Source organism: Condylostylus longicornis, unplaced genomic scaffold, assembly GCF_029603195.1.
Source record: "Condylostylus longicornis isolate FDR11 unplaced genomic scaffold, ASM2960319v2 ptg000028l, whole genome shotgun sequence".
Taxonomy (NCBI): domain Eukaryota; kingdom Metazoa; phylum Arthropoda; class Insecta; order Diptera; family Dolichopodidae; genus Condylostylus; species Condylostylus longicornis.
In genome coordinates, this window is record NW_026577997.1 from 4850485 (window position 1) to 4973465 (window position 122981).

Here is a 122981-nt window from a genome sequence, read left to right on the forward strand (position 1 = left end):
GATGATATGTGTGGTCACTTAACTGTAAAGTTCAAGATAAAAACTCAATTTTATTATTTTTATTAAAAATTTTTATAAATTCTAGATTGTAAGAAGTTATTCATAGAAATACAAAAAAAAAAAAAAATTCTAATACACAAGCCTGACAAAGAAACACAAATGCTTCTTGAGGCATGAATGGCGCAAGGAATTTCAACCATTGACGACTAAAAAGATCTATCCCAAATTATTTTATCCTTGAAATAATCAGGACAATCCCCATCGATAATTCTATTGAAGAACCACATACAGCGGTTGTTAAGGAACACATCAAAAGAACAGCCTAGCAGAAGTTTTCTCTTGTCAGCAATGTCGAACTTAGTACAAGTCTTGAAGACTCCTCTCGATTTTAGTCGCTCGATAACACCAATAGAAGAAATCATAATGCCACAATATAAAAAAAAGGAACATCAACGAGTTAACCAATCTGACTGTGAAAACTAACACTCGAGCACATAAGAAGAGAACTCGAAAGAACTACCCAGCTATGAAGAAAAGTTTCCATGGTCAACAGTGTGAAATGACAAATTGTAACGCTTTCCTTCTTCAGAAAATTTGTTTATGACCGTCTTCTGGTACTGCTGCTAAGGTAAAGACAAGCGGTCATCTATATTCTTATTCAGTATCAGCGTCTCATATAATTATTGTGCAGCTTCCTTCACCCTTTTTTTTGTATTGATTCAATATTGCATATGAAGGTGTAATCAATTCTATATAAGTTTCTAAATTTTCCCAATTTCATTCTTTATTCTTAACAAGTTTTCTTTTTTTTTAATTTTAACTTCACCACTTACATTTGTAATCAAATATAAGCATGTGCAAAATCTCGTTATACAAATCTTTGATTTTATAAAACCGGTTAACCTCATTATTCTTCTTTTTAATTTAATTAAAAATTTCAAATAAATTTAATTAAATTTTATTTTTTTTTTCTATGCATCTACATAATCGTTATAGATTAGGCTTTAATATATAGGTAACCGCACCGCATTCCTTTTCTACTCCTTTAAATTTAATTTTAACTAATTCCATTCCTTTTTATTCCCACAATTTTTTCTTTTTTGTGTTAATTATATTTAGATTTACCTATATTATACATTTTTAATATATATTTTAAATACAACTATAACAACAAATATATTTTAATCTCAGCATGAAGTTTCTATTATAAAATAAAATGTTAAAAATCCTGTACCTATATATTGGTAAAGATTTTATATAAAAAAAATAAGAAAATGGTCTATGGGTCCATAATAAGTTAATAAGCTATGGCATAAATCCTTTTTCGTCTTTTTGTATTTTTTATTTTGTTTATTTTATACTTTTAGCCCAATAAAATCCAATTTTAATTAAAAGAACAAAAAAAAGAGCTATGAAACATTTTAACTTTTTTTTTACCACATTTACCGCGAATAACATTAAAATTTTAATAAAAATCAACCTCTCTAATATAGGTATAAAAAAATATATATACATATATAGATATATATACACATATATATATATTTGTGTGTGTGTATTGTAGTATGTATATGTGTTTTTATGAAAAGTACGACCTATTTGATTTGACTTGATTTTATTCTACAAATATTTTATACAAAAAATCCCATCTTATATTGGCGTGGAAATCTTTTAGAACATAAAAGAATATTTTATATAATATATATATATATATATATATATATTTTGGTATATAAGCAAATTTGTATAGTATATATATAAAAGTATATATAATAATAAATATACCTATAATTTTAAATTCAATTTCTTACCCACGTAACAATGTAAATTACCTTAAATAATGATTTAAATATTCAATTATTTACACTTATTAGTAAAATAAATGAAATAAACCCATATATATTTCGAGAAATCATACATATATATGAATAAAAATGTGTATAATCGAATCAGTTTCTATTTAAGTTCTTATTTCATCCCTTCCAGAATAATTTCCAATGAAAAAATGAATTCATACACCCTTCATATTCCATGAAGTTATTTTATGTAATATAAAAAAAAAGGTCTAGAAACGCATATACTTATATATACGTTATAGGATAAACAATTTGCAATTCATTTCATTATCCAATATTTTATTTATTTTATTTAAATTTTTAAGTCATATAAATATATATATATAAAAATCACATCAATCACTTCTTTAAAAGACTTAATTAACAAGAAGAAATATTAAGTATAAATAAATATAAAATTTAATGCAAGTGTATATACATATTTATATAACACATTATCTCACCGCCAGAAGTGTGTAGTCTATGGGGCTCGTGAGTGAATTGCCCACTTTATGATATTTTACAGCAGCTCTCTAAAAAAATTACATATTTTTGTTTTTATGTCAAATGATTTTAGTAGTTCTTCAACCGAAAATGAATCAATTAACCTTAGCCCCGAAAAGTGATAGCATAAAGTTCGGGTTCTTCGATAATAATCTTAAAGTTGAGTTCCTATTACAAACCATAAAGCTAAAGTTATAAGCGCGACATCTAGGAAAACGTGATTTTATAAATAAAACAAGATATTTTGATGCCCGATGCCTCAAATCACAATTTGTGGAGAGAATTCATGCCGTGTAAATTCTTGTTTTAAAATTATATAGTTTAATAGTATACTTTAATACAGTTATCGGGAGATTACCAAAAACGAGATACTTCTTCTTTAAAACGACAGTGTGGCTCTGATTGGTAATCCAAATGTAGTGCAAAAGTACAATCGCCTTTCACAAGATAGTGCGTGTTTACAACAATTAATCGGCTCATCATTGCTCATTGAGTCTTTCTCAGTCATTGAGCCACTCTAATCAGCCAATCAAGGTTCCTGCCTCCTGCTGAATTGCATTCACATAATCGTACATATACAATAAATTTCAAATAAAAATTTAATTTTCATTAAAGGCTTTAAAAAAATTCTTAAAATTATTGTCTCTATTATTTTCTTTTTTTGTTCTCTTCTAGGAAATTTTGATTTTTAACAGTATTTATACGCGTATTATTAGATTTTTTTTTATCCCCATATAAAATCAAATACGAACCAATAAATTTTCTAAAGTGCATGCAATAGCATATGTTAAGAGACAAGTATTTTAACAGAAATCATTTAATAAAACGACCAAATTTTTCTTTTTTTGTTTTTTGTTTTTGTCTTAATAACATGTACAGAAACCAATAAAAGGATTTACAACTAAATCGTAACTGTTTTAACATTTCCTTATTGTATTTTTTGTTAAATGCATATACGGAGATTGTGTTATGCAGTGTAAGTATTTTAGAAATTTTTTTTGAAATTATAAGAGAAATGAAAACCAAAAATCAAATTTGTTCAAATCTGCACCCTCGAAATTAAAAATAAAACAGGGTAGAAGTTATTATTTGAAATTCTTTTTACAGAACTAATGTTTTCTTAATATCCAGTTAACACCCAAACATTTTAATTTAATGCACGTATAATATGTAGAATATTCTTGGGTTTACATAAATTAATGGATTTATTCATTTCGAAATTCAATTTTAGTTATCCTTAGCATATTAAAAGGATTTAAATGAATAAGTAATATTAAAAACCATTTTTTTTCATTACTTCTGTTGGGAGCATAAGACTTCCACTTGATCCTATCCACCTTATTCTAGTTTTTGCTATTTACTTGACTTAACCCAATGTTAGATTTGATTTTTCTATTTTTGACTTCACAGATACGTTCTTGAGGCATGCGGTTCTTCTTGAATCTGGTGGGCTCCACCCCAAACTCGTTCCATAGATATTCTTGGTGGGTTTTCTTAGAGTGTGTTCGAATCCATCACCACTTTCGCCTTGTTATTCCTCTACCAATAGGTAGGTATTATCCAGAAGTTTTCTTTTTTTATATATGCAGGCCAGAATATCCAACATATTTTTCTAAGTCATCTACTGATGAATATTTGCAACTTTTAGCAGACAGATTTTGATGTTAGCCAAGTTTCCCTACAATAAAATAGAACCGATTTTACATAAAACCGGTATATTCTTAGCTTAGTTATTCTAGATATCTGGCTGCTTTTTCATATCGGTTGTAGTCTAGCGAACATTGCTTTTGCTTTTTTCAGTTTGCCGCCAATGTAGCTGCACGAACTCTATTTGTTGACAACTCAGTTTTGTCTATGTTTATTTCTAGACCGACATGTCTGACGAGTTCTTCAAGGTGTTATAATTTGCTCAGTCGCTGATCATGTGAGGCAGAAGTTATCCACGTAATTCAGATTTTCTAAGTACATATCATGTGTAATTCCAAATTATGCTCCTAAAATTTTATATGCATGCACATCTCACAGTTTCTTTAAATTATTATGTGCACTTATTTTACACTCACTCTGATTACAATCTACATACATATATCAACTTTTGATCTTGATTACCTAATTTAAATTTTATAGATTTACTAGACACAGTACATATGTATGTATGTATATACAATTATTAAAGTCTTCATTATTTGGATACATTGTTTGTGTAAACAATAATTTAAATTTTACAATATTATTACACACATTATTTCCTTTAAATTTTCCTTTACATACATAATAATATGTGCATTATATTCACACACATTATTCACAAATTGACGTTACATTTACATTATAACAGTAATATTTATATTTATACAATCATCACGAAATCATTAAAGAAAACCGATTACATAACAATCAACGAATCCCTTTTCCTGCCCTTTTATTACCTTTTGTGTATTGTATATTGATGTATGTAGATATTTTATACTAGTTGTAACAATTGAATTTACGCGTGCCTCGTGGACAAACAAACAAAACTAAAAAAGAAAATAAAGTAAGAAAAAAATTCTAAAACAATAAAATTCCAATTGTTTTAAAGAGAGGGAGTGGAGTGCTCTTATACATAAAAAACCAAAACAAAAAAAAACTGTAGTCAGTCAGTTATGATTGAATGATTTAAAACAATTAGCATGTTAGTTGAATGTAATTTGATATTTTGATTTGACATGTTGGAAGAATTTTCACCAAACATTAGGAACACATATTATGACTGTTGATATTCGAGGACGATTTGAATGATTTTGATTTACACTTTAAATTGTTGCTGTTTAAATGAATATGGTTAATATATCCACTTCTTGTATAAAACGATCTGTCAAATATTATTTTTATTTACATATACATAAATTATATAAATATTTGTAGGGTGAAATTTGTTTGGCTAATTAAGGCACCTCCAACGTAAATGCTCTCCCATCACTTCAATAATTCAAAAAAATTAATTATGCATGCACTTGTAAATATTAGCAAAAAAATATTGGCACATGAGAGTACGAGTATAAAGATTTTTGTGGGTAAAATATGTATTGTGTTCACACTTCTAACAAAAAATCAGTTAATCAGTTACAGAAATAATGAATTCTCGTGTAAAATGAAAAATTAAATCTTATCCAAAAGATCAATAGAAGACTTAAGGATGTGAACATTTCTTTTTTACTTCTTTTCTCCTTGTTCTACATTTAAAATTATATTTGAACTGCTCATTTATTTCTCTTTAATAAACACACATATATTTAAGACAAGTTTACATAAATAAATTTACATATATGTATATATTAATACTTACATATGGATATTTTATGTTTGAATAGGATTCCCCTGCTTAAAATGTTTATTTTACACACAGTAATAAAGAGCATTATCCTATACAATATTCTGTATAAATAGAATGGCTTTTTATCTATCTTTATTCCTTAGAAAACAAAAAAATTATCTTCCCATTTTTTTTGTTTTGTTATTTTTCTTTGTATTTAACACACCATGAATTGTATTATATATTTAACAATTTTCATTGGGGGTGATAATTTGTTTTCATTAAATTTGTATTTGGTATTTACTTTTTAGTTCCGCTTTCATCCCATAACCATTTTCTTATAATATTGTTATTTTTTTACATGATGCCCTTTAACATGATTCTCTGGTTTTCTGTTTTATTTTTTTCTCTCAAATTTTATAGCTATTTTGTAATCAACAGATTGAATTTTTTGTATAATGTTATTATGAACTTTTGTTTGCTGTTGTTGCCAACATTTCAATATTAAAATAATATATTAAAAGGTTGTGGCGCAACTTACTGCGGAACACAATAATCACTGTTTCTGCTGAAAAACATTGTAGATGAGGAAATTCGAAGAAGGGGAATTTTTCTTTGGGATGGTGTTCAAATTTGTGCGACTACAAAGTCCCTGTGGCCGAAGAGGAGCGGTGCAAGAACGATTAATCTGCTGGCATTGAGCAGTGAGCATCTCAGTATTGCGGTTGGCATTTTCACGGGACACTACTTATTAGGAAAGGACGCTGGGCATTTCCTCATCGTATAGCTGTTTAATGAATTGTAAAAAGCCCCGCGGGCATCCATGTATTATGGGCTTCTTAACCTATTGGCCTAGTGTTGACGTTACAATTGTTTTTTGGACGCCTGATGTCTTAAGTTTTAACACATAAAATTGATTGAAACCCTATGAAAATAAAAGGTTTACAATTACTGCTTCACTAAATAGATAAATATAAGAATTTGAACCCCCTTGAAGAGAACAACTCAATTTATATTTTTATATAAATGTAAAAATCATTTTCTCGTTTCTATATATTTGAGCAAATTTTTGGGGGTTGTTATTTTATTCATAATATGTTTATGGCTTTTTGATTTTTAAAAAAAAAACAAAAACTGAATAGTACCTTTTTGAATAAGAAAACTTTTTTGCATTATATTGAAACGTTACAAAGATTTTTAATAGAACCACACTTCCAAAAACCCAACTAAAAACATTGGAGTGCATGAAGTTGTAGGTAAATTCTTATCTTTTAAGAAACATTGCAAAAGAGTCCGTGATTCACTTACGAATAAGTAAATTTTTTTAATGTTTATCAAATACTTGTTAATTTTAGAATTTAATTGAGCTATGTCTTTATCTAAATTTGTACTTTAAAATTTCTATATGATTTAAACTTTTACTTCTGATAATTCTATTCAAATTCCCAAAAGTGTGGTTTACACTTTTAGGTACGTGCATTCATTGAATTAAGTTTATTAAATTAAATTAATGCGTATATGTTGTGTGTATAGTATATTATTTATACACAAAAGTATGTATGTATACTTGGAATGTATATAATATAATAAAACAAAAAATTTTCACTAACAATTTCTTGGTATTAAAGTGTTGACAGGTTATGACTTCATTAAATTCATTTTTGGCCGGTTAATATATTTTATATTAGCCTGAAGAGTGTTAAATAAAAATTTGTTTTTACTTTTCCGTTTGTATTTAATTCTTAAGAAAACATTTTAACTTTTATCAGATATTTATAGGATTTTTATTATAAAGGGGAAATTGATGCAAAATTACACTTAATTTTTTGAAGTAAGCAGAATAGTGTGGTTTGCTTCAAACTGCAATATTTTATATGTATAACAAACAATGAAGTATGTGTGTGCAAGAAATCAGAAATAATTGATTTATACCTGTGTTTACACGATGACTTTTGTATCAATTGATATAAATACGTTTCATTCCTTCAACAGGGAACAGCTGCTACTCATTGTTGCACATTTTTGAAGTTGCTGCACTCTAAATGCATATTTTATAACTAAAATGACGACAAATTTTGAGTTCGACCAACCATACAATAAGTTCGCCCAACTTGGTTTGACCAACTTACTGTATGTAAACTAATTCCTTTCACTCAACACCTCATAAAGTTTATGACCGGAGATTGCATGGCTATTTTTGTTAGTTTATCAGCAAATTTATTTTTGAAATTATTTTTTTATTTTAATTATACCATGAATGAATAAGGTACATTATAATATATGTATAGAGTTTGTTTTTCTTTTTTCAAATTTTTAATTAAAATTTTATCAATTAATTTTAAATACGTATACATTATTATGTTTTTTTATGAATGGTGCTTTAAAACCTATTGAATATTTTTATTATTTTGTTTGAAATTATTCTACACAAAAAGGTAAATAAAATATTATGGTTGTTTGCATTCAATTAATATGTATTACATTATTGTACTTTGTTAACGACTCAAAAAGTTGACGTTCTTGTCATTTTACTATGGCGTAATTTTAAACAAAAAGGGTAATCTATACCAACTATACTTTAATATTTGATTTATCCTGATATATTATAAATAGTAAATTTTATTTAAATTTAATTTTGTTAAATTAAATTTTTTTAAATTAAAATTAATTTAAACTTAAATTTTATTTACTATTTATTAATATATCATATAATTTTATACATCAAAAAATGCTTCAAAAATTGTTCTTCTCTCAATTTCTTAATTAATAATGTAGATGGCGAAGTTCTCGCTTGACGTTATTATCAATTATTTTAATCCTTTTAATATTGGTTTGTGTCTTAATATCACGATAACATTTAAAAATTATGAAATGTTATCGTGATACTAAACTTCGAAACAAACCCAAATATTTTATCTAACGGTAGAATTTATAACTAAATTTTATAATAAATTTTCAAAAAGCACCAAATATTATCTTATTATTTTATTGTATAGATGTCGTACAACAATAAAATCTTATATTCTGTCTTATGTTTGCTAGGAAGCAAAGGAATTTGATGTGTCAGATTTCCCTGCTATTTAATAAACTGTACTAAAATAAGAAAGCAAACCAAAACTTGCCACAAAATATTTTTAATACAGATTTTATTATTAAAAAATATTATAGATTATATTATTTAATAATATAATTTGCAACGTACTCTCAATTTCAACTTTGCACTGCACATTGAATTCATTTTTTTACATTTTGGATTGTAAAAATTACATTTCGGGTAGTAAAACTCTAATTTAGTGTAAAAATAGAACCAAAACGGTGCACGATGGCTCATTTCCGTAGTTAACCTAGGTCCTAGAAGAACATCAGCTAAACAGCAGAATCAACTGTTCACTATTTTGCTTATAATATCACACACGCACATAGAATCGGATAATGTCAAAAAAAAAAACGTCAGCGGTAAAATAGGATTTTACACTACTTTTACGCTGTCGACTAAACTCGTGGCAAAGGTTTCTGAAAAGTTTTATTAATATATCATGCGTATGTGCTTTATATTTTTCGCCTTGGAAAATTACTTTTGCTCGGTTTTCATATTTAAACAAGTCGAAATGATACACAAAATACCGTTTCCAATTTAAAAGAATATTTTCACAAAAACTAAAATTCAAGTAAGTGAAAATATGAACCAAATCAAAATAATAACTTTAAAATTTTCACATGTATTATTTTTTATATATTTTTTCAAGATTTTAAAAATTTTCTTATAGTTTTCATTTTCTTTCCACAAGATGTCCCCCACAAAAAAAAATTGACATTACAAAATGTCAAATACATAAACACAAAAAAAAATGCTTTCTTATTAATCATTTTTAATACAAAAATTTTCCGTCTTATGTCGCTCCCGCTATCAAAATAAAGCGGCCATTTCTCATTCCATCTCACTCATGCCAATGAAAAAATGAAAAGGATAACATTAAAATTGCGTTGAAAAAACAACAAAAAATTCTCTAAAAACCAAAAAAAAATAAAAATTAAAAAAAAATTAAAAAAACAACAACAAAATACAATAAAACAAGACAAATCTGAAAGAAAAACGTATAGGTGAGAGGAGAAGAGAAGCAAGTAGCAAGAAGAAGAAGAAGAAAAAAAGTCAGAAAATCGCGTATGAAAAAAAAAGGGAAGCGCCGAAAAATAATCAAAAAAAAAATTTTACAAATAAAAAAAAACTTCATTTTTTTTTTCAAATAAAATAAAAAACTTGAAAAACTTTTTTGTATACTTTTTGTTTTTTCCAAAGAAAATGATAATAATAAAAAAAAAATAAGGTTTTTATTGTAAATAAAATAAAAAAAAAATTTTTTTTAATACAAATGAAAAAATTTCACTTTCAATTACCAAAAAGAAAAAAAAAGAATTTTTAAGTGAAAAAAAAAAAATTATTCATGGAAGAAATTTTTTTTTTGTGTAGAAAAAAATTAATGGAAATAGAAGAGGAAAGCAAAAAAAGAAAAATTACCAAGTTAGAAAAAAAATGTTGATTTTTTTGAAATTGAAAAAAAAATTTTCAAAATTCTTATAAAAAAAAATCAAAGTAATTTTTTTTTTTAAATTGTAAATTGTGAATTGGAAAAAAATCGGAAAGCATCAAAAAAATTTCCGAAAGAATTAGAAGAGAGAAAAAAAAAATTTCGATTGAATTTGAATTAAAAAAAAATTTCTAAAAAAAGAAGAATTTTTTTTTTTTAATGACCAAAGGAAAGAGAAACCAAGAAATTTTTTTTTTTGTACAATTTACCAAACCAAAAACCAATTTTTTTTTTGTCCTATGGTGATAAATTTTTTTTTTCTGGTTGTGATTGCTTTTTTTGATTCTAAGAATGTGTAGTGTGGTGTTGGTGCTTACATACATAGTTATTTTTTTATGAAGCCGAGTGAATCTTTCTATTTTTTCAATTAAAAAATTGAATGGGAAAATATAAAGAAAAAACAGACTAATATAAAGCTAATCCTAATTTGAAATTTGAATTTTTTTTTTTGAAAATTTTTTAAGAATCACACACAATAAATATTATGAATGCTTTTGACTAACTCTTGTTAGAATCACAATATTTATAAATACTTTTGAATGACTCTAAATATATGTATAATTAATATTTCTAATATTGTGAACTAATTGTGAATTAAAACATAAAAGCAAATAACATAAGGCTATCGAGAATAAGCATTAATTTAAATCCTCTTTATTAGTTTTAGTACAGAAGAAATATTTTATATTTTAAAATATAATCTTGGTTTAATAGAGTAAAACTAATTTATAAACTCATAGAATACAATTTCATACATAATTATTAATTTTTCAATCAGTTTATTAATTGGTAAAATTTAATTTACATATTTTTTTGTTAAAAGAAAAAATAATAAATTTTATTAATTAAAATTTGGTTTGCTTTTGTATTTTTTGTGTTTTAACACTCATTATTTCTCAAAAAAAAAAAAAATTATTATTTTTCATAACCTATCAATTGCACCTGACAAATGTACCTACCTACCTATACCTACCTACATTACTATACTACCTGTCTATATATGTATAACATTATAACCTAACTTTTTTCTTTCTATAAGAATTTTTGTGTTAAAGAACAGGCACCTTACACCATCATTATTTATGTTTCAAAAATTAAATAATTACTGTTTTCTTTTTTTATTGATAAAAAATATTTTCAATAAAATTAAAATTTAAAAATAATAAAAAAAGTGTATGTATGTGTGTGTGTGTGTCTATTATTTGTATTACAAATTTTTTATAAATTTAATATTTTTGTTCTTTTCTTATTTTCAATGTGTGTACTATAAACAATATTTAAAACAATATAATAATAAATAATGCATACATACATAAGTACATACATAAAATGTTTTCAAAAAAAAAAAAAAAAAACAAAAACAGAAGTTTTTTTTTTTATTAATGTAATAAAATAAAAATAAATGCGTTGTATTGCATATAAATAGTTCTATATAGATATTCAAGTATGCATACATAATATGACTACATAATTAATAACATTTTATTTATTATTTGAATAATAAACTACTTACTGTATACTATTATTGTAATTATTATTGTAATAATAATTGTTATGACATTTGACAAGAATTATATTAAATTTTATTATATTGTTGAATATTTTATAATGTAATGTAAATATTTATTATAAAATATTTTGCACCATTCTATTCCAAATTAATTACAATTAAAATTTAATTAATATAACAGTTAATAATATTATGTTCTAAACTGAATTTATTTTTAAATACATACATGAATGTGTCCCTTATCATTCCGTAAATGTTTTCATTCTAATCTTATAAGTTTTTGGTTTCTGTTATAACCGAGACTTTAGGCACGTATATTATGTGTGTAAAATTAAATTTAATTATGTGTGTGTTTAAAAAATTTTTAATATACATGTTTATAAATTAATTAATGTGTGTTTTGAAAAAAAAACCTACCCAAAATCATTATTTTCTATTTTCAAATAAAATTCAATTTAAAATTTACAATTTTTTTTTTCTTTCCACTTTTATTTTCATTTTAGTTTTACAATTTCATAAAGCTATAATATTAATTGTATATTATTGTGTTATGAATGTGATTTAAGTATTATAAAAGTGTTATAACAACTTGAATACTTGCATTTTTTTTTATTTGAAAGAAATATTTCACTAAATTCAATTGTTTTTACAACAAAATACTAAATATAATTATTTGAGAACAAAAAATTAAATCAATTATTAATTTAAAATGCAATCATTATGAAAAAAATCGCTCAAATTCCGAAAAAAAATACAAAAAATATTTTTATTACAGTGAAATCTAAAAGAAAAACAATTTGAATTAAAATTACCGGCATGCATATTACAATTATAGCATTTATAAACTTAAATAACAAAAATAATAATAAAATAATTAGAAAAAATAAAGTGTAATTAATAACAAATAGAAATAATATTCACCATATGTTGAATATGTAAAATAAAAAAGATATTGTTTTTATTTTTAAGAATAAAGTTTGTATTGCATACCTTTACCTATATACTTACAAAATTAAAAAAAAAATATACATAACAACGTGCTCATTTAATAAATAAATAAAATGTAAACAATAATAATAAATAAGTAAAAAAAAAAAATTAAAATTTAATTGAGAATTACTGATAAAAAAAAAAAAATAATATGAGTACAAGAATAAAAATAATAAAAATTTTATTTACATAAATTTTTCTTGTTTACTTTTTTTTTTTTGAATATTTAATTAAAAAATTAAGCCGACATTTACTACAAATAAAAACGAAAAAAAAAAAATAATAAAAAACATTCTTTACTACCTTATCTTTGTGACCAAAAAATAAAAATATAAGAAAAACATTTTATTTAAAATATGCACACTCACACAAACGTAAAGTGAGAACTTAAGTAAACTACTTGTCAAAAATCATTCATCAAATTTGAATTTATTTTTTTTTTTTTGTTTGTTTTAGAACAATTTTTTTTTTTCAAGTGTTTCTCTTATTCTTGTTGTTTTTATTTATTTACTGCTCATCTCTTTTCTCTTACACTCATATAATCAGTGAATTTGTTGGATAATATAAATTGTATTTAAATAAAAACAACAAAATAATAAAACAAAAAAATAAAGTGAACTCTCTCATGAAGTGAAAAGAAAAACAACAAAAAAAAAAAACAGTTTAAGAAAATAAAACAATAACGAGATTCGAGAACGGCACATTCATTAAAAAAGAAAACAAGCAAAAAAACATAAAAAAAGAGAGACAAATAATCTCTTTATTCTTCATTTATTTTTGCTGGTGTTTTTCCTTTCTTTTTTATTATTATTATTGTTCCCTCTTTGATTTATTTGTTTTGTTCAACATGTTCTAAAAAAAAATAATAAAAAAAATAAAATAACAAAACAAAAACAATTTTAACTTGCTTGAAAGTAAATGAAGAGATGGGAGAATTAAAATGAAAAAAAAAAAATAAATTGATGTACAGAAGTTCACCACTAAAAGTCCACCATTTAATAAAATAAAAACAATAAACAAAAAAAAAAATTTTTCATTAAAAGGAATAAAATAACAATAACAATTAAGTAAAGAGAAAACAAGAAACAAAAAAATAAGAACATAAAATAAAAATTAAAAAAAAAATACACGAATTTTTTTAGTTAAATATAAACTACATATATATATATATATGGATGTATGTATGTAGATATACATATATTTTGAGTCGCTTTTTATGTCGTCGTTAATGTTTTGTAGTTCTTCGCATCTTTCTCATCATAATCATCATCATCACTGCAAATAAATCATGGAGAGTATTTGTAGGTTGTGTTTTCAACCAGCGGCGGTATGTTTTTTTATTTTTCTTATTTTTTTTTTCAATTATTTTAATTTTATTCTTGTAATTCTTTTATATATTTTTTTTTAAGTTTGTTGATTCTTTTATTTTCAATGCTTTTTTTTTTTCTTTGTTCTGTTTTTGTTATCAATTGCATTATTCTTTTTATTATTTTACTATTCTGATAGTTAATTAATTTGTAGAATTTGTTTATATGTATGTATAACAATTAAAATATATAGTATTAATTTAAGTACACACATGCTTATTATGTAGTTTTAAATATTTTCTATATAGGAATTTTTAATTATTATATACATACCTACTTAAGTTGCATATATTTTTGTATAAATGATTAAATAAGACTGCAATGAGGTGCAATTATTTAATAATAACACAAGAATACGTATTATTTACATATGTAAATGTGTATGTTTGTAATTACATATGTATGTATGAAAGTATAAAAACGTTATAGGGTAAATGAGGGTATTTATTTGCTGTGTATGTAAAACAATGTTTAGAGCTTTGAAGAGAAATGCTACCTATGTGCCTATTCATTAAATTCTCAGAATTTTTTTTAATAAACGTGTAGAAGCTCTTCTTCTTCCGAAAATACTACAAATTAGATATGATTCTAAAATATTTTTCTTTTGACATTATATGTATTAATTTCCAGACCACTGATTTAATTATTTACATTCTACATAATCTTGCCAACACACACATTTGTGCAAAATTACAAATTTAAAATTACATAAGCCTTAAAATTTCAAATAAAGCTGGTGACAAATTTCATACAAATTAAAACTTGCATTTACGACAGTGTAGTAGTTGCAAAAAAAAAAAAAATCTCATATATAGGTATTAAGCAAAAAATTTTGCAAGCAAATCCCAATAGTCATAATTTTTGACCAATTTCAAGGTACTCTGGTGAGAAAAATTTTAAAATATGCCATTGATAAAATATAGTAAAACAATTTTTTTTTAAATATTTGAACCTGGTTTCCAAAATTTTCAAATTTTCATAAATGTTTAATATTTTACCTATCGAATTTTCAAATAAACTGGTAAATTTCCAGTAAATTTAAACGGCTATGTCATTTTTTTTATCCCCGTAAATATGCAATTCTGCTTTACTATGCAATTACATATTATGTATGCAGAGTTGATTTTTCAATTACATAATTATGTCTTTGAGCATCGAATACTAAAACATAAGATTTGATAACTAAGCATTTGTACATTTAAATTTTGGAATTTACTATTTAAGAGAGTGGGTAAAAATGAATTTAAAATGAATTTCCAATTTTATTCATCTTCGAATTTAATTATACTTTTAGGGGTGTGAATTGCTATACTATATGTGCATGCCTGAACATCATACTTATAGTTATATACAAACTTTTTCATCTACATATTTAAATTTCATTTTCTGCTCACATTTTGTTTTTGCTTGTTTCCTTCTTCTTCCTTTTTTTTTTAATATTCTAAACTAAAGCTTTCTCATCTCTCTATTACTTTTTGATTATTGATTTTTTTTTGTTAAGACACACAAATACATACACATTTGCACATTTCATTTCTTGATTTAATTTTTTTATTTTTTTCAGTTAATAATAATAAAAAAATAAGAAATAAAACATAAAATTTATTGAAATTTTTGGCGCGAATTTTGTTTTAAAATTTTTTTTTAAAGTTTTTTATAGCAAAACTAAGTTTTTTTATACACCTTTTTTAAGTGTGGTTGTAAAAGTGAAATTTTTATTTAAACCGCTAATTAATTTAATGATGAAAAAAAAAAATTCTCACCAGTTTTTTATGTACCTATGGCGTAAGTTATCTACGTTCATATGTGTGTGCATAAAAATTGTCCGAATGGAAATTGTGTACATCCTTTTCTTTACACAAAGTATATTGCATTGTATATGAGTAATATCCTGAACTTTTTCCGAAAAAGTTTTAATGTTATCCTTTGATTTGAAAAAGAAAATTAACACCCATCTTGTATACTGTTAAACTTTTTGTGTGTCACTAAAGTTTTTCTACAATTTTGAATTTTTTGTGTATGATAAAGATATTAACTATGTAATGACCTCAACAATTTTCTACAATATTATTGTATTGCATATTATGTTAGTATGTATGTATGTAAAAAAGTGTGTTTTGTGTATATGTAAATTCTAAGTTTGTATGTACTCAAAGTATTTTTATAAATTGAATTACTTATTGCTTTAATTTTATTAAGTGCAGCGATTTATTATAAGGACATATGTACTGAAATATGTAAATATGTATGACTAGAAGATTTTTGTATAAGTACTAGAATTTTAATATACTAATGTATAGGGGCAATAATCAATAAAGAAGAGAACCATTGTAAAAAGAAAATTTTTAAACTTATGAAGGAAGAAGTATTAAATAAGTATTAAACCATGTAGGCACTCCAGTTTAGATTCGGCGATAGTAATTTATTGCAACCATCGCCCATTAATATTCCGAACTGTTGCTCAAACCGATTTTTAAAATGTCATTTACCCTAAACAATTTTGGTTTTATTTTTTATTTAAATAACCTGCACATGTATAGGTTCACATGTACAAATATTATGTTTGGAAATCAAGATGAGTAAGTCTATTAAGTATAAGTGATATTCAATTAAATATAAATAACCCTTAGTTACTTTAAAGTTTGAAGACCGCTATAATATACTTATGAATAGACATAAGTACTTTCATTCTAAATGTACATAGTTGCATATTCTTACATACCATTGAAATACATACATATAATTTAATAATGTTATTAAATACATAAGATCTCGGAGTATTAACTGCAATAATAATATTATTATTTACTATTCACCAATAGTTTTTATGCATAAATATACTTACATTCATAATTATGTACGTACATACATACATACATATAATATAATCTACGACGTACTTTTAAATTAAAGTGAAAATTAGTTAATTTCTATCTAAAACAAAAAAAAAAAATCATCAGAATTTTTGTTTTATAACTGCATACAATAAATTTTAATATACAACACAATAGTTCAACATACATATATACATACGTATATCGTATAATAACTCTGTATATATGTTTGCTTGTACATATACGCAAATCCAATGGCAATAACAACAGCTTAGTTCCTTAGTGTATGTACATACATAAGTATATACGCCTCAAATTAATTTTTCTATCTGTTCTATATCAAAAAATATTTCATTTTTTTTTTTATTTTTCTGTTTTCCTTTTATTATACACCACAATTCATCTGTGCAGTGCATACAAGTGCTAACTCCTGTACTTGAAATTAATAATTTTGAATTTTAGAATCCTATGTTACATTCAATATGTGCGTGTGCATATTTATTATATTATGTTACGTATGGATGTGTGTATTTAAATTGCTGTTCAGTATATTTTATAATAGTAGTTGGTATATTTTTAGTTCATTGGTATTCATATTTAGTGTTATAGAATAGAATATTGAGTGTAATAATTTTTGTCAGTTCTTAAGAGAAAAGGAAGTAATTTTTAACTACAATTACTGCTGTTCGGTTTGAAAATAAAACAAAATACAGCTGAGTGAAGATTGCCGGCCGGTTACTTACTAATGTTTACTAAAGCTCGTATAAGTTGATTTAAGCAAGCATTCTCAAACTCTTAAGAACAAAATTAAAGCTTTTTTTGAAAACAGGTATTTGAAAAATTTTCGGCCAGTCGAAAAGCCCTAAATTTCCTTTGATTGAATGTAAACATAAACTGTACATACATACATAATCACCGCACCACTTACTTACTCGTACGCAATACGCATAGATAACTAATAAGCACCAAATTGGTATGTACATACATTATACATTTACATATTTTGTTAATTTTACCAATTTCGAATATTTAGAGTTAGAGAGGAATGAGTTCTTTTATGTTGACATTATTAGGCGCGCAAATCAAACAAAATGGAAAATATACACAAATTGCACACATTATAATATATGTATATAATAAAATATAGTCATACATTTATGTTCTATAAATTGTACATGCATACTTATTTACAAAATTCTTATTTATACATACACATTTGTATATACATATGCATATGCATGTATAACATTAATGTAAGTAAACGTACCTTATAATCTATGTATATGTCATAAAATAATAAAAACTAAAAACACTGGAATTGAATTGAGACGATAAGCAGCAATAGCAGAACAGCAGCAGTAAAACAAGAGAAAAAAAACAACAAAATAAAACGAAATGAGTGAAAAATAACAAAACATAAAAAGAAAAAAAATAATAACACTGAAAATGAAAAACAAGAAATATAAAACAAAAAAAAAAAAACAAAATTGAGGAAAATTAAAGTTCTACAAAAATTCAATCATTAAGAACAGTTTACAAATTCAAGATATCAAAAAATTTTTTTTTGTGTAGCACTTTCCAATTCCTTGAAATGGTGAATACCTATTTTCGGAATAATGAATTAATTTCAGTCCCAAGATTAACTAAACACAAGCCCTTGAATACGTTTTCTTTTTAAACTTTTTGTCCTCATTAAAAACGCAACAAAATTTTCCTTTTACAATTTTTTTACTCTCTGCTTCTATTTAACGCTATTTTTAAAGTATTTAGTCTTTTCGGAATAAGAATTATAACATAACTACATAATAATGTTGCCAGTTTATCCACTTAATTTTTAGTAGGTACTTTTATTGCCACTGTGTTCAGAATTAAATTAGTTATTCTAGGAAAACCTTATCATTATTCCAGTTTTCCGAATATTCCAAGAGTTACTCCGAAAATTCTGATTACTTTGGCAACTCCGAATCTAGATTTTTTGTTTCGATTTAAAAAGCTCTAAAACCAAATTTTAACTTTTCAATTCCGAATTCAGTTCCGAGACCCTCAACTTCATTAAATTGAGGAGAAATTTAATTTAAACCCTGAAGGAACTCTATTTCCAAATATTTGGCCCTAGCCCATCTAAGTAATAAAAATTAAAATTGAAAACATTTCAATTCGCATTTTTTCTTTTATTACTTTTGTAAATTAACCCTAATGAAAAAAGAAAAAGAAAATAAAGCAAGAAAAGAAAATAAAACCGGAGTAATATTGTTAGATTCATTTTTCTTTTTTTTTTATTCTTTCCTTTTTCATTTTGCCTCTTTTATTTTTTTTTTATTTATTCGTTTGTTTTCATTTTTCTTTGTATTTTGTTTTTTTTTTATTTGCTCATTTTTGTTTTTTGCAACGTTTTAGTACCACATCCAATAATTTTGCTTATTTAATCAGTGGCGTCTTCATAAATTTTTCATATTATATTATCATGTGTTTCAAGAATTTGAACTTAAATAAGAAATTTATAAAACTCTAGAATTCAACATAGATCTTACTTTTCTTATTCACCATTAATCACTTAAGTATTTTCTTTTTGCTAGAATTTTTTGTTATAAGAAAAATAAGATATTGAGGTATTACTAACTAAGGTATTTTTATTTGATTGCCCTCCATATACATATGTATGAACCCGTGACATCCATTTCGTAAATAAAACATAAAACTAGCAATATCACATAATCCAAGATCCAAACCAAAAATTTTTTATAATATCATATAATCCAAGTACAAAGGTTTACGTTTTGTAGATGCAAAAAAAAATTTCAATGAATTCATTTTACTAAAATAGACGCTTCCACAGTTAATTAAAAATTTTAAAGAATAGAACTGTCAAAAATAAATTGTATGACAATAATTGATGACTTCTAAGAAAAGTTCAAATTTATGATCCAAATTTTAAATTGTAAGCAATGCATTATTTTTACAAAGCAAAAAGACTGCTTTTGTCTTTATTGTTAACGGTATGTCACCGTTATTATGTATATATTATGCTTAAGTGAATGTTTATTGTGTGAATGTGTGGCTTGTATTTGATATATGTAGTGCACAGTTATGTGAAAGTAAAAAGTTTTCGCAAGAATTAATCTATTTTCTATTTACCCCTATCCTATTGGTATTTAATTGTATTTTTTTCAAGAAATGATAGCTTACATTAACTAAGTATGTCTGTTAGTAAAAAATAACTTGCAGTTATATTTTATGACTAGTACAATATACGGGAAATCCAATTTATTCTATGATAGTTATGGAAAACTTCCGTTTACTATTTTTAAGTTTTCGAGCCATCACTGTTTTTAATTTAATGCTTTCCACCCTAATCGGTGTATGGCTACAGAATATGTACATGTAGATATACATATAATACAATATAAATACATATAGATAAAGGTACATATATAGAATCCATATACTTCTTGAAAAATATTCATTCTCTCTGGCGGTTATATATAAAGTAACAAGCAAAATTTTTAAGTTTTCAAAAGACATCGTACTCGTCGACATCGTCGTCGTCGTCGTCGTCAATTTCTTACATTTTGAATCTTTTTTTTTTTTAATACCCTTCACAGTCGCCGTGGTTTGTGTAATAATATATGTATCCAATATAAAAAAAAAAAAACAAAAAGAAAACGAAAAATTAAAAAAAAAAACAAAAAGAAATTGAAATTGAAAGAAAAGAAAACAAAAATAACAATAATAAAACGCAAAAAGAGGCAAAAAAAAAAAAAACAAAATGAAAATGTACGATAAATATAAAAATAAAAAAAATAAGGACTCGTTGCTGCTGTCGCACATTTTACACACAACAAAACAACACAAACCGACATTGAAGAAATAACAATAACAATAAAAAAAAAAGAAAAAGCAAAACAGAGGGAGAAAAAAAAACAAAAAATAAAAAAAAAGCGACTGGAATAAATTGAGTAAAGTAAAAACCCAACCTCAACTCCTACACAACAGAAAATGAAAAAATAACAACACAACAATAATAAAAATAAGAAAAACAAAAGAATAAAATAAATAAATGGGGAAAAAAAAATAAATAGAAATAATTCTTTATTTATTTATTTTCTCTTTTTTCTCTTTTTGTTTATTATTATTTTTTTGTTTTTCAGTTTCATTTACTATATTGGATAGTAAGTGCGAGTTCAATACACATATTTACTCTTACATACATATATATCTTCTAACATAAGTATATACATACATATTCTACTTTTAAAGGTTAGTTAGAATCTAAGTTGCAGTGCTGTTCAGCTTTTTAGCTTTAATTTTTAGTTCTCTTACAAATCTTCTATATGCATACGTACATACAGTATATTACACACATGAAAACATATCAACGGTTTTGTACATTCTATACAAACATACATACATGAAAATTTATATCAAGCATATTATGCAGGTACATACTCACATACATATATACAAATCAAGTAATAAAATGATTGCTTTGGTCATTTTTTCGAAAAGTAAAAATTTGCCAATTCTCTTTCAAAAGTATTAAAATTGTTGGATAGGGATTTTAGGCTTAATATGTAACAAAACTGTGTAATGATACCAACCCTAAATACTTGAATACTCAAAAATTAATCTTAAATATGAAATAATTTTGGTAAGTTGTTTTTAAATTAGACCTATGAAGAAGATGATAACTTTGAAAATAATATTAAATACGTACCCGCGTGTATAAAATATGCAATAATTTCAGAAAAGCAGTGAAAAAAAGACTTAAAATGACAGAATTAAGAATATTTAATTGACTCTGAGGCGTTCTGAAGGAAAAATACTAGTTTTGAAGCAGAAAAATTTAAAAATTTTGTTAAAAACTTAATTCAATAGCTTATAAGACTTATAAGGAAGATTATCTTCTATCACTCGTCCACATTTTCAATATGACATACGAAATTAAATTTAAATTTAAGAAATTAACCTAAAATTTAAGAAAATTGAGTTTCCAGTTAAGAATTTAATAAAATTTTCGTACACATTTTCGTCTTCCTGAAAATTCACTCCTTATTCATTTTCTTGAATTTTTTCTCAATTTGCAAATAATTTTCTTTTTCTTTAAATTCAATTCTAATTTTATTTTTTACTTTTACTTTTTAAGTAAAATAGTATTCTAATTATGTATAAATAGTATTCTAATTTCTAAAAGAAATTTTCTGTTTCTTCAATCTACTAAATAAGGTTCATAACAAACTGTATGGTTTATATCCGTTAACATTTTTAATATCACTTATATACTCACTCACACTTATTTTAAATCACTTACTACCTAGATATATTAGATTTTGTCTGACTGTAGTGCCATTACTGTACTTAATACTTCACTCAATTTACTATTTTTACTCTAAACTAAGAATTCAATCAAGGCATTAGTCACTTTACATGTTTATTGCTTTAAATCAGCTTTCCATTTGCTCATAGAAAGTTTGAGGTTTAGGTTTTTCAGAATTAAAGTGCTTGTTTTATAAAATTTTTTAAGTGTGGCAGCAAGCATTTTATTAAAATACTGAATCTTACGTCTTTATTTTCTCACAATCTCATTCACTTTCATTAGATCACAAAATTTTATAATACTTAAATATGTCCAAATTTCCCAATTTTAATATTCGAAATTCGAAATACCTAAATCAGTTTGATCGGTCAAATATGTATCGATTAAAACAATAATCCGTGCCTTTTTTGAGGGGGGTATAAATAAAATGACCCATGTATCCATCCATTAACGCGTTTTATTTTTATTTCTCGTTCCTCTTATTTTTTTTTTTGTCTTCTGTTTTTATTTTTATTTCTGTGTCTTTCTTTCACATGTTAAATTATCATTTTATTTTCATTTTTTTTTGTTTTTCTTGTTTTTTATGTTTTGTTTTCCTTTCTTGTTTTTTTTTTTGTATTTTTATTTTTTCTATACATACATTTTTTTTTTTTTTTATTTAATTTTACCTTTTTTGTATTTTCTTAATTCAGTCAAGTAAAGTTAGCTAGCAAGTAGTGTAAAAAAAAAATATTTCAAAAAAAAATGTTGAAAAAAAAATCTAAAAAAAAATAAAAAAAAAAATTGAACAAAGAAAAAAATATTAAGTAATTAAATTTTTTTTTATTAAATTTAATTTTCATTTGAGTATTTTGAAAATTTAAATCCTTGCTTGCTTGCTTGCTGCTAATTTATTTAAAAATAACCCGAGAGTCACTTTAATATTACAATTTTGAATTCTGTTAATTATCTAGTTATCTATATAGTGATTAAATTATATTTACATTTATAACATAAATTGTTATACAAAATGTTTGTAACAATTAGTAGCACCTTCATTATTCTTACAAACAAATTTGTTATCTTTATTAAAATTTTGCTTACTTGCATAGCAGTAATTTTATGATATGAAAACTTGATAGTGATTATAGTTATATTGTTTGTGCACTCTTAAAGTATGTATGTATGATGTTATGATTGTGATTATTGTTTTGAAGTGTAAAAGTATGTATGTATGTATATTAGTATGTACAAATTATGAGAATGTTAAATTTAATGTTAAAAACTGTTATACACTTATTTATTTAAAGCTGTTTTAAAGTATGACCATTTAATAAAGTGCTTTGACTGCCTTGCACTGCTCTATATTAAAAATATTGTTGTTGTACCAATTTTATTTCAATTGTATTTTTATTTTTTTTTTTTTGCTTTTTCATTACTTTTTACATATTTTTATTGATTTTTATCATTTTTTCTTTTTTCTTATTTTTATCTCGTTCCTTTTTAATATTATTATTTTTTATTTTTATTTTTATATTCATTTTATTTTTTCTGTTGTTGTTAAATTAATTAAAATACAAAATAATAAAAAAAAAACTAAAATATACACACAAAATATATTTTATATGTGTAAAAAAGAAAAGAAAAAAAAAACAAGATTTACTGATTAAAAAATTTATTTTTCTCTTTTTTTTTTTTCTTTTCATTTTATTTTTCTTCCTTTTCATGATATTATTTTATATATATATATTATAGCTTTTTCAAGTGCCAGGATATAATTTACCAACATGTGTTAAATGTTCAGAACATTTAACAACAAATGGGATACCAGCAAATTTTTATCAAACAATACGACAAGATTTGGTTTCACAGCCTAATTCGGTAGTTGTATCAACTGGCGGTACCAATCTTATTCAACAACAACAAAATAATTCTCAACAACAGCAACAACAACAACAACAACAATCTCAACAACAGCAACAAACTCAACAACAACAATCAAGTACCAGTAGTAGTAGTAATAGACAACAACAAGAACAACAAAATCATAACGAAACAACTTCACAACAACAACAACAGGCCACAACAATTGTAAGTACCATACATAATAATATAATATACTTAATATAAAATAATATATATATATATATATATTAATAATAAAATATAAGTACCTACATTAATTTACTATAATCTGGGCTATATAATATGTTTGCACATTTATATGTAAATATATTTTATGCATATTATATGGGTAGCCGCCACATTAATATTTGGTGCTTAATGTAGGTATACATATCGGTTAACATAGGTAAATATAATAATGCGAATGGGTTTCAATAAGTTTTAAAATTAAAATGGAATTCGTATACATGTATGCATACATATGTATATTCGAATATGTTAGGATGAAATTTAAATATTTTCGGAAACAGAATTAAATTATTATAAAGTAAATCTCAGTTGTTTTAATCATAAATTTTCCTAGCATTTAAGATATTTAAATCCGCCCCGGATAATTGACAATATATCGGTTTGTGGTTTAAATTTAAATATTATACCATGGTCTAAGTAGTTTATAGCGCTTTACAAAAGCGAATTTTTGTAATAACACAACGAATATTAGTGAATATTAAGTTTTTTTTATTTTAAAACGCAGTGCTACTCAAAAAAAATTATATCTAGTTCTATTGTGTAATTATAAAAATTGTCTTTTGTATAACACTATAAAATCTATACAAAATGATATTACTTATAAATTATAATCAATTATATGTATTTTTAATTAAAAACTTACATACCATTTTTTTTAAAGATTATTTTGAAATCATTTGATTAATATGAGTTTACTTTAAAATTTAAAATTTTATATAAAAATATTGCATACTTTTAGGCAAAAATCCAAAATATTATATTTTAAAGTTTTTATTTTTTCAATAAATTTCATTCATAATTTTGCATTTTAACATAATTTTTAAATTATATATATGAAACAATTTTATATTAATTAATTATTAATAACTATAGTCATTACTTTTAATTTCACTCATTGTATATTTGTAACAATAAAACACTAATTATAAAAAATACTGTTTAAAACCCAGTATTTTTTAAATAATTTATTAATTTATCACAATGACAATTAAAAATTATATTATAAAAAATATTCATTATCGCAATTAATGCAATATTTCATAAAACAATAATAAATTCACAATAATATTAAATTAAATATTCACAATGTTAAAACAAAAATTGAAATAAATACACAAAAATACAAAAAAAAAATTCATTAACTTCTAAAAATTTTTCCGTACACAAAACATTATCATTTGTATCTACAAAATATTTAAGCCCTTGAAAATATAAAACTTTAATAAAAATGTATAAATGTAGGTTAATATATGACCTATATATTTTCCTTATTTATTTATTTATTTACTAAAAGACACTTTTTATAAAAAAACAAAAGTTTATATTTTTTTACTCAATCACGTTTCCTTTCTTTTCTTTTTTTTGTTTTCTTCATTTCCTACTTTTTTTTTCATACTACTTTTATTTTTATTCTTTATTATTTTTTTAATTTTCATTCCTTTTATGTATAAAACATACTTGCATGTAATTGTCATGTTTGTTTTTCCATTTTATACAAAAATACTCAATAGACGAATTTATATTTTAACAATAATATATTTATGAGTATGTCTAGAGAGAATAAATAACACAATAAAATTATCATAAAAAAAAAAAAATCTCTTCTTTTTAAATATTTTTCTCAACTTATCATCTACTAAAACAACATTCCATTACACACATTTCAATATTTTGTCTTCTTTTATTTTTATTAACAATATTCTTATTATTTTTATATGATTTTTTTTTTTCGGGTTATATATTGCTCATCTATTCTCATTTTTTACGCTCTTCAAAAAAGTTCACCAAAAACAAAAATTTGCAACAAAATTTTCTTTTTATCTATTTTTATTTTTATTTTATACTTACTTATATTTTACTATTATTATATTTAACTTTCATTCTCAATATTCTATTATGTGTAGCATTCAAATTGAAAAATAAAAACGACAAATGCTACAAAATAAAAAAGAACAATCAGTAAAAGTTAAAAAAAAATTCTCACAAAAAAAAAAAAATAAAATTTAATAAGAATAATCAAAATCACATAAAAAAATATATAAAAAAAAAATTATATATAATAAATACATTATAGTATTACACATAAATAAAGTGAAAAAAAGAAGACAACATAAACATTAAAAAAAAAATTCAATAGATATGTACATATATACATATACATGCTTACATATACATAATTCACTTATACTCTCAGGAATTACCGAAAACAAAAAATTAAGGATTCAAAAATAAGTACATGAAAACAACAAACAAAAAACAAATTTCCAAAAATAAGAAAAATAAAATTTTCTTTTGCTTTTGCGCCATCTATAATAATATTTTTTTTTAATGCTTTTTTATAAAAATAAAAATGCTGCCCTCTCTGTACTGAAAAAAAATTTGTTAAAAAATTTTTTAAGTAGAGCAAAAACAATAACAACAGCATTATATTTACATATTACATATTATTATTTTTGTATATAAATTCAAAATATACACTTGCATATCATAAAATACAAACACATTGTATGTATTCATAAATCACAATGCATTCAAAAATATACTAAATATACCTATATATATGTATATACCTATATGTATATCGTAAGTATGTAAAATGAAAAGTTAATTTTTTTTTAATACAAAAAATTTTTTTATTTATGAGTCAGGAATTTTTTATTTAACCACGTTTTTCTTTATAATTTTTTTATTTTTATTTATTTATTTATTTATTCATATTAAATAATATATAAACACATGTATATATATGCATGTATGTTAAGATAATAATATTTATATTATTCTTTTTACCGGTTTTTCTCTCTCTTGTTTGTTTACAAAATAAATAATAAAATGTCAAAAACTTTATTTATTATTATTATTATTTTTTTCTTTTAACTCATACCATCTTAAAAATAGAATAACAATAAAATATAATTTTTTTTATAAAAAAAAAAAAAGTGAATTATCAATACATTAAATATGATGACGCAATTTTGATTTTTTTATTTTTGTTATGAACTTACCCAAGTACACAAAGTATATTATAATATTTAAACTTACATTTATAAACTTATATTATATATATATATATAAATAGATTATACAATTTATATCGTAAAAAATAAACGTAAAGAATAATTTCATTCAAAAAGGCAAATTTTCATGAATGATTATTTTTTTTTGTTTTAAATTTTTTTTTTTATTTTCGGAATTTATTAAAAAAAATATTTATTATTTAATTGATAAGAAGAAATGGAATAATACTGATAAGAAATACAAATTGTATATAAATGTATATAAAGATGTGTTATAAATTAATTTATAATTGTTTACTAATGATTTCATTTTTTAAATTAAATAATTAATATTAAATATAATAAAAAAATAAATGTTTAAACAGAGCTTATAGCGGCTAATTTGTTTTTGCAATGTTTTCATTTTTTGACACAATTCGTTACAATATTGTCAATGTCAAGTTGACTTACTTTTAATTTGACATTTAATACAAAATAGAAAATATTATAATTGAATAATTCTACCAATATATGCAATATTTAACAATTATTAATTAGTAGTAGGTAAATTTTTTAATTAATTTAATATTAATTGAGAATTAAATTAAAAAGCGTTCGATTAGTAATTAAATTTTCACGTTTTGTCAATCGGCCGTCTAAATCATGCAATTTGATGCTCTAGTCTCTAGCATCTATTTTATGTGAGAAAATAGTTTAAAATTTTGCCATTTTCTCACATAGAGAAATATCATTTTTTAAAAGAATGAGACAATTATAATATTTGTTTTATATTTTGCTATATGGTTTTTTTTTCAAGCTACTTAAGAAATTAATTATGAAAGAAAATTTTTAATAAATAATTATGAATAATTAATTAATTACCATTTTAATTTCAGATTAATCAAGCTTTAAATTCGGTGGCAAATCAAAACGGAAAGAAATCAAGTAACGCTAATATGCAATTCGATCTGGAAAAAACAATGCAACATTTAGATGTAATTACCATATATAATTCTTGAATTGGAACTTTAATTTTGTATTTAAAGAAGTATTTTTTCATATTTTTTTCCCCCTTTCCTATACTGTTTTTGTTTCTTTTTTTCAATTTTATTTTGAATTTGTTTTCGTTTTCCTTTTTTTTTTTTTTGTACCATCAAAATTTTTGTGTTATTTTTCTGTATCTAGTATTTTATATCACAGGTTGATTTATTATTTAATGAAGAAGGATCATGCCCGTTGTGTTCTAAAACATTTTCGCGTAAATCATCTTTATTAACGCATATACGTAATCATTCTGCAGAGCGGAAATATGTATGTACATACTGTCAAAAAGGTAATTGTCAATTTAATATCTATTTAATAAAAATTATGCCCAATATAATTAAAATTTTAATAAAAATTAATTTATATATTGTTTTTTATTTTGTAAAGGTTTTACGCAAGCAGCTAATTTAAGAAATCATGAAAGAATTCATACTAATGATAGACCCTATGTTTGTGTAGATTGCGGTAAAACATTTACACAAGTAAGTAGAAAATTATTTACTTAATATATTTTATATTATATTTTAACTTTCTTCTATTTTTTTAGATAACAAATTTAAATAATCATAGAAGACTGCACACTGGCGAAAGACCTTTTGTATGCATTGAACCAGAATGTGGCCGATCATTTGCTCAAGTAATATATACAAAAACGAAATTTGTATTTTGTTGGTCTAATTCAATAATCAAATAAAATTTTTCTGAAATAATTTAATTTTGAAACAAATAAAAATTAATTTTTTCAACAAAAAAAAAAAAATGTTTTTCTAGGTGACAAATTTGAATAATCATATGAAGACGCATCATAAAGTTCAACAATATTGTTGTAATCAATGCCCAAAGAAATTTACTCAAGTGACATCATTGAATCAACATTTACAAGCACATGCTGGCATTACTGGATATTACTGCCCCCGATGTCCGGAAAAAACGTTTAAACAACAATCACAGCTGCATACACATATGAAATCTCATGGGTTGGCTTTTCCTTATGAATGCCTTAAATGCGATGAAAAATTTCTCCATCAAGCACACCTAGATCAGCACAATAAAATGCATGATGAATTCAAATTTAAATGTGACATGTGTCCGAGCTCTTTCAATCAAGAGGCTCTTCTAAAGAAGCATATTCAAAGACATATCGAAGGAAGGTAAGTGCTTTTTGGTGAAATTTTTCATTGAAAGCATTTTGCGAAACAAAATACAATTTTAAATACATTTTATGTATAAAAAAAAAAATAAATATAAAAAAAAAGTACTTTGATTCGGAAAAAAAATATATATATAATTATATATTGTTTGCGGAAAATGTATAACATTGGCATCATAATGTTTTAATAGAAAAAAAAATTGATTTTTATATTAATTAAAATAATTGTTTTTTTATTTCTTCTTTTGCAAATTCGAATATTCTTGTTCTCTTTTCCGGATATATCTCATCAATTTTGTCTCACCTGATCATATACAATAAATGTTACTGTTAAATTTGTTATCTATAAAAAAAAAAAAAAAACAAATATGTATATAAATATATACACATAGATATATAACATGTCCGGTAGCTAATTGTAATCAAAGTTTTGCTGTTAAACAACATTTAACAAAACATTTATTAACTCGCCATTCTCATAATGAACTTCCACCGCCAAAACGTTCGAAAAAAACACTTCAAAATTTAGTAGTACAAAGTGGTGTTCAACAGCATCAGTCTCAGCAACAAGCATTGCAAGGGGTTGTTGGACATCAAATTCAAACAACAATGGTCACTACAGGTCAACGTAAGTATTTGAAATGACAATATCTTCTAAGCGGATGGTGCAATTGATGCTCACCTTCGATTGGATTAAGAAAAACTTTAAACTGGATTTTCTTTTTTGCGTTTTTACTTTTTTCTATTCGAAACTTTTATTATTATCATTATAGTAGATATCAGTTTAAGAAAATGACAAATAGATTTGTAATACTTATTATGATTTTTTCTTATTTTTTTTTAGAAATGCTAAAGCTCTTGATGAGTTTTAATTTTTATAATTTTTATATCAATTTATTAAAGTTAATATTATTATTACTTATACCGTAGGTGGTCGACCTCCAAAGAAAAAACAACCACAACAACAAAATGCTGTAAATAATATAATAATACAACAGGATGTAAAATTACCAAATGTAACGGCTGCATCGCTACAAATAAATCATTTACAACAGCAGCAACAACAAGCTGCTCTTGTAGCCGCTGTTCAACAGCAACAGCAACAACAGCAACAACAACAAAACGGAGAATTAACGGGGGGCCATATTAAAGTTCGTTATAAATAATTAGTTTATTAATTCTAATTTTTGTTTTTAGTTCTTTGTTCCTTTGTTTTTTTTTTAAATTTAATTTAATCTCTCTAAAGAGTTGGTTTAGCATAATTTATTTCATTTTCTTTTTATTTTTTATTTTAATTTTTAAAATATCCTAATTTTGTATATAATATACTACTTCTTTTTGAAATTAAATTTAAGTGATTTTATAATGTACCAAATTTTAATGTTAAAAACCCTTGTTCTGTAAGCTATCTATCATATTTTCTTGTAATATAATCTTTAATTTTTATTAAATACAGTAAAATATTTAAAAAAAATTCAGTCTGGTACGCTAAAAAAACTCAAACTGATTCCCTGAATTTCGGTTTTTTCTGTTAATTATTTTGAGGAAAATGTTAATGTTATTATCAAGAAAAGGTTATGTTATATAATAGTTATTATAATCATTATTATTACAGTAAAAATCATTTTTAATTTTTGCCTTAAAAATTTTGCTTATATTTAATTTTAAAATTGTCATTTAATTTAATAAGTAAATTAAATAGTAATTCAATAAAATTTATGTAAATTTATGTTTTTATGTACGTAGATATATCCAATTATTTCTATTCAATTTAATTTCAAAGTTTAGTGTATAATTCTTGAAATTTGGATATGGTAATTTTCTGTTTATAATTTTCTTTTCCTTATTTAGTTTTAATTTTCTTTTAGTATCCAGTAATTAATTTTAGTTTTACAAAACAAAAACAAACCAAAAAAAAAAAAAAAGTAAAGAATATTAAGTTTTAATTAATATTGTCCCCCATTGTAGACGTCAAATTCAGAGAATACAACAAATAATCACCAAGTAGATGCCAATAATGAAGATTTAAAATGTAATGATTGTGGATTAATGTTCCAAACTGAAAATGAATTACGAGAGCATATATTTTACAAGCATCCAGAAAGGCGATTCATGCAGGTATTACAATTGTGTACAAAAATTCCATATTTTTAGTTCGTATTTCGAATTTGAAGGGAAAAAAATATTAACACAAAATCAAATAAAACTAAGAATATAATCAAAAAAAAAAAAAAGAGGAAAATAGAAAATAAAAGAAATAAGAAAAAAAAATATAATAAAATGCAGCGATTTATAATTATAAAATACTTTAAAACTATTTTAAAAGTTAAAAAACGAAAACAAAAAAAAAATTGTTTATTTTAGGTTTATTTTTATTTTTAAATACTTAAATTCTTAATTTTATTAATTTCAATCATAAATCTAATTTTTTTTTTCTTAACTTAAATTTTTTTAATTGTTTAAAACATATAGAACTCTTTAGTATAAATTTTAATTTAATATTTTATATATCATCAATCATAATATTTTTCTAATATACATATAAATTTTTAATTGCAAAATAATTATTTGAAAATAATTATACATTGTAATAAATTTCATGAATCTCTATAAATTATCTAAAATGAATGCATAGGTATATTTTTTTTTAAATAAACTCAATTAATTCAAAAACTCTGACTCAATTTTGTATTCTACACAAAACTTATTGCAATATAAAATATTGAAATAAATATAATTGTAAATAAATATGTTAAATTAAGTCAATAAAAGTTTTCACTAACTTTATAAATATTAATTTAAAGTTATCAAGAGAACCTAAATAGAAATAGTTTCGGATTTATGACGACCAAATAATTCAAATTGTCAAAAGATATGATTTATAAATTTAAAAAAAAAGAAAAATGAAATAAATATAACACTTTTTTTCCCTTTCAACATTAGTTCAGTTTTTAAATAAGTGGTCTTGACAAATTTTTTGTATGAGAATCATGTGCCAATTTAATACGAAAATGAATCTGTACTTTGTTATTCTGTATAATTTCAAAATCATTCAGTTCAATATAAATTACATTCTTAATATAATTAATTTATTTTATACAATTTCTAATACTAAAAAAGTTTATTGTTATTTGACAAAAGAAAAATATTTATCACCGCAATAATTTATACTTAAGAGTTCATCAAAAGCAACACAATTATTAATTTTTAGTTGCTATTTTTATAAGAAAATTTGAAATACAAAAAAAAAAAATTTTTGAATAAAATTTAAAAAATAATTGAAATATAAAAATTTTCAAATAAAAGTCTAAGAAAATAATTTTCAAAAAAAAAATATCATCCATCTAACACAAAATATTGTAAATTTTTTTAATAAAATAAGAACAAAACTAAGTTTTAATTAAATTCAGAATAAATTATTATTTATATAATTTCTTTTCATATTTTATTTAAGAATACAGTGGAAAATGTAGTTAAATTAAAAAATTTTCAAATAAAAATGTTTAAATTTATGAAATTACAATTATTATGTTACACATTTAATTTAAATATTTTTGTGATTTATTTTTATTTTTGAATTTTTTTTTTTAAATGAAATTCATATGTTTAAAACTAAATTAAGTAAATTAAAAAATGTTGATCAAGTAGCAATTAAAAAAGTTTTTTAAACTAAAAAGCGAGGATCTCAGTTTTGACGAGAAATTAAAGCATTAAATAAAAATAAAAGAAAAATCTTTGCTTTATTCTTGCAAAAGGAAAATAATTTGATATTTTTTAAGTATTGAAAAATTGTAATATAGTTCCATGTTATATTGAATTGTTTTCTAAAATTTCTAATTTAGTTTTTTTGAGTAAATTTAAATCCTAATATTCTTTTCGAATATATAAATATAATAATCAATTATAATTGAAATAAAATTTTAAATTCCGTAATAGATCTAATTAAATTTCAATCTAGAATTATTTTCTATTATTTAATTCTCAAAACTAAAAATTTAATATGATATTGTTAATTAATTAACAAATTTTTATATAATCTTGATCCATCAATAATTTTGTTTTTTAAATGTTAATTTCTTAATTATAAGAAAAAACTTTATAAATTTTGTAAATTGTATAAAATTCTTTGAATTGTATTAAAAGTTCTAATGATTTGTTCAGATCATCTGTATTAATTTAATTTAAAAATTAAAATAAGAAAAATGTTTTACTTGAAATTTTACTCTGAACATATACAATAATATATGTATTAAAAAAAATCATAAAATATCATTTACAATTTATATTTGTAAATGATTTTTAATAAAAATTAAAAATTACTTAAATTAGTTAAACATATTATAATAATTTCATTAATTTTAGTTTGTTATTTTAAGTTTTTTATAAAGTCAACACGAATATTATTTGTTTTGTTTTTACATATTAAAAAAAATATTAATTTTATTCATAAAATTAATTGTATTTAGTAAAAACTTAATTAATAAATTTTATAATTTTTAATGATAATTATTGTAAAACAAAAAAAAAAAAAAATATAATAAAATTAAGTAAAAAAAAATTTTTTTTTTGAATCTAAACCAAACTGAATGAAAAAAGTTATTAAATAAAAAAATAAATACAAATGAAATAAATTTTAAGTACGACTATTAAAAATATATTAAATAGAAATATCATATTTTACGATTACATAAGTAAGAACGAAAAAAAAAAACCAAAACGAAAAAAAAACTTAATTAGAATTTTTTTCGTAAACGTTCTATTTTATAATAAAATATTACGATAAAAATTTCTTGCAGGCAATATTAGAAGAAAACAGATATCTTATGAGAATACAAAATCAACAAAACTTCGTTTGCAATCTTTGCTGTCATGTTTTTAAAAGTCATTTAGCATTAGTTCGACATACAGCTAAATTTCACGGACAACTTTTGTAAAAAAAAATAAACTGTATATATATTTATCTCTCTTTATATATATATATATACATAAAAATAAAATAATAATAATTTACAAAACAAATGCCCTAAAACAAAATAAAACAAAACAAAAAAAAATTGAATTAATTAAATAAATAAAATAAAAATTAAATTTTCGTATAATCTATTTAAAAAAAAGTTAATTGAAAAAAAAAAAAACAAAAATAAAAAATTAATATATATTTTATACATAAAGAATAACATTAAAAATAGAATTCAAAAAAAAAAAAAATATTAATTGAAAAAATAATTTTGAATATTTAAAAAAAAATAATTAAATAAATAATTATAATTAAAAAGAAAAATATATAGTCAAGTCTAAAGTTCAAAAGAAAAGAGACTCTTAACTCAAAAACAAATAATATTGAATAAAATAATAAAAGTTAATTATGCTTCAAAATATTATTTTATTATAAAATTTTCAATTTTATTTTTTTAAAACACATACATTATAAATACCTAATAAAAATTTGATTTGTTTTTTCATTTTAATCTTTCAATCATAGAAATCATTTTACTTTCACAAAATTATTAATGAATTTTCAATAAAAATTTTAAATTGAAATTCTCAATATAAAAAAAAAAATCAATTTCCGTATTTTATATTTATATTAGAATAATTTCAAAATAAAAGTAATTAACATTTGTCAAAAATATTTGTTACCACAATTTAGAAAACCAAATTTTTTTTAATTGAAAAGTTCAAATTGTTCAAAATGATTTTATGGTTTGATTTTATGACTGTTTAAAATTATTTATATTGTATAATTTCAGTTATTGAATTAAATTTACAAAATATTTTTGTTACTTTTTATGAATCCGAATAAAATACAATACTTTAATTGAATACTAAAACAATCTTCAAAACAACAAAAACAATAAACAATATAAGAAATAATTTCAACTATGTAGGTATTTTGAAAGTAATTATTGAAATTATATTAAAAATTCAAAAAACAATAAAAAATTAATATCTGAAAATAATTTTATTTATTATTATAATTCTTTTTGTTTAATTATGTACTAGTTTTAAAACGAAACAAAAACTTGTCAAATATCTAAGTTAAAGAAACAAATAATATTTTCAATGTAAGATAAGTAAATAATTTTTAATATTATAATTTTTATGTTTTCATTGTAAGTGAGAAAACTATTCTGTTTTATTTCATGAAAACTTAAATAGATTTAAAATCGTGGTACTATATTTTAAGTTTAATTGAAAAAAAAAAATTTTAATTTTTTTTATTTTATAATAATTTGCTACAAATAGAATTAATAAATAATAATATAGTTATATAAAATCAGTATAATGTAATAATAAAATTCTCATTAAATAAAAATTATAAACGAAATTCTTTTCAGTTTAATTTTTTGTGTATTTCATTAATTTTAAAAAAAAAATTCATTTGTCAAATGAAAAAACTTAAAAAAAAAGGAAAAAAAAAAAAACGAAAAAAAATGTTAGTAAATAAAATTTTTTTTTTTTATTAATTCTAAAAATTAGATTTATAAACTGATAATTTGAAGCAAAAATAAAACAAAAAAAAATAACTAATTTAGTAGAATTTTAAAAATAAGCTTATAGTCCTAGTTTAATATAAAAATTATAAAAATACAAAATTGAGTTCTTTATACAGTATGAAAAAAATTTATAAAATAATTAAATAAGATAAAATAAAATTATCAATTAATTAATTAATTGACGAAACATATAGTTTATAATATCTTAATTTTAATATATTTTTTTTTTTTGTTTTTTAAACTTTTAATATAATATATAAGGTTCTAAAAATAATTAATAACTTAATTTTTTAAGTTATTTTTAAGACGAATTAAATACTTATATTATGTACATATATGTATATGTGACTTTGAAAAATATATTAATATTGATAAAAAAACAAAATAATGCAAAAAAAAAAAAATCTAATATTTTCTTTTATTAAAATTAAAATAACAATTATTTAAATTTCTATTGTGAAAAACTAAAGCAATCTTATATATAATTTTGTAATAATATTTAATATATTAGAAAAAAATATTATACATATTTGTATTTAAATAACATTAAGAATATTTTAAATAAAAATTCTAAAATTATGCATGACTTAAAATTAGAAATATTTTTTTTTTTTTTTTTAAATTTCCCGACAATTTAAATTTTTCATATTTCAATAAATTTAAATAAATTTGTCAAAATGCGGAACGCACACAACATATTACATATTTATACTCTTATTATGATCTTATTATGACGAAGCGAATGGCAAGGCGAGTCGAATAGACTAGGCGAATCGAATAATATTTTGAACTATGATCGGACGAATGCTTTCATTCGCCAGATCCGAAATGTTGCTACCGCAAGATATCAGGAAACCTACCGAAAAAAATAAGGTTAACACCACATATATGTACATTTTTTTTTGCTTTTTTCGCAAAAATAAATGAACTTTCCTATCTCTTAAACAATTTCGGGGTTGTTCTCCATTAATTTAATAAAATGCTCGAATTGCTTTTGGTTCTTTTTTTCACACTTAAGTTAATATTAAATAATCAATATGTTTTAAAATGATTTGTTGTATTTTATGAACTTACTTTACAGATAGTTTGAATTTTTCCATTATATCACTTATGTATTATTTTGATTTTTGGTTTCATTCGCCAACCTTGTCACACAGAATTTTTATTCCAAAAATTTATAGCTTATTCGCCTAAAATTTAGAATTCGCTCACCAAATACCAAAAATACCAAAATTCTAAAAAATTCATAAAAATACCAAAAATTCAACTCGCTTCGCCGATCATAATAAAGACCTTAAATAGATTTAAAAAAAAAAATAATTCTTTTTTATGGTTTTCATATAACAATTAATTGCTTTTTACTCAATATTTATTAAATAATACTTTAACGTTTATTAAAAATCACAATTCTTATATATTCAGAACTTTCATTAGGGTCGTAGTTTATTTCATTCAAAATAAAATACAAAGGGAAAGTTACTTAAAAAAAAAAACAGATTTTTGAATAAAAATGCATTTAAAATAAAATAAAAATCAGATTTACATGCATATATGGTGCTTCCAATATATAAAAAGGGAAAAATTTCATTTATATTATTTTTTTTTCCTCTACAAAAAAAAAATAATTTTATTCACAATGGAAATTGATAATCACCTTTAGTATGGAAGACGAATCACTTTAAACTCACTTTTTAAACTAAAAATATTGATTTATATTATAAAAAGAAATTAAAATTATTTTTATTATAAAAGCTAATCAACTCTTTTAGGCAATTGACTACGCGTCTACTATAAAAATATTTTAATTTTTTATTTTATCACTATTGCTTGAGTTGACTGATCGTTTATTACATTTTCCATATAGAAAGGCAGATTATTTTCGTGATTATTTTAAAAATGTGTAATTCAACAATATAATTTTAATTTTATTTTATATATTTTTTTTTTTTTGTTCTCTATAAAACAAAGTTTTATGTTAACTTTTTTATAAACAAATATATATATACATACATATATAACATCAATTCAAATAATATAAAAATTAAAAGAATGTGTACGTAATTAAAAAAAAAATAAATAATTAAAACGAAGTTAAATAATTTTTATAAATAAAACTAGTATACTATAAAATATTATTTTCGTCTTAGATTTTATTCGAATTCTATTATAATATCAACTTGAGAGTTAATTTTTAATTTTTTTTTTTAAATTTTGTTTTTATACATAATATTAAAATATTTTGAAACAAAAACAAAGAATATTTTAAAGAATCATTAAAAAAATGAAAAAGAAAAAGTACGTGTAAAGTATATAAGTTAATAAATATAATTTTAAGATATAATTAACATTTAGAAAATATTTAAGACGAAAAGATGAAAGAACAAAAATAACAGCAAAATTTAAATTTTAAGTCGATGTGATAAAATTTAAATGAATTGGTGAAAAAAAAAAGATATGTATAAAAGAATTTTAATTGAAAAAAAAAATACATTGCATTTTTATTTAAAATAATTTTATTTAAATATAATTATAATCTAAGATAACCTGAATAACATGTGTGCACGTTAATTTTCAATTGAAAACCAAAAATTAACAAACTATTTTAATTCAATGCTAAATTAAATTCTCAAATTAACAACCAGAAATTTTAGAAATTCAAAATCTAAATTAAACATTTGAAGTTATTCTAATATTTAATATTCAAACAAGTTGTTTTAAAATATAATTTTAAAGTTGGATTTCTGGTGTTGATATTTTCACTTCTAAACTAAAAAGCTGCCGGATGTTGGAAATAAAAAAGTATTAAAGCATTTTTTTCCATTTTGCATTTGCAAATATTTTTATTTAAATATTAAAATACTTTGCATATTAGTTTTTAACATTTTTAAGTTTACAGAATTACAATACACATATATCTTAATTATTTATCGCTATTTAAGCTTTCGGAAATGTCTGTAGCATCAGGATCATCATCATTATATTGTTCTACAGTAAATGTTTTAGGTATTTTACTATTCATTTTATTTTCTTTTATTGTAATAACATTAAATGTTCCAGTTTTTTTTGATAAAGTAAAAGTTTTATTTGAATTTCGTATACTAAATGTTTGATCCATTAAATCAATTTCATTTTTATATAATTCAAAATTATTATTTTTACTATTATTATTACTATCCATAAAATCATTTATATTTTGTTCAACATCAATTGATTCTTTATTTTTTTTATTTTCATTTGATTCTTTACTTCGATTAGTAAAATCTTTTTTTGTTCTTATTTCATTACTAATATTTTCAAAATTATTATTATTTAAATCAAAAATTTCATCTAATTTTTGTAATATATAATTATAATAATTATTAACAGACATTTCAAATCTTAAAGTATTCTTAGAACTAATATAATTTTTCGTAACATTTTCAATAGTAAAATAATCTGATTTTGAATATAAAACACAACCATTAGAATAATTGTCCAATAATGAAATTGCAATTATATTTTTCTCTGGATGGAATGTTATCCATGAAACATAACCTTCATTAAAAAAATATTCTTTAATTATATTTTTTAATTTAATATCCCAGCATATAATTTTTGTTTTAAATGACATGAAAATATATTTTCCACATTTCGATAGAGTAAATCTATTTGGTGAATCCTTTTGACAAGAGAAACTTAAATAAATTTGTTGAATTCCAGAACGAATTTCAAATGATGATAAAAAATTTTCTGATAAAATGTATATTCTATTTAAGAATGAATGTTGTAAGAATTGTTTAATATTACTGTTTAGTGGTGTGATTTTTCTAAAATTAAAAATTGTTGTTGTAATTTATGAATAATTTTTATATATATTTATTTGAAAATCAAACCTCAATGACCATTTAAATTTATTAGAATTGCCTAATTTCCACTCAATGACTACACCAGATTTATCAGCACTATATATTTTATTTGATTGAAATACATATGCAACACTGATAATTAATTCCTTATGATGATTTAGTTCTTGAATTAATATTAAACTATTTAGTTCATGTTCATTTTTCCATATACGTAGCACATGATCACGTCCTCCAGTAATAATACCCCCAAGAGTTGTAAAATTTTGTATTAAAAATGTTCCACAATAGACAAATGTTGGATGAAATAACACATGCTAAAATTAATAAATTTTATTAATCAATTTTAATTGATGCAATATAATATTAAAAAAATTACTATAATTTCATAGGATTTTTCAAAAATTTTCCATAATATACAGGTCTGATCTTCACTACATGACAATAATATTTCACCAATATCATCAAATTGTCTGTTAGACCATTCAAGGTAATGTATAAAACCTTCATGTCCTTTAAGAATATATTTAATTTTCATGGCTAAAATATCCAACAGTACAATATCAGATGGCTTCCTGTTATATAACACCGTATATGCTAACAAATCACAGTGAGAATTAAGAGCACAAGACGAACTACCTTTTGAATTACTGATGAAATTCGATTTAAATATCATTTTTTCTGGTATTATAAATTTATGACTTTCATTTAGTTTTGATATCTGGTTTAAATTCATATCATCATTTACAAAATCAGTGTCATTTGAATTTTCAATTGATAATTTATTTAATTCTTTAAAAATATTTTGATATGAATTTTTTCTTGAATCACTACCTTTGATGCCTTCATGAATTCTTTGACAATCAAATTTTATATTTAATACACCAGGATACTCTTTACGTTTACGTTTTGTCCATTCATCATAAACTGAATTATTGGAGGAAGATTTAAATGATTTATGAAAATAATATAATTGTAATGAAATAATTTCATTTTTAAGATTTAAAGCTATATCCGGATTAGGTCTATAATAACACCATGCTATATTATATGAATTTTCAGTTGATGTTATAGTATTTGAATTATCAATTATTTCAAAAAATATTATTATATTATAATGTTGTTGCATATAGTTTATCTCTTTATCTAATATCACAGTTGAGTTTTTTGGATTCCAGGAAAAAGAAAAGCTAAAAATTGAAAATATTGAATTTTAAGAATGAATTTTGATTACCGGAAGTAAGTAAGACGTTTTGGCCAGAATTTTACCTATTAAAATTAACGATTTTTCCATATTCAGTTAAAAAATAATTTCCATACTGTAAGTTTTTATCATCATCTTTTTCATCAGTTTTACTTAAATTTTTGCCGGAAAGAGCATCATATATTGTTATTCGAATTTGAGGTTTCCTGATTTTTTTATTAAATTTAAGTGCACTAGTTGAAACTGGTGTTACAACTAAAACAAAATAAAAATTAGTTTCAGTGTGCTACCCCTAGGGGTTTCAAAATAATTTTCTTGTCCTAGTCATTATGATTTTTGTTTAATGATTCAAGCTATACAAACCTAAAGAAAATTGATCATTTTGACTCCCTCTTTTCGATTTTTTATGCTTTTTCTTAATTGATTTTTCTAATAATTTTTTCTCTAACGATTCATTTTCACTTTGGTAAGTAATATCACGACTTCTTTTTTTATGTAATCGTTTTTTAACTTTATTCTTTCTTAAATTAGAATCTTCTAATGAATTTTCTTCTGTACTAGATGATGTCTGCTTTTTCATATTGGAAGAACTATCATCCGATTCCAAAGTATTACTAGAACCATCATCAGAACGGTTAATTTTTTTTTCCTCAATATTATTAGAACTTCTTGCCGTTGTAGTAGACAAGGATGATTTTGATTTTGATTTACTCTTAGATAATTTTCTATTTTTTAACATTTTTTTTTTATTTTCTTCCTACATATGGACTGAGTATCTTTATTTTATACTTAAATAATTAGACGTTAAGATCTGCATTGACATTGTTTAAAAGAAAAATTTTTATTTTTTAATAATTTCATTATACAAAGCAAATGTTTTGGATAATTATTATTGCTATGGAAACTTCATTGCTCGTAATTTTGTATATGAAAATTAGTAATATAATTGTAAAATATATGAGAACCTACTTCAAACACAGGATATTCTGAACTCAACAATGAAAGAGAAAAAATTTTTTGTCTCATAATTTAATACGGTATTATAACACAATTCAGCTTATATATTGTAATTGCTGAATTGTATATAAATACAGTATTGCTGAAATCCTGAATTCACCGTATTATAATGTAACGTTTTTGAACTCGAAATGATGGAGAAGGATTTTCGGCAATGAGGTAAGTATATTATTTAATAAGAAAATTAAGTTTATCGAGTTTACATGACCCTGAGCTTAATTACGTGTGGTTCTATAATAAAATTTGTTAATAGCTACACATTTTTACAATTTATCGTATATAATTTTTCAAAATTCAATTAATTTAATTTTCTCATATGTTTTTATTTACATGGCTATTTTACACCCGTTTTTTGAAAACGTTTCATTTACAGCTCAAATTTCCTTACACAATATTACAATTACAGTTTATAAAGCAAAATTATACGGCATTCAATATTCATTACATATTATATTATAGATTATGTATAAATGTAATTGTACGCACATGGCATTGAAAAATCTGGTCCCTTGACTTCCTAACCCCTTTAAAATATCTTCCTTTTTGTTAGAATAAAGAAGTAGTATTTTTTCTGTAAGTTAAAAATTTTTTGTCTTTTTTTTTTCTTCAGCACTCCCCTCTCCTAATATTAAATACTCTTTTCAAAATCCTTCTTATAATGCTCTCTATATTATTTAATTTTATGAGATCTTCTAACATTTCCTTTTTGCCTTTTTGACACGCTTACTCTCATTTTTGTTTTTTCTTTGTTCATTTTTGTTCTTATGTTGTTGAAAAGTTTTATGAAATCCAAAAGATTCTATTCGTTTTGCTATGATGTGATAACAAGTATAGCTACCAGCTACAATTAAACAGTGGGATGTTCTTTTTGTATAACAAAAACATGAGGCTAAATTTTATATTAAAGTAAGTATACGTACATACATATGTGTATTACATACAGATATTTTTTGGTGTATGAAGTATAGATAAGAAATTGTTTGAATATTCCTTCTTCTTTTTTCTTTTTTGTTGAATAAATTATGAAAAAGTAAAAAGAATTCGTTCTATATTGATGTTATCCTGTTACAATTTGATAATAATTTGCATATAATAATTATTGTGTTCTCTTTCATCCTTACAAACGCACTTACTTTCTACTATTTGTTATTTAAAAATATTTGTTGTATGTTAATTTCATTTTCTCTGTTTCAATTACTTTGTTATACCAAAGTGGAAAATGTATTCAATATTCTAAATGTATGAACGAACACCTTGCACTTGTGAAAGCATTAAAGTGTAAAATAATAATATCTTGTTGTCTTTATCACTTCTTTTCATACACGTATATACAATTAGATATACGATACCATTATAAGATATAAAGAGTTACTGTAGATATTGTTACTACTATTATTTTTAAAGATATTTTTTTTCTATTATACACAGTAGAAATATAAAACTACAGCTATTTTACAAGTTACTTACAAGACATCTTCTGTTATATTTACCAACTTGTATAGTGGAATATCTAGTGTACCTTATATGTCTGCAAGGGATTTTTGTCTTCATTTCAAAGATTTCGTATAACGTCAATATTGTGGCAATCATTAAGAGGATATTCTTAAATCAAAATTTATCTTGCTTCTAAAAATACTCAAAATTTATATTGGTATGAAGGTCGGATTCCAAATTTTAAAAAAAATCTGGCAGCACCTACCAATCTCTTCTATTTCAATCATTTTATGAATTACAATATATTTGAAATTATTCCTGCTGTAATAAAAATGATAAAGAAATATTTATAATATTCCATGAACTCAAGATTACAGTTTAATTTTATAAATACACAATTCAGCAATTAGGCATTATAAGCTGAATTATTTATTAATACAGTATTATAACATTTTAGAATTGACAAATTATTTTATATTTATTTATTGTTTATTGAGCATCTTCAGTTAATCCCCACGGCTTAAATATAATTAGTATTATTTCGAATATGTTGGACAGTGCGCCATACCACATAAATTTTTGAACAAGTAAACAATAATTTCAAAACTACAATTATACGCTATTAAAACACATTTCAGCTTATGAACTATAATTGCTGAATTATAAAATAATATCGTATTTTTGGAATTCGAAAGTCAGAGAAGGTATAGAACCTAAAAATGTAATATATTCTTTAATTTTAAATTAAAATTAAAGTGTTTAATGAAATTATTAAATCACCTCTATATATAGACTTTATCTGCTACTTTATTTGTGTGATTGTAAATGCTTTACGTAGGCCGTCATTATACTAGTATATAAACTGATAACGATTATCTTGAATATTAATTTCAAAATTAGTAAAACTAGTGGTAGGTAAATAAGGATATAAAATATGTACAGTATGTATCTATGTATAAAGAATTTAATATATGTATAAAACAAATAATCAAAAATGTTACATATTACATTTGTATATAGAAAGCTAACTATTATACATATACCTATATAAGGAACATATTATATAAATTATAAAATTAAAAGTAAATTTTTGATTGGGTGGTAACTTGAAAATTATACCAATATACTTTTGATTGTTAACTGTCTACTAAAAGTTAAAATAATAAAGGTATGTATATTTATGTATAATAAATGTAAAAATCAAAATTAGGTTGTGGGTGTCGCCATATCTTTGTTTTCTGTTTTTTTTTTTTCTTTTATTATTTACTGTTGTCCATTCAATTTTCTGTTATATTTGGTTAATCGCATTCATTCATCCATTCAATCTGCTTTATTATTTCCGTTAATCCAATATAATAAAGTATGTGTGCATGTATTCTACAATGATGTAGCATTCAATGTTTTACATAACTGTAGAATTTTTATTGTAATTTATATTGTAACTTTACCATCCTTGCATAAAACATAATATTATGACATGCACATACAAACGTTATTGAAAAGTATATTAAATTTCTATGTCGTTAATTCAATTTCTTGCTTACATATCTAGTGAAATAAAATTATTATTTTAAATTAATTAAGGTATATGAATACAATAAAATACATATCTAGAATAAGATTTTAGTGATAGATCTAATATCCAAATTGTAGTAGTACAATATACAGTGTATACTAATTGAACAATATAAATACTATGCGTATAACAGTGTAGGGTTATACGCATAGAGATAGATATACGAATATCACAGACCATTATGTGCTTATAACTGCTTGTTTCTACTTTCTTTGACTATAGGAGTGAGATAAGCACTTAAATGACGTCATTTTCTTTTATTCAGCAATTGAAATTATATAAACTTCCATTATACCCGTATATTGACAGAAGGCTACGCTTACACTACACGATACTAATAAAGGAATTTTTTTTTTAATAATGAATTTAAACAATACGCCGAAATTCTTGAATACTTGAATTTTCAGGGTTGCTGTATTATTACAGAATTCAGCTTATAAGTACAAATTGCTGAATTGTCTAATGATTCAGTATTATTAGAATTCAGATGTCAGAGCGTTAATTTACAATATCGTAAACACACTGTATCGTACAAACTGTTGATAAAAATTTATTCAATAATGACAGATGATTTGAAAAGTTAAACCTATATTCTGTATTCATTAAAAATATTACCATTATTTTCTTCATCCTTCTTCTATAGCTTTTGATTATTTTGTTATGATTCTTATTGGATTTTATTTTTATAACCTAAAATTATTATACTACCCAAAATAACCAACTAATCATTTCGATTCGTATTTTTTTGTTTTTGCTTTTTTTAAGTAGGTTGTTGGTAGGTTCGTCGTTTGTTCTCTATATTATAAAATAAAAATACATATATTCATTTTTACTTTTACTTCCTTTCAAAATAATACAAAAAATCACACAAACAAAATATAAAAATGAATTGAAAAAACAGCAACAAAACTCACATATTCCTATCCTATAATATAGTCAATAGTGTGTGAACTTAAAAAAACAGCAAAAGCAATAAAATAAAAAATTTTCTCTTCTTTTGCTCTCTTTTTCTTCTTTTTTTTTTTTTCTTATTTTGAAACCATACACTAGTTTTTGTTACTTACTCTGTGACTAGATTGGTGCTGTTTTCTGTTTGGTCGCTGTTATTTAAGTAACATAACAGTGCAATGCACCAGTCGTCATTTCAGTTATTTGTTAGATAACAGGCGAACAGAAATTTTAGTATGTAATTTTTCAACTAAAAATATTTAAAGAATTTCTACTGGTTTTTAATATTATACAGAAAGTAGCATATCAGAATGAACCATGAGAAATAATGGTCTTTCGGATTGGATTTTAAATTGGATTGGATTGAAATTTTTCAAAAATAAAAATTAAAACAAAAAAAAAAAAAAAATAGTAAGAACAGTAAAATAAAAATAAAATTGCTGTGAATATGAATGAATCTGGAATGGTGCTGTATAAAAACTATATGCGACAGTAATAATATTATTTTTTGTTTGGCTTGGCTTATTGCTGCTGGGTTGTGTGGAGTTTGTATAAAATTGATTTTTGTTTTTCCTTCTTCTTTGCGTGGAGTTTGTTTGAATGAACAAGATACTATTTTGTTCGTGGTATGGCAATATTCTCCTTTACTTTGTATTTATACCATTTTTGTGCTGTACTTGGTGTTGGCTTTACCTTGAATTAATATTTTTCTATTTGGTTTATTTTGTTTGTTGTGCATACAGAAAAATGATTTTTCTGTTTCACTTGTTTTATTCTATTTTGAAATCGTATTGCACGTATGGACGTGGTTGGTATGAAGTTAAAATAAATGTAAATGGTTGCCATTATTTTTGACATACAATGTAGAATCACCACAATAATGTTATAGAATTTTTTTTTTATATTATTCTTTTTATAATTGTTTTTGCTTATATTTTAATTTAATTTTATATTTAGGGTTTTATTAAATCCATAAAATCTTATTTAAGTAAATATTTTTCTATTTTCCAGTAAAAATAATAAAATTTTGAAGTTTAATAGTGAGTGACACATAAACAATGAGTGACATAAAATCAACTGAATTCAACGCAAATTTGTAAACACATTCCTAAGTATTGACATGGTCATTTGACATATCATTTTAATAGGGAAACTTACTTAATTTTACTTAAAAATTTAATAATATTATTGTAAGTATGAATGTATGTAAATAAATTATGATTATAGGCATGTGTACGTAATGATTGTATATTTAAATAACTAAAACAAAATATTTTTGTTGTTGCATTCACGGCTCAATCATGTTACAAATGTGCTTACATCACATCATATATATACATACATACATACATATTCAAAATATATTTATCTAAATATACAAACATATGTTTATAAAATATGTAGGTATAATACATAATATATTAGTATACAAAATATGTATACACAGAAAAAGCTATACATACATTTATACTGTATATTTAGATATAGGATAAAATGCTTTTATTGGACAAAATTTTTGGTTGGTTTTTGGTTTATTTAATAAGGAAATCAAAATATTCATATACATAATGTGTATGTTTCAATGTATATAAGTGATTGTAGGCATAATATTCAAAAATGTACATTATACATATATAAAATTATTGTGTAAAATAATTCATATTTCACATTGTATGCAAATGCATAACACTCTTAAAATTAGTATAGGTAATAAATTTATAATTAATAATATTCATACATATTAAAACTTGTATACATTATACAGAATAATATTTTTACAAACTTAATGAAAATCAACTTTAAAACATCTAAAACTAAATCTATTACTGTGTATGTATAGAGATTTATCAGGCTCGACTAAAGTATTGCCTAATTATTACTATATTACATACACAATAATAAAATTAAAGTGTATAACACTTTGAAAGTCAAAAAGAAATCGAATTGAAGATGAGAATCGACTTAGCAAACCCAACTTATAATTTAGCCTTAAAATTAAGCAGCTAATCAAAATTCCACAATAATAATAGCATTAGTTTGTATGTAACACAATAAGTTACATATATCAATCGAGCATGACTACTTACGAGTAGTTCAACATGGAAATAATTATCCCTATGGAATTTATTAAAATAAAGTAGTATACTTACTTATTCAGATATATAGATTTACTCTGCGGTGTTCATTGAATCTAATTACCAACTTCCTTTTAATATTTTTTTTTATTAGAACATTTTGTAAGACAAGATACTAGAAATTTTAAATAAAAAATAAACATTTATGTAGGTAAATAAACATATATTCGTATGTATGTACGTAATGTATAAAAGCATAATTACAGTATGTAGATAATGTATGACTGCTTTAAGAATCAGAACAAATTTAGCATTTACCCTATTTTTCATGAATAAAATCTCTTCAATTTGTAAAATTTCATTATAAGCCATTTGTTACTATTTTACGTTCAATTTATGATATCCTACATATGTATGTATATGTGTATGTAGGTCCGTTATGTAGGCTTTGTTTAAACGCATCTCTTCACTAAAAATAATAACAAGTTTAAAAACATTATAATATGACCATAATAACATTAACAATAACCTTAATAAGTTCATTCATTATGGAATGAATGTTCTGAGCAAATTCTATACTTATATACATGCATATATGTACATACGTATATATATGTATATATACATACACATGTTTCTACATTTTTAAATCTCAATAATATTATAATTTTAACTTAAAGTCTAATTTCTCTATTATTATTCTCTAGCATGGGAAATTTTAGTTTCATAAAATAAATTTTGTTAGACTGCATATAGAATTCTCAAATTACAATTGTCCTTACAAATATTAAAGCATCGTTTTCTTAAACTAATATAATAAAAGAAGAAAATTAAAATGAAACGATTTCTCATTTCTAGCAACTTTTTAGAATTTATTGAGATTTTCAATATTATTCCCTTTCAATGGATTTGATTTCTTCTATATATTGTTCTACTATTTTCATAAACATACTTATGTACCCACATGTATGAAATATATCCTTAAAAATCCTTAAAAATCATTGTAACATAATATAAGAGTGAGTGCATTTTGTAAGTAATTCAAAATTATTAATTTAGAAATATTCGCAATGCATCCTGTTTAAAAATTTTACGAAAAATTTATTTTAATTTTTTCAACTTGATACCTTAAAGTACGCGCTCTTTACTTCCTTATCTCTTAATAGAAATTTTTACAGTTTGGTATTCTTCTGTTATTTTTTGTTTTTTTCATTTTTATCACCTAAAATTTTATATGCGATTTTCTTTCAGTCTGTAATAAAATACAAAAAAAAAAAACAAAAAGCAAAAATTTGTTCAACTTTTGAAATTTTTCCCTAAGTTCTTTTATTCATTTGCAAATGACAGTATAACACCATTAAATCCGAATAAATTCAACTTTTATTTAAAAAGCAAATGGAAAATTATTTTATCTCCTTACAATTTATTATAAAAAAAAATCTTTAAGAATTTTAATTTCACTTCAAATGTTTGGCTCGGGGAGGGGGGGGGGGGTGAGGGTAAGTAATAATGAAAATATTATACGTATAAAAAATATTTGCCGTTTTATTTTATAAAGAAACACAAAATCAAATAACAAAAAAAAAATTATGTTAGCCTGGTAAAATTGATCAGTTTGAGGCGTATCTAGGGCGTGGTGGATAACCAAACAAACAAACAAAAACATATATTCTAAAATTTTAAATTTCACTTTTTAAAAATCTTCTTTTGGCATTAAAACAATTTTATTATACAAAATAAAACTTATTCTAACTCTCTTATATAAAATAATATAAAATTAATATTATAAAAAAAATATAAATAATTAAAATGACCTTTCATCAAAGAAATATGTATGTGCGTATGTATGTACATTTATTCTAGTATACACCATTTCACCATTATAAATAAAATTTGGTATATGGTAGGTATTTAAATCTGGATAAAAGAGGAAACCTTCTTTATAAATTGTGTGTCAATTCAGCTATCAAATGATTTTGTTTTATATAAAATAAAATAACACCCCCATCAAATATTATCTACCATCCTACATGTGTACATACAAACATACATATTTATATTAATTGTATTCAGTTAATCCTGTTGACATTAACAAACAAACTATGTATACCATAATATATTATTTATATATTTTATTAGAAAATTTAATAGAATTGTAAAAATTTGAAAAGTAAAATTGAAGCCCCCCCCCCCCTCCGTATCGTAGTTTCGGAATAGCAACTTGTGTTTTGAATAAAATTTGCAATTTTCCTTATAACTAAAATTTTAGGGATTTTCCAATTTAATGCATAATTGAATGTTTGAATAGAGAGTTTTTTGTTTTTTTTTTCTGTGTGGCATACAGTACATACATACCAACAAACTCACATATAAAGTAAATTGTTATACTGATAAAAATTAAGGGAATATCAAAAATCTAGCCAACCAATAATTTTTTTTTTGTTTGCCCTTTTTCATATGATAAACAATGAAATGTAATACCTACATACAACAGTTAGAATATAAAATGTTACAATGTTTTTTCCTTAAGGGGTGGAATTTTCTTTTATAATATTTTTTTAACAATATAACAGTAAAGGAATATACTTATAATTATATGCAAAAAAAAAAAGAGTAGATTCATATAGAAAATACAATAATAGTTTTGTGAATAAGAAATTTTACTTACACTTACTTAATAGTACGTTAATACTTTTATATTATTGTTATACTTATGAAGTTAAAGTTATATTTACATTTGTATATGCACATACCAACATACATTGACATTATTGCGAACTTCATGAAAATTTTAGTTTTCTTTCTTTTTTTTGAAAGATGTGGCAAACAAAAGTGCGTACTTATAAATAGACCACCACTTTTTATGTATCTGTTATAACAACAACAACAACAAAAAAGAAAGGGATAGATTTGTTCTTTTTGATTATTAATTTGAAAAATCCTACTCGCTAAAGAATGAACTATTTCAATATGAATGTATATAAGTTTGTACATTTGTATATATGACAGAATATAGGTTTTGATTTAGTTTTCAAAATTTAATAATTTCATTTTCTTATTTTTTTTTTTACGATAATGAGGAAGTACTTATAGAGTTTCTGCGAAAAGACGAAAATCTCTTATACAAACATATATACATAAATATAACATTTATTGAAAATGTTTTAAAGCATGAATATACTCCCCTATTTTAAAGCAAATAATCTTAGTTTCCGTATAATTTATCTGATAATGGGAAATTTAAGAAATTCTTCTGATTGAACAGGTATTTGATTAATATGCACATACATATGTATTTCAAATGAAATTCATCAGGTGTTTGGCAACATTTTAGTTATTGGGCAACAATTTAACTGTTGGGCTTTTTGTTTATGAACACGTACATATACTGTATATATACATATATATAAAACTAGGAATACTAAATGGTGTCAATAATTTCCACTGTGTACACAAGTTTATATTATTATTCTGAAAATAGTGATAAATTTTTATTCTTTATTCAAAAACTGATATTAGTGTCTTCAATAAAAAATCCAGATTGATTTCCTAAAATTAAATTCAAATTTAAACCTTAATTAAGGTATTTTATTCATTTAATATTTTAATTCTCTTTTACCTGTGATTTTGAATATTCATTTTATATATAATTTATATCTCATTTCAATAAAGCAGATAAATGTGGTAAAACTGCAGCGCTACTACGTTTAACTGTGCAATGTAGACTGAGACTGTTATATGAGTTGTATTTATTGACATTGCATTACTGCTATATGGATTTTATTTATTGACATTGTTTAACTGTTATATTGATATTATCATTACTCTCACATCATCATTATCATCGACACCTATACAACGGACTACATAAAATCTGTAACAAATTTTGTATATTTTTCATGTTTCCGTTCAAAAAAACTTCATTTAATGTTAGGGTGGAAACATGATACTCCCTTTTTATAACATGTATTAAATAAACCTACCGTATATAGATAGCAACTTTTTCTGTTTTTATTGTATAAACACACCAAAAACAACAACAAAACGCAAATATTATACACTTTTAAAAGAAAAAAAATCAAAATTCACAAAAAAAACAAGCAATTTCATTGTTAACCATCATCACCTAACAAAACAAATGAGCAAATAAGAGAAAAAAAAGGGAATGAATGTAAAAAAGAAATTTACAAAGTCGGCAAAAGGCAAAAAACAGTAAAGTGTGGCTGTTGTGTAAAAGAGAAACTCAGATGTTGGATGCATGTGTGTACAAAATAAAATACGGAAAAATAATACAATAGAGCAAAAACATGAAATCGAATAGGATGTAAGAATTTTAAAGAACAAAAGTTTGATGATTTTTGAAAAATTATGAATAAAATCACTAGTATGGCTACAATGTGTACATGCCTATAGCTTTTTGTTTTTATACACTTATATAAGGGAGGTAAAACAAGAAACAACAGAACGAATAGCATTCGTTTTTATTGAACAACAATTTAATTTGATACCACAAAAATAATATCGATTAGATTAAAAAAAAATTCTTATATTGATTATTTTCTGTATGTTAAATTAAAGACTTGGTATCAAACAAAATTGTGGCTTGAGAATATGTGCATTAGAAAGAGAAACAGATATTGTACTAATCACATAGTGGGAACGACTTTATCTGTTTTCCTTTATAAAAATTATTATCAGTTCTACAAGTTTCAAACCTGAATTTCTTATATCTGAAACAAATATCGTATTTTTTTTTTTGTTAACACATGTGTGACCGATCCGTTTTTTCAATAAGTTGCTACATATACAAATGTAAATTTAATAATATGTAATTAAATTGCAAATATAATTTATAAAGGACGCCAGACTTGCTTGGAATGTTTATTAATTAGCAAATGTTGCAAATATGACTTAACTAACAAGACTAGCGAGTCTACATCTTTTATAACAATTTGTTGTAAAACAAAATATTCCATTATGAATTCAAATTCAATTCGCAATTTCGCATGTTCGTTCAGTTTTTCTAGTTGACTCTCGAACGAGTTTTAATTTTATTTTAATAATCATTTGTGTTGCGTTGCGATAACACATTATTAAAATATTATTTGTATACTTTGTTCCGCTATAAAAAGTGCTTCAATTTCAAGCGAACGTAAAAACTTTAGTCGTCTTCTTCAAAGTGTATGTTAGTAATTAGGTTATCATAAATTACTAGCACGCAAAAGTTTCTTATTTAAAGTAAAATTGTTAACACACACAAATAACATTACATAAACTATATTGGTAGAATGTATTGTACGTCATAATACGATTTTACCATTTCATTTTTCAAGCGATTTCTAGCTGAGTATAGTTGTGTTGTATTGTGTTTGATTAGCTAGAATGAAATATTAAAAATGTTGTTATAATTATTGTTCGTTCCGTGAACAGCCTAGCTGTTATGTATATTAAAGTACAGCTACATGTGGATGTATAAAATATACATACATAATATATATTAGCATTAACAATATGAAAGAATGGAGTATAGATGTAGTGTTGTACTTACAGAAAGAATAGTAAATGCATTATTTTAAAGTGAATTATTGCAAATAAACCAAATGATAATATATATATATATATATCTATAAATACATACATATATGTATATATTTAAGTGAACAATTTAAATTATATACATAAAATGTACTTAAACAATAATAACATTTGCGTTAATATTAACATTTTAATAAATGTAAATTTTTTTAATACCCTTCAAAATTTTGTTACACTACACTGTTGTCGTATGAATGTATTCATACCATTTACTTCCATTCAATTTGCTGCTACATAAAATACACAAAACAAAATAAGGGGAAGAAAATAAAATAATTTTTAATAATAATTTTAACTTCAATTATTTCTGACAACCTAATATCAATGTCTGTTTTCAAACCAAGGACATTGCCATGTCATTTTTAACACAATTGAAAAAACAACAAAAACTATTATATTTTAACAGATAAAACAGCAACGTAGCCTGAGAAACCACAAAAAATTTAAAATAGGAAAAAATTTTGTATAGACAAGCAAGTAACCTGCATACCATATTCATTATCTGTAAGTTTTGTGCCACTGACATTCAATATTTATAACAATATGATGGGGTACTGTATTGTAGCCAGCATACAAGTAAAAAAATTTTTTATGCATATTTCTTCTAGCTTTCATGAAAACTAAATTAATGTGGCTCGTCTTGGCACTACCCAAATTCTTTCAGTATTCAACAACAAGAAATTTAATGCTTAAAAGAAAGAATGAAACAAACATATTATATATTTTTCTGCTTTTTTTCTTTCTGATTGTGTTGAATTAAAGTGATTTTGCTTTCCTAACACACATTCTTACTAAGTTTGATAGTGCAGAAATCATGCCATGATAAAAATTTAATGTTTCATATTTCAGCCTATTCTTGTTATTGTTTTCAATACTGTAATTTTATTATTACTCTCAATTATATTAAAAATTTGGAGAAATAACTGGTACATGTTATATATTATATTTGTCTCAGTTGTTTTTCTACTTTAAGGAAATCTAATTGAGTAATTATTTGTAATATAACTCAAGGAAAACTCAATAAAACAATATGAAATTTTTAACTTTCTCAAATATATTTTAATAAAACCAAAAATTTACCGTTTTAAATATTAAAGTTTCTAGAGTTTTGCAACAATCATTCCACATGTTTCAAAATCATAACGCCATTGTAATACTTTTACTCTCTGATTGTCATAGCCTTCTATAAATATGCAAATACATCTCACTCACGAGTGAAATGTTTTTTATTTCAGTTTAACATTTGTCAACACAGCCATAAGCACATGTATATTTCTATTCCTCTATTCCTCTTGTATCATATTATTATTACTTATATTTCTGTCTCATTTTTCTCAACTACTCATATTCATTCTTCTTTTACTTAAGAATTATTAAAACTACATGTTATTTGAAAAAAAAAGAAAAGATATTTACTTTCATACATTTATGATTGCCTAGTTAACGGCTAGCCAAAGGTACGAACAAGAAAATGAAAGTGGAACCGAAATAGCCTGCCTGTCTCTCTAAATTCCGACCGAGAATAAATATTATTATTATTATTTTCAGAAAACTACCATGTATTTTCAGAAATATAATATGAAAAAAATTATTTTGTAGAAATTAAGATAAAGCAAAAACAGTAAAAGAATTGACTCTGCATTAGCGACAGCAGCACACTGTATTGTTAAACAGCCAACTTAACTCACTAACTACTAACTAAAGAACAAACAAACATAACCAAAGTGTTCTGCCACTGAAAAAATTTATTTTGGTTCAAAAATCACATGACATTTTTTGTTTGTTCTTAGTTAATTTTGAGTCTTAATATTTTCATTACTGCTTCCCCAAAAACAAGAGATTACAATTTGAAGTCAGCCACACTAATCACGTTGCTTTTTTATAGTATGTACATACATACATTAGCATCTGAGTACATTGAATAAGGTAAAGAACATTAAAGTGCAGCTAGTACAGAAATGTATGAGAACGTACGTAAATGTATAAGGAGTTAGTATGCAATATTAAATTTGAACTATGTACATTGCAATCACATACATACATACATTTTTATGCACATTTGGGTACTCGGCTCATTTTTAATGGAACTTGAAAGTTGTTATATTGATTGACTTCATCACATTGTATTAAATAAACTGTACGAATTGTAAATACGAATAGCCAATTTCGAAATCATAAATAACATTTAACAGCAGAATTATAGGTTAATTAATCTATAGTACCCAATTTTTAGATTTCATTCAATTTAATATTTTATAACTATAAACATACTAAATGTATAAATTTATTAAATCCACACCCTAAGCTATACAATATAATAGATATGTACAAATATAATACAAATTTTTAATGGGGTGTTGCCATTTGTAGTTCTTGTACCCATATTTTACTTTCAAAAAATGCCTACTAGTCAACATTTTTTTATGATTTTCTAAAATACTGTATGACGTAATCTTGTTGTATTTGTATGTTTTATGGGGTATTTTTCGTTGACGGTATATATCTATACCTGCTTTCTACATACATATTATTTATATTGTATTAATATTACATTACTCTGTACTAAAGTATATTTACTCTATTTATATCCACCAACAAAAAAAAAACAGTTGTTATTTAACTTGCTTTCTCTTTCATACTAATCCAACTTTTACCATTTCCTAACTAAAAAATTCTACTGGTTTCGAGAAAGAGCAAGGATGGGAGCTTATAAAAGTCAAGGCAGCTAATTTTTTCCAATGCCATTTTAAATTTTATTTTTAATTTTTTTTCCGCTTTTATACCCGATTCTAATATAAACATATGTTCATGTGTATGACGTTCGTGTATAATTTTAATGTATGATAATTACTTATCTATAACAATAATTATTGTATTGAACGAGGTCAGTAAATAATAATATAATTTATGTATATACAATTTCTTATGAGGGAACGGGTATAAATGGAATCATAAAATAAGCTTTAAGAAAAGAAATCATAAAAACATGAAATACTAAATGTCACTCATGTATGTGTATGAGTTTGAACATAATATGTTGTACATAGTATATACAACATATTCCATCTTAAAATATTCGTCTTTTCGAAGCATAAACATACTTAATTTGCATACATATACATATGTACATATATTGTGTAGAATTTCGCAAAAAAAAATCGTAAAGTATTTTAAAAATTAACCTTTAAGATTTTCATATTAAAGCGTTTCATACAGTCGTTAAAATGTATGCAGAGATATGTATGTACAAACAAATAAAAGTGTTGTACATTATACTTACATTTGTATCTATTTTTAAGTATGTACAGGTATCCCTCGTATAACACGGTTAATTGGTTCCGTGTTATATCGAAACCGTGGTATACGAGGTTTTTAAAAAGATAACAAATTATGTACATAATATTGTTAGGTACAATAAATAACGTAATTACATCAATTCAAGAAAATTTTTTTGTCCGTGTAATATCGAGACCGTGTTATATAAAAACCGTGTTGTATCGAAACCGTGTTAAACGAGACTGTAAAACTAATGTATTTTCCGTGTAATATCGAAAACATGCTCCGTGTTATATCGAGAGGTAAATTTTAGAAAATCTGAAATTTCATAAAAAAATTAATGAAAAACTTATTAACTTTATTTTTTTAATATAAATAAATAATAAATTCAATCATAAGTAATAACGAACAAAAATAAAAATATAAATTCATAATGTATAAATCGTAATGAAACAATTTCATTAGATTAATTTGAATCATCGCTGTCATCAAAAATGACCCGTGACTTAGTATTAATTTTTTTCATATTTGCTTGAAAATCCTCGTCACTAGTTATTTCTTCATCAGATGAAGCAGCTACAAAATCAGATTGCAACTGGGCCAAAACTTCTCTATAAGGACCCAAGCAACTTCTGAGATCTCTTTTAAATTACGACATTTATATCTCGCTTTCTGCTCACACGTTTTGCACCTTGCGAGCAACCAGCGGCCACATTTTGTCTGATTTGACTTTCATTTTTTAAAATAGTTCTAATAGTAATTTCGTTCAAATTTAAGGATTTCGCAATTGTTGCGTTTTTTTCTCCAGACTGTTTACGATTCAAAATTTTTATTTTCGTATCGAGGGAAATAAATTTTCGTTTAAATATTTGTTTCTTGATTTTGCCAGACATTATCTAAATTTAAGGTTAAATAAAATATAGATTAAGTGCGAATTGTGACATTTAAGCTTGAATAATATTACCTTGAATTGAAATTATTATAAATTGTTTTATACAAAGACAAGCACTCTAGAGAAAGTTATTTTATTATTCACTTTGTATGTATACTTTAACAAAACATAAAGGATTAACGTTATTCTATTTATTTAATTTTTTATAAATACCACTTTTAATTATGTAGATAAGAATTAATTAAAATATTTGACATTAATATTTTCCTTTAGTTAGTTGAAACTTGAACGATCTTTCTTTATCAAAGTGAAAAACACAAGTGGCTTGACAGAGAATATAAATTATTCAAGTACATATTACGAAATGTATTTTGTATGTTTAAGTATTTGTTATTATTTTTAGGGGAAATCCCATTTTTGTTGTGTTGAATATCAAAATTTAAAAAAAAATTTCCGTGTAATATCGAAAATCGTGTTAAAAAAGTCGCAAATTTTATACCGTGTAATATCGAAAACGTGTTATACAAGTGCCGTGTTATACGAGGGATACCTGTACCTTGAAATAACAAAAATTCTGTCAGCCGTGGTATGGTACAGTAAATTTTTTTACTCAAAACTTTGCTTTAGTAGCAAAATGTATGTAGGTACTCGTATATGTATACATTTATAATATGTTTGTATAACATTATGATTCTAAAATGCTTATTTCAACTTAATTTGTCTTTCTTCCTGGATATACTTGATTGCCTGGTAGTTTAGTGAGTCACATAAAGCGATGTTTTGCAATTTCACCAATTGAGTGAGTTGTTTTTGTTTTTGTTCCTGATATTTTTGCTTTTAGTCGAGTTAAAATTTTGAAAACACGCTATCATTTTGATATGATATTTTCGAAAATGTTTGTTTGTTTTGAAAGAAAAAAATTGATCTCATTTTATAGTTTTCGAACATTATATGAAATTAAAATTCGAATCAAATAATGTAGTGGGAAAACATATTGTTGTCTTGTGGTATTATACACCCCAAAATAATTTTTTAATAAATATGAATTCAGAAAGATGGGCGTTTAGGCTTACATGTTTTGAATATAAAGTTGTACATGTAAATTTGTACAATAATAACATAATAAGTATGTAAATGGAAATTGTAATAATTGACATACATACACATGTATGTATGTACTTAACACTGGAATTATACACAAGTTCTCTAAATTATATTATCAAATGTAAGTTACACTTTGTTAGTTGAGCAATGTTTGTTCTTATAATTTCTGTTGTAATACATTTTGACAAAACAAATAACTTTTGTATTCACAATATTCATGTTACTTGATTACTTGCATAAAAATTAACTTAAATTTAACAGAAAATCTTTTAAATTAAGTGAAAATTTTCAAATTAAAAATTCCAAATTTTTGAAATTCTACAATTATTACTCCAAGTGAAATCTTGTTTGTAAAAATTTTATTATTGTTGGCTACCTTTTACAATTAAGTATTTACACTACTGGTACGACATACATACATACAATTTGTTTTTGTACCAATTGAATGAAGTTTCATTTAAAAACTCATTTTATTACCCCATATTATATGTAAAAACACTCGTTTCATAAAAATAATAAAAACACAAAAATAATTTCTTTTGAATAAAAACTATCATGACATAATGTTGCTATTGCGCGCTTCGTATCATTCAAATTTTATACATAAATAAAAAAGATTTTTTCATTTCAAATATAAATTTTTATAAAAATTTCCTTTCTATAAATTCCTGCTTTCCTATTATACCCGGGTGGAATTTACGCGCGAAACTTGTATCATCTCGCTTTGTTAATAAAATTTTAATAAAAATTTTTTTGAACTTTTTTTCTCTTCTTCCTTTGTTTTACAGCGTCGTCGCTTGAAACGAAATAAACATAGTGTTGTGTTGCTTTAATATTATTTTCGCCCAAAAATGTTGTGTAGTAGGTAATAAGAGAAAAGAAAAAAACACAATTTTTGTATGATGAATAAAAATTTTCAAATTACCATTATATTTAATAAGTGAGAAAGAGACATGTTTTCAAATTTCATACTTAGTTTCTATTTTAGGAGAGGAGTTGTCAGAACGGAATTGCCAACATGTAAAATATATAAAAAGTAACATTGTTTGATTTTGTAATTGTGTAATGGTTTCTTTTTAATTAAATGTTGCTTGTATTAAGGTGCTGGTGGACATACAATTTGTAATTTTGCAATTACTACTTCATTGTAAAGCGCGCACATCTAAAGCAACTAAAAAATATTGCTTCAATTCAAATCGATTGCGTTAACTAAAAATTGCAATCAGTTTGTAAAAATTTAGAAATTGTTTGATTACTTGATTGTAAGCGATTATGAATTTATATGGAATTCAAATGTGTAATCAAACGGTTTCAAAACTAAAAATTGCGTATCTACTAGAGATCAATGTGTTAAAATTGCTGCAACTTAGTCTTTTAAAATTTTCTTTTAAATTCATTTAAGAACAATTCAATTTCAAAAATGAATTATTAAAAAAAAAAACAAAATTGCTGGCAACTCTGACAATATTATTTGAAAAATGGCAACAAATGTTTGTCTATATAGAGAATTTGTTTTAACTAGCAGTTTCCATGCGATAAAAATACGGCCATTTTTTTTTTTTCATAATTAAATTTTTCATTGAATGATGCGCAAACCCTGACCTAGACAACACTTAACGGGGTAACATGAAAATATAGAAGGTAATTTTTGTCATTATGTTTGTTATACATAATGTATATTATAGTTTCATACAGAGATTTCATTGTTAATAATATTATACATTCAAAATGTATTCATGCATCAGTGTGTAATATGCATGTACATACTTAATACTAGTTAACATAGTCGAAAATATAACGAATGAGGGAAATAACGACTACACAGCAACAAAAAATTGTTTCTGCTTGAAATTTTAATGATATACTTGCACTTGTGTTTACAAGTGTGTTTTGTATGAATTGAATATGCAAATGGAATAATTAACATTGCAGTGGGGGGGTATTATGAAAATGACTGGTAAAATATACCCATAAGATGTAATTATGCACATACTTATTTTTCCTGATTATATTGAAATTAGGTCGTTATAACAATAGCTTCTTAATTATTACTTTGAAAAAATTGTGGAAAATTAGTTTATCTACAATATTTTTGTACATAAATACTTATGTTCCTGTAGATAGTATATAACTATAGGTATACACTATCTTACACTTATTTATGTAAATTTATATTTTTAGGGTGAATTTCCTTGTAATATACTAGTATGTACAAATAATTCATTTGTTTGTAGATGGATGCGAATATTTAACGGATGTTATTGAATTGAGTAAAAAAAATTTCAATTCCGGCAATTTTTACGTTACTTTACGTACAACAATGGTATATATACGTATATATACTTATACATATGTAAATATGTATAGAGACCAAATTTCTTTCACAATTTTGTATGACAGAATAAAAAAAAAAAATAAAATGTCTATTGAAAGCAACAAAAATTTTCAACATAATTTTTTTTGTGTATGTTTTTTTTTTGTTTTTGTTGTTAGTTTTACTTTATGTTTGTTAAATTTTTTTTTCTCGAATGCGATTTTGATCTTGGTTAGAGATTTCGGGGAAAACTTAGGTGCGTCTTTTCCTGTGTCCCTAATAATATTGATTTATTAGCAATGGCGGAGAACCAACACACAAAGAAAAAATTAATGTGTTAGAGAGTAAGTAGGAAAGAAAGCTCTTTTTCTTTTTATAGTTTGCTTTTTTTTTGTTTGATTCAAACATTTTTTTTTTTTTATTTTTTATGTTTAACAAAATCAATTCTATATGAAAAGAATCGCTGCTGATAGAATATTGAGAAAAATAAATATGGGTTTCTTTCTCCTTATCTGTTGTTTGAATGTATATAAATGCAAACATACATTCTTGTATTCGTATATGTTCATACTTATGTATATATTTACTTACAAATAAAAATTAAAAATTTTTACAATATCAAGCAGAAACTCGACGATTTAATAATGACGTTGTAACCGGAAATTGAGTCTGTAAATTTTTAAGTGCGTGGTGGTGTTATTTATAAAATCGGAAATTCGCTTTTAATTTGATTTTTAATTAATTACATAGAGGGTGTATGTTAATTAAAAATTTTAGTAAACTGAGCGAAAAATATTATTAATACTTCAAGAGTAACTGCTTGAAGTTCTACAATAATTGCATTGAATTCTCTTTAAACGCTCTTTAATTGCATGAAATCGTTCGATGTTAGAAAGTACAATTTTTTCGGGGAACTAACTCGCATTGTATTAATAAATATGTATGTAAATTATTTCTATAAGGTACCGATTTATTTATTGTATGTTCATACATACATAATTGCTGTAATTGCATACATACATATATGTATGTTTGTAGTTGATATTTTAAAATCCCATTAAAATTTTATCAGAATCTTATAGAAATTAATAATGTTTCACTGAATGTAAAATAAAATTTGCTCTTATTTAAAATATAATTAACTAAATTTTTAATAATAATGAATTAGGGTCTATAAATCATATTAATTGCAAATTATTGTTAGAGATTTGGTAATGCAATATTCGCTTGCATTTCAAACTTAGAACTTAAATAACTTAGACCACAGAAAGAACACAGCTGCAAAAATTACACTTTTGACAATAAAATGAAAATAAGTTTACTTGTTATTACTTTAATAACATTTTTTAAAAGAAACTAACTATTCTAATAAATCCTCCAAATCCGACATTATTTAATTTTAAATACAATACAAAAAGAGTTTCCATAGCAGTTGAATCAAACTCAGTTGTTGAGCGTATATCTTAAATATCTTAATTTGCAGTTGTAGTTATAAAACAAACTACAAAAATAGTACCGAATTATCAAATACATTTACTCGGCAGCATGTGCTCTACTTTATTGCCAAACATATTACACATTAATTAGTACTAAGTTAGAACTGAGTTATCAAAAATACATTTGTATTATGATGAAAATCTGCAGAACATGTTTGATATATAAAAATTGTACACAATCATATTTTATATTGTTATAAAATATAAAAATTCATCAAAAGAAAATTGAAGTAGATCACGTTGTATAGAGAAAAAAGTTATGTATACATATATATTTATTTGTAAACGTACATTTTTGTATTAAATCATTCACAATTTTTAGTATAACTTATTTGATGCACAAACTGCTATATTTTATGCGACCTTAATCAATATATTAAAATAAATAAAATTAAAACGAAATTAAGAAAAAAAAAAACTTAAAATAACGTTAGTAATTTTGTTTTTTTTTTTTTTTTTATCCCCAAGTTCTTCTACAACTTAAAGTCTCTTTTCTTTTAATTTAAGCATTAATATTGAACTTGTCTTTAATACAGATTGTTTTTTCCCAGTATTTTTTTTTTTTACCATTATGGCATTATCATACTGGTATGCACATTACAACTTCACAAAAATACTATATTATAAGAGTCGAATACGAAAAGTGTATAACAATATACATACTTTAATCTATATTATAACAGGAAATTGTTGACTGACACATTTCAATCATATATCAATTTACAACAGTTTGCTCTCATACATGTATGCACAAATTTAATTTTCTTCACTCTAGTAAACAGAAACATAATAAAGATTTCAGTATGAAATCTTTTCCTTTTGTGTTATACATACATGTTTGTCAGTATAATACAGCTGATTTATACTTTACAATAATAAAGTATAAAAAAAAAACAAACTTTTTAAATTTTATTTTCTTTATAAATAAAATAAAACAAACAAAAATATTTAAAAAAAAAAATATAATAAAATTAAAACAAAACAAATTTCTACTGGGAAATCATCATTTTTCATGTAAAACAATAATTTTTTTTTTGTTAGTATCTAAATTGTGTATATTAGTAGCTAGTGGCTAGAGGAGCTACTTAGTTAGCAAGCACACATTTTTCTTATTTATTTCAGTTTTTCTTCTTTATTTCAAAGAAAAGATATCGCATTTTCCCCACCAAAAAGCAAAAAAATAAAAAAAAAAACATAATAATAAAGAAATCAGAAATTTGTAATAATAAATAAGAATAACACTGTAATAAAAAATAAACTTTATAAATATAACAATATACAAGTATATGTATGTATTGTATGTACATACATATATATTAAGTATAGCAAGAGGTACACTTATATTTTATGCACTTCCATAGAGTTAAGCTTTTCATGCTCACCCAAAATCATTGTTGTATGATTAACATGTTAAATGTTATGCTTTCGTGTTTTTGTTAATAACAAAATAAATGTAAAATAATTACATAATATTAAATAATACTGTTATACTATTCAGATAATAATAGAACCATACAAAGTTCTCATAAATTATAGAAAAAAACTTGACAGACTCTGCATTAATAATTCACCACACGAATAATAACATACATACATGTGTTTTAGGGGTTTTTGAAATTATTATGCTATGTTAAGTATAATGTATGTACGTTACAAGCGCCCCCTCAAGAAACTTAACATTGGTGTCTTATTTAATAAAAAAAACTCAAAAATAAATAAAATGAGTAACAATTGGAGTGATAAAATTTTTTAATGGTAAAAATTTTAAAAATTTACTGACGTAACAAAGAGACTTAGTTTAAAAAAAGTGTTATATTAAATTGTTAAACTCTAAAACCAGTAGGAGTATTAATTCACAATTTTTTAATACAATATTATACATAATTGTGAATTTGAGCATATTGTAATTTAAAATTAGTACACTATTGGATAATTATCAATTGAAGAGAGGTTATCTAACATTTTCACGAAAATCGAACTTTTCGTATAGAACATAATTAAATTTCATATATTTTTAACTGTGATTACTCTTATAGCTAGAAACTTAATAGAAGACAAAATTAACAGTGCACATAGGAGATAAATAACAAAAAAATTAATAATTTTACAATTTGTTAATGAAAAAATGTATCACAATGCAAATGTAAGTTAAGTCCTTTGTCCACTTAGGTAGTATGTATTTACTAAGAGAAGAAAGTATGTACATAATGTAATGCCAATGTACTGTCCAGTCTAAAAGTCTAGTTTAAATAACACTATCATAAACCCTTACAGAATGTTATCAGTCTAATATTTTTAGAAGAAATTAACATTTGTATATGTGTGTATGTAAAAATATTTAAACCCTTTTAAATTTTGTCTCCAATTTCCTGTAAGCTTTCAATGATTATTACTGTATAGTTTCTTAAGAGCTTTTCTCATTTTGTCTCAATTACCTTATGTACATATATTTTATATGTTTGCTTATGTATGTTTTGCCGCATTCTTTTTTGGCCATATTGTTATACGACTTTGCTATTGTGTTATCTACAGTAATAGTAACAATATTCATAAAGCTCTGTAATAAAAAACAAAAGTAAATTTTTACTGCATAAAATTTTTTTTTTTGTTTTTTTTTTATTATTATTACTTTTTGAATTTATTTTGGAACGGTTAACCGGTAATATTATATTGAGTAAAATTACAAAAATTAAAATGAGAATAATGAGAAGAAAACAACCAAAACAAAAATTAAAAACCTGAATCAGATGAAGGTAAAAATTTTTTATTTGTTTTGTGCTTTTTTTTTCTCAATTTTTGTTCTGATTTTTCTTTTTTATTCGTGTATATTTAGCGGATACGCGATTTTTAAATTACATTAAAAAATGAACCTACTTACATTATAAAATTTTTTTTGTATATATAACCTTCTCTTTGGCTCTTTGGTTTTATCTTGTTTGCTTGATTGTTTTCTTAACGCTTTTTTAAATATTTTTTGTCTTTTGTTTGTCTCGTTATTCTTTACTCTTTTGTTATCTTATATATACGACTGTTTTTGTATGTAGGTATGTATGCTTACAAGTATTTTACCTAAATGTATAATGATATACTAGCTATTAGTACTGTGTGTATATCAGTATGTAGATATGGGGTTGTGGTTATATGTAGGTGTGTAATTTTTATGCATACAAAATTAATATTATTTAAAGTTAAGGTTATATTTTAAATAATAAAAAAGAAAAATAAAAAAAAAAGAGAAAATAAAAAGCATAACCATGTGATTTTGTTTTTGTTTTTGTTGTTTTTTTTTTTACATTATTGTGAATTTCTTGATTTTGTTTTTATTATTTTTCATTTTATATTGTTATTTTTATTGTTGTTTTTTAAGTTCTGTTTAAAAAAATTTTTCTTTATTTTGTAGGTACCTTATTTTCTTGTGAATTATTATGAACGCCTGGCAAAAGTAGAGCATTTATTGTACAATACTACCGCATTTGACAGGTGAAAAAAATCTAAATAATTTTTTTTTTGTTTGTAAAAAGAAAATAAAGTAAAAGTGGTAGGTGAAAAAAAAAAACACTATTAAAGTTAATCAAAATTTTTGTTTGCCCTAAAATTTTATTTCAAAAATTCACTTACTTACGATACGAATTTTTCTTTAAATTTATTTTGTTATACACGCTTTTTACTGTATTAGTTTAGTTTTTGTGGTGATCTCACAGTTAAAGAGGGGGATAATTTTAAAGGTTAACAAAAATATAAAAACAGAGATGGGAAGTATGAGAAAAATGTAAGAGTCAAATTATATGCATAACTATGGTGTCTATTTATTTCACTATTTGGTACAGAATAAATTCAAAAAGTATTCTCAAATCTGAACGGTCTACTGCATAAGCTTTAAATTGCAACAAAATAAATAACAGATGACTGACAATGTTGACTCCTTTGAATAAATGTTAAGTGGTTCCTTATGGGAAATGTTTACTATAGGATTTCTTAAAGAAATTTCAAACGAAATGTTAAAATTAATAAAAATATATTAAGCGCAAGCAAAAATATGGTATTTAAACCCTAGCCCTAGGACTTACGGGGAGCATATATTGTGGCAGAAAAAAAATAACGGTAAAAAAATACTCTATTAACACTGTTAAGCCTGTAAAAGAGCGAAACATAATATAATTTTTTTGTTTCTCCGAATTCCAATAAAAAATTATATACTTGCTTTAAAAGTTTTAATAATTTGTTGGTAGTTTTACTCTTTCTTCTCTTAAGGGTAAGAAAGGGCCGCTTTTTTATACTGTAATAAGTTACATTACGATTTACAGTCCTATGGATTTTACTCATCTCTATTCTCTACAATTATAAATATATTTTAATATACTTGTGCACATACATATTAAAACTTTTATAATTATGAACGTACATACATATGTGCAATTGTAAACTTAATTCTGATGAAAATAATATAAATAACGAGGTTACTCTGTACTAAATCTGAATAAGTATATAAGACACCTCTTTAAATGTAAAAAAATCACCCAATTTTAGAATTCCCTTGTATACAGATTGAACTGTGTATGTTTGTATATCCAAAATTTTTGTTACATATTTCTCACAATAGTGTTGAATTTTGTTTTAATTATTTATAATAATTTTGTATTTGCGTCAACAGTATACGTTACGTTCATGATAATGTTATGTCAATCGTTAATACACATTAAATGTTTGCATTTTTACATATTAATACATTCTTTTAGCATTAAGCATTATTAAATAATATATATTCTTAATATTATATAATCTGTCTGTCTAATTTAATTATTATCTAAATAGCAATCAAATTCTGTTATAATTATTACAATTTACAAAATGTTAATGGAAGTAACAATAGAATTAATAATTTCTTTCTAGTCTCTTAATATTTATTACAGTTTGATTTCTTACAGATGACATATTTATTTTCTGAAACTTTCCTTCATAAATACATAAGTACCTATAGTATTCGTATAATCAAATATTATACGTTATTTAAAAGTTGTTCCGATTTTAATAGATTAATAATAATAACATTATTATTTTCAATGAATTTTTAGTATCATAATATGTTATGAAGTTTTTACCAACCAACAGTGCCCCTTCACATTATTGATGTTTTTTTTTATTATTTGGAGACAAACGAATTTTCAAAAATTAGAAAATTTCCAAAAGGAAGAAAAAGATTAATGCAATTCACAGGTGTACAGTTTTAATAAGAGGTAAAAACTTGAAAATTTTAAATTGTTGCTTCCCTTTTTATATTAAAGTGTTATACATGCATGTTTATATATACATACATATGTACATTATAATATAAATTGAAAAGTAGAAAAAAAAAATCGAAATACAAAAGATTTTTGTTTCGTTATAGGAAAAGCAACACAAAATTGGGAAATAAAAAAGACGCGACACCGCTGCACATTTTATTAAGGAGAATCTCTTTACGTTCTTTATATGTACATATGTATATAGGAACACGAGTAATACAATCATATGCATTAACATTATTAAAACCAATACTTTTTATGCAAGCTGTTATATTAATCTGTAATATGAATTAAACACTTTCTTAAATGCAACAATATAAATAATTCATCAAACCCTACTCAATTCACAATGTTAAATTATTAAAATACATAGATATACCAATAGGTTACATACATAAATGATAAATACTTGTTTCGTATAATTTTTAGGAAAACATTTATAAAACATTTTTTTTAACATTCTGTAGTTAACAAAAATACGATATTCTTCTGAATATTCTGGAGCACACCGAAAACTTCAATAATGTTAAAAGAATAATAATAATGTGTTAATTAATGTTAAGATTAGAAAGAGATGAAAATGATTATTTGATTTACTGTTAAACAGTAACATGATAAAATAGTGACGCAATATTACACTATTCAGCTACACGAAATACATACAATGTCAACGCTACAATTCTGTCGCTTTCATTTATATTATAGAAAAAAAAAAACATTTTGTTTTCTTTTATTTTTTGTTGCTTTCTCTTTCTCTGTATTGAATTTTTTCGGTATGAAATGAAAACGATGGTTAAGCGACATCTTAGCGAAATTTTTTCTTGTGTTTTTCATTCTCACTACATTATTTGTTGTTTTTGCTTTTGTTTTTTTTTTATTTTGAATGCCCATTAATAGGGTATTTTTTTTTTTCAAATGAATGAAAAGAATTTGTGGAATGAAATTTTTGGAATGCAAAAATTGTAATAAGCACTGGGTATCATAAAAAGATGTGCGACAGTTGCCGGCATTTTTTATTTCTTATTTTTTATAGTGTTTATAGATGTATATAAGAGTACTCGTATATAAGTAGGTATGTAGCGAGATATTGTTATATTGATTTTTCTTTTATATGTTTTCTTATGTTAATCATTTTCATTTGTATAAAATGTGTGTTTATAACTGGTATAATAATATGCATATACATTGTATGTATGTTTGACATGTATAAATGTATATCATACTTAATGTATGATAATATACATAATTGTATCGTATAACATGTATTGTGTTATGCTCTCATTAATTTTTATAATAATTGTGATTATTGAAGTAGATATTTTGATGTCTGTTTAAATATGAAAAATTATACATATTGCGTTAATTTTAATGTCGAGAATGAATTAATGAGTTTAATTACGATCATGACATTCAAAGACCAATGATAAGAGACGGATTAGGAAAAATGTATGTGCATATTATAAGTATGTGTGTACATACATATGTGCTTAGATAATATTGTTGCAGATTAATTGGAGAAACGAAAAATAATACTTTATTTATTTATCATTAAATTCATTAAAATATCATCTGAGAAATACGTTAAGTTCTGTAAGAGTATGGATTTTAAATTGCAAAATAATATTGTTCGACAGAGAAAATGCATTTTCTCATAGAGAGTATAGTAACAATATTAAGTGCATATTATGAAAAGCGAATAGCAAAAATTGACTAAAAATGTAATTAATTAATAAATGTCATGATGGACTTCAAATTTTATTAGTAATTTAGTTTTAAACAAGTAGTTTCAACAAAAATTATGAATTGCACGACAAATAAATGTATGTATATATTGCGAGCTCAGAGAAGTATTTGTGACACATAATTTCTAATAGCTCTCTTCGAAAAAAAATAAGTACTACAACTGTATAAACAAGAGAAAATTAATTTCAAAGATTATTTCAGTTTCATAACGTGCGTATTAACTAGTAAGTGCCTTTACAAGCGAAGCAATGCGGACAAAGTTCTAATAACACTTGGGTGAGAATTCTGATCACTTTGCAAATTTAAGTTATTATGAAAATTGAACATTGTTCTTTAAAACATGATTAAATTCCTTAATAAAGGATTACTAAATTTTTTGTGCAAAGCTTCCATATATGCAGGTTTATAGACATGTACTCATTTAATTCAAATTAAATCTTATCCATTTTCAAATTAAATCTTATTTAAGGTAAAATGGCAAAAATAAGGCAACAAATAAAAGTTAATGTAATTTGATAATTCATTTAAAGTATGAAAATGTTTTTTTTTTTCTTATTTTTGCATATAATCCAAAAATTTGCCTTATTTTTAATGCATTAATTGCAATTTGTACTCGTGTATTTCCATGCTTATGTACATAGTTCTCTATATATTGCTCATATTATGCATATAAATATTTACAATACCGTAGTACATATACTAATTGTATAAGTATATCTGTATACATGATAATTATATGTTGCAATTATATTTTACGCTCTAAAAATTTATATTTCAAAAATTATCAAAATTTGTATCATATGTACTACATATATATGTTTATTTTTAATTTAGAACATTTTTATATAAATATCCCAGGAAGCCAAATATTAAGGTTATGTTGATATTTAACAAAAACTCATGTTGGAAAGTTATGGTGCATGGAACAATAATTATTTACCTACTTAATTTTGTAACAATTTAAAATAAAATATTTAATTATTAATGAATTTTATAAGTCCTGCAATGCAGCAAATAAAATATTTATTTTCTATCTAACAAAGTTATAATACTAAAAATTTGTGTTCCTAGCAATATATTAACTTAAATTTGCATTGAAGTAATTGAGAAATTGTAGTACTATACGTTCTGAATTTCATATTTCAGGTTTTCAACAGGAATTTATCTCTTCATCTTTAGCCATTTCTCTCCACATGTTTATGTATTGATCTAGTTTGTCTGCTCTCTTCCGTTAGTAGTCAGTCTCAATTTCGGTTCAATTTTATATCAAAAATTTTGCGATGAATTGTTCAATTTTTGAGGCATATCAGATCTTCCTAAAAATCATTAGCAAATTTATGAGTTATACCTAAAAATAAACAAAATACAGTTAATGTGATATTTACGACATTATAAATATTATAATTGAATATCTGTATTTTTTTATTAAAAATGCTCACTGGGTAAAATATGATATACAATAATTATATATTCATGTATGATGCAAATTTCAAAGAATATTTATGCATGGCTATATATGCATATATATTATAAGATATCAGGATAATATTAATAAAAAAATGTTATATGTCTAGTAGTAATGCACTCTATGATATTGATAATTTTAGCGACAAAAAAAAAATAAGCATAAAAGAATGAAATAAAAAATAAAAAATATTGAAAGAGTTCATTCCATTTATATGATTTTAATGTAATCAAGCGTTATAATAAATGATGATAACATACAAAACAACTGCAATATAACAAAACAAATAAGTATATATAATAGAAGAACGAGACTGTATATATAGATTTTATATCAGAACATCAATATACGACAATATAATAGGACTAAAATGAATATCGGATATTGGAAAATTTTTTTTTTTTTTAATATTTTATTTTACAACAAGAATTTATGTATATCATATTTTCTTATCTTATAGGTTTTAAATCTCATATCACATATATTTCAATTCAAAATGCATCTCCCACTTTTACAGTAAAAAAAATAAAACTATTTTGAATGAAATATGCATGATGCAATAACAAAATTATATAAATGAAGAAATTAAAGACTGCCTTGTGTAATTTTCCCGATTCATAATGAATGTTATACTAAGATTCAATGAATAAGTTTGAGCCTGTTGCATCAGATGTAATTATTTCTAACTATATTTAGTAAAATTTAAATATATTTTGTGTATTGCATTGAGTATAATTTGAAAAGCTATTTTTGAAAATATGGTCGATTTAACCCATTATGTTTCATAAAATAACACCTTTACGATAAAAGAAGATGTTAAGGGTTAAATAACGAAAATTATTAAAATAATTCTCTTTTTATAATATTGTATTGCATACATTTAGGAGAAAATTTCCAATTACTGTTAAATATTACTGCTATTGTAGGCAAATCCGTTTTTATCAAAATTTTTTTAGAAATTCACCAAAATTTGTGATGTTCTTAGAAAAGTCATTGAAAAACGGTGAAAGTTTAACCACTCTAATAATTTTAACCCTCTAATTCATGCATTGGAAACTAAATTCATTTATATATATGGAATAATGTATGTGGAAGCTCAAAAATAATAAAAAATACAATAAAAAAAAATCAAAAAAATCAGAAATTTTTTTTTTTTGAAAATTTGCCAAAAAAAATTAAATTCAAAAGGACATACAAGAAATATTTTTTTTTTTGAACACACACATATTATAAATGAAATTCATATCTGATTTTTTTTTGGGTAAAATCAAAACTAAAATAAAACAAAAAAAAATAAAATGAAATTAAATATTCTATTTGTAACAAGGACATTGTAATTTGGTTAAAAAAAAATTTTTTTTATTTTGTAATGGTTTTTATATCTTTTTAGTATTACTTTGTCAGCATTGCTGATGGGCTATTATTTTAAAATTTATTCGTTTTAATATATGATGATATTGATATGATTCAAAATTTCTTTATCTAAAATTTTAAATTCAACATATACTTAAATAATGTAAAATTATTTTAGATTATTTCAAAATAATTTGCTGTATATAAATTGAATATAAGCAGTATAATGATGGTGTGATATTTTAAAAAGTTCATGGTGCCATAATATTAAAAATTTTTTTAATATTTAATTAAGTAATTATTATTAATCAAATTTTATTAAAAGGGTAATTTAATTTAATAAAATTTTCTATAAAAATTGAAACATATATAGTTTGCTCATGAATAACTGGCACAAGTAAAAAAATGTATAATTAAATTAAAAATTTTCTTAACATATTCAATAATTTTGCTATTATTTGTCAAAATAATTTCTAAAATTATTTTAGGTTTATGCAAATATTGAATCAACATATGAATACAGTGGAATCTTTATATAACAAACTTTCAATACTATATGACAATTATAGCAATTATACTAAGCAATTTACTGGAACAATAGGATTTGTTCTTATTCAGATTATTTCTTTTCTATATTTCGAAATTTGTTTTACACAAAGCTGAGTTATGAGATTTCTTGTGTTCATTATGTAGAGGCTCTACTGTGTCATATTAAATATAACAACGAAATTGTTCTAAACGTAATCGTTATCAATAAAAATTGAATTCTAATTTTAATTGAGTACACATTTTGATTGTTTATTTCTGAAAGATAGTTCGTAACAGCACCAGAATATTGAAGTCCTAATGTTGTAACTCTTACGCAATAATATATTCTAGTATGTAAGAGAAATCCTTAACAGAATATTACCTTAAATCCATTAAATTTTCTTTTCTTCAAAAATTATAATAATATTTTTTTCCATGCTATATATACTCCTGTTTTCTATTATTGAAATATAACAATAATAATAAATCATATTATTGCTACATGATAATAAAATATTGCAGTATCCTTATATTTAATATTATTGTACCTGCTGTACTATTATTTCTATTATTCTCTATTTTTTTTTATTATTTCAATTTCTCATTTTTTATTTTTCATTCATATTTATATTCATAAAAAAATTTTGTTTTCCTAATAGAAATTTTATATTAGATTGTATAATACTAAAAGGATATTATATAAATTGTAAGGATATACTGAAGATTATTATGACTATGGGAATAAGTGAAAAATTTTTGACAAATTATAAAATTTATTGTTAAGAGATAGAATCAGTTCTTATTTGTTCTCATATTTTAAATTTCTCATATATATATATTGAGAATATCGAATTCAATAAGTAATTTACTATTACTAATAGGGTAAATTTTAGTAGCATTAGGTACATTTTGGGTACACATATTAGATTTATCTGAAGAACAATAAAAAATTATCTCAAATTTATGAAATGTTAACTCATTTTAACAAAATTAACAGAAATAATATTCGAGAATTTAGAAGAAAACGGCAACTTGTAGCACAAATTTCAAAATCCCGCTTATTTGATATTCAAAAATTTATTTTAATTTATAGTCAAAATAATTGAATTGTTCCCTTATATTATAACATTAAATTGTGTGATAGTCATAAAGCTCGTTTTAATTTTTTTGTATAAATATTGTAAACTGTTATACTCTCTTTATATATTCATATTGTATTCAAGCATTTATTATAATTCAATATATATTATATATATTCTATATTTTTATATAATATCCATAATATACCTATGATCATATTTGAATATATGATTGACTATATAACATAATTTTTTTTAAATACAAAATAACAAAGTTATCTTCGGTATATAACAGATTTTTTTAATATTTATACACGTAATTTAATAGTAATTATACAATAATAATATTTTCAATAAAAATTCATTATATTGTATAATACATTTTATTATATACCCTTATTATATATATACGTATAACAGTATATATTTGAAATAATTCTTTGAATATCATTTATATAATATTTATTATATATTATATAAATATGTATATATAATATGAAATGATGATCATTATTACTTTTTAAATATTATATGTACAATTTTTATTAGAAAATTATCACAAAAATATATGTACATGTATTTTATATAATTAATTATACAAATGTATACATATATTTGTGAATTACAACAAAGTATCCAAAATATGTGTATATATATATAAACACACATTTATATTATTATAGAAACCTTTTTATTATACATATTATATGTACATCATATAATATGTATAATAAAAAGACAATGCTCATTTCATCTGCATTGTCAAGAGTCCTTGCCATATTCCTTAAAAAAAAAAAAATGATTTTTTTTTCGGTACTCATTTTTCTTTTCCTCCTTTTTGTGTTCTCATTTTATTTTTTCTATTTCTTTTCAATTTTTCTGTTTTGTTTTTATTTTTTGTTTTTTTTCGAACATGAAAAACTCAAAAATTAAGGATATATGAAAAAGAGAAAATTGAAAATAAAAGGAGTAGAACACAAGAAATATGGTAAAAAAAAAATAAAATGGAAAATAAAAATGAAAAAATACCGCATGACTTGCACATCATCAAATTCCACAAAAAAAAAAAAAAACAAACAAAAATTTATTGAACAATAAAAATAAGCAAACAAGTCAAATTTTTTTTTTCTTCATTTTAATTTTTTCTTGTTATGCCTTTTAGGTTATGTTTTAACCTAAATTATCATCAATAAACAATTAAAAATAATATCCTTTTGGGTATATTAAAAATGTACCTTCCATATACTTGTGTACGAAGAGGCTATTTTAATTGTTTTCTATATTAAGAGCATAGTACAAGTAAAAAAACAAGGAAAACAAAAAAAAAAATTTTTTACAAAATTTATTTTTTCCGATTTTTTCTTTTTTTTTTTTTGGGTCTAAAAAAGAAAATTCTAAAATATTTGAGTTTTTCATTTTTTTCCCCATTTTTATTAAAGGTTTTCCAATGAAAATATTTTTTTTTTGTTTTCAATAAAAATTTAAAGGTTTATACTACATGGGTATTTAATAAACAAGAGAAAAAATATTTTTTTTTTTTATTTTTATCTTGTATATAGTTTAAATGATCCTTTAGTGACCAACAAAATTTAATAGAGAATTTGTTATAGGAAAAAATAAAAATTTTTATTCATTTTTTTTTTTCATTTTAATTTTTATTTTTTTTTTTTGGTATTTTAGCTTCAAGCAAGCACTTATAACAACTATGTATGATTCTTTATATATACTTATGTATAACAAATATCCTTATACTGTTTGAATATACATAAGTATAATGACAGACTAAGCATAATATAATAAAGTACATAATCGAAAAAATGTTTATGCAGATGTACCTGTACACATACGCATACACACACACATATACGCAGTTATGTACAATAATATTCTATAATAAAAATAAAATATATATTTAATTTTTTTTTTTTTCGTATTTTCTATATAAAATGCTGATAAACTCCTTGCGTCAAAATACAGGAGGTTTTTAAATAAAAACAAAAATAAATTTCGTCGGCAATTTCTTCATATACCTCTGTAGCTGAGCTTGTTAAGCGTCCGCCTAGAAAGCGGTAAATCACTGGTTCAACTCCAATTCGAGGAGAAAAATTTTTTAATTTTTCTAGATTTAACTCGTTCCTTTGATTACGTCATATCCATCTGTTTTGCAGTTGTATGAAGAAATTTCCATTAAGTTAATTAGTCGTTAATCTGCCAGAGTCAAAATATTAAACACAGTGTGAAAATATTAAGTACAAATTATATTTGGAAGATACAGGAAATATTTATTGTTATCTTTAATAATGTTAATAATGTTAAATAATGTTGCGGTTCTGTTGGCAAATTTATTTATGCATAATTTTAAAATGCTTCCAACAGCGCAGATAGAAGCAATAGAATTTAAATTTAATTACTTATGTAAACGGAATAAGACTGTGTTGCTCTTACATCATTTTAATATATACCAAATATTATGTATATTTTAATGAAAAAGAAGGTGTAAATAAAATTCGAATTAAAATCAACATTAACAGCCTACGTAATTTCTAAAACTTTTTCTATACTATTAAATAATATTAAATAACAGGCAATCAGAATTATTAATTTATTAGAACTAGAATTTTTAGTATTAGTATTGCATTAGAAATTCATTCTTTTTATATATTTGCACTTCTATTATTTTTTCTTTATTATTAAAACATATGTAAAAATTGCATACCTTTAGGATGCTCATAAAATAATTTCACTAGTACAAAATTTCTTATGTTGAAAACTTTTGTTTTAATAAAAAAATTTTCTTTTAATAATTTTTAAAAATATTTGCTTCCAGAAAATTTATATAAGCACTTGTGTTTGGATCAAAATTGAATTTTATATAAATAGGATATTAAGGAGAAGAGGAGTAAAAATTTTATTACAATTCTTTAAACATTTTTATTTGTTATAAGTTCAACAATGTTAATTAATGACGTGGCGTGATGTAGACTTGATGAAAATTTACGTGACATGTCGTTTAAGTATAAATTTGCAATTACACGAGTAAGTTTTAGTTACTCAAGAATAAATGGTAATTCATTCACAACGTGGTATACAATAAAGTCTTTCGGACTTCATCTTGTTGCACCTGCTGCACCAATATTGAAATGAAACTTGAATTAACTAGATTACCCACTAGATAGCGTTCAATTAACAGAGAGTAAACATAACTTGAGCCACTGTCGATTTTGGTAACGTGGGACTAATTTATTTGAACGCGTGAGACTTGCATTTTTATAATATTCTAGTAAAATGTGTAATAAAAATTAATACCTTATTTTTTTTGAACACCTTGTTAAAATTTCACCGTATACATGTGTACATAATGTTTACATACAAGTGTATTATTGTATACCTTTTAATTTTGATGTAGAATTTCATATTTTTATACATTTTTATTTTTAGTCCTTTTAGAACACAGCAAAAACCAAAAAACAAATACAAGAAAAAAAAACTGAAAATGTAAAAACAGCAGTAATAACAACACAAAACGAAATAAAAAGAATTTTTTTTTTATTCTGCATAGAAAAAATAAACATGCGCTTTATGTTCTTAAGTCTAGAAAATCGTATTATACCGTCGAGCCGATCGTCCTTCATCGTATCGTATCTTTATAGAATGCGTTTTTTCTTTTACTTTTTTTTTTGTTCTTCTTTTTTGTTTGTGCCCTTTTAATTATACTATACTATAATTTCTATTTTACTTTATTTTTTTTTCCTTTTTACTTCTTTTCCCTATTTATTTGTATTTTATACATACATGTGATCTATAACTATACATATATATATATACAAATTATGTACATATAAGCTATAAATATAAATATAGAAAAAAACCGGCTAATAATATCAGCTGTAAAATAAAAATGATGATGAGCAAATTTTTATGGGAGAAAATAAATTTTTTTTTATTCTATTTCTTGTAGATTCTCTTTCGTATTTCTCTCTCGAATGTTAAATAGTGAATTTGTGATTCGAAGTTCGAAAACTTCAAATTTATATGAAAACAACAGAACAAAAAATAATAAAATATTTCTTTATATAAATTTTTAAATATTTTATTTAGAATTTATTGAGTAAATTCGAACACTGTTATACATAATAAAGAGAGTAAACTTCGAAATTAATGATGATTTTCGAAATTCGAAATATTTTTTTTTTCTGACTTATATTAAGAAATTTTGTATGAGGGAAGCAAATGTCCTGTATTTTGTGTGTACGGTAAATGAAAAAGAGAGATAGGAGAAATTGAAATAAAATAAAAAGTTGCCGTTGTCGGTATTGAATGAGATAAGAAGTGCTTTATCTGAATGTTTTGTGAAAGGAAGAGAGAGAGAGAGAGTGAGAAAGAGTTTTAGGAGAGAGATTTGGTATTATATGAGTTTATCCTGTTTCTTTTCCTTTTTTGATTAAAAAAACTTTAAAGTTATATAGATTAAAATTTTTTTTTGTTTTTTTTTTGTATGAAAGCTTTAAAATATCAGCATTAAGTATAGAGCAGCAGGTGAATTTTTTCATGTTTCATTTGTAAAATTCTTGATTTAATTTTCTTATTATGTTCCATTATTATATTTTTGTAATATATCTTTATATATATATATATGCATATATGCATATATAGTTATGTACTTAAAATGTGTACACATAAAGAGATTGTTGTGTTAATGATTTTTGTAGTGCAATTACTATATTATTTTCTCTGCAGTAGAGTATATGTGCATGGATTCAATTTTGAATTTTATTTTTATTTCTTTTAAATTTTGTTTTGTAGATTTATATATCCTTATATAATATATGAGGATAATTTGTGTATATATACATTTATTATATAAATATACCAATTCTTCTTTTTTTATTTATTCAATTCTATGACGTGATGTTATTATGTCAATTTAAAATGATAAAGAAAACAGTTTTTTTTTTGCTCCTTTATTTTTCTTTTTACAAATAAAACAGTAAATATCCTTTTGCACACAAAAATAATTTTCATATTCCTTAGTTTTATTGTATTAAGAGTATGTATGTATATATACTCTGACTGATTCAAGTTATGACACAATCCTATTAAATATTTTTAAAAAGGGAATAATGAGAATAAACAATAGAATATACAAAGCACAAAAACAAAAAAAAAAAAAAAGAAATGAAAAAAAAAAAAGGATAATGGACTTAAATTGAACAGGGAAACTAACTGTTTAGAAGTGTTTTACGAGAGTATAGTTAGAATTTTTCTGTTATATTTTTACTTTTTTGTATTCTAATATGACAGTATAAACTATCTGTACAGATCATTAAATATTTATACTATATATATATATATATATATATATGAATGTATTGTATGTGGAAGTTTCACCGTATAAATGTGTATATGATTACTAGAGGTAAATGAACTTTGGAATGGAGTTAATATAAATGTAAATGTATAACAATATTATTGTGATATATAAGAATTTATATTTTTTTTATTTATTTATATATTTATTTTTTAATTATAAAGTAATATAGTAAAAGGTACTGTAAATATATTTATACATACATAATTGTTATACACGAAAATCAAATACAATATTGGGAAATATGTAGAATTATTTAGATGAGAGACATGTAGAGGAAACAAAAGGGTGTGATATGAGGTTTCAATCAAATTTATGGTGAATAATTTTGTTATTTTTCCTTTTTTTTTTTGTATCGAACTATTGAACTCATTATCGTTCTATATTTTAATAATCGACATACATATACACATACGTTTTATAAGTAATACGATAAATGAAAAATTATTCTTTCTTGGATGAAGTATGTCTGTTTTAAATTACATAAGATATAAGGTATATATTGCCACATACAAGGTATATATGTATGTCCTAGTAAAAAATACCATATTGTTTCAATATTCCAATTGATGAACAAATATAAAAGGATATTTGAAATGAATTAAATTGTATATATATATATAGGATTTAAAAAATAAAAGTGAGTTAAATGCGACTGACTTATTATGTATGCGAAGTCTACGTTAGGACTAATTTTGAATTAGAAATAATTGTGAATATAATTTTATATATATAGATTTCTATATAACATACTGTAAACATTTCATGAGCTGTAGGAATTAAAGGGTAGTATATTTCTTTATTCAACTAAATTTTTGTATATTTTTAAGAAATTTATTTAAAGTTTAAGAAAAATAATTAGAAATTTTTGATTGAATGCATTTCCTTCTACAATTACTCGTTACTAATTTATTAATCAATTATCGTTTACTCATTACTAGGTACTTCTAATCTCTAAGTTACCAATCATTTTAGTAACGAATTTAAGACTCTGTAATAAAGCTCGGTATCTTGGAAACCTGAAGTCGGATAGAAATGATTAAAAAAACATATTCTTGAATTTTGATAAAGAACTTCAATTTGTGTAAAAAAATTTGAAAAGTTAAGCTGTTCGAATTTGGCCAAAAAAGTAAGATCCAAAAAAAATCGAGCACTTTTTGAGACTTTTTTAATTTTTTGTTATTTTTTTAGCTTCTATTACAGGATCGGGGAATACGTTTTTTGAATTAAGTTGATAGAAGCTGTGGTTCCCGGGATATCAGAACCACTTTGATAAGATCATATTGAAGTTTTTTCTAATGTTTACGCTATTCCAACTTAATTTTAAATTTACACTTGCATACATAAACATCCACTTATAGGTACATAAGTACAATATTTTAGTGTAGAAAAAATTCGAATACGAATTTGTCACATTCGAATTATTCCATTAACTATGTGACTTTATGCGACAACATCATAAATTATGAGTAACGAGTATTCTTGATCTGTGAGGAACCAGTTACATCGAATCCTCGAAGCAACGAGTAGTTAGTATTCGTACATCACTTATATTGATCCATATTGGGCACAAGCATTGTTGTTTATTAAAATAATATTAAAATTTTTTAGGCTTCTTTTATAATTAACTCAAATAAATTTTATTAATTTTTAAAAATAAAATGTAATCAATTAAGGTAATTTATCCATGCATAATATGTTCGTACAATTTATAGGGTTAAAACAAAAAGAATAAAAATGCGAGAAAGAATCTTTGCCATATAAAATGCTTAAATTAATATTAAAATATAATCCAATTAAAATTGTTTTTTTAATTAAAATTTTATTTATGATATTAATTATTTATTATTTATAAAAATCGATTATTTAAGGTTTGTATTTCGAAAAGTCAAATGAACATATTTACATAGGTGCATATGTGAAACAATGTATTAAAGTTTTAAGCTCAAATGACCTTCTTATTTAATTTTTTTTTTAAAAGGTCTTATAATTAATATTTTTTAAATATTTTAATATTATGCTAATAAATAAATTTAAATAGGGGTAGAATAATTTATATTTATTTAAATAAGCAAACAATTTTGAGTAGTGTATGAGGGTATTCATAAATCAAACAGAGACACATAACAATTATGACTGTATAAAGTAGTGGTAGAGAGTATTGATAATTTGTTAATGTAATCAGCAAAGATGACATATATACATTGTCCAGGCAAAATTTGAACAGATTTCAGAAACTTTTCGTGGTAATTTGTTTTCGTTGTTTAGTCCGAACTCAAATTATTAGGATTCAGAAAAGACGGAGCAGTCGCACTTAATTTCCGCTTGGATTGTCTTGTCGAAAGCACTACCTTACTCCTAGATTACATTTTTGAACTGACTTCGTTTTATCCGAGAATTACATACAAGAAATTATGTATTAAATTTTGTTCTCCTCCTAAAGGTATGCTGTAAATTTTTTTTGATTTACGACTTGTTGCAGATAAATTGTTCTATGCTTCATAAACCCTTATCAAATCTTCTTTATTTTTAATCAATAATTTTCACTTGATTTGCTACTATGTATATCCTATATGAAGAAATATAAGAAAAAAATAGGAAAAATAAATTTCAATTAAAAATGCCTATTTCCTTTAAATTTTTTATTATTATCAAAAATTGCCAAAATTTTAAGTAGAAAATTGCAAAAAATTTTTGCTGACAAATGAATCCTTTACCCCAAAAAAACAAAAATTGGGATCATCATATTCTGCTTTTTATTTTTACAAATTTTTTTGTCTATTTAAATCCTTATCACAGGTCTTCCAACACAATATTATTTTGTTTGCCATTTCTTCCCTCTATGCCAAAATGAAATAGCAACAAAAATCTCTTTGAATAATTGATTTTAACTTTAACGCGGCAAATATTTTTTGCCTATACAATTTATACGATTATTATTAAAGAATTTAAATTTAATCAGGATATAAAATCGCAGAAAAAAATATAAAATAAATTTTTTTTTAATCAAATCCAAATTTTAAATGGGAACTGCTGCTTTTGTGTAATAACGATGAAAACAACAAAAACGACGACAAAAGCGAAAAATAAATTTCCTCAAGGAAATGCCGTGATTTTTATTTTTTTAATTTTTTTTTGCCTTTTGTTGCAGATTAAAATTAATTAAAATTGGTGATGATGACGAAGTGTTGTGATGGTGTAGAAAAACAGAAATATAATGTAGGTATGTATTTTTGGTATTGAAGCGTTGTTAGGTCTACTATGCTATTATGGTGTGTATAAGAGTCCCTATTGTATTTTGCATATATGTGTGTAAATATTTGTATTAATAATTTTTTTTCTTATATATGAATTTTTATTAAGAAAATGAAAGGATACAAATCCAACCTACTAAAAAAAGAAAGAAAAATACGACAAATTCTGATGGTTCTCAAGGTTTATTTTTCTAAAAAAAAATTATATCACTGTTAAAGGTAAGCATTAACACGGTAAATTCACCTGGAAATGACAGAAAATTTCATAAATATTTTTTTTTGTTTTTTTAGTTTTTTTTTCTATTTACTAGTATACATATATATATAATGTAGTTTCAGAACGTGCTGTACTATAGAATAAAACCAGAAAAAATTGAAGACAAGAAAAAAGGAGTCAGATGGTATTGCACTGAAAATTTTCTGATTAAAAATTATTCCTATTAGCATAAATAAGGATCTAAAAAATGAGAGATAGAGAGAAACAAAAATTAGAGAAAGATTATAGTGAAAATAAATAAAGAATATATGAAAATATTCCATAAAAATAAGAGTATTTAAGGGTTTTACTTGCATATTTTTTGCTGCTCGTTCGCTGATCACATTAATTTGATTTCCGCAAAATTGTAGGAGCTGTACGCAGTTTCAGAATAATTTGATTTAATTGTCAACGCTTAAGCTTCTTAGATTTAGAGGCCTCAGGACCTTTGGAGGACCGATGCTTAAAAATTTTGTTGAACATAAGTTGTAGAGATTGTGGAGACCTTTTTAACAATATGCCGCATTATCACACTTGGTGAATTTATTTTAAAATCTCTGCACATCAATAAGTGGACGAACGAGTATAGTTAAATTGACTTAGAATTTGATTCTGAGCAAAAATATTGAGCAACAATTTGTGGAATCGCAAATGTTTTCGTGTTAATGTCACATTACGTTATGATAAAGTGAATATATTCCCTATTTAATGTAAAGGTGTGTATAAAAGCTGAACCACACACAAGTAAAATTAAATGATGTTATATTGCAATGCTAGCTCAAGACTTTAAAATTGTAAATCTCTCCAATTCTTCGCAATGCTTTGTAATGTGATATGTGTGGATCAATATGCAAGACAACCTGGATCCTGATTACTTTTAATTTGGAACATCAAGGTTTTATGGTATTTAGAGTTCAATTAACCGCATTATCATATTATATGATTGCTGTGTAAGTTTTTCTCCTCATACACAATCTTCAAATTCATTTATTTACATTCTGAACTAAGAATCTTGTATTTTTCAACTCCTTATATGTACATGTATAATATTTATTTTATTGTAGACTCTATGGAATTCTAATTCTTATATTATTATGATGTCATTCATGTTCAAGGTAAATTTATGAATGGTTACCTAACATAGGTTATCCCTATACGTATAGACCACGTTAACTTTATATTTAAAATAGTTTTCCCATATTCTCATTCGTGTTTTAATTTTTATACATATAAAACTTGTATATAGGGAATTCATATAATTTTAAAACTGATGTTTATTAAATAATAGGATCAACAAGAAAGAAATGTATAAGTTAAGAAAGGATATTCGTTTTCAAAATCTAAGAGAGAGAAGCAGTGTGGCAAAGAAACCTAGAATCCAACGAATGTTATTTTTTACCTCAATCAAGTAATAGTTTGTCATTAGATATTTATGAATTATATTTATATACTTTATTATTTTCTTCTTAAATCTCAAGCTTTCCAACATTAAATACAGGATTAAGAACCCATAATGTGTAAGTGAATTAAAAATTTATATATTCTTAAGGAGAAATTTTAAAATAATCTTATTAAAATAGCTTGCACAAATGATTATGAAGGTATATGTGAAATGATTATAAAGGTATTATCCGTAAAATAATAATTAAGAAGAGACATTTGAAAAAAGAAGGAAAACGGAAGCTTAAAAATTTACACGCTTGGATAATTAAGAATTAGTTTGAGATATTTAATTATCCGGTGTTGTATAAGTTGTGAATCCTGTGAATAATACCTGTGTTACATAGTATAAATATTTTAAAAATACCAAAGGAATATCTTTTAATTTAATTTAATGTGAATTTCTTAAACGTTAAGGTATTGTTAATGTTTAAGGTATTTGATATTTTTTTAAATATTAGGACATTGAAAATAGGGGTTTTCGAATTCAAACCATGTCACTCTGGTCAAAAAGACTCAATACATCACTTGTCGTTTAATTACGGAATAGATCAAAGAATGAACAACATTGCCTCAATTTGTTCCATCTCTGGTCCACAATATAAGTTGCATTTGGATATTTTTTTCGGTTTGCCTACCTTCACATGTCATCCTAATAAATCACTTCTCCGTCCAAGACTTATCACAGCCATCCGATTTCTCATTTATGTAAAGGTCAGAATGAACAGATTGTAGATTACTGACGAGAGATATGGGCAAAGGAACTCTTCTTCTCCGACCATGGCTCATTGTAACAGAGAGCTGGACGTGAGCATTAGTCCAAATCAATTGTACCTCCTGCAGCCAGAACAAAACAGTCACACGGAATATGTATCTCCTCATCATCCCAATATTAACCGGACAACGCTCAGTGAAAAAATCTGTAATAGCACGAACCCGATTTTAATCTTCAACAGCTCTTAAGAGAACTTCTTTCAACCAACTTGCCAGTAATCTCGTTGCTACTGTGACCTACTAAAAATTAATAAACTACTAAAAATTACTAAAAAAGTTTTTAGTTATTGAGAAAAGTTTTTCACATGAAATGAACATTGTTTTAGATTTTTTTCCTCACCCTAGTTTTTGATAAAATTTTTTATTAAAAAAAGTACGATAAGAGTTTTGAGTTAATCAAATATTAAACAATCAATTACCCGTAGAAAATTATAAAATGTTTGTGTAACTTTTAAACTACATACCTTTTTCTTTTAAACTAATTTTAAATATCGCTGATTTATTAAAAAATTTCCTATTGTATGAAAGAAAAGGTAAGAGTAAACAAAGTACTTATATGTTCTTTAAATTAAGTTTAACTATATAATTTAAAAATGTATGTATTTACTTTATGCACCTTAAGAGCTTTTTGCAAAGAGGCTTTTGATAGATTCATATACTATAGTTGTGTTTCTCATTTAATGAAAAGAGGATATAAATGAGAAAAAGATTCTCATTTATATTCAGAATTTTGAGCTAGATGCTAGAACATTGAACATTTGTTATTTAGACTGCAAAGAATTAAAAGTTTTCCGTTGATCCACCGAATTCGAAAATTAAATGATTATGATTTCATCTACGAAGAATTCATTTGTGCATGAAAATTAAGAATAAAATGGAAAATCTGGTATAGACTAAATTACTAGATCGTATAGATTGTACAGATGACGTAACAGTACACCACGCCCAGAATAAAAGATCTATTAAACTTGAATGTTTCGAAAGACTGCATCTCCGCCGGAGTGAATACGTAGTTCCCCAGAATTCCCATCGCCTGCGGTTGAGGGCCCCACTAAGGTCTCATACTGCCCACAAAATTTGTCCACACTATTTAGGTTCACCTTCCCTAAGGTGACCAGAAAGCTTGCAATGTCTATCAAGACACTGGTGAGAATTATCACCTGATTTCTGTCCAATTCTATGATCTTTCTGTTTGACTAGTTGAAAATATTTCCAGCGTTCCGAAGGCCGCCTTTCTATTTCCTTTCTTAATTCTCCAAGAACCGTATTATGTCCGATTTCACAGAAAAGTTCCGACTAATTTACCAATAGACAGACACAGCAACTTTTTTTAAATTTCACTATAAATCTAATTATAACAAAACCATAAATTGCATTCTCATTGAATATTTTAATTTATAAAATTTTAATATTAAAACAAATATACGCTCTAATGGTATGCAATTTATGGAATCGATAAACAGAGAACCTATATAATTTAATTATTGCATTATATTTTTTGCAAAACTGCATGTATGTACGTATACATGCATATTATATAAATTTAACAAAGTCATGTATATAAAATAATCTTATATATATACATATACATATATACTTACATAATGCGCTTTATAAATATTGACGATATTTTTCTAAATTAGGCCAAATTCATTTTATACAGCAATATACGAAAAAAAAAAATCAACTTAAGTGCCATAAATTGCAATAAAATTAACAACAATAATATTAATGTATGTGTATATAAGTTATGTGAATATTAATTTCTATTCAAAATAATTTTAGAAATTTATTTGAATTTTATATTAAAATCACGCACACTAACATATGTAAATGTGGTTTGTTCGTATACATTTATGTAGGTATAAATGCAAAAGAGTATACGGACTCAAAAGAATAATGTATGTGAATGTTTTAGGAGATCATTATAAAATCTATTATACTTTATTATAATTTTTTTTTTTGCTTTTTCACTTATAGGTTAAATCTATAATCACAAAAGCAGTTGAAAAAAAAAATTATGTAGCAAAATCTCTGAGATTTTTGAACACGAAGAATTTTTTTTTTTTATTCAATAGAAAGATATTGTAAACCTACTTAAGATATAGAGGAAAAATTATAAAGGCAAAGCGAAGCAAAAAAGAAAAAAAATCAGAAAATATATAGAAAAGAAAAAACCTTAGATTGTGTTTATCTCGAATCACTTGAACAATAAAAATATCCTTAAGTGTTATTCCTTCAATTCTTATTCCGCTTTTTTTTTTACTTGTTTTTCTTTTTTTTATTTCTATCAAAAAAAATATATAATTATATGCTTATAATGTGTATATAACTTTAGTATATAATAAAAAAAAAATAATGTTATATAATATTTTTATTGCCGTATAAGACATTGGTTTTCAAACGGTAGCGTTATGATCCAATGAATCGAAAAAATAAAATTGAATATCAAATTGGAGGTTGTATATTATAGAATTTAAGAGTTCCCGATATACAGGAGCCTCTTCATAAATACATGACGTCAATTGAGTTGTGGAGCAATATTTCGCAGCTTGCAATGAAGAGATTCAATATAAGGCGGACATAACATCAATTACGTGGCTATATTTTACTTATAGCTTAGATGAGGAATAGAGTTCTGGAACATGCGTAAAAAATACGATATAGCCTAAGTGAATTGGTTTAATGAATTATGCGAAATCAGTCCTTGGTACATATTCATTTTAATGTAATTGTTTAACTCGAAATTACGGGATCCCATCAAGGATTTATTTCAAAAATGAATTTTTGGCGGCAGATATCGATCTGAACGTGTGAATTGTAGGTAAGTTTTTGAAGGCTGATACTTAAATCTCATTATAACTGTTGGCATTTTCATTTATTTTAAAAGCCTCCATAGACATTGGTACTATGCTACCCTGTTTTCTGAAGAAACAAGAAGACACTACGCAATATTTTGAACGACGTATTCAATTCAAGTTAAATACTCTATAGTAATGGCCAATTTCTGAAGCTATGAAGATTCCTTCAAGCGAGCGCATCGAACCACCACCTGTATGAAGCTGGTTATTCAGTGAATGCTGAAGAAAGTTTCTTCGCATATATGGGTAAGAAATATTTGACTTGTTGGCATTTTACTGTATTTAAATCAGTGTTTCAGTCAGAATTCAGCGAATTTTCTAGTTGCATGCCGAAAGCATCATGGACTCGGCCTCAAAGGTGTTTTTTGCTAATGTGTTATAGTTGCTTCATTTCGCCCGATCTGCTGTGATCTGGCATTCAAATGTGCGTTACTCTGTTAGAAGATACCAACTTGTGAAGAAACGCATGACAATCCCACTACAGTTTTGAGTTTATCGTATGAGCCCGAAACCTAAACAGAGGTTCCCTTATTTTGTTTGGATGACACTCTCAAACACAGCTCAATTGTGCGTACTTCTCTCTGTAAAGCTACAAGCGTACTCAAACACAAATTTACGGTATATTAGAATTGAAACCTTGGCCATATTGAAAATTGGAAAGTTCCTGAAATAATATTATTCCTAAATTTTTCCTAAACATACGAGTACAAAAATAATTATTAAAAGAATGAAAACTACACACACACATATTAAAAAGTTCACTTTAAATTTAATTTTATTTAAATTTGAAGCTTCGAATTTTGAAATTTATTTAATTAGAATAAAATTTATGTACTGTTTGAAATTAAATTTATTATAATGAATTGCATATCCATAGGAGATAAAAAAAAAACGTATTTTTGTTTACAACAGCAAGCAATTATTGTGATAAAAAACAACTTTTTATTTTAATTAAATTTTAATTAAATTTTTTTTTTGCTTTTATTATGAAAAAATTTTAATGTAAATAAAATGATAAATTTTTTTTAGTGTAAATTTTAAGTGGAGTTTGTTTGTATTCAACCATATTCATCAGTCGGGGTATTGTGTACTTAAATTCTTGAATCAATTAATTTTCAGGTTTTTGTAATTGAAAAGTTGTTAAATAATATGATTAGTTTAGGTGAGAAACTTTTATTTATTGTTAAGATGGAAATACTTAAGCGAATTTTGAATATATTAATTCAATATAGGGTGCAATAATTCGTTCATGATATAAATATGTTGAATATAAGATCAAATTATATTATTAGAGACGCTTTTTGGGAGGAATTCTCGGAGGTGCATATGGGTGACCTGCTAAACCCTTTCAAGCGACTTATGATCTTAAAATATCAAAAGAAAAAATGGTATACGTCCGCTTAAATCCGATATTGGGTCTATTCACTTGTTTCGACGAACCAAGACACAAATATTCAATAGATGTGCAGAGTTCACACTACTATATGGAAGTAAGATATGTTGTCAATAACGAAAACTATGTTACAGAAACTACAAATGTTTGTAAATAAATATCTATTAGGAATATTCTTGCCGTAACTATTAAACAATTCAGAAAATGAAGTAAGTGGAAATGTATTGGATATGTATTTCGATGGGATCTAAGGCCACTATAATTACGCACGTATTGCACTAAAGCCTACAAGGTAAAGGATTGGAAGGTTTTGGAAGTGAACAATTGAGGGTATAGAACAAATCGGGAAGATGTGATATAAATCAGACTGATGGCCCAAAACAAACTACAATGAATGCTGAAACCTCAACCGATTTAAATGATCGGGAATTAAGTAAATATATTTGATTCAGTTCCTCTAATTAAATAGTTCTTTAATACAGCTTTCATTTAACACAAAATCTAAGTGTAATACAAAATCTAAAGAAATTGTTTGGGATTATTGTTATATTGTCCATGTATTCAAACGAGTGTATAAGATGATGCAACTGATATGATCACAAAGTTTCTTTAACTTTTATATTATTATAATATTGAAGAGTAAAAAATAAAAAAAAAGAAGAAAAAAAAAATAAGAATAAAAGTAGAAAAAGAAAAGAAGGGGAAAACCACTTTATTCCCTTTTGAAAATTTTTTTATTTTCTTTTTTTCAAAAAATTGACTTAAAAGAATAAAAATAAGAAAATAAAATAAAAAAAAAGTGTAACGAAAGCATAATAAGGATTTTTTTATCCTTTTTTTTATTTTCATTTTTATTCTTCTGCTTTTTTTTTTGCTATTCAATTTAATATTGGTTAAGCTGGAAAATCGATAAAAATTTGTTTTGGAAAATTCTTAGTTTTTCTTTTTTTCTTTATTTTCCCTTTTTATAAGAAACCAATGAAAAACAGAAGAAAAAGAAAAATTGTTATAAAAAGGAAAAATTTTCAAAAATTTGTTAAGTCATTTTTCAATTTTTCTTTTCTGTTGTTTTTCTTATTTATTTTATTTGTTTTTTGTACACGAAACGATCGTGTGGTTTGATAACTCGTTTCATTTTTTTTTTCTTATAAAAGAATGTAAATGTATGAATAACCGGAAAATTTTATTTTTAATCCATGTATAACAGTTATTGAGAAACTTTCGTAATTATGGATATTTTATGTTTATTAAACATGTGCCTCGTTTATCCTTAAAGTATGCAATTAAGATTATCAAATTTTTATCTATAATATAGTTTAGTTAATTTTAAAATTTTTATATTGAAAGTATTCAAGATTATAAAAGAATAGTACCTACTAACTAAATGTTCTACTTATATTTCTAAATTATATACTTAACTATATATTTTCACTTAAAAACTTATATTGTTTTTTGCATATTTTTAGGGTGAAAACTTTTGAAAAGCATATAAATTTATTAGATATAAATCAATATATCATTGTTTTTCTATTTAAGAACCTTGAACCTACTGTATGAACCTATAACATGTATAAGTATTGGGGAAAATATGTATTGTACGTAACACATATGCCATTACCATTATATACTCGTAGCACTTTAGTATTTATTATCTACACACTGCACTTATTATATTAGAAGAGAATTATAATTTTAAAAACGTACTAGTGGCTATGTATACAAATTATTCAAATATAACATTTGAAACACATACATATAAAACAATATTATTATTTGATATATATAGCTTTGTGTTTAAATATTCATTTTTAAATGAATTATTTGATAAAGAATTTCAAAATAGTAATAGAAATTTTCATAATTCTCTATAGTCAAAATTTACATATAAAATATTAAATTAAAAGTTAATGTATTTGATTTTCAATAGAAAACCATTGAAATTTTTAATGAAGAATTTTGATATTTAAAATTTTATGCATATACATTTAAGGTTTATTTTATGCACAATCATTTGGTTTTATATATGTATTAATTTGTAGTTTACTATTACTACATAAGATGGATCACTGTTATCCCAAAACGTAGGGTAGGGCATAGAGTGTTCAATACAATCAATGTAGCACAGAATATGCTGTTATACAATTATTGTTTATAAAATCAAATGAAACAAATAAATGAAACTAAAAACAATTCCCTATAAAAATTACATATTTTTAGGCGAGAAAATAATATTTTTATAGATCGTAATGTGAACACGATTTGTTATAAATTTAATCAGATTTCTAATTAGCATTATTCGGACCGAAGATATTTTTTTCTTTTTTATTCAAATTCTCTAAATCGTTCTCTATTTGGGATTAGGCACTTTTTCTGATCAGCATTTTCGATGCATTTTCCCTCAATATCTAAGAATGCACATAGCACCCCCCCTTTTTTCGTTCTAATATCCTTTTAAAGGTATTAGTAAGTCGGAACAAAGCGGTCTCTCTCGACCTCCTCGCCCGGGATATTGTAGTCCATTATCTTTCCAATCGTCTCATAATTATCTTCAATGAAACGATGTATGTTAAGGTTAATCGGCCTGAATGACTTGAACACCATACCTCTCCTTCCTACCTTGGGAAGTTAAAGATCAACGTAGCCACCCGCCAGGACTCGAAGATGTACCCGATAGATAAGTTGCTCCTGAATATTCTTATTAAGAAAGGCATAATTTGTTCCAGCCTCCATTGTAGGAATATGTATAGATTTTTGATTTAGTTTACAGCAGGTGTGAAAGCTTTCTATACTGCAATTTAAACATTAATATCTTATTAAATGTGAATTTTTGCTTAAATTTTAATAGAAAAGTTGATCTATAAACACCCAGGCATTATTTCATTCCGAAATTCCATTTAAGTCACAATTCAAATTTGTTGGAACCAAGTATTAAGATTTTATTAAAAGTTTGCATTTAAGTTTAAATGAAAAACTTTAACTAAGTGAAATGCTTACCAATACCTTGTTTCATTTCTTTCCGTATCACATTCTTATATTTCAAAAAAAAAAAACTTCAATTTTAAAATAAATTTTTCACTAATTGCGTTTTCTATGCAAATATTACAAAATAAAACTTTTTTAAAAAGTTTTCATTTTTTTTTTTATTTTCATCTTCAATTAAAAATTTTCTTAAAAAAAAATCTTCCATCAGAAACTGCTTATCAATACATTTTTAAAAAACGCCATGAGAATTTTCCAAACTAGAGGAAAAAAAGTTCTAAAATGAAAAAAACTTCATTTTCTTGCTTTAATTTTTTTTTTTTTGGAATAATATTAAATTGCACTCCCACTTTTTATTTCACTTAATAATGAAGATGTTTGTGAGAATTCTTAGATATGTAGACGACGACGTTTTATATGGCATCTATTCGAAAAGTAGTTACATAACTTTCCAAAAAAAAAATCGAAAAGTTAAATTTTAAATTGTATTTAAGTTTTCATTTTGAAAATTATTCAAAAATACGGAAAAAAAAATTGGATGATGAAGAAATTTTATTCAATTTTATTGAAAGCTAAAAAAAAATTTAAATGTAAATTTAATGTAGATTAAGAAACTGTTTCTGATATTATTTGTGTCGAACAGCATGTGTTAGTGCAATATGTGGGGTATTGCTTTGGACTAATATATTTCAAACAGCAGAATCTGAATTTAACTGCGATGTTCATGGAGATTTCAACATAATTGAGATATAAGAGGATTTCAGTTTTGAATTTTCTAAACGATCTGTATGTTCCTTATTGAGCTCGTTATTCTGTTGCCACAATATGTATAGAACTATATAAAAATCACCTATAAAACATTATCCTCATTACCTAAAAACTTTTAGCCCAATATATGTAATTTTTCCAAAAATCTTATTTAAAGTGAAACATTTTCCGAAAAAAGTATTCGGAAAAAAAACAAACCGGTCGGTTATATGCTGTTCCTATATTAAATTTTTTATTGCTTATTGTGCTGACCCATGCACAAAAATAATGCAATCATCTTAATGTGATTTACATTATTTTCTAAATTTTACAAAATTTTGTTTACAGAACGTAAAAATGTAAGCACATATATTTACATCATACTCACATTAGTTTGTCTCTCAATAGTTATTTTAATAAATAATAAAAAAAAAAATGATATTAAAGTCATGGTGTAACAGGGTCCTACGGAATAAAAAATGTTAGATTGTAAAATTATATTTTCCTCTTATACAATCCATAACCCACCCAGGAGCTCACAGCTAATGTTCGTTGTAAAATCAAATTCCAAAACTAGGATAGCAAAGCCGACGTTCTGTGTAGTTATTGTTTTGATTCGCCTCATATTAGTTCTCAACAGAATATGCAGCAGAAGAGAGAAAATCATTTTCTGAGGTGTGCTTCTGGCTGTTGTGTCTGGTTAAATATTATTTTGTGGCTATCAGCAATTGCTACAAATTCGAACAACGGGTTCGGGTAAACAACTTAAAAAATTATTTTGATTATTCAAAAAATTAATAGAGGTAACTGCATAAAATTGAGCAGCTAAGATATATCCTAGAACTTTTAGTGGAATAACTTAACAGATTCGGACAGCCGCTATACAGCTCTAAAAGCTAATTTTAAATATTTACAAAAATACTTGAGAAAACTGGTTTAAATAGGCCAAATGTTATCGTACGCTCAGTGACGATATGGTGATCACGGGGTTGTGGAAGCAAAACGGTATATTTGGATTAATTGGGATGCAGTGAACCTGCTGCGTTTGTCACATCAACCAGTTCTATGAAATTTGACAAGTTGGTGCCGAAATAAACTTCTCAAAAATTTCGTTTGGCTGGTTCATGATATAGGTAGGATATAATTCAGTCGACTGAAGTCTATAGAAACGTTCTTACTTGTTTTATTAAAAAAAAAAAATTGTACTGGGGATATCTAAGTATTGTGACATGATGTGAGTTTGAACACTATGTGTATTTAATACTATTCTTGACAATAGTCAAATTTCTTGTACATTTGATATTAAATCTCTTCTGTACACACAATACAGAAAAACATGAATCAATTTTAAAATGTTTTAAATAAGAAAAAAAAAATGTTATTTTCTTTGAGTACAAAAAGTTTAAATGTAAAAATGTTATTTGCCATTTTAAAATCTACAATTTTTAGTAAAAATTGAAAAAAAAAAATTTTTACTTTTTCTCAAATTTTTTAGCAAAGCAAAAAAAAAATAAATAAATAAAAAATTCTTGTAATTTTATGGTTTTGTAAATCTTATATGGCGTCTTCAAAAACAATTTTTTTTTTGTTTTGTTAAAATGAAGATTAAATTTGCTACGGCTTAGAAAAAAAAAGGATATTTTATATGGTTACATTTACAATTTAGAAAAAAAATCCTATACACTCTGATTATAAAATTTTCTACAATAAAAATGTAAGGAAAAAAATTTAAGATTTTTGTGAATTCTAAAAAAGGATCTTATAAATTGAAACACACACACACGCAATGTTGATGAAAAATTGTACAAGTCTGGTACATTTGTAAATTATTTTTCTTTTAATTCAAAATTTCAATTTGGAAAAAAATTTACTTTCCTTACAAATTGCTTACAATCATTTCAAACCCATACTAGCCTATAACACTATGTGGTATATAAGTACAAAATTATATGAGGCACTCAAAAATGCCAAGTGAAAATAATATAACAATTTATATTTTATTATATTAGTATAAAAATTGTGTAACATTTTATATTTTTTAGTCTTAAGTAAAAAAAAAAAAAAATAACCGGAAAAATTGTAAACCTAAAGAATGCCAGTAAAACGTTTTGGTTTTCATTTCTTCCTTATTATAAAAATTTTATTTTATAGAAAATTATTGTGTATATTGTCTGTCTTCCAGCAAAAAAAAAAATTAGGGCACAAAATAAATGATAAATTTTCTTATTTCATTGAATTTTTAAAGGAAAATTTTAAAAAGTTTTCATCTTATTCGAAAATAGTAGAACAAAAATTGAGTTTGTATTAAATTAAGTAAATTATAGTTTGGAATCATTGTATCTATACAATTGAGTTGATTGAGGCTCATTGCACCTATATGCTCAAAAAATTGGCTCAATTTAAGACTATATTTAAAATTTTATAGTTAACTTTGTGGCTTCATAACCGCGTTCACATAAAAGGATCGTTTGGATAAAAGTGATTTAGAATGATTGAACCAAATTTTTTTCTGACCTTCCAAAATTTAGATTAGAATAGATCGAAGTTGTTTTACAACCAAATTGAACATGGCAATGGTGCAGAAATTTCATAGAGAATTCTTAAACATCATTAACTCGACTTATTTTTATATTCAATCTACTACCTTTGTAACTTTACTACTAAAATTTTGTTTTAAGTGCCGTACCAAAATTCTTAAAGACTGGTTGCTCGGTTCAATTTTCGATATTTTTATTTAATTTTGGTATTTCCAGTATAGTATTGAAAAATTTTCATCAAATTTTATTTTACAAATTGAAGATTTGTTGCTTTACAATCGGATTTTTCTTAAAATTCGCAATATTAATGACTTCAAGAACAAAATATATTCACCAACGCCTTAAAATATGTTAAAGAAAATTAAGAAAATCTTTAAAAGTAAAATACTAGAACAAGATTTTTTCGTTCTTTTATATTTATTTCTTTGTTTATTGTAAACATTTTAAGAAAACTTAAAGTGAGAAAAGTGGAAATTTTTTTTTTTGTTTTTCTGTTAAAATTCAACTTGTTGTAAATGTTCTTTAGTATATAAGTCCATAAATTATACAAAAAGAAACAATTTTATTATATTCAATGGTAAAAATATTCAATGAAAATATTTATATATTATATACGATTATATCCTTGTATAACTATTATAAATAAATAGGTACATATTTTCCCTGAGCTGGGTAATATGTAAGACGATGGATGGTAACGATGGAAAAATTGAAATTTTTTTAAGAAACTTTTATAAAATACAAGAAAACTGGAGGAAATAACAAATTTTTTTCAAAAGTAAAGAAAAACAGAATATAAATTTTATTTTACACCTGTAGTTTATTACATAAATGGGCATATTGTATAGGTATACTATCTCTTACTAAATACCTAACAATCAATAAATTTTATATGGTGAAAATTTATGTCTACATACATGTTGCCATACATTTACACGTTTAACAAGGAGAGGAATACAAATTTATTTGTATTTAAAAGGTAAGAAACTAGTCGTAAATGAAATTTTTTCAAATTTATTCTTTATATGTGTATTTTTCTCATCTTAAACTCTTAAATTTACTGTATAGGCACCAATATAAACTATTTTGAACTATGTATATGTTTTTTTAGAATTTTAATCTAACAAAAATCTTATAAACCTTTTTACATTTAAAGACTCTATTCGATTATTGTTTCTTTAAAAATTTTTAAGGATTTTAAGAATTTAATAAATTTTTATATTATCCTTCGAATTTTTATGTCTGAAATTCTGTATATACGTTCGCATTTCTATGTGAGACCTGCAATAGAAATGGTTATTATTATAATGTAAACTTATAAATTTAAAGAAAATAAAGAAAATATAAATTTAAAGAAAACCATTTAAGTTCAGATCTCATTATTGTTGAGTACGATTCAGGAGTAGCCCAGTTTGTTGCGATTTATTCAATCAACTACAAATAGAGCTGACCTCAACTTAGAGTTAATATTCCGAATAAAAGAAAGGCAGCTCTAATCTATTTTATTTGTGCAAAGCACATGTTAGGTAAACACATACCGGAAAGAAAGGGAGTCGTACAAGCTTTTGTTAACGTGCTTTGAACGGAGATCAAAAGAAAATTTGAGAAAAGACGTGTAGTCGAGGAAGAATTAGTACTTTCTTTTATACAAACTCAATCTTTATCAATTATTTTAAAATAAATACGCAATGAAAATCCATTTAATTGTTTAATTATTAGTTTTAAATTACATTATTTTAATATTTATCTTTTTATTTAACTTTATATTTAAAAATATAATTTATTTTTTAAACAAACACAATAGAGCATTTTGATAATTTATTTTCTCAATTTATTATTTTAATATCCTTTCTTATTGTTCTATTTGTTTTATTGTGTATTACTTGTACAAATTTTACTTATTAAGGTTAAATAAACTCAAATAACATGCGGAAATCATTAATATTGATTTAAAGCTAAAATTTAATATCTTAAGTTTTCTTAAGTAAATTTGATAATATTTGGAAATTGAAATGGTTTGAAAAAGTATTTGTTTTATAAATATTAATAATATAAAAATATAGAAATTAAAGTAAATTTTAGGGTATTTGTAAAACATAATAGTTCCAATGGTAATTATAGTGAGTGTATATCAAAAAAGAGGACAATAGCTTAGTTATTCTTAGGAGTGTGCCGAATAAAATTCGTACTTCCTGCAATTTTCCTATACATATCAGCTTTTACTCAACAAATTTACGTTTATCAATATTTAAAGCATATCTTATATCAGACGAAGAGAAAACGTGTAAATCAATTGATATTGCTTATGATGTTTCTGACGGGGTGGGAGTGGGGATTTACGGCGAGGGTATAAACATCACAAGGGTTCTCAGACACTATCTATTAATATTTCAGGCCGAAACATTATGATATTGAATTTTGTGCGCTTGAGTGTATCAGAAAAAACCCCAGGATGAGTAAGATCTTCATTATATGATAGTAGGGCCGCTCATTGGTCCTCTCTTTTGATGTAATAGGAACCAAGTTACTAAAGAAAAGCGATGCCGTAGCCGTCCTGGATATGTATAACAAAGTTACATTGATGTGGATACCAGGACATTATGGTATAGAGTCCATACTATAGACGGAAAATCTCTCCTCGAGAGATTTTCTGTCTAACTCCTTTTATTGGAAATGAAACAATTGCGCGGATTTTTTTCACTCCAAAAAATTTGCATCTCCCCTGCGATCGAGGGGGCAGAAGCGGGAGTTGATTACACTACTAGGGTACTAGGGGGTGTACTAACTGGATACTCGCGATTGTCCGTCTGAATAGGATGAGCAAGGCAGAGAGCGAGTTCGACTGGGATTCTTTGGGTGGGAAACTCTCTTAGGGGAAAAAAAGTGTTGTATTGGTGGATACATTTCAATCTTTCAATTACTAAAATGCATGATACATTTATAATCAAATATTGAAATCAAATATTACAATTCTTTAAGAAGCGATACTCTTAATACTAAGACGTTAATACGGAACAACTTTTCACATGAAAGAATTCATAAACAAGTTTCTGTTAATAAGTTTTATTTAATTTTTCAAATAAAACCTAAGACACTTTAAACAAATTGAATTTATTTTAAAATTTTTTAAAATTCTATATTAATATGCTTTTATTTAAAATTCAAAAATATTTTAAATTTAAATTTTAAAATTTTATTATAAAATTTTTTTCTCTTCTTGTAAATGGTTGAATTTTTTAACTTTTTTCTTTGCCGTTTCGTGTGTATAACAAAATATTTTACAATATTCGCAATCAGGAAATCAAATACAAATTGTTTATAAACTGTGTAAATAATTTTTTTAAATATGCATTTGCTTTATATACAACTTAAGTACATAATAATTTTTAGTAAAGTCTTATAAATCTTTTAAGGACTCTCTTGAAGAGCTCTAGCTATACAATGTGTCTTCTGCTAAAATATGAAACTGGAAGAAGAAAGAAAAAAAAAGAAAGTGGTGGTATTTTGAAGTTTTGACAACTATGGCACTTTTAAAAATGAAAAAGAAAATCAAAGAAACAAAACCATAAAAAAATTAAAAGAAATTTTGCTTTAAGGAAATAAAGGAATTGAAAATACAAATTCAGAAAAACCGTAAAATATTTAATTGCCAAATTATTTTTGTAACACGATTTCAAGTTTGTTTTCTAATGAATGAAAAACCAGAATAAAAAGCAAGTCAAAAAATAAATGAAAAAGATGGAAAATCAAAAAGAAAAAAAATTTCAACAAAAAGGAAATGATTTAAAAAATTTTTTTTTGTTCTTGTCATTTCAAGGATTTTTTTTTTTTGCATGAAAAGAAAACGATAATTTCATTTTTCAAAAGTAAAATTTCACAAAAAAAAAAATTATGGTGTATACTCGTAACAAAATTTTAACTGTTTTGTTATACATGTATGGATGAAGATATAAATTGTTCAATTGTTCGTAAAATATGCGAATATTGAAAAGAATTATTAAGAAAATTGAATAAAAAGTTTATGGGAGAACTTTTAAAATTCATAAAAATTTTTATTCAGTCGGGAAAATCAGACGAATTCAGTTTTGAAGAAGTCAGGAATGGAATTGTGTAGGTAAGCGTTTATGTATGTTGAAAATTTTGTCTGCAAAAATTGTATTATTCAGATTAACACTTATAAATGCGAATAGTATAGACATGTATTGTATTGGAAACACTAAGGATTCCTTATATACCATTTTAAGATATTAATGGCACCCTAGGTTTTGTAAATTTATTGAACAAAGTTTCTATATTTTTTCTTTGGAAGCTTTTATGTATATTAGTCCTCAGTAATTTGAATCCACTTGTATATTATTCGCAAGTTCGTCGAGAGATAGGGGTCTGATAAAGAAGTATTCTTAATCGAAATAATTACAAAAGATCAGGTTTCCTTCTACATGGTTCAGTTTTAACTTAATTTTTATTAAAAAATGTCGTTTTTAAAAAACAAGCTAATCTGATTAATTTTCAAAATAATTTTTTTTTCTCATTTTAATTATTGATAATTGTATTTTGATTGTATTTCAAGGATTTCATATAACAGTTTCTGGATAAATAATAATTAAAAACTTGAAATTTTTGTAAAAATCTGCATTGACTCCTATGTTATTATATTTATTTGCATATATGTACATTTATGTATGCATGGGTACCTATAATAATTATTTTATTCCTTCCTAACACCATCAGTATAATAAAAATTTTAAATTTATGGATGAAATTTATAAAATTTTCAATTGATTCTTTTAAATTTTTTTTTACTATAAAAAAGTCTCCTACATGTTATATAAAAAAAATTTATTGCTATTATCTAATTTAATATAAAAAAAATAAGAATTTATGATTGTGCAAAAGATAATTAGAGAAAGTTTTAGAAAATTATTATTTGAAAATAGAAATTCCATGTATGTATGTACAAATTAACTAATGGGAATCTAAATTAATTTTAAATAAATTATATACATAAATCTAAAGTTTCTGCATCTATAAAAATTTGTAAAGTCGTTTTATACAGCTATTTCAAAAATTGTATGACATGTGCTATAGTATAAATTTTATACTAGAGCCTATAAATAGTACACTATTATCTTTGTTTGAGTGTACCATTAAGGTATACTGGTTGACATAATTTCGGAATCGGAACATTGTTTAACCATCGTACATTCTACTAGGATGAGAGCTCTGATTAGATGAATTCGGAATATCAGAGTTATGCAGAAATAGGAAAATGTCAGGAAGACCTTAGAGACCTCGAAATTAATCAGGAGAAGGAAGAAAACCTTCGCCAAATACACATTCTAAACACTGATTGAGGTTTCGGGTTGTGGTGAGATAGGAATATTCATCTCTTTTGGTGCAAAAACAAGAACAGTTGAATTCTGTAATCGACGCACAACATTTGTTTTAAGTACATCATAGTATAGCGATATTCGGATTTATCTTGGGATACTCAAATATGCTATGATACGTCCACCTATACGTCAATAAAGCATTTGTTTTTCTTTCGACCCTCCAAGATCAGAGAGACCATAAAATAAAAGTGCAACTGTTAGGTATCGCCCATTCTTTTGATTCCCTAATTTATTGTATTCCTAAATTCCTTCAGTGACAACGATATCAATCCGTTTATGAAATCCGCGGCTCTGGTCGTCCCAACCTTAGTAAGACATCACAATCCTCAAATTTCTTTGTATCTTGTTATATCAAGAAACCCAAAATGTCGTTACTTTGCATACAATGCAAAGCACACTGAATACATTTCTGCGCCGTCCTATCAAACTTGACTGAATTCATCCGAAGTCCCCTATCGCTGTTCTACTATGAAGAATATGATAGTCATGATTCTCCTCCTTATCGATAACTCAATTCTATAGTGTTATGCCGCATTGACTTGCTTGCAATTTACACATAAAGGCAAGATAATTAGCACGGATCTCTTTTCTCTTTTCTAACAATATCTTGTCATTGAAAATATTTATGAAGAGATATTTTTATTTATCGGGTAATTAAGGTGAATTTTTTTTTTGAAAAAAATCGTACCACAATTATAAAACTAATAAAATATTTTAAAATTTCCCAAAAAAAAAACATAAAAAGAAGAGAATGATAGAAATTGTTAGACAAAAGGCAGTTCTCTTTCTTTAATTTTATTATTATTTTACTACCTACTTAAAAATGTTGTTGGCGACGCCAAAAATTAAACATAAAAATTAAAAAAAAACAAAAGCAAAAAATTTTAAAATGTAAAAAATATGAGAAGGCAAAAATTACTATTTTTATACATAAATAATTTATTTAGGTACTTTAGAGTTTTATTTTTTAAAAGAAAAACAAGAAAGCAAAAAAAAAATCTTGTTTTATTTATTTTTATTTTTGCTTTTTTAATGCCGGAATCCTTTTTTTTTGATTTTTTGCATTATAACTCTAAAAAATTTCCTTCATTTTCAACTGCAGTACATTTAAAATCGATTTCTTGACTAGTGCCGTGACTACCATAGTTTTGCCACTTTTTTTTTTTTACGGTTTGTTTGTTTTTATTTTCTTTTTAGTTTCAAAAATTATTTTCATGTATATTTTGTGTACAAACATTTATACAAACTGTTATTTTGTATAAATAAAATAAAAATGTTCTTCGTTATCGTTCCATACAATTTAAGTTGAATTTTTCATTAGACATTTAGACTTTTTCTATGTTGAATAGGGTGGTGATTATGTAAAGTACAAAATGGAATGAAAATTTGAATGTGTGTATAGGGAATGCCTGAATGAATTACGGTCGAAATTTCAATTAGCAATCTTGAAAAAAAAGGAGATCGACGTCCAACAATAGTTGTGGTGAATTCGAAAAATATTTGGTTTAGGAAATTTATTTCACACAGCTATGAATTTCATATGGCAGGGATTTTAAATTAAAATATATTAAATTTAATAGGAATATGGTCCCCCGAACAACAGAATTACGAAATTTAGAGGAACTTAAACCGCAAAAACGTACAAGAAAGCCATCTTACTTTATCATCATTGAAACGTTTCACAGAAAAATTAAAAACTTCCAATTGCCGTATAAAAATTTTATGTTTTTGCCATTAATTTGTGAATTTACACTATGCTCAGACTACAGAAAAGCATTGCTATTAGAGAATAATATGTTATTCGCTATAATCTGACTAAGGTATAGTCACATAGTCTCCGATATTAAACAATTTTTACGTATGACTTGAGAAGTTAGTCAAGTTTTTGAATAAAATTTAAAACTTTTCTTTAATAAAATTTTTATGTAGTCCTCTCGATTAATCAATAAACATTTTACTGAAAAAATTTTATTGAAACACCATGCAGTATCCTTAATTTACTTAAAAGTCACGGTAATGATTTGTTTGCATGTACAAATAGAAAAAGAAAAATTATTTTACTATTTACACTTTATTCTAATTTCACAGTATGTACGCATGTATATGTTTATATAAGATCTTTTTTACACATTACTACAAAAAAAAAAGAAAATAGTTTAATTTTTCAGAAAACTTTTGAAAAATTTTTTGGCGACTTGGTTTTTTTTTGTTGGTTTTAATTAGTAATAGTTTTGGTTGTCAAAATTTACTTAAACTTTGAAAAGTCTATGAAAATATTTATAAGGAATGATAGTGCCTCAATAAATATCATTGCAAAAAAATATTTAATTATTATAATGCTGTGGATATGTCCGGGACGGAATGGGTTTTTTTCCTATCAACTCTGTTAAACTGAATATATGGGCATTATCTATTGTGCGCTGATATCACTTGTAAAGCTTTGTCTGTGTGCGGAACAGCAAGCCAAATTACGCTCTTAGAAAATCAGGTAGACTCCTGACGATGTGACGCGAAACGATAGTTTATGATGAATCGCCGGCCTGACGATAGTTTACAAGGGACATTGACCATTGGGGTAGCATATCACTAGGTCGGGACTGCCCTTCAATACGTAAATTTGATCAGCGCAAACGACCAACTAGCAATAATTAAATAATTGAAAAATAAAAATAATTATTAGTGTCGGAATTTGTGCTGTTTATAGGCAGAATAACTGTTCATAAGTCACGAGAAATTTTTCCGGAAACCTTTAAATTTTGACCTTTCATAAGATTTTCTATAAAGATTTTCTTTAAAAATTTTATTAAAAACACTTTTATATTTTAGCCATCCGGACCGGACTAGCTTGAAAATAATGAATGTTATAAAAATAGCACAATTAATACCTTGGATAGATTATGAAGTGTTGAAATTCTATTCAATCTTTAAAATCTAAAATCAAATGCTAAATCTTAAGTAATTTATGAAATTTTTTAATGAAAATTTTGATTTGGAATGCATTATTAAGGTTAGTAAAATTTTATGTAATTTTGAAATAAATATAATAATTGTTATTTGCATTAATAAGAGTTTTGGAAAAAAAACTAAACCAATTCACTTTTATCTTTGCGAATAGATAGTCTTGCTCCATACCTCTATAATTACATTAAGATTTATGTTCCTTCTATACCTATTTATTTAGATGTAGTTTGCATTTGGATTTTATATTGATTTTTAAAATGCACACATGTATGTAAAATGCGTTTACAATCGTTTGTTTTCTTTGAAAGTTGATAGTTCATATGATTCGGTGATTTTGGTATACATATAAGAACTCAAAAGTGGCAGAACTCTAAGAGTTTCAAATAGATATATTCAAATTATGCGATATCATCCTTACATTCGCTCAAATTATTCGATATTATCCTTCATTCGCTCAGATTATTCGACATCATCCTTCTATTTGCTCAAATTATGCTCCAAATTATAATCTCAAAACCACTTAAATAAGGTCCAACAAATTTCTTTTCCACCAAATTGACCTAAAACTAGCATTTTCCAAATAAAAAAACAACAATATTTTGCTGTACTCGTATATTATGCGTTCTTGCAAGAAACTTGGATCTTTTTTTTTAATGAAAAAGAATGAAGAAAATTTTTATATTCCATTGTCCTTAATTTTATTTTTAATTCTACAAAGAAAAGTTTGTTTTTTTTTTGTATAATAATCAGAAAAAAGTAACAAAATGTCTTTTTATCTATAACAAAATTTAAGTCGAAAATTTTTAAAACATATTCATTGCCTACTATGTTAGATAATATAGGGGCTGTAGACTTTTATAATTTTTTCTTTTACCAACAAATACATAACAATAATAATATTGTTTTGTAAAAGGATTCGTAAGGATTTTTATTGCAATTTTATTAAAAAAAAAATTTAAAAGCAAGTTAAAGAAAAACAGTTGGTTTCAGCTAGTTGTAGTTTTTAACTTTTATGTAAGACAAGTTGAAATGAAAAATAAAATTTTGCCTTTTTTTCCATGTGTCTCGTTGTAGTTATACAATAAATTTTTGTTATTGTTAAATGGCAGTGGTTACACAATAGTTTATAATTTTTCTTATTTTCAAAAAGTATTTTCCAAATGAGATTATCATCTAAAAAAGGACAAAATGAAATAGGAAAAAAAAAAATATTCAAGTCTTCTCTTTAGAAAATATTTTCAAGGAAATGGAAGGAAAAGAAACAAAAATATGTTTGTCAGTTTTAATTTAATCGTTGGTCTGTCGGGAATAAATTTCGAAATAAATTTTATCGGAAAAATCTTTTAAAACTTATTTTTTTATTATTTTATTATAAGGCTTCGGTTGTTGAGTATAAATTGTCTCTTATGAGATTATTTTGTTGAGAATTTAATTAATTTATGGATATTTTATTGTAGTTTGATAACTATTCTCCAATCATAGTCAGTAGCTGGTCGTTTTTATATGCAATTATTTGTAGATCAGATTTCGGACTTCTATGGTACAGTCTTTATTTTAAGATACCCATACAGTAGGGATTTCTAAAAATAAATTGACAATTCTTAAAGAGTTGTAAGAGAAGAGTTACATTCCCAAAAATCCATGTTACATTTAAGCTGATGTGTCCTCTCGCGGGAGTAGTTCTGAATTTGAACTCGGAGATAGTTGATATGGAAGCAAAAGGACAGTCTGTGGACGATTATCAAAGGGGTTTGAGGAGAACGTCGTACGCCGTTATCCTCCTGGGGACTGCGTACGTAGATTGAAAAATATAAATTTGCTTCCATGTTTAAGTGAACTCCCAACATATTTAAAAAAAAATAAGTAAGAATGTAGTCATCCAATAGTCTTTCTATATGATATTTAAGAAAATTCTCCTGAGTGGTGCTGTTTGGAATGAATAAAGCAAACGTTGAAGCTACGCATACGTACTCTTTTCGATTGGTCATTTAGCTTTGCGGGGAGATAAATTTCGGATATTGCTGAGCTATTAACCAATTTACTAAGAGATATCTTTAAATTCCTCACGTAAATTGGCAAGAATCGCAAAAAGATGTGGTCATATCGGTAAAAATTTACAATCTGAATAAATCTTCGACTCTTTATAATAAAAAAATAATAACAAAATTACTTTCAAATTAAATGTACTTTTCTATAAACCATTACCATTGCTCTTATTTAAGTTTATTCTTTTCTAAGTTTTTTCCTTTACCAGACCAGTTTGTATTTTTTTTATAAACTTATTTAATTAAAATGGATTCTAAATGAGAAATTTTAACTAAAACTAATTTAATAACTAATTAGTTTTAATTAAAACTAATGTAGAATGTAATTATTTTGACATATGACAATGGAATGATTTACGAGAAGAGAATTTATGATTATCTTCTGCACTGGTTGGAGTGAATACTAGGCAGTATACTTAAAATATTTTTAGTAGAATCTCTATTGTATTACAAATAAGTGATAAGTAGTCTGTACTACTGAAAATCTACTACTTTTTCAAATTTTGATTAAATGAGCTTTAAGTGGATTTAAAATTTCGACAAACTTTTACAGATTTGAAAAGAAACGATACGTTTGCAAAATTTCACCGGATGTTTATCAGTTGATAGAAATAAAATAAAAAAAATTATTTTAAAAATCAAAGAAAATTGGGAACATTGCCCAATATCACATTTTTTATTATTTTTGTTTGCTTTTTCCATTTTTTTTTCCTTTTGATTTAAAACTTTGCTTATACAGGAAACTTATATAGGAGAATTGACAAAAGAATACAAAATTTTTTTTTTTCTCAAAACTATTTAAGACTAGAAGAAGAATAAACTATAATAGAAATTTTAAATGTAGAGAAGCAGTTGGTCGGTCGGTATACCATCTCGTATATTTTAAATATAAAAATTTTCCGAATGAAAAACAAATTGATTGGAACAATATTTTCTGACATCATATTTGTTGTGTCCGCAAACAGTGTGCAATGCAAATTGTAAAAATTTTAAAATTTATATTTGCTTTTTATTTGGCTGCTCTATGCTTGATTTAAAATTTTAATATTTATTTTAAATCCAAGTTGAATATCCCTTTATTTAATTTAATCTATGAAAAAGTTTATATGCAATGGAAAATAAAATAAAAAAAAAACTATTTGTCCTTCCGAATGTAAAATTTAATTTTTTGAACACTACATAAAAGACACTTAGCTAGTTTAGTTTTCAGTTTTTTCTTTGTTTCTTACTCAATGGCGAAAACTCTGGTGGATTTAAACAATTTGGAGTTATCCTGTGATTGTCGCCATAACAAATTCTTCACCAATGAGAAATGAGTCGCTAAATAATCTACTAAATTCGATGTAAATACGCAATTTTTTTACTGCTCCGATTCATTTTTTGAGGAAGACCCGGCCAATATCATCAAACTACACAACTGAGTTGAACTCTTCAACGAATTGACTCCATCCGGCATACTTCCACATACACTGCTATTTGAGAATGGAATCAATTATCATAATGGAATGAATTATCAAGTTGTAGAGAAATTTCAACCGAAAAATCGTATATGAATGAGCAGTTGAGTGGTGGTTGAATATTTTTCAGGCAAAACAATTATTTCTAAGAGAAGTTGTGGTGCGATGTAGTGATAGTTTTTTGAATCATTTTTGTTCCATTTCCACCCGTACTACATTGTCATCCGTCCTGAATTTCTTGAATCCGTCCGCATTTGCTGAAAATCTACGTCGATTTGGCATGATTTTCAACAAATTATAGGGGTCAAACTTATGATACTCGTAATATAGAAATTGATTACTTACTTCTCGTATTCGGTCACAATGAACTTTACATGTCATCTCTCACATATTCGAAATGACGACAACATTGGAGTAAAAAATTTTATAAACATACGCTCTAATCGGCTCAATTAAGAAGGCATTGCCACAATCGATTTTGATGATGGCAGAGGTTGTGACATCGTATCATATATAATAAAGAATTTTTTATTTTATTACGAATTCGGATTAATTGAATATTTCTACTGTAATTAGAAAATATTTTAAGTTATTGTTAATTTTTTTAGCATATTTTTCTGGTTTAAAAATTTAAAATACAAGAAAATTCACTGAAATTTTCATTGTACTCATATATTTTGATTAAATTTTTCATATTCAGTCACCGGTACTGGAATCGATAATGGATTTAAACAATATATATACATATTGTTATTTTATCACCATATTCACATATGCATGCACTTTTGCGTATTATAAAGCAACCATTATATTTGTATATATGCAATGGTTGTTATTGTGTTCGTGCAGTAAAAAAAAAATTCTATATACGATATCAAAATGTTTTATATTTGTTCATCTTAACGTTACTATATAATTTTTTTTTTTGCATTCTCCTTCATATTTATAAAAAAATATAATAATAATGTGCAGGTGTTCTATTCAGGTGAAATCAAATAAAATGTGATTGAAAAAAAAAACATATTGCAAAATATTAAAAAAAAAAAATAAAATGAAAAAAATTTGTAAAAATGTAGAAAATAATAAAAACCATACATGCACCAACCCTTTTCATTATTTTCGCATTTTTTTTTTTCATTTTACTGATAATATTACCCTCTGTACATTATTTGAAATTTTTGTATTATATTCAGAACATGAATAGTTTTTAACATATTCAATGTCATATCGTATTTAAATTGGGGTCTTGTGTAAAAAAAAGATTTGGTTAAATTCGATACCAATGAATTTGTGAGCTAGTTTTTTGGATCTAACTTGTCGAATTTACTGAGTTACAAGTTTTACAATTCTTTGTCGTATTTCTTTGTCGTGATCCTCGTTTTGTTTCTGTAAGAATTTGCTGTTCAATATCAAGGTAACTAATTTGGTTTCTCTTTTGTTCATTTTATGAACTTATAACTTCTTTGAATTTATGACCAATTCTTGATTTTATTGATGAAATGGACTCACTCTTATAAATTATAATGCATGTTTGCACTTTGGTCTACAATTTCTTCGACATCTACACAAAGACTCTAATATTTTTTACAGAGTTAAGGAATACAGAAGGTTTAGATTAGGTTTAAGCTAGGTTTAGGTTAACGCGGCCGGTAAGGTATGGTTGATACCACAAAATCCCGGATGTGCCGGATCCACAAAATCCCCTGCCTTCACGTGAACAAACCCAAGCTGTTCAGAAACCGGCTAATGCCCCTAGCATTTACATACATTCCCCAGATTCGAAGTCCGTAAAAATGACCCAAGCAATCTTCTCGTCAAAGCAGCTTCAGCAGAGATCGTTTGCATGGCGGCCTTTCCTTTTGGGTTACCAATAAGACAAAAATGACCCGTTATGACCGCTATCACAGCTCCAATGTCTCCCTGGCGGAAAGACATTAGGTCCAAAGTACGACACAGATCCTGCATTGGCCACAGTTCTCTGGTTAAGGAATACTGTAATGAAGTCAATATTTAAGTAGATATTTTTAATAAAAAAATAAAAATAATATAAAAAAATAAAACAAGCCGTCGCTTCATTCTCCTTGATTTGCTTTCTTTAAAATTTAAATGCAAATATTTTTTATATATGAAGCAGCTGCAATGAACTTGAAATTATTTGAATTTGCATAATACAAAACAACAACAGGATAGTAAATTTCCTTTTTTTTAAGTATGTTTTTCAAAAATTGTATATACATGCAAACATACATATATATTTTGAATTATATTCTTTAAACTATATTTATGATTATGATGTTTTAAAAAATTTTTTTATTTTTTTTCTTCAATATACACAATAAAATAAATATATTAATATTGTACATAAAATATTTAAAATTTTATAAATAGGATAAGGTGGTGAAATATTTTCCATGTTACCTTATAATATACAATTACAATAGAAAGAAGAGAGAATTATGACAGCTTTACTCGTAATAATAATTTTATATCCTTGCAAATATAATAATAACAACGAGTGCATTTTATACATTGTTTGTATATTATTGATTTATTTTTATTATTATTTTTCTTATATTTTAAATTTGAATGGAAAGCACTTATCAGCTGAGTTAAAATTTTATAAAATACAAAAAAGAAAAAAATTATATGACAAAACCACATAAGAAAAATATATAATTTGATTGCATATTTATAGGATGATATCATTGACACACAATATAATATGTTTTAAAGAAAAGAAAAATTGGAAAAAAATAAAAATTGATTGATATTTTAAGAAAAATATAAGAAATGTATATATATATATATATGTATATACAAGGCATGATATTAAATCTATATATATATATATATTTGTGTATATACATATATATCATTCAATATATGTGCCTATACTTGAAAATATTTTATAATTTTCTTAAGCAATTTCTATTTTTTTTCCTATACCTATTATCCTTTATTCAAGGATAAAATTCTGTTTTTTATCTGATTGTCAAATGTAAATTGCCTCTGTAATTGGAAAATTGCAAACATAAAAAAAAAACCAAATTCTGTTTAATAGCTTAACAGATGTTAACTGGTTTTGAGAGCATTTCGAAAATAAGTCTAATAAGTACATACTTTGAAATTAAGAAAAAATATTGAATATTGTGATGTCCGTCTTCACTTTCTTATATTTAAAATCATTGATTTGTAGAAAATGGAAAATTTTTAAATTGCTTCCATAGAAAGTTTTATGTTGGCCGTACAACTGGTCTTTTGAAAAATTTAATGTGAATAATTCAATTGCCAGCTAGGTTCTAAAACATTTAAATTTTAAAAATTTCAAGAAAATTTTGATTTTTATCCGTAGAATCACAGGATCATAAAATTTTGTTTTTAATTATTTAAAATTGACAATTTCACATTGCATATAAATTATTTTGTATAAAATTTTTAAACAATTTCCATTTATCAAGTATTATACAGTAAAATTTTTTAAATAGTTGGGGTGGATTATTTTCAAGGCAATCACAATATGCTGTTTATTAACACTTGGTTACAAAATAATTTATTAAAAGGTTTTTTGAAAAATTGTTAATTTTTTTCTTTCTTCCAAGTAATAGGCATTAAATTGCCTTTGATGTAACAAATAAAAATGGAAAAAAAAAATTTTATCATCTGCATCACTTTAAACTCTTCATTTTATATTGTAACACCCACTTGTTAATATTACTGAAGGATATGAGAAATTGAGATAAAAAATTTACCCTTTTCTTTTTATATTAGAAAATTGAATTTGTTTGTTCCTTTTTTTTTCTGTTACTTTTACAGGTCAATTGTTGATGATCAATTGTAAACGATTAGCGACTTTTCAGATTATCCAAATATGTATTGTATTGGATCGGATTTAAGAGAATTTTATTTTTAGAATTTAAGAGAAAATTTAATGAAATTTTTAAACATATCACCGTCTTGGGTTGTTATTAAAATCTTTTTGTTTAGAATATGAAGCAACTAACTAGCAGCTTGAACAGATCAAATTCTTTCGGAGTACCAACCGCTCTTCTTTATTAAAAATTCTGTGCAATTATCATATCGAGACAAAAAATGACCAGAAATGTATTTTCCATTTTTAATGAATTTCCAATTCTCTTTCAACGAAATGTATGGGACTTTATTGTGTATACACTAATTAAACATCACATTTTACTTTTTGTTCTCCTTTTTAATTGCATTATAATATCTCGTGAATTATTCCATTAGTTCGCTCCTTATATACTTAAGTAGAATGTTTAAATGTAATTAACAATCGCATGTATCATGCATTAACAAAACTACAAAGGTTATTTTAATTAAGATAAAACTATTGTTGGGAAAGAAGAATAGAAAAAAAAAAGGAAATATTATGGGGTATGCGAATTATTTAAGATTATATACCGAGAATTCCTTACAAAAAAAAAAAAAAATGTGTACACACAAATATATATGTTTTATTAGTATTAATTATTTTATTTTAGAAACAAAATGTTTTTATTAAAATATTTATACTATTGTATGGCGAAAGTTAATAAAATTGGGATAATGTTGTTGTATTACACGAACACTTAAAAAGATATAGGAAAAATTATCGTCTACTTGTTAACATAATCTCAAAATTATGATTGTATTTGGAATATTGATTGCACGATATTGTTACTTCAATAATAACAGCTGTCGAATTGTAAGTAATTAAGTCTTTGGATCACCTTTGATACCATAATATTTAAACTGGGACCTGTGCTATTTAAAAGAATTTTGGACCCTAGTTATGAACCAATTAAGTTTCTTCAGGATTTGCTATAAAATTGAACTCAAATAGCAATAAGCTCCGAGAACGTGGAATTTGAAAATTTTTGATATAATATCGCTAAGCAAGTCTTATCTTTCCCCCAACAGTACTTTAACTCTTATTTCGAAATAAATTGACTTATTCATTTTATATTTGTATATAGTAGAGGCATTCCTCACAAATTCTTGATTCGATTTGTGATATTCAAGTCCCAGTATCATTGCGACCAGTTAGATCTGTTGTAGAAGTGTATTTAATTAGCGTGCGACGTGCATAAAATGTGAAGCTTAGGCTGATGTTTCGCACTTCGTAGAATCTAGCTAAAGTGTTTTGTGATTTTCTCTTAGTATGAAAGTGTTTATTTACAACGAATTTAAACACAGAACCGCCCGAAACCTTGTAAGCTGGAACTCAAATAAGCGTAACACTATTTGAAATTGTCAACTATGTACAATAGAACGGCTGTTGTAGCCTGGATTCCACCTTATTAATCATAATAGATTTAATAAAATCAATAAGGCTACTGTATTGCTTGAGGGAATATTCATCATTTCTCTTAGTATTCACTATTTCTTTCATTATTTCAGGCACAATGAAATGCTCTGATATGATTAACTGGACTGGTCCAATATACTCTTAGGTATGATTCATATACGTCAGACCGTACCTCACGCCACGTTCCTGATTTATATGTGTACAATGTTAATGAGACAGACCTGATACGTGACTTTGCCGGCAGCCTTCTCATTTTTTTAGTGTTACCTTTAATCAACATCGATTACTAAATCTAGATAAGTATCCATCTGCAATAGTGATACCTAGAATAGGATTTAATATTATTTTTTTGTTTACACGTTTGATTTTTATAAATCCATAAATATTTTTGTCATTACTATTGATCAAATTCAATTTTCTTCATTACCATGTTCCTGTTTCGTTTTATTTTTTTTTGTTTTGCTAAATATTTTAATGCGTTTTTCGAATATAAACCAAAGTCCTTGCAATATTCGGTTTTGTTTTTTTTTACTGTATTTTATTTTTAAAAAATCTATAAATATCTAATTAAGATGCAAAATATTTTGTTGCTATATAAAATACATGTGACTTTTAAAAGCGAGTTCGTGTGTAACAAAAGTCAATATTTTTGTTTTCAGTTTTTTTTTTAAATATAAGAAAATTTATTAATGCGACATTTTAATGTACATTTTACTATATATATAAATTATTTAAATATTGCCTCCTCTATATTGCATATATTATTATAATTGCATTTTATTTAAAATTTTAAATACAGAGCGTTAAAGAGAGCTATTTCTCTCTATATTCGATATAGCTATACAAAATTTGTATCTAAATATATTTATTTAATGCATATTTAAACCTAAAAATAATATTTATATATATATATATGTATAAAGAGTACATACTTTTAGTTTTTATTTATTTACAATATGGAATCGGCTATATGCTAAAATATCGAATTTTTTTCTGCATTTTGTTTTTGTATTTTGCCGGTATTATTCGACATAGAGTCGCCAAAACGTCATAAATGGTCTGCAAAACTGTTACATTATGAGACATGCGATATAAAAAGGATATTAAAAAAAAAAATAATAAGAATAAATTTGAGTCATAAATTCACTCTTTTTTTTTATTATTTTTTTTTATTTTCATTTTTTTTTTGTGTTTTTATTTTGTATATTTTATAGAGTTTCAGTATAAAACTGCCGGCTCCATTTATATATCTATGTTATTTTCATATAGGCTGTGCCACATTATACATATACATATATACATATAAATTTTATTAGCGTTTATATATATATATATATCCTTATATAATTCATCCATTTAAGCCTACACACAACTAAAATACTAAAAATTAAAAAAAAAACAAAAACACATTTTTGAAATTCATAGAGAAAAAAATTTTTTCTAATGTGAAAAATAAGGATAACAGTTGCATGCTAACTTAGAAAAAAATAAATACTTGAATTCATTTTTAAATACATACATTCATATTATAGTATTTAATACTGTTATACAATTTTTTTTTCATTGGTAGTAAAGAATAATTGAATCGATTTCTATTAAAAAATATATTAAAGTTGTAAGAGTTTTAAGTTTTTTGTGTATTGTGTTTGTGAACCCAAGAAATCGATTTATTTTATTTTGAATTTTGAAATAAAATTGTAAAATATATTGGAATGAAAAGGCCTTAAATTAGTGGCAGTATGAATTGTTAAAAGACTTTAAAAATTGTTTAATTCTAAACGATTTCGTGGTTCATATTTTAGTTAGTTAATAAAATTAGGAAATGGTAGCATATGAACTCGTGATACCTACGCAAATTAATAATGAAGAATTGCTCAAACAAATTACTAAATTACTAATATTGGAGCTTTTGTACCAAGACTTACAGTAAATTTCTACAAATTTAGTTTGTGCGAAACAATTCCTAGTGAAATGCTTAATTTTACTTGAATTGTTATAAATTTTTTTATTTAATATTTATTTTAAAAAATAAATACGTATATCAGTATATTAGCACATATATAACAACTTCAATATGAAAAAATTTGATGTTCCAACATATTTTCCTTTAAGAGTACCATAAATGTACCACAGTACATTTATGGTAAAATATAAAATCCAACTGGAAATTCTATCAATTTGTTTGTGATTTAGGGGTACTTTTAAATTTAGTAGATCAAATATGCCTTAATTTTGTACTATATATATATATATAACAGTTTTGTGTAAGAAAAACTTAACCCGTTATTTAATATTCTTTTTAATTTTTTTAAAGATTATATATAAGAAGCTCTTTTATTTGAAGGACTTTTCTATATATATATAATGATACATATAATGATACATACGCACACGTATGTATATATATATATATATACGTAAATAGAATATAAATCGATAGAATTTTAAAAGATTAATAAAACACTCAATTTGTTTTTATAAATATTAATATTTTAAATATAATATAATGAATTCATATATATAGTATGAATAATATATATGTATTGTATATATATGTGATATATATACATATATCTCATACATATATATATTTTATATTGTTTAAACTATAGGCCCTTAGAGAAAATTATATTTCAATAGGATTTTATTATAATATCAAAGTTGATGATAATTTTATTGCTATAAATATAAATTGCATACTTTTAGGTGTGATTTATTTTCATTCTATACAATTAAAATTTTTTTTTTCTTTTTTATAATTTGTGTAATTCTTTTGATATTTCTTTTTTTTTATTATAAATTTAATTTTAGTTGATTTTTCTTTTGCTTCCTTTTTTAAATCCTTTTGTATTTTCCTATATAAGACGACTATCAGTTTGATATATAATAAATATTCTTTAGACTACAACTAAGTACAATATATATATATACATATATAGACATTGCAATTTCTTAAAATAATATATATATATATATATTTTAGATTTTATCTATTTAATATACTTAAAAGAAATATGTTTGTAATAATAATAATGTAAATGTACATACATATGTATTTATAAATAAATTCATTTGTTTTATAGATGTGTTGTGGATTTGGAATATTTTCAAAAAGAAATTCCCTTGAAATATAGATTTCTTTTAAGATTTAAGGCCTGATCTCTTAATAAAAAAAAAGTATTATAGTGTAGAAACATTTTTTGTTTTCTATTTTATTTCTTTTATTAAATAATTATACTAAAATATCCTATAGAACACTGAGAAAAAATTTTAATTGAATTTCACTAAAATACTTTAAATATTAATTTTCGATTTAAATCTTTTGAAAAATTGATAACTCCAAATATAGTTCCCAAAATTAAAATAGCTCTAAAGCGTGGTCGACTAATAACATATGAGATTCTGTAATTTACGCCTTATTTGTCTAATTCTAAATTATTGAAGTAGCCTGTAATACTAGGCATAAACGATTTAAAAATTTTTCTGAGTATATTTAGATAATAATTATATTATATTTTTTTATTTTAAATTTTTTAATTCTATATCTATAATTTATTTTTAAAATTCAATAGAAATGTGGCAACAATAACAGCAATAACATACATGTGTGTTCCCATATACATGTGTGTATGAAGGTAGTTAGGTAAAATAAAATATATATGGCGTGCTGAATTCACACAAATTTTAAAATTGACATAAACAGAAATGGTAAAAGTTAAAAGAAACAAAATTTTTGCTTATTTCGTTCAAATATTCTTGAAAAAAAAAACTTTTATCGTTTTTCGTGATATACTAATGGGTTAATAATAAAAATTGTATACAACTATAATAAAAGATGTAGTTGATTTATCATTCAAATTCTGGACACTTACATAAACCTATATGGTATGAATGTAGAACTAAATATAGTATTATAGTTCGCAAAGTAGTCGCTTATAAACTTGAGATTGATGAAGTCTTGCAAAATTGCCCACAATAATAACGCAGGCTATGATATGAATCAATGACAAGGATATTGGGATGACAATAAATTTTATTCGATTTGTTTCGACTTTGGTATTTGAAATTCAAGTGACGCTTAACTCCAGAACAGCTTTAAGATATTTCTCGGCTCATTGTTAAAGTTACTCCACTAATGACATTATTAACGGTAAGCAAATTTTGCGTATTGTCTTCAACTAAGTCTCGAATGCTCCATATACAAACAAATGATGATGATATTGCTGTTTGAAACAAAGCCTTAAACACTTCAACGTCTATATATATTCAGAGTCGTTATTTTACGAATGGACCGAGAAAATAACGCATGATTGTAATTGATTTTTGTTTTTTAAATTTAATCTTTTTTGTGTGACATGTGTGTTGTTAGTATTCTCAAAAGTCCTCGAACAGGTCCCAAGCTATTGTTTTATATTTTTTTTTTCTGATTTTTTGCTTTATTCACTTATTTTCAAGTTGTAATTATTGTTTGACTATATATATTAATAAATATGTACAATATTGTATCATTATATAAGGAGCGACAGTATACAATGAAAAAAAAAACACTAAGTTTTTCATCCTTAAAACTATATATATAAGTATGTAAAGAAAATAAATTCATATATATCAATATTTAAAACTATAGACTACAAGTTATAAGCTATATATATCAAAAATTATAATGGTGGATTTTGTTTTTTCATTCTCTTATACTTATACTTGCAACTAAATTTAGTTTTCCACAGAAGACAATAGATTCATATTTAAAATATGTCACCATGAATTAAATTGTAACTATTATTAGTATATATAGATAAGCATGATTGTAAACGAAATATACATGCACAATATGTAAGTGAATATAGAGAGACAGTTGGAACACATTAATTTTCATTAAATTTTTAACACGTTCATGCCAAACAAAATCTAGGTTAATATTTTGTAATCTTAAATGGAAAAGTTTATTTTAAAATATATGGAATGTTATTATAGAATACTGTAAAATTATATTTTAATTTAATAACAGATTTTAATAATTAGAATAATTTTTTAAATAAAAATGTTGAAATCTTATAGTCAGTTTATTTTTGTTAAATTTTTTAACCACAGTACTTGAACATATTACGATTATTTTAATTGAAATTTATATCTTATACGCCTAAATCCAAAATATCTTATCCTTTTGATTTCGAAATATTCATAGAGCAGACATGATGAAATTATTATTAAATTAGAAATATGTTAGAAATCAAAGATTTTTTTGAGATCATTTGAAAACTGTTATACATAATTATTAATTTTAGTATCTTTTAGAATAAGGTGTTTCTAAATCAAAAATATTGATTTGAGATATGAATTTTGAGATTTCTTCAAAACACTACAATTAATTCGATATAAATTTAACAAAAATTATCATACTCGTATAAAATTATAATAAGAAATTATCGTTAAAATATTATAGTTGCGGTTTAAAATCCTTTAGTGAAAAATACAATTATTCTGTGGTATAGACATTAAAAGTAATTTTAAAATTGTTTTTAATAACAGAACACATACTTGTTATTATATTATTCAAATAATATGGTAATAGTAATATAATACATCTGCAATACGTATACATACTTTAAAAAAGCTAATCGTATAACAATCAATATAAGAATAAATTTTCCATTTAAATTAATTCAATATAAAGGACAACACCTAATATAGAAATGAAAGAAAACTTGAAAAATAGAAATTGAAATTATTGTCATAAAAATGTGGTTATTTTTACAATATACATATTATATTGTATATGATAAAGTGTTATACATTACGAATATTCTTATATTATATTAGTATTCTAAATATTACTGCAATATAGAAAATATATAAAAAATATTTTTTAATAAAAATACAATTTCATTTTAAATTTAAATAAAAAGAAAAATATACTTATAAATAAAAGGTGACGTACCTTCAGAATGTCCTTTTGCTATTGTTTGTATACTTATAAGCTTTTCTATATTAAAATCATCTGCATTCAACTCATGTAATACTATTATATATTATGTTATGTTATATATGCACGTATTTGGAAAAATATGTAAATTAGTATAACATTTTCTTTAATTTTACTGAATTATTTTATACGTTTAAAATTGAATATAGTATGGTAAAATAAATTATAATATAAATGGAAAATGTTAATAGAATACCTTACAAATCATATGAAAACTATAGAGGTTTAATCAAACTAGAAAATGTTTGCAATACAATATGCCCTTTAGAAATACTAAGGGTTTAAATCAATTTCGTTTTCAATTATATAATTGCAATTTCTATTAAAGAGAAGACTCATAGCTAAGTATTTTTCATAAATATCTACACTATAGTTATAATCTTCTATAATTTCGAAATTATGACTTTAATAATTCGAAAAAATTTTTGTCTTAAAAAGCTTACAAATTTTGAACTTATTTTAATTATTATAGAATATTATAATATGAATAAAATAAATAAAATCTTCAATCTCTATTTAATTATTAATAATCGATTATAAATTAACTTATACATATTATATTGCATATAACATTTAATAAATATTAAATGTTATATGCAATAAATATAGTACACTTAAATTGCAAATGGTATATCTTGTAATAAATACTTAACATAGTGCAGATTATGCTTAATGATTGTATACATACGTTGTAAATTAAACCAGCAATATAAATAATATAATATAAAAGGTATAACAATATGTAAATATAAGTTATACATTTATTATAGACGTGTTTTATAAGTATACATGAATTGATTATAACTATTATATACACACAGCTATCCACCTATGTAGATATTATTAAACAATATAAAATTCGTTTTTGTTTTGCTTTTTAATTATAACGTTTTTAAAATGATTATAATTAATTACATAAATGTGTATAACATTTTTCTATATTGTATTTTATTACACGGGGAAAATATCTATATAATACATTAAAATGTTATATATATTTATATACACACATATTCATTAATACAAATTTTATTGTTCTCATAATCATCTTTTATCTATATATATATATAAATAACATATATATATATATATATATATATATCTAAGTGACAATAATATGAAAACAACAACAATATGACTTGATGATTTAATATTCTTAACCAAAATTTTAAAACATATGTTAAACATATGATTTACAAAAATAAAATAAAATCCTTTTTCGAAATTAAAAGTTATAAAAATTCGAAAATTTTATTCGGACAATTAATCAGTTTTCTTTTTAAATCCTTTTTTAACATTTCCTATTGAAAAGAAAAAAAAACTTTAACTATTGTTTCATATGTTTCTGTAAATAAACACGCATACACGTAGAAAATGTTGGCTACCGGTTTTAAATTATTATCTACTTATGTTTATGTATTGTTATATAATATAACAATACATATACATACATGTATACATATTATGTCTATTTAAATATATATATTACTTGAATGTAAAATTTATGAAATTTTGTTGTAAAAAGTTACTTGTCATGCGCAGTATTACAGTATAGTATAAAATTTCAACATTATGTACTGTTAGGTATAAGAAAAAATTATTTGTCTTATTAATATAAAACCTTATGTATCTATTTATGTGATTATATTGAATATTCGAATAAAAAAGTATAAAATGTAATAATTTTTGTTAATACAACAATATACAGATGTTGTATAACAGTTTAAAAGGGTAATTAACTGTTATACGTTTTTATTCTTACTATCTTTTAAAGACACAACAATATTTAAAATAAATACTGGTAGGAAAAACTGTTATACAAATTACATTGTTTTATATTGTGTTATATTGCGATGTCTATAAATTGATTATTAATTGTATGTAATAATATTTTAAAAGTATTTTAATAAAAAAATTTTTTTGTAACTGTTATACAAAAAATTTTATCAATTTACCCTATATGTGTACCGTATAACAGTTTTTATATTTTACTATATATTTTTTCCTTCGCACTCAAAATTCACTCTAGAAAATAATTTACAGAAACAGATAGACAAAAAGGCAAAAAACTGCTGTATATGACATCATTATATTGCATACGAATATATGCAGTCAAGTTTTAAATTCTTTGGTAAAAAACTGATCACTGTATGAGCTTAAATATGAAATTTTTGATATAATAACGTATTTGTATTTAGGCATACATATATAGATGTCATACGTTCGCTTATGATATAGTATCAGTTCGTGTTATGACATAGAATACTAGGTGTGTACTATTGAAGAAAAAGTAAGTTAGTTATATACGTATAAAGTAAGTTAGTTATATCAGTTAAAAAAATGAGTAAAAGAACTAGTATGAAATTTCGAAAAATTATACACTGATATGTGTATACAAACTATGATAAAACTGTCATATTTCATCATTATAATAATACCATATTTTTATTCACACATTTAAATAACTACTACATAAACATTAGGGCTTACACACACAAATATGAACTCTACATATTCTAAATGTATGTTATGCAGAAATATTTTTTTTTCGATATTTTAAAAATATTACAATAAATTTTTTTTTCGGAAATGATTTTTAATTTCTTCTCAATTTTATTATATTTAATATATTTATTGTTATACACACCTTATGTACTATATATTATGTATATTGTTATATTATTTATGCCCAAATTACCTACTTATTTATTATAGTTTCGAAATCTTAAAACCGGTGCTAAAGAAAATTTTGCATTCGTCGTTTGTATATCTTAAAGTTAAAAAGGGTTTTTCTCTCTCTTGTTATACTTATATTTTGAAAAAAAAAAAAGTTATTGAAAAAATAAAGTAAAAGCAAATAAAAATTATTAAAAAAAGAAAAATTATATAGAAAATTCATTGAAAAAAATATCAAAAATAAAATAAAAATCAATTTTTTCTGTCCAAACGTAATTATAACAAAAAAATTTCTTGAATTCTTATTTAACAAATATATATATATATAAAAGAAATCAATTTAAAGTTCAATAAAATATAAAAAAAAATAAATTGCTTTAAAAAATTGCTATTGCTTATTTTTTTTTTCTTAAAAAGAACTTGAAATTTTTTTTCTAAATAAATTTTTTTTTTATCTGAGAAAAATTTTTAAAAAACTTATTAAAATTTTGTTTAAATTCAATTTTTTTTCAATTCTTTTCAACTTTTACTTAAACTGTATAACAATTATAATATATATGAAATATATATTAAATTATATATATATATATATATACATTATTTGAGTGTTATTATATACCAATATTGGAAATTTTAAAATTTTAATTGAAAACTAAAATTTTTGAACTTAAAATTGGATTACATAAAAAATATTATAACAGTATATTAAAATTTTGTGAACTGTGCTACTAAAAAAGTATATAGAACAAAAAGAAACATAAAATTTTCTTAAATACAAAAATATTATATATAATTTTTTTTTTGCAATTTTAATCCGTCTAAAGTTTATTGCGGTTTCGTATAAGGAAAAATTTAGAAAAAAATAAAATAAAATTTTGAGCGATTTGTTTTTGGTTTTGGTTTTGCAAATTTTGCCAAGTGAATTGTGTGTGTGTGTTGTTTTTTATTTTCCAAAAAAAAATTTCTATAAAATATTTTCTGAATATTTTGGAGACCATCACATATAATTAAAATAAAATTTTTTATTAAAATTACTCTTTAAAAAATAGGCAGAAAATTTTTATAAAAAAAAAAAAAATCTTTGATTTTTGCATTTGCTTACATGAAAGCGTATTTGTAACACCTATTAGAAATTCTAACAAAGAAAAAACAAAAAATTTGGAAAACAACAAAAAAAAAAAGTGATTTGAATTTTTTGATTTGCTGTCCTAAATTTACTTGCAATATTTTTACAAATAAAAATTTTATATTTAAAAAAAAATCAAATTTTACAG

The 122981-nt window shown here is 23.9% G+C and overlaps 2 protein-coding genes and 1 long non-coding RNA gene across 6 annotated transcripts; 2 read left to right on the forward strand and 1 right to left on the reverse strand.

Moving 5' to 3' along the window:
* Positions 1-9776: 9776 nt before the first annotated feature.
* On the forward strand, positions 9777-13461 carry LOC129607718 (uncharacterized). Of its 2 annotated transcripts, none has more exons than XR_008696836.1 (2): positions 9777-9968; positions 12506-13461. It is a non-coding gene; the product is annotated as an uncharacterized LOC129607718 (long non-coding RNA). The 2 variants fall into 2 exon arrangements; XR_008696837.1 differs by having other exon boundaries at positions 9777-9959.
* A 320-nt stretch (positions 13462-13781) lies between these two features.
* On the forward strand, positions 13782-35044 carry LOC129607691 (zinc finger protein 436). Of its 3 annotated transcripts, none has more exons than XM_055518849.1 (11): positions 13782-14047; positions 23970-24305; positions 28261-28359; positions 28550-28697; positions 28796-28890; positions 28956-29045; positions 29180-29385; positions 29951-30186; positions 30489-30709; positions 31527-31676; positions 34355-35044. In XM_055518849.1, exons 1-11 carry the CDS (start codon positions 14009-14011, stop codon positions 34490-34492), a joined length of 1758 nt encoding a protein of 585 aa, XP_055374824.1. In that variant the 5' UTR covers positions 13782-14008; the 3' UTR covers positions 34493-35044. The 3 variants fall into 3 exon arrangements, with proteins under 3 accessions (XP_055374824.1, XP_055374822.1, XP_055374823.1); XM_055518847.1 differs by having other exon boundaries at positions 29180-29559; positions 34355-35043; XM_055518848.1 differs by having other exon boundaries at positions 28565-28697; positions 29180-29559; positions 34355-35042.
* A 3931-nt stretch (positions 35045-38975) lies between these two features.
* Positions 38976-109678, reverse strand: LOC129607783 (uncharacterized). The gene is made up of 8 exons (XM_055518959.1): positions 109511-109678; positions 41465-41813; positions 41167-41356; positions 40933-41087; positions 40277-40824; positions 39928-40214; positions 39731-39861; positions 38976-39040 (listed from the first exon to the last, which is right to left on the reverse strand). The coding sequence occupies exons 1-8, from the start codon at positions 109676-109678 to the stop codon at positions 38976-38978; spliced, it is 1893 nt and encodes a 630-aa protein (XP_055374934.1).
* Positions 109679-122981: the final 13303 nt, after the last annotated feature.

Excerpts from the sequence above, each read along its gene's own strand:
- LOC129607783 (XM_055518959.1), bottom strand. The coding sequence starts at position 109,678 with ATGTCTTTCCGCCAGGGAGACATTGGAGCTGTGATAGCGGTCATAACG. Across the intron at positions 41,088-41,166 it reads AAAATCGTTAATTTTAATAG|CTTTTCTTTTTCCTGGAATC; the intron begins GTAAAATTCTGG and ends TTCAATTTTTAG. Across the intron at positions 39,041-39,730 it reads AATTCAACAAATTTATTTAA|AACAATATAATGATGATGAT; the intron begins GTTTCTCTTGTC and ends CATTTACTGTAG.
- LOC129607691 (XM_055518847.1), top strand. The coding sequence starts at position 14,009 with ATGGAGAGTATTTGTAGGTTGTGTTTTCAACCAGCGGCG. Across the intron at positions 14,048-23,969 it reads TGTGTTTTCAACCAGCGGCG|CTTTTTCAAGTGCCAGGATA; the intron begins GTATGTTTTTTT and ends TATATATTATAG. Across the intron at positions 30,710-31,526 it reads TAACGGGGGGCCATATTAAA|ACGTCAAATTCAGAGAATAC; the intron begins GTTCGTTATAAA and ends CCCCCATTGTAG.